The following is a 144,179-nucleotide window of genomic DNA, read 5'->3' as shown; positions in this document are numbered from 1 at the left end:
CTTCGCTTCCCCATACGTTCCACGTATCGTCATCGGGCACGGGAAAGAAGTTCCTCAGCCAGATGACACGACCTTCTGTCCAGTTGCCGGAGCTGAACAAGTCGCTGACTTCGAGAAGCACTTGGCACACTTTAATGTCGTCTTGGTGAAGGCTGAACCAGTCCCGGATCGATGATTTCATCAATAGCTTGTGCATAATCACAAGGAGGTTGTCGACAGGGCAGGTGTTCGATAGGTGAATAACCTTTCCTCCAAAGTCTGCCGTGCCACCCCAGTGTAAGGCATTGCCCTCTGTGGTGGTCAATTTCAATTTCTTCTTCTTTCTGTTTGACAGAGCGGTAACCTTGTCCTTGAAGGCCTGAGGCGGGGGAGAGAAGTAAATTCCCTTTTTCGCTTTTTTCCGACCTCCCCATCTTTCCTCTGCTTTTGAGAAAGAGTTTTTTGGGAGCGACTTCTTTTGTTTCTTTTTCCTTTTCAGTCGAAGTAAACCCTTGCTTTTCAGTTGATATTCCCTGACGCGTCCCTTCAGACAAGTATGTACTTCAATGATGAAATTGCTTGGAGTCATCCTCTGTTGGTCTTGGAGTATATCTGATTTAATAATCTTATTCCAGTTTTCTACCGGACTGTTTGTATCATGCGTCTTTGAACCACCAAGAAGTATTCCTGTCCACAACGGTAAGATACACATGTACATACTGATGAAGTAATTCACAACATCGGGGCTATAATATGGATTCGCATCTGGACCATTGTCATCGATGATGAATGACTGCACATCGGATTTTATTCTACGGAAATGGGTGCCGAAAACCGACAAAGAAGGCTTTTTGCCGGTGGCAAATTCCTCGTCTTCTTCAACGATGCTGTCATCATTATCATTATCACCGTCGTCCTCATAATCTTTAGTCTTACGTGGTTCCGCCTTGTCCACGAGGTCATCAAGAAACGACAGAGCATTACGATGACTAGGGTGAGATTCAACAGTCTTTGACAGCAAAACGACACACAAATTTCGAAACGCCTCGTCAATGTCGGCCAGATTATCTGCATCAACAATACGCGCTATGACATACTTCAGATATTTTCTAGCGGTCGGGTGCGTTACGCGCCTCCCTAAACGGGTGGAGATCGCGTGCAATACATGAGCAGAGCACAAGTGAACTTTACAGTTGGACCCCCAATCTTGTTTCCCATGGATTGTGTCCCAGGCCCGTTGTAAGTATGTGTGGATGTTTTCCCGATTGAACCCTAGTAACACACCGTGAATGAGAGACCAGCTATAATCCACCTCAATTCTCTCAGGGACTCCAACACTTGGGTAGCTATCGTGCAGATCTTTGTCGAGACGGAGCAAAAATGTGGTCACGTCTACTGCCTTATGACTATTCGATATGAATTCGGCTACTGGTACAGGTGGATCACCAGGTTCTAGACCTTTCAAAATTAATGGATAATAAAATACCCGTTTCGGTTGCGTAGGTATATTTGAGATGACTCTACCTGTGCTGTCGAAGTATAGGGTAGAGTCATCCGAGCAAATGTGCTGGGCAAGAAGGGAGAGTTGGTCGTTATTGTACAACATGACGGAAAACGGAGACATTGAAATTGCTTGTATACTTCCCTTAATTGATCCCTTTGTTTCGTCTTCCCTTTCATACACTTTCTTGAGAAGAGACACTTCCACAATGACATCGCTATGTAGTCGGTTCGCTAAGTTACTTTCAGACGAAATTTTTCTCATAACGTCTTTCGAACCATACTCAGAGCTGTTCCCAGCGTCAATGGCAGCTCTGTCGACGTCGCCAAATTTTTTATAAAACACATTTGAAGGCCCCTTTTCTTTGATCAACTGGGCGATTTCTTTTCGTGCTTTCCCGGTGATAGGCCGTCCTTTAACTATCCCTTCATCGTGGTTAACATGTTTATATGGCTTCTCGATTTTTACTTTAACCTTTACAGGTTCACCTTTAATAGGTTCATTCTTGACCTTTACTGTGTAACGGACACACTCGGAAAATTTGCACCGAGCATTAGCTGTGAAGAAGGGACTGTTCTTTTTCCTAGAATCCAGTTTCCTCACGCGATTTTTTTTAAAGACGATCGGGCATGATTTGTTCACTTCCATAATCTCCTTTGCAAGAATGTTGCACCAGCTACCATGTAATCGTCTTTCCCCTCTTTTGTTCGTTTTCATCTTGAACTTTTTCCATGTTTTGTACTTCAAATTAAAACTGAACTTCCTTTTTACGTCTGGCTCTGAGGCTTCGTCGTCTTTATAGGTAGTCCCGTCTTCTGACATTTCATTCTAAAACAGAATGCCAAGTAAGTAAAAGTAGGTAAAAATAAAACACAAGTTTACATCATTTCGAGTACATAGTTTGTTATGTGTTTTCTTACATTGTATCTTGTGTTTGCTTTTGCGTTTAACATTGAATGTTTTTTTTTTTCATATGTAAATCAACTTTTATTACTTTTGCACTTTGGTTGCTGATTTCTGCCATTTCACCTTTACTCTTTTTCGCGCTGTTTCTTACGCGACTGCTCGCCGTTCGACGGGTCTTTGCCTTTCCTTTTCTACGCAAAACCCCGAAAAGGCAAGGAAATAAACACGAAAATGTGCCGTTTCAGACATTCAAAAAAATCTCAATTTCACATTACTGTTTTCGCCTTGTCGTCTTTTCGCCTTTTCGTGTGATAAAATTATGCGCCAACCCGCCGAACGGGGGATTTTTCCCAATATAAAATAAGACGACATCCCGTCGTTCAACGAGTTTTCGCTTTGTAAAATTAGACGACAACTCGTCGTTCGGCGGGTTTTTACCTAGTGAAATTTCGCCGAACGGCGCCGTTTTCATCTTCCGGAATGGCATGCGTAAACAAAACGGAAATCGAAATTAGTTCAACAGTCAAGACAAGAGGTTAGTTCCAAGCTAAACTTTCAGTGATTGTTGAAGTTATTTGCTGTGCAAACATTAGCTTCGAACTTACCTGCCGCCTTGATCGGTCAACTACTTTCGATTCCGTTTTGTATACGCATGTCATTCTAGAAGGTGAGAAGGCGCCGTTCGGCAAGTTGTCACGTAATTTGACACGGTGAAAAGCCGCCTTTCGGCGAGTTGGCGGGTAATTTTACTAGGCGAAAACTCGCCGAACGGCGGGTTGTTGCGTGATATTACTAAGCGAATACCTGCCGGTTGGCGGATTGTCGCGTAATTTTACAACACAAAAAGGCGAAAAAAGTTACGGTACCTTTTCGTGTTAATTTTATCGTTTTCTTGGGTTTTCGCATAAAAAATGAAAAGGCAATAACCACGAAAAGGCTAAATGGCATAAATCAGCCACCAAATCATCTATACCACAATTATTCGGAATGCTTTATGAACGTGTTTTCTCTTTGCTATTTCAATGCAATTGTTCAATGGTGCTTTTGTTTTTTTACCTGTGGTTCGGTGACATTGTCATCAACATCGGGATTTCCGTTGTCTGTTTCCATTTCGCACTGAGAAAAATAAAAGATTGATTTTTTTTTAATAATTATTGTCTGACATTGAAAATGTATCAAAGCATAGGTGAATGTCTGTTATCAATTTATGTTAAATGTTATAAATTCTAACTATGTTTTGATGAAAGTTCTTTGCCTTCTGTTGAGTGCTCGCCCCTCTGGGACAGGCTCTGGGTTCTGTCCCCTGGCCGAGACACCTAAAAGTTTATAAAACTGGTAATTTCTGCTCCTGTTTAGCGCTCAGGTGTCTTATGTGGCATGCTTCAGTGATATAGCATTATAAAAATGACAAGAGTTCCACTGTACAAGAAGACACGAGACGAATATACCGCATTCTCTCAATACACACACCCGCACTTCATAAACGCAACACACCACATGAATAGGGGGTCTTCCTTTAATTATCCAAACAAACAAAAACGTTCTTGGATCTTATATGCATATTATTTTCATTTAGCTTATGTTCGTCCTTTTCACTCACATTTCCTTCTGTATACTCCATTCCGACCGACATTTCCTTTTGCTCATTTCATTCCCAAACACATTTTCCTTCTGTATACTTCCAATGGCGGGAGCGGCGTCGGCTTGTCTCTTCGAGATCCCTCGTCTTTTACGGCCATATCCATCACCACTGGGGCAAGTTGTCTGTTGATTACATACATGTGTCAGTATATCACACTGTTTTTATAGGTAAACAAATCCTTTAAATCTAAAAATCTGTTAGCCTGTACACATGTGCTTTCATTATATATATATATATAAATATAAAACGTTAGATATCGATCGCAGATTTGTTTTAGTTTAGTTTTTTTTCCTGTATAGATAGATATATATTATAAACTCTGCGTGAAGAAAATATGCGGAGCACAAATCAAATGTTTGCTTATCTTTGTGCTTTCATAGATATGATTAACGTGTTCAAAATCACAAAATCATTTGTGCGCTAAAAGCTGATATCGCCAAAATACGCAAGTTGTATTAATTTTTATGAAAGCAATAGAATACAATCAAATCATTATATTCGTATTCTGTCTCTATATTTCCACGAAGACATTACTCTGACCCCGATTTCTCGCAACAAACGGTCAAAAACTGCCATTTCATTTACATAGTATCATGAATAAAACTTTTGATTTAAGTCGATGCTTTTGGTTTCGAGATAGGGGCCTGTTTCATGTTGTTTTGGCGAGAGCAATTTGAAATACTTAATAAAATACGGTAGACCCGATTACTTTCGCAGTCTGAGAAAAAAGTTTTAGCAATTTTAAATTTTGGCGACACGGATTTAAATTTATATATGATTCAACCATTTCTTGATATTTTTATATGATTCAACCATTTCTTTAAATTAACATATGATTCAACAATTTCTTTAAATTAATATATGATTCAACCATTTCTTTTAATGTATACATGAATCAATAATTTCTTTAAATTTCGCGCATCAAATCTTCGCTATCATAGCAATTTTCCTCGAAATCGCAAAACTATCCTCGCTAAAATAACGGCTACATTGTAATCATAAAGATACATATCCATGATATATATGATGACATTATAACATACCGCTGAGCACATGTTTGCACAAACAGTCAAAGTGCAGGAGAATGTCATGGCAACTGATCCACCATTGAGGTCGGTCGTTCTGAAGGCCCCGAAACTGCTGACAAGATAGCCCTGTTGAGGCTTGGAGAAATCTGGGAACAAGTCGACATCGGCGGCACACCTGTGAGTAAATAGAAAAGTTTTAAAATTGTTCATTGTAAAAAAGTCTGACTATAATTATGAATTTTATGTAAGATGTAAAAACTAACAAACGTCATGTAAAGCGCAAAAACAAACATGTTTGTTGGTTATAACATGGACTGCATGTAAGATTCAACCAAAAACAAAACAACGTAAAATAAAACAAGAAAAAGAAATAAAAGCACAAAACAACATGTCTGAATGTCAAAAAAGTGGCAACGTATAGAAAAAGGTAAATGCAAAATGTAATTAATATGAAATACCATATTGATTTACAACGACACTGAAGATACATCACACACCACTTAAATCGGTGTATTGCGACATAAAAAAGTAAAACAGTATCAAAGTGAACGTTACAGACGAAGAGGAGAACTTAGCGTATCCTGCCTTAGAAGAGATAATTCTAATTTTAAGAATGACAGACCAACATAAGGGATGAAGACTCACGTTTAAAAAACCACGTTATAAAATGTAGTTCATTATAAATATATATGCTTAAATCTATTACATTTCTTTATAGATATTCCTCAGAGTGGAACATTTAATAGTATACCTCTGATATGGGGTGAGAAAATAAAGATACAAAAACTTACTTTGCGTTGATGATAGGTATGGTGGCAGCGGTACAATCCTTGGCGACTATGTCAAAGTCGTCTGTGAATTATAAATAAACGATCTGATCAGTAAAATAATACATGCGGATAGAACGTACACTGGATATACAATTATATAAAACTTCGTGTACGGGTGTTTACTTCAGGACAAAGCTGCCATTCTAGAAGTACGTAGTATAAAACTGTTATAGTTGCAACTATTAAAATGACCTATGAAAGAATATATCTGGTAACGGTCAGATGAAACTGCCTCAGGACTACCTACTTTGTAATTAGGTTATAATATGAAATTAGTAACTTACCGCGGAATTCTGGGTCCAGTTCGATACTCATAGTGATGACGTCAGTCAGTTTGACGTTGCTTCCCCCAATGTCTATTCCATCTCGGTATAGTTTCATGGAAGCTGTCGGCTTCACGGTCAAATTTTGACCCGCGTCGTCATCCTTGTCCCTGAAGGAGGACAAAAATAACAATTTATGAAACAATATTGTGATAATATTTCCATTTTTGTTTACTTTTCTAACAATTATGTACTTTGATCGATAACAATATTAATATTTATTTACCCAGAAGAAATATATTTTAATATCGACAGATGCTGAACACAGAAGGACTTCATAAAACTTGGAAATATTTACATATCAAGAAAAATAACAACAATGATATTGCTATCAAATATGAATTTAATGAGTTGTACAATCTACATAAATCAAATAGCAAAGATTTTTTTAAATAAAACCTTAATTAATTGTGATACCTATTGCATTGAATTAAGTACATTATTTACGTAATCAATTCTGATTGGCTTACAGGGCGTTTAAGTTGTTGGCCACAGTGAGATCCGTAAGGTCCATGATACACATGATCGGGATCTGTTTGTCGTCTCCAGTCTGGTACAGGGCCTTCTTCTGTACAATCATCTTAAACGAATCCGCCTGTCAACCGAGATTTAACTTTGATAAAATGACACATGGTATCACATATATAGTTCCTTTAACTTTAAAAAGTAACAAGATTGAAGATTTTCAGTTCGATTACATTCATGACGTCACGCGGGGCCTATTATTTTACATTTGTAAAATATAAAAACGGAGTACCGCGTATTCTTAAACCTCTGTGTTAGGTTGGGTTTTCCTTTTCTCAATATATAAAGCTGCTTTTTATCTGATTTTATGTTTACAATGAGAACTGTTTTACGTACCCATGAAATACCACAGGAGGCGAAGTCGAACTCGTGTACAGTGGTAGCGGAACTGGTGGTTTGTTTACATGCCGATGTCTGTCCCTGGATGTAGATGATTCCTCCATCAGCGGCGTTCTCCAACGTTATTTTCAGCTTGCTAGATGTACAGCTGTCGACCGACACTGAAAAGGGAGATAACTCACTGATAACAGGGGATACAACTCCATGTTCATACAACACTTGAAACTTCATGCTATTAAATTATCATATTATCATTTTGACAAGAACTTTATTTTGGTAATACGAGAAACAAAAGTTAAGAAGAGCGTTATAAAACAAAAATAAAAATTATATAAATATGTAATTTTTTCAAAACAATATTTTTCCCTACTACAATTGGACATAAGTAAGTAACTGATATTCACTATTAATATATCTAATATCTGTCCTTTTGCATGTTTTTTCGTTTGATGCCGTTTGATCTGGTAAGTATTATCTTGTTATTACTTACATGTAGGGTTGAATTGCGCATGTCCAAGTGCTGCCAGGACGGCAAGGAGAACGATAGATGTTAACAGTCTCATTCTGTAATAAAAAGTAACAATCCAGTGATTACAGTCCGTTTTATAAAAGTTTCAAAGAAACGTGAATGGATTTGCAACTGATGCTTAAAATTCATATTTCGTGAAATATGTACACGTGGACTCCCCAAATAAGAGTCAATGAAGTTTATCCCTGTTGACTCGAAATCAGATAACTCGAATACCCGGTTCAATTGTACATTTCTTATCTTGTTTGTCTCGACCCACCTTTTCACTGTCCTTCCTTAAAAGCTCGGATAAGTGGAAGCGGGAAAAAGACCCCTTCAAATTTGAATAAGCGAGGTTTGACTATATTTATGTTGTTACGTGAATTATACTAATTCTGATGTCAATTAACTTACTGTTAGATAAATACAAAATCGTCCATCAATGATGTTGCTATCATTACAAACATTTAGATATAACACTCGCGATCGAGATCATTTCAGCAAATCAGACATATACTTTATGTCGAAACCTATCATTCAACACTGACCAGTTTTATATATCATAAGAATAAAATTATTTTTGTGTTAGAAACTATGTTTTAGGCAACAAAAGTGACATTTTAGCGACAATTTAGTGCTATTGTACTAGACCAACCAACACAAAAACGAATTAAGTAAAACGGTACCCTGTTTGCCACCCAAATGGTGAAAACTCAACTGGTGTTATCATTTAAAACTAAAAGGAAAGCTTGAAATGTGTTCATCAGGATACTGTTTTTGCCTTGCTTAGTTGTAAGAGTTAAATATGTATAATTCGGCATTACAAACTCTCACTAAGATTACAACATACAATATCGTATCGTGTATATAGTTTGACGGTATTTTATCAAATGTTATACTATACTTCAAAAGTTTTCCAAAGACGCTCTCACACATGGAACACATTCTATTGCCCGTAAATGGCCAAAGAATATATGTATAACGCTTAGTTAAACCAACCAGTGAACCCCTACCTTGACTCGTGCCGGACCCTATATCGTGTTGAGGATCTTCCTGTTCGCTGTGTCGTGACTCGTGCCGGACCCTATATCGTGTTGAGGATTTTCCTGTTCGCTGTGTCGTGGAAGACAAACACTGGACAACCTCGCCACACTCAGCAGGACAATGCAAGAGGCAACTGATGAAGGAACAAGTTATCTCCCTTTATATAGAAATATCCTGTCTAGCCATATGACATAATTAGCAATGATAATGGAACCAATTATTAGCTCAGTAATTACTTCATTTATTATTGTTACTCATTAACGATTTGTATCGTAGAGAAATCAGGTATCTTACCTTACAAATCAATACAGCTATGTATGTCTCCGTAACCATCGGTAACGCAATTGGGTGCAGAAGCATGATTTAATAATGATCTGACGAGTTTTTGCCGCAATACATCCCGGGAAGAAACTTAACATTACTAGAACTTATGTAATTTTAAGGTATATCGATAACTTGTCTGCACCTTAGATACTAATATTATTTCTATTTCTGAATTTTTCAAAAGCGACGAGAGAGTAGGTGTTAGACACTAACAAATTACGTAACAGAACCTGTCGGTACAAATGGATATATTGAACACCTTGATATCCAGATTTATAATTTTGGATTTTTTATAACAGGATAAAATTTAAATGAAAAAAAAAATGGTAATAAAAACAATTCAATAAATATTGAAATAAAAAAAAAATATATTTACAGTTTCTTACAAGAGTAATTTATATCTTTCATCTCCCATCAAATTGTATTTTTTTCGGTTTCGGACTGCGTTAAACCAAAACAAATTAGTTGTAGTGATTACTATGGTGAAAATTAAACAAAACCAAACGGATAGAAATATTTAATTTTTTGTGTGTCAGTCACAGGTTGTACATTTAAGTGGAATAGCTGTATTGAAAAATGTTATGGATTACTTCCCTTTACTTATAGGAGAAAAGGATGATGGGTAGATAAATTTTTCACGCCGCCATTTTGAATGATGACAAAGTGTCGAGCTCCAATTTAAAATTTTGGTAATTACCCACCCTCTTCCAACCTGAATTGATTTTTATAAAGATCTTATATCTCTTATATAAATTAATTTATATTTCCTACCATGATTTTTATTTTTATTTTTTTTTTCATTTTTTTTATTCAAACTTTTGGTTGTTACATTCATCATCATGTGGTTATGATGTTTTTAAATGATATATAAACAGTCTCTGTACATATACACCACATCCTAAAATCAACTTTTATTAACATAGTTTGTACATCACAACTTTTAAAGAGGTATTTTCCATATTGTCAATATAATCAAATACCATAAAAAATTTGGTTACAAAATTCCATTTTTGGCTTATTTTTTCTTCTTTCTTTATTTGATACGAATTCAAGTCAAAATCTTCATTTTTTTTATTTTTGAAAAAAAATAGGTAGGTTTTCCTATCTTCAACTGAAGAAATTGGTGATTTCAATTGAAAATGATGAAATTAAGAAAATTAAATTGGTCATCAAAACAATTGTCTTCAATGCCAAGTCGGGTCTCTTTGTAAATCTATATCATAATTTTTCTTAAGTAAAAACATAAAACATGACTATATTGACTGTGAATGTCAACATTACCAAAATAAGTGTATTAGTGGCTGGGGTTGTGGGGGGGGGGGGGATAATCACCATTTAACTCTGCCCATGTCGTAAATGTTTCTTTTCAAAACTGATACAAATATTTACTTTCTTTTAAAATCCCTTCTTTTTTAGTCCTTATTCCTTGTCTCCCCCAAATGGTTCAATATTTTCTAAAATTAATGTCTTCCATAGAGATCTATTCAATGGGTCTAACAATTTTTGTCAAAGCATGACAAAAAGGTTGAAATATGAGGAACATGTATGCCCACTCACTAAAATGACATACATGACTTTACGTTTAACTTTATATATCTTGCCATCCCAAATAAATTTGAAAAAAAAAAACATTTCTGTAATTCTTGCACTATATCTAAATGAGGGCTTGGTAAGACCGTCAAAGATTGGATAACAATAGGTTAAGCTAAGTTTTGTTTTATAACAGTTAATTTTCCAATGTATGTAATATTTCGACAAGACCAATTATTTAAAAGCCTACTTAAAGGGACAATTCGCTCTAAGACTTCATTAAAACTTGCACATATTTCGGAAACAAACCAGTTCTAAAAAATTAGATTTGGTTTTACTGTGATATGTCAAAAAGCCCACTGCATCAAATGTATGTGAAATGTTCAATTACACATAGCCTTGTATGCCGAACCCTGACCCTTGCCTGTGTAGTAAAGCAATTTTTTGTCTAGAAATACTCAAATCGCTCTTACAGTTGTGTGTAACATTATAAGATGCATGTTCTTGTCTAAAAATAATTCATCAACTCCTCAGGGTTATGTATTGCATTTGTTTAACGTCGCCACTTTGACTCGGGTAAGGAACAGCGTACATGTTGTATCTGCTTAATCTGCCCATCAACGATCTGGAATTTCAATGGTATTAATCAAAATACTTAACAATGTTGTGGAATTTGTCGCTATTTCTAGTCATATGTTTCATAAGGACTGTAGAACAATACATTAATGTCATATTTTGCTTCGTGGTTATGTTACGAATTAGCCTTACTGAATTGTCCCTTAAGACCGGGCACATTACCAAAATCTTGTAAAATATGAAATAAACATTCAATGAGTTTGGATCTTCTTGATAATGTAAAGCAAGTGCCATCTGCAAACTGATTGATTAAATATTCAGAATCATTTATTTTGATACCCTTAAAATCAGGATGGAGCTTAATTATTGTACTTAAAATTTCTAAGCATAGAATGAAAATGTATGGATTGATAGGATCGCCCTACCTAACTCCACGTGATATTTAAAAAATCCGGAACAAAGTCCATTATTTGCCACACAACATGAAGTCTCATTATAAAAAAACTTTAAATCCAATTTATGAAGGAAGGACCAAATCCATAAAAAGATAAAGTTTTGAAGATAAAATTAAATTCCAGAAAATCAAAGACTTTTTCAAAATAAATGAGTATATCTTCATTATAAAGGCTAATTTAAAAAAAAGGAAAAACATATTCAAATGCTTAGTCTGGATTATTCTATGACTGTAAGCCAAGTTTGGAGTCTATTAGTCTTTATGTTTAATCATACTTCCATTAATGACCAGTTTTGTCATCCCTAAGATAAGATTTACTTTTTTTTTATGATAAACAGGCCTCATAAATTGACTCAACATGATAATTGGTGATGGAATAGCAACAAAACACTATTTAACTTTGTAATTCCAGACTAGCTGAAATCATGATAATTTAATATCATTATTGATAACTTAAGATCAATTTATTAGTACATGAATGTACCTAGGTCTAGACCACAAACAATCCTCACCCTTATCTTGTCTCTCCACTCCATATAATATAATCTTTTATTTACTCCAGATGACTAATTATCATCATCTGATGTTTTTATCGTTCTGTTTTTATGTCTTTGAATTTGTCTCGGCATCGTTTGGCAGAGTTTTGGTAAACCCCACTGATGCTTGTCTTTATTTTACACAGTGTCTGATATGTATAATGCTATGCCTTAGTCAATATGACATTTTGTTTATTCGTCTATGCTATCTCTCATATAATATTAAATCTCACCATCCTGTGGCCATATCACTCAAATATATTTTTTTGTGACAAGATGGAGGATATAAACAACGTAAGAGTATGTGATACTCTGATTACACATATTTTTCTATACATTTCAATTATCGTTTATTGCACGGAGCTGAAGACAAAATGAGATTTCAATTAAAATTAAATTTGTTATCATTTATTAACATTACATTTATAATTATTCACTGGACAAATAGATAGATAAATTAAATGCTGAATTTATTTTAGATTAACCGCTGTGGATTTTAAGTCATTAAGAGTTATGGGCCTTTGGCCATGGTTTTGTCTATAATTGGTATCCAATCGCTTATTGATTTTTACCAAAGCCAAAGTGATCACTATTTATTGCTATCCAGAAATAGTGTAATCATGTAATGTATGCTACATTCCACCTACTGTTGAATGATGTGATATATATTATTTTACAATGTTTGCCAGAGCTAAAACGCATATCAAATTAAGATATTAACATTTTACGTGTCTTAATTTCTATACACACGAATCAAGAAGAGTTTTTAATATTTTATTCACTAACAAGTGTTATCATCATTTTGAGAATTACAAAACTTAAAATGCAAAAGTTTTAACTATACATGTACAAATAAGAGCTGAAAATAATTTTGGCAGTACTGCGAAACACAGAGGGCCAACTCAATGAAAATGGATATTGTCATACATTTTTTTGTATTTGGTGGATGGACTGATGGATGTATATAACAGTCATGTGTTTTTTTTTCAGAAAATACGAGATTTGAAAATTTATTAAAAAAATCTGTTTTATATTAAATATCCCGATTTTTTAATAAATTTTCAAATCTCGTATTTTCTGAAAAAAATCATATGACTTATATTATATTCATCAGTCCATCCACCAAATGCAAAAAAAATATGACAATATCCATTTTCATTGCGTTGGCCCCCTGTGCTGCGAAAGTCACTATATTTACATCTATGGTGTAGTGAAATGTCAGAATGTCATTAATAATTTGTAAGGTGATTTCTGTAGGTATGTAGATGGGACTAATTAAGCATACGTAAGGCATAGAAATAAAAATACTATTTCTGCAGAAAGTTTGTGTTGTAACTAATGTTTATAAGGCATTATGCATGTTTGTTTGGTAATTCGAATGATTTTCACAGCTTAAATCATCAAACCTGATAATTTTAAATATATTACAGAAAACATAACATGTCCAACTGATTTCTTTAATTTATACTGAATTTCAGGAATTAATTGTGTCAATAGACCCCACACTTAAAGACCTAGATAAATACGACTATATACACGAAATATATATAATTTTTTTCTTAAAAATCTATGATGCTTCAATCTGGACCCTTTTTTATTTAATGAGATGGTGCATTCATCGTCGCACTTTTTAGTATTTTTCTTTTGCATTGTGTGCGGAAAGATACACGTTGGCTAATCTGTCCAAAACAGATATTGGTCTTTAAGCGTTATCTTTTCAACTATTAATTTTAATAGTTTTATTTAATATTAAAAACCTCCAAATCGCATCTAGTCTGTCTATTATGAATATTACATGGACAGTTAGGAGTGGGACGACTGGTTCGCCCGTTATCAGTTAAATATGACCGGGTGTGTGTTGTTTGGTGCCTTTGGCAGTAGGCTACAGTGATGAAGTACTATAAAAAGGGCTAGAGTTCCAATATACAAGAGCTCTACCTGCAGGGTAAAAATAGCATGATTCGATTATTCTATCGTTATAAAAAGAAATAATTATACAATACACACAAACAGCAATGTTTCAAAACACATACGATTCGTACATACAGGAGAGCGGTGTAAGTATATCAAAAAGCACTAATAACCAGACTAGTTTTCTCAGAAATAAGGGTACACGTACTGAAATGTCTGCAGTGATTTAAACAAAGCCAAAGTTGAGTCAGTTGACTTGTGATTCTATGGTTCTACTTAATATCCCACCCTCCCAACCTGCTGTAAAATTTATCTTATATAAAAAATGTTTTGCATGATAGTGGTACAGCTCATTAACATATGACGAAATGTATCATCAAACGTTTACCTTACGTTTTTGGAAGGGAGGTAACTCGTACAGAAAGAAAGTTTATGCAATTCTGTAAGAAAGAGTTTATGTTCAAGTTCTAGGTTTTTTTTTAAATTTCTGTTTCGTTTTTATTTTTTGTTATGCTATTTTTTTTGCTTTCATTTTTGTAACCGTTCATATCTGATCCATTTCTGATCAACACATCATTCTTCGTATAATATATATTTTAAGCTGGAAATACACACAATCTGTTATGAGGAAACATCCTCAGATGTTCTCTCTCTACTCGATATCATCTTTACGTTAGCGGGTACAATCATGACACCCTTCCTAATTTTAATCTCCGAAACATTCATTTTACATATTAAGAGCATGAAAACTTAAAATTGTTTTGGTAACAAAAATGCGATTTTAAATTACATTTTGCACATCTAAAAAACGAAATATACATGAAATGTGAATTAATGTTAACAGAAAACAAAAACTAAAAATTTTAGAATGACATAGCTACGTATATTAAGCACGATAACTTAAATATACATTCCACAAAACGAAGTATGAAATGTAATATAAAAAACAACACATCTAATAGTGATAGAATGGCATGGCTATATATATATATATTACATAATTTGTTTACACCAATCTATATATGAAGAAATATAATATTTTCAACTATTACACCGACCGTTCAATAAAACCTTGTTATATTGCACGGTTCGAAGTTATATTGCACGCTTCCATGGAAACGTTATATTGCACGGTTCGAAATGTTATATTGCACGGCTTTAGGAACACCTCGCTATTGTTGTCTAGTTTTGTAGAAAACTTCCACGGAATTGCGAGTAACAGTGAGTTACGTTATCATGACGTCACAAAGGTTCACGCTCAATTTCGCGCTGGATTTATAGATCTCGAATCAAGCACGTCATGTAGACGTTTACTGTACCGAGTAAAGGACGGACACGATGAATGTATTAGATCAAAAGGCTGCAAGCAGGTCTAATAATGTGAAAACAGACAATAAGACATCCAAACCGGAGTTACAACGTGACGTACGTGGGCTATACGTCAATCTTCAATAGGATATTAAGGTTTTTTCCGTATGATACGGTGTTGGTGATTTTGTTAAGTGATTGTCGTATTCGTTTTATTTAAAAAATATTCAACTGAAAAACTGGTGATTATGTAATAAAACAAATACTCCATGGTTACTGTGCCCTAGTTCATAATATTTACCCCTCGGTGATGGTAATCAACAAATTTGTTGATTACCATCACCTCGGGTTAAATATTATGAACTAGAGCACAGTAACCCATGAAATATTTGTATAATATATGATAAATTTAAAGAAAAATCCTAACGGACGAAATCTATAAGAAATAAAAACAATAACGACTGGCTAGTGAGCGCTTTCGCCCCATTCACGGGAGCTCTTCAGACTGTTTGAAGAGCTCCATTGAATGGGGCGAAAGCGCTCACTAGTCAGTCGTTATTGTTTTTATTTCTTGTATATATATATAGGTCATAAATAGGTGTACATGTATATGAATAGGCATACCGACTAACATGTGTCCTACAGTATCGTCATAACACAGGCGTACACATTACCATTTTATGGTCAACTTCTGTAAAGTCGTACAAGATAGATGACTAGCAAATATTTGGAACGGATTTTAAAAAGCTACAAATTACAAATATCCAAACTGAAATTAGGTGAAAAAAGCATTAATCATAGAATAAAACACAAAATGACAAAGAGAAATGAAAAGATTAAGTTTCAATCGTTGAAATGCAACTCAACCAGAACAGTCTAGTAAAGGGACGCGTAAAGTGGATAGAAAAGTGAGCACAGTTTAGAAATCGAGGCGGGAAGGGTAAAAAAGATTCCCCGTCCTCTGCGGTTAGTCCTCTGCGGTTAGTCCTCTGCGGTTAGTCCTCTGCGGTTAGTCCTCTGTGGTTAGTCCTCTGCGGTTAGTCCTCTGTGGTTAGTCCTCTGTGGTTAGTCCTCTGCGGTTAGTCCTCTGCGGTTAGTCCTCTGCGGTTAGTCCTCTGTGGTTAGTCCTCTGCGGTTAGTCCTCTGTGGTTAGTCCTCTGCGGTTAGTCCTCTGCGGTTAGTCCTCTGCGGTTAGTCCTCTGTGGTTAGTCCTCTGCGGTTAGTCCTCTGCGGTTAGTCCTCTGCGGTTAGTCCTCTGCGGTTAGTCCTCTGTGGTTAGTCCTCTGCGGTTAGTCCTCTGCGGTTAGTCCTCTGCGGTTAGTCCTCTGTGGTTAGTCCTCTGCGGTTAGTCCTCTGCGGTTTGTCCTCTGCGGTTAGTCCTCTGCGGTTATGCAAATTTTGTAATGACACTAATGATGAAACCTACGTCATTTTTAAGTGTTTCGTTACTTCTACGATGAGAACAATCGCCCTTAATAGACATAAAAATGTAATTAACTATCATCTAACAGATCTTAAAAAATTAATACGACTTTTGTCAATAAATGATCTAAGGCGTGTGCAGGATTTAGGCCTCTTTGTTAAAAGTCATTTGAACTGTGGAAAGCTGGCTTGACAAAAGTTGTTGTTTTAATCTAGTGTGTGCTATGAATGTATTGGTGTCAATCCCATTTGTATGGATGCAGGAAAGCTATAAAGTTGAATTGAATTGAAAATGTTTCAGTAATTACAATCTAAGCATATGAAATTGCACCGTTAGCAGGAAAATTACATTGGGACTTCATAAATAATAATCTGTAAATATGTATGATTTAATTTAGATAAAATAATTCTAAAACGAATGCCCCCACCCCCAGAGACATAGTCATACAAATGCAAAGTAACAGAGTTTTATACCACAGTGACATTTTTATGCAATTGTATTTAATGTTTAACCTAGTGTTTACACTGTGTAAATGGAAATGTTTAAATGTCAAAAATATACGTAAAAATATACCTGTGAATATGTGTGCTCAGTAGTATATCATGCAACATTTAGAACAAAAATCAATATTTGATTAATCATATCTCACCTGGTCATTTTTATCTATTGAGTTATTGTTCATCTAATTAGGTAAGATCATGAATTATTAATTGACGTCTGTGACGTCACACATATATGACCAATATAGGTAATTTACCAATGAAGGAAAGGGAAAGAATCAGCATGTCGTAGAAAAGAAGGGCTGACACCTCAAACACATTTAATGACTTTAAGTTAGTTAATTTTTCACAAAAAATCCCAAAATTAGCTAAATGTGACTTTCGCATGAAATTAAATATAAGTATCAACAAAAATATATTTTTTGTCGAGTTGTTATGTATCGTTGTCCAGACAAATCATTACCTTTCTTATCGTATATACATTGAATTCCTTCGTCTATAAAAACACTGTTATAAAGCGTCATAGTCAGGACATGTTTTTTGGGGACACATATATTTGTCATTTCTGTTAAATTTCTAAGATTTCCTAAATGAATGAACATGTCTGTGAAAACCATTATTTAAGGATTAACTTGAAAAGATTTTTTATGTTACGAAGCGGTGCATAATGAGAGTATACTCAGATTTTTGTGTTATATCTCCATAACATAAAAATCAATTCAAATTAATCCTTATAATTCGATTTATTAAAGAAAATCTCTTCAATACTCAAAAATTCATTTTGGGACTGTTTTGTCTATGAAATCATTGCGCCGTCATCTCAGCCAATCAGAAGCAACCTCACAAACGGCGACGCCATTTTATAGGCTGATAAAGTAAATATTTAAGCCAATGAAAATGCTCCTAACAAGCAAAATTGAATTATAAATAGTTATTAAACCATATCAATGCTCAAATAAAAAAAAACTGTCGGCCTATAGCTGAAATAACATGGGCTTATACTTTAATACATTGCACGGTTAGAGTTAATTATAAAAGAGTATATATGCCAAAAATATAAAACCTACTAATGTCATCAGATCATCAGATGTATTTGAATATCCATCAAATCGGTTAAATTTTAATTTCAATTTCAATTTTAATTAAAATATTTTAATTCCATAACTGCTACAAGGTGAAGTACACTTGCTGTTAATAGTTTTTGTTTTCTTTTTGTTTTGATGATGGATGTCAATAAGATATATCGGTAATTATTCAGAAGAATTTTTGGGTTCTGTTTCTGACATTAGGGTGGTGATTGGCTAATACAGACGTATACATTGATGGTTATGTCCCCTGTTTTCACTCACAAACTAGCGACAACATAATCTTTACTAACAGGGACCGCAAAATCAAACCAAAATAGATTTCCGGAATTCCCCTTTTGGGCACATAAAGAGGTGAATGTTTCGGAGCCTGCCTGCTGTATGAATGGTACATCAGTTTCAAATGTTTAATGTGTGGGTAGGGCAATATATGTAGATGTTAAACGTCTAAAGAGATTATGGAATTCTTTTAAGTCTGTGTCTTACAGGGGAGATAATCAAGATAGGAATTTTATGAAAAAATTTTGGCCTAATTTTAGTGTGGATTTCACGAAAAACATTGAACCCTCAACATAAAATTTTAGTAATACGGTATTTCTTTGACCCATTTTATTCATAGTTATGAGAAATGATCCTTTTTAAAATTAGTGATGAATGACCGCACTTGAAAACTTCATTTAATTTTGACAGTGGTAAACGTTAACAATGTCGTCTATGGAAAATCATTTGGTTCTGCTGACTCTACAAGAGCAAATAAACATCAACATTCAATTAAATTGACAATGTATATTCCGGTTATAATAAAAATGGCGAAGTCCCTGTGCAAAACAATACCAATAGATATTCAGTGAGAATTAACATCTAAATCTATCATATATTTTGTAATGTAGAAACCTTTATAAACCCATAGATATATGTTGGACTTAGATCTATATAGCAAAGATTCAATCAAAGCTTTCAAGGACATTTGGACAAAACAACCAATACCAACGCCACTTTTAATTGGCATTATCATAAATTGTGTTCACTTACAACAACAAATGTTTAGTATATGAAGTTTACCTTAATTGTAATTAATATAATATAATTAATATAGTTATACGTCACGTTGTCAAGGTTGTTGATCAAATTATTGTAGTTATCCAGAAAATAAATAATTGATCATCTTCATCGATACCCGTTGTACAATTGGTTGATGTAGGTTTGTTATTTATACAGGTGGGGTATATATTTGTTGAACTTTATTTATCTATTATACGAGAAAAAGAAAAAGAGTTGATACAAAGAGTGTCTATGAGGCTATTATCAGTTTTCATTCTCGAATTGAAAAAGTTTGCATAATATGTTTTTGATAGCTTGAAGAGAAATATATGTGGTTACATTTCAGTTTATTTTATTGTATCGAACTTACGACTTATAAATAAACTAAACAGCTTGAAGTCATTAAGGATGTATTCTGCTGAGAGGTCAAACATTTTACAGTTTCTTTTCTTATGACTTTTTGAAAGAGGGGTTATTGACAATAATTGCAGTAAAAATATATGTTGATGTGCTTGATTTTTCTCTATAGCTTCTTGAAAATGCCTAATTATTTAAGTAATTTTTTCGTCAATTTTCTATGAAAAATTCAATTATAAACAATTTGTTACTTCTTCAAATTGATTCATAAATATGTTGCAGACATTAAATCCAGTGTATTTTCATCTAGGAAACTAAATAATCAAGATATATATGATTTTCATTATTAAACGTAATTATTAATATATTTATTTGGAAAGATACTTTAAAAGCCTGGTATAAATTGCACAGTTCAGAAAAAGTTAAATATTTACAAAATAAATCCTTTTTAACAGAAAATATTTGGAAAACAAAAATATAACTGTTGATGGTAAACCCCTTTTCTACAGGGTTTGGTATAGATTAGATATTCACACAAGTGCTGATATTCTGAAAGATCAAATAAACATTTATTTTCACACTTAAGAAGATATTATTTATAAAAAGGGGATATTTTACACACTAAATTCATTCAATTTCAAGGACTAATATCTGCTGTTCGTAAACGTCTGCCTTACCTTCAGCCACAAAACAATTATTACCACTTACACGCATATATGTTCCCCAAAATATGCAGATTTTTTTTTCAAATATGAACAATTCAAAACTGAACCTACAGGTAAATTGAAATGGCAATAAGAATGTTTATGAGATGAAGAAGAGCTGAAACATATCCTTTCAAAGTAACAAATACACTAACCTTCAATGGCTCCGGTTTCGTATTTCTCATTACATTCTGAGCACCAATTCAAAATGATTTAAGTATGGCAAAGTACCTAGCCATATATGTACGTTCTGTAATTCTGAGAGACAAAAATTCATTTAATGTGGGAATGTCAAGTATTACAGAATTCATTGCAAAATTGAAACTCTTTTAAATGCTCTTTATATTCCTTTTCTTCTTGGTCTTACAACTACTAATGTAAATGTACCAGTTGATATTAAATGTTGTACTTTTAATCATTGAACAGCACATTTACAGAACAAGACATTTTCATAAAACCTTAATTATAAACACATTGGCAAAGAATATCAAAACATTGATAGATACATATCAAATGGTCAAAATGATTTTTGAAATCAAAATTTCAAAACAGTTGGAAACCTTTTATACAATTTGATATATGAACTATTTTAAATTATGAAAAAAATTAAAAACCAATAATAATTTATTTAAATTCTGACAACTATTTGCTATAACAACAAATTTTCAACCATTAGATAAAAATACACATATTTCACATTTCGACTCTATCCTGCTATACAACTGTTTCCTATCCATCCTACCTTCTCCACCTCTTCTAAATGTCATGTATGTCTGAATGAATGTAGGCGTATGGAAATATCTTTAATAATCTTTATTTCATTTAGCAAATAGGTAAAAAGCCTTTGTGCAAAACAAATACAGACATGACAATGGTAAACAGACTTTTCTGGAAAAATTGAATATATATAATAAATAAAGTAAACTCTTCGGTATGTATGAGTATGAGTTGTGTGTGTGAACATGAGTGTGTAAACTATGAATGTGTTGTGTATGTAAAATCGATACAAATGAAAGGTTTTTGTTTTTGTAATTATTATGTAAAATTGTTCTCAGCCTTTGTCTGTATTCTCTGTAAAAATGAAAATTATTTCAAAATTTAAACAAAAAATATTTAAAAAAAATATTGATTGACACAAATGTGTAACGCTGTTGCTGTTTCTTTATTGATTTTTTACTTTGAAGGTAGCTTGATAAGTGTTTGATTCTGATCCGTATTCCTGAGCTCCTCCGTGTAACTTATTTAAAAAAAAAAAAATGAGACAAATGCAGTAAATCCATATAGCGGTGTAATTAATATTAATTTAAATCTATACGCTAATTTTTTTTTCAGGAGTAATTCGACATCTCGCGTATCGCTTAAAATGTCTGAAAAATTGCTTTATGTTTATGTGCCTTCATAAATAAAGAAAATCATGTTAGAAAAAGAAAAAATCTAAAATGTTATGAGATAAAAGATAAATAAATTATTTGAAAGATATTTTTAAAAATGTATTTTTTTTTTAAAAAGTCAATAAGATCTTTTTATTACATTTTCCGCAGGGAAATATAAGGTTTTACGGTGAACACAAAAAAGCGATAGACTTCACTCCAGTGAAAATATTAATTTAGAAATGTGTAGAAATATGACGTTAAACTCACAAAAATACGACGTAATAATCGCAAGTAACAATGGCAGAATACCCTTTGGCAGAACTACAACGAAAAAATGTATTACATTAAATAGAAATTGTCGAGAAACAAAAAAAATGTAATACATATAAATGAATATTTCTTGTTTCTTGATGAATACCAAGAAAACAAATGTAATACATAAATAGAATTTTCTTGTTTCTTGATGAATACCAAAAAACAAATGTAATTACATGTAAATAGAACATTTCTTGTTTCGTGATGAATACCAGTTATATTTCATCAAGTGAGGTGGAAACTTTGATATTCTTCAACGAGTGCTTCGCTCTTTATTGTGAACCAGGTCGCCAATGATATATTTTGATGTTACTTAACTTACATACACAACTTTGTCCAAATGTAAATATGAATCAAACCAGTATACCAACGTCATCTATAAAAATGGTACTTTCTGCTTCTGCTTCACACTAGGCATAAAACGGAATGGGATATAATGTATAATAATTTAATGTTCAAAGACCTTTTGGTGTTGACCTCGGTCTCAGCAGTTTATTATGCTTTCAAAAATATATCTTATATAGTACATGCTTGTATATATATATATGTACTGTAGCATAAATTAATTTATTAATTCAGCCATGGATCGTGTAAAAGGAATTAAGGACACCGAGAGAAATCAACGACATTACCAATTAACCTCTACAATTATGATTAACTAGATTTACATTAATTATGAAACTGACCTACTTTTAAGGTCAAATGGGGTATAAAAGGGGAGATAATTTACTTTTAAATCAGTTGTCTGAATAAAACTCTCAATCGTGACCTGGCTGTCCAGTCCCGATTTCGTACCAGTTTCGGATAGGAAAACCCACGACACGATTTAAGGTAATTTACACACACTTTTTAAAAATGTTTGTATTTGTTTATATTTACCCAAGATTTGTTCAAATTTATCAAATCATTAGTGAATATTTTATCATTTTGGGGTTTGCGATATCGTTGATTTTTTTTTTAAATTTTCGTCTGCAGCCTTGATTGTTTATGGTATAATGAAACAATATCAAATGAAGTCGAGGAAAATTCGAAAAGGTCCTTTAATCAGAAAATGATTTAAAATATAATTTTTCATATAATATTCAATTCAAATCAAGGTGGATCATGTTAAGCTTTGGAAAGGATTTGTATAGGGTTTGTCTGTTGTCCGTTCCGTTAATATTTTATCATTTCATAATTTATATTGTAAATATTTTTATAATTCATCTATTATCAATAAAGTATTTTGAAATAAAAAAAAAGAAAAAATATTTTGGAAACACATATCTCTACATTTAAAAATTAAAAATTTGAATTTTTTGTTTCACTTGCTGGATATATGGCGGAGTTTGACAACCCCTAACAGACTTTTGGTTTTATTTTGTGTAATTGTCATTTTCAGATATATATTTTGATTTCCTTATATGGGCAATGTAATGGGTATGTTGAAATTTATAGATTTGTTGTATAATACTAGATTAAAAATGTCACCATATGTTTAAATATGGTGACCAAGATAATTCAAATCCTTATAGTTTCATGTGACAGTACTCAAATGTATAAAAAGTCACATGTATGTTATTGTAAGCATGGTTTAGATAATTACTATTTGCAGTTATTTTTTGACTATTTGTCTTCTTAAAGTGTTGGATTGTTTACAGAATGGAACCGATTACCACACTCGTTATCTTTGCCGTCCTGGCAGCTCTCGGACAAGCTCAGTTTGCTCCAACATGTATGTTGAACGTAAACTAAAGCCTGTGTAAAGCGACCATTTTTGTGAAGCGGTCATGTCTGTATTAACACCTGTTATTATCACAAATATAACCTAACTTGACCTTTGTACATTGATATTTAAAGATAAATCCTCATTTCACAAACGACAAATCTGTGGCTTACTACAATCTTTCTTTTTATGTTTTAAAAATATTTTATATAAAACATGATTAAACCACTAAACCCAGTAAATTGTTTCCTTGTTTTAAATGTTTTACCTCTTTTGGTATTATTGTGCCAAGTGTAAATGGATATAAGGAACAACAAGTTCAATGGAAGATTGTCCATTGAACACCCAGCAGAAGTAGTTATCTCCCTTTTAGACAAGAGTTATCTAACTTTTAGTGACGGTAAACAGCTGCACGGCCAGTAAGCTCCAGCTGACGTTGGAGAACGCGGCTGACGGAGGAATCATTTACATCCAGGGTCAGACATCGGCCTGTAAACAAACCACCAGTTCCGCCTCTACTGTGCACGAGTTCGACTTCGCCTCTTGTGGTATATCTTGGGTAGGGAACATTTTTTAGGAATATTTTGTTCGTTCACGGTAATATTGTGATACAGATATCGTATTATATAACAAAAGTGACACATAAAAAACAAACGAAAAACATACATAAACTCTTAAGGAAAGCAATAGAAGAATTAACATTAAAAGGCTGAAACCGATCGGAAAATGAATGACAGGTATTCGCTTCAAAAGTATTAGGATGAAACATGTTGTCGTGGTCGAAAAGCTATCCGAATTAATATATACTAACAGATAGTTGGTTCTTTGTAATAGGTACGTTAAGATATTTATGTTTTTCTATGATTCGGTTGATAGGCGTCGTCGTTTAAGATGATTGTACAGAAGAAGGCCCTGTACCAGACTGGAGACGACAAACAGATCCCGATCATGTGTATCATGGACCTTACGGATCTCACTGTGGCCAACAATTTAAACGCTCTGTAAGCCAATCAGAATTGATAACATAAATTATGTAAATCAGCTCGATTTGAATATTAAAATTTCTCGCTATATTATGTACTGTTTTTACCCATGAGATGTTCATATTAATATTTCTATCGGCATTTCTGGTGTTATATTCCCTCCGTCGATTTCGTATCATACTTCGAAATTTCAAATTTACATTTCATATTTATTTTAACAAAATGTCATTTGCTTGGAGTATAAATAAAATGACTCAATTATCTGCTGCTGCTTATATCTCATATCAAGCAAAATGAAAATTCATACGAAAATGATTTTAAAATGATAACTATCGAACTATGACCAGTCAAATTTAAAATGTATGTGATGAGAAACCAATGAAAAACCAATGAAAAACATGTTAAATACGTATAATGTAAAAGTTAATTTCATTGATTTGGATATATCGGAAACGTTTATTGAAATGAGACCATAATATTTTTGAATATATACTAAAATTGCTGTATCATTTATGGAAATAAATATTTTTAATCACTTAAACTAACTGCTGTTTATGATTGACCTCTAACCTTTATATTTTGAGCTCTTACCTCTGATCACGATGAAGGTCACATGGCAACGCTATTTTTATGCTTCAGTGACAAGGATGACGACGCGGGTCAGAACTTGACCGTGAAGCCGACAGCTTCCATGAAACTATACCGCTCTGGAATAGACATTGGAGGCGGAAGTGTTCAGCTGACTGACTCCTTGACAATGAGTATCGAACTTGACGCCGAGTTCCAGGGTAAGTTGTCATGTTTCCCGGATGTAACCTGACCTTTAACCTGACCTTTAAACTTATAGTACTGTAAACCAACTTAATCTTCGTTGTGATTTAATTTCGCGATTTAAAGACAAATAAGTTCTAAAAAACGTTCTCAAAACATAATTTTAAGATTTATTTATGTATTTATTTATTTCTTTTTATTCAAACAATACTTTGACCAACCATCAAATAAATGTGAAATTGATGTTAAGATACTCAGATAATTTAGCACAATACAGACTAGATGAAAGTTCGTGTGATTTACAAACAGTAACGTGAATTTACGTTCTGGGGAGACTTTGCCAAGATACATACAAATAAACCTAAAAGGAAGCGGTTTAAAAAAACAAACAAAAGTTTAAAAATCAATAAAAAGTGATATGATAATGGTAACCAGAACGTGATAAATACAAAGCCACCCATATGTGTTGGTCTGATGTGTCAGATCGAACTCGTTTCTTATGCGGATTGATAAAAAGCCTAACGACTTTTTCATGGCGACTTCTTTTGCGATTTACTTCACCTTTTTATACTTTATATTCTTTTTGCGACGATAGTTTTTTGAGCAATTTCTAATAATCCTTGAAAAACGCGAAAATTATTTGCGCGCGAAATAAGATTATTTTACAGTAAGTAACAAAAAATGTCAGATTAGATAATTAAGTACGAATCTAGATAATTAAAATATACTTTTGGAGGAAATTATGTGTCGATACAAAATATTGATTGCATATTGTTTTCTTCCGTAACTTCAATCAAAGAGGAATTATTAGATACATAAGTTAAATATTATTTAAATGCATTATTGTATAAACAGTTGAAAATAAATAAAAAAAATAATTCATATTGATAACAGAAATATTCTAGGATTGATATGATCTTTAAATAAGTAAATATATATAGATTCATTATTTTGTTAACAACTGAACTTAAATAAAAAGACATTCGCCACATATTTGATAATGAAAAATAGGATTCATTCTATTCTTCAGTTAGTAAATGCATTTGTAGATAGATTAGTTTATGAATTGAAAATGTATTGAGCAATTCGCCACACATTTGATAACAGATATATCCTATGAATAATTCGATTCACATAGTACAACAAACGTTTTTATTTTTCAATTTACAGCTGACTTCGACATCGTTGCTAGGGAGTGTACAGCGTCGACTATCAACATTATATCAGCCTCGTAAGACTTTTTAAAATTTATTTCGGAGTTCTCTTCTCTTTATCTATCAAAAACAGATCCAAATGTTGTAAACACCGGTAAAGTAAAAAAAAAAAAGTATTCAGATGTTAAAAGAATTACTTTAGAATTGTTTAATAAGCAAAGCAAACATCGCGTACTCGGGTCATTATGATTGCTATGGAAACTCATGATGTCTTGGGATACGTTAAGGGAGAAAACGAGTAAAGTAATGGACGTCAGGGGTGGTATAACAAGTATAGAAGTCGAGTAATAGTGCAATATGCTGTAGAGAACGAAGCATCATATTTTAGAAAATATCCATGAAGCGAAAGTCTATCTGTATAACTATGTAAATTGAGTCTTATTCATAACAACTGCAGGGTTTTAAACTACTATAGCCTAAAGACTTATAATATTTATGCAGAAGGACGCTGTATTCAGGTCAGTTTAACATTTTTGAACTTGATATGAATTTAACCTGAAATTCACCTACAAATGAGGGTAATTTCGCATGAAAACATAAAGAAATTTCAGATACACTTCATAATAAATTTAAATTCCTCTGTTCAAGAAACTCTGGATTCTGGAAATTAAACTGAATTTACTAGAAAATTACCATTTTGTTTTTGTATAGATATGTTTAGTTCCAAAATATTGAGTATATAGATGACAATGAGAATACATAATTTTTGTTTTATAATTCTTAATATGTTTCAAATAAATACATCTAATAAATAATCTCTATTATTTTGTATTTCACAATACTATTTAAATCTACTTACGGTATATCTATAGTCTCATGTCCGAAGGTATATCAATCATTCATGTAATAACTTTCAAATTGCGTCATTTGTGTCGTATTCAGTATTTTCAAAGCAAATAAAACCCTTGGTGGGTTATTTTTTTCCTTAGAAATAAATGAATTTCCCATATAAGGAGAATATAAATTTTCGTTCGTCATTGTCAGACCGACTCAAGGTCGATGCATTTAGTATGTTTTTATATCACAATAGATAAATAAAAATAAAAATAGCTCCCCAAGGAAATCTCACTTGAAGAAATTTTCTCTCTCTTTAAGGATTAACCTAACCTAAATCTTTTTATGCTAAGCAGATATAACACAAATATCTTGAATGTATCGGTTTATGATAACAGAACACTATAATTTTTGGGTTATATCCCAATAATATACATGTTAACAATTTATTCAAATTAGTCCTTATATTTCAATTTACTTAAGATAATCTCTGTGAAATTACAAATTAATTTTTGAACTCTTTCTTCTATAAAACCATTGTGCCATTATCTCAGTCAATCAGAAGCGAGGTTACAAACACGACGTCATTTTTTTCTTTACATGCTCTTTACAAACAAAATGTAATTTGTTTTTGATTTGTGATATCCTTTCTATCAGGTGCGCGGCTGACACAGAGTTGTTCCCTGACTTCACTAAACCTGCCCAAGGCTACCTTGCCAACAATTTCGGGGCCTTCCGAACGACCGATCTCAACGGGGGTTCTGTTGCCATGACATTTTCGTGCACTTTAACCGTCTGTCAAGGATCATGCGCAGCGGTATGTTGCTTGATAAGGTTATCCCATATTCTCATGGAATGTTTTGAAATCAAATTAGGAGGAATGAATCTCAATATTGATAATATGGCGACCGATTATACTCTCTACCATGATGTAAAACATGATATTTGCATACAAAACGATACTAGAGCATACATACCAATAATTTATTTCATATGTTACATTCATTTCAATTGGTTAGATCTCTGAGGTTATTTTTATGACGTCGTACATATAGAACTTTTTCGCGGGATATTTTAAAAGTGGCACAGTCATTGACTAAACTGAACTGTTTGATAAGATATCAATGCGCCACAACTCAATTAGTTTTATTGTAAAAGTAAGTTAAATCACTGAAATGTATGTCTAATTAGTACCTGATTGAGTTAATTAAATTGAATTATAAGCATTATTGCAAATATAGTTTGGGTTTACAAAACAACGAACGGACATTCTTTTTCATAGACGCTGAAATATATAAATCACTAACAACAAAATTCGATTTAAACGGAAATCCTTAATAATTCAAAATAAGTGTTACTTGTTACACGATTAATTACAAATGAAATATTCTTGCATACCTGATCACATTCTGACCTATAAATTCTGATAGATCGGAATGACTTAAAAATCATGCAGGTTAAACAAATGTGTTCTGCATAGAAAGGTCGTGTTGTAGTTCTAACGTTATATGAGTAATCTTTGCTTAAGAATTTGACATAAATTAAACAAAAAGACATTGCAGGTTAACAGACTGATAAATGACATTATATATTTAGGCGACTTGCTCAAACGGTGGTAGTGGATATGGCCGTAAAAAGAGGGGTATCATGAAGAGACAAGCCGACGCCGCTCCCGCCATTGATGACATCAGTGTTGGCACCACCGTTACCATAGCAGCGGAGGAAGTGATTCTCCAGAGTATGTATGGGTTTAGCATTACATATGACCTTTCATATTAAAAAAAAAAGATTCTTTGAACTACCGAGCGATCTCGGATTAGGAAAGCATTTGACAGAACTTTCGTGACAGCGAATAACCTTGATTATGATTTGGAAGGACTGGCCAATTACCTTAACTCTAGCGGATTTTCGAAATCATCCAAATTAAAAATACATTAATGAAGAAGAACAGAAATTAAAACGACTCTATCAATAAAACTTATTAAAGCAATGAGATAAAACCTTACACTTTTCAGTTATCGACATTTAGACGTACTTATCCGAATATGATAAAGTTAAGTTACTCAGTTACTCATTGTTTCCGTTTTACCTTCTTTATTGTACAATATCTTTCGTTCTAGTTTCTATACTTTTCTGACTTTCCCCCATGTCATAACGCTTCACCCATTTTTACTGTGTATTGTACTTCATAATTTCCCTTGTTTACGCTTCTATTAAAGTGAATAGTCGGGCAAAGAAAACCAGTCTAAATGCGTTTCGTTGGCCTTCCAAAAGTTCTCACATATTAATACGACGGTCAAGTTCTGCTTACGTTTCCCAGTTCTGACTATTGAAAAAAAAGAAAAGTTGAAAGCATTGAAAGCGAGGTTGCGTGGAAATGTTACCACGGACATAGTCAGCCGGGAGGACATTTCTATACTTTAAATTAATTTCTTCGTACGCAGACAGAGTTTGACTAGAGATTTTATTTTTCTATTTCATATGAAATTATACTGGATACATTCACACCATTTTTCCGACTTTTGCTATCCTTGCCCGACACTATAAACTTTTCCCGATGTATTACCTTCTCTTATTGTCAAATGTTCACGATTTTTGTGTTTCTGCCTAAGTAAAATCCATGTATTTAGTATCTTTCTATCCTATACAATCTTTTTCGTGATTATCATCCTCGATTAGGTTTATAACTGACCCTCCACTATTTCCTATCTTCCTTCCTCGTTATAACTCTGACCCTCCACTATTTCCTATTTCTTCCTTCGCTTTTATCGTTATAACTCTGACCCTCCACTATTTCCTATTTCTTCCTTCGCTTTTATCGTTATAAACTCTGACCCTCCACTATCCCCCTGCTGCTCCATGTCAACAAATTAATTGCGATAAAGATCAATACTAAGAATGATTTTTATTTCACTATTCTTCCTGTCTTATTTTCGTCTTTATACATTCGCCTTTGTATTTTACGTTCTGTTCATTTTGTACTTTTTGCTCTTAATATCTTGCGATAAGAAATAATACCTTAATTATTCTTCCCGTCTTATTTTCGTCCGTATTCGTTTGGCTTAGTATTTTACGTGCTTCTCGTTTTGTTATTGTTGTTCTACTCTTCTCGACTTCAGCCCCCGATGAGGATACAGATGTCTGTATGAACAGAGGTGGATTCGTCGCTGTTCTCATCATTACGATCATCGTTCTTGTCATCTCTCTTGTCATCGCCGTCTATATGGGCAGGAAATACCACGAGAAGAAAGACGCTCTCAGCAAACTTAATGGTGGTATGACCTCTGTTGCCATGGGTTGAACATTGACCTACCGTGAGACGAACTTTGACCATTGACCCAGGACGTGTTAGAATATCATACGATATGTAATTTGTAGCACAAACGTTTGTGCAATACTAGTATATTAAAGCATTTCAAAGATTTGCTCTTGTCAGTTTCTTTTCGTTCGTTCGTTACTCTTGACTCCAGTATATGTTAAAATCAAGGGCTTCGATTCTTTCACATATGATTAAGTTTCTTTCTTGCTACGCTCTATAATCATTCAGATGTAGAGGGATTAGACTGGGCTTATCATCGATGACCAGGAAAGTTAATCGGTAACCATTTTCTTCTCTCTTGCTACTAAACTGGCAAACCGGAGTTCGAACCCGGGTGCTCCACCAATGGCGTTATCTGGTCACCAGAGATCGAGCAGGTCAAGAACCGTTCCAAAGGCAATGTTTAGACATTATACACACGATTGTCATAAGTTTCATTCGTTGGATAAGAGGGTCTGACAACATCCCATTAGGATCACGTCAAGGTGACCTTTGGAAATAGCCAATCGAATTGCGGCATGTTGAAGTTTAAGTCAATTTCAGGGGAAGAAATAGTTTGAAGAAGCTGTCAGAATTATTTTTTGTTTACGTAGTCAGACGAAATAGTTTGAAGAAGCTGTCAGAATTATTTTTTGTTTACGTAGTCATCTCGCCTCAAGAGCACAACAAAGCTAATAGTATATGTATACTGGGACGAAATGGCGTATTGAATTGATGTAGCCAGTTGAAGAAAACGCATTTGATCTGAAGTAAAGATGGTATTAAGGTCATCCCGAATGGGATGTTGTCAGATCCTATGGTAAACGGAGTGGTAATAAGGATATGTATTTTTCTCTGATTACTTATTATACTTCTGGAAGCACACACAATTATTTGTCTGTCACCGGGTATACGATGTAACCTCTATGAGATTGTGCTAACTCTATGACATTTCATCTGTTATCTGTTGTACAAAAGGGTATTATCCTCGACACAATATGAATTAAGATAATCGTCCATATTTTATGTTTATTAATAATTATCACGATTGTACACTAAGTAATAGAATAAATCTTATAGTTCAACATTTAAAATCATTAACATATAATTGCAAAATAGCGTGTATACTATAATAAACATCTTACGACATAAAAATTATATCAAGACGAACAATTCATGATATGTATTTATACAGAAAAACACTCACAATAAGTCTGTGCGGTCACAAAATACAATACACACACATTATTTATATTTAATACATGTAATTATGATTTGAATACAGATACACAATATTTATATTTAATACATGTAATTAAGATTGGAATACAGACACAAAATGTTTATATTGAACACATGTTATTAAGATATGAATACAGACACACAATATTTAAATTTAATACATATATTTAAGTTTTGAATGTAATTAAAGATACAGCATGCATCAGTCTGAGTTTATACTTTAATACAGAAGCCTTAAATATCTTACTCATGCACTATCTTTTACTGCGGAATGATACATTCACATGTGGGACAACCGTCTGCATCCTTAACGTAACCCTGAGAGCAGATGTCATTGCACATTGGCTTTTCGCAATGTTCTTTCACAGGTGCGGGATCTGTAATGATGAACCAACTTTAACTCATTCAGCCCTAAAGACACATTTGGACTCTTCTGCTCCAAAAGCTGAGACAGTTCATTATAAATTTACAGGGGTCAATGAGTTACTATTGCAGTTATTATTTTGATTACAGGAAACTAATATTGGTTGAGATGAATATATAGGTTGTGTATCAAACGCAATTACGTATACATAAACGGATAGAACTTATGACTTACAAATAAGTAATATTTTAAGTACTGAAATTGTCTGGATATATTGATATGAGATGGTGTAAAAATATACCAATATATATGTATATCTATATCAAAGCTTATATTACCTTACTTACTACATTCACATAAGGGGCATCCCCGTTCGTCCATTACGTTACCATAGTGACAGTATATCATACATACAGGCCCACAATGCACTCCGTCAGTATCATATCCTTGTAAAACGGAAATGACGTCATTGATATAAAGGTGAATTATCAAGACATCTCATTTCGGTTAGTTTACATTTATTATTGATCTATCTTTGAAATCAAATAAGTGTTACTTTTATCTTCGGTTGTTTTAACTTCTACTTACCGTACACGAAGGTGATACTGACGAAGACAAGGAAGATTTGAGACAAATTCATCTTGTTCCGTCGTATAGATGAAGTTATAACGGTGATAGGTTACTAAGGTATATCATTATGTTTATATATATATATATATCAATCCTGAATCACAGCGTTATCTTAAGTACTGATGTCACTTACACGATAACACAGATATATATACATACAAATGTGCTACGTGCACCTTGTGCGACAGATTTTCCGATATACCTACTACTGTGTGTGCAGTCTAACCTCTCTGTAAAGGACATTAAAGGGACATAACAAAACCATCAATTAAAGACAGGTGTCCTTTATACAGAGGGAAATTATAGAGTAAATTGTACCATTGTAAAATTAGGTTCGTCTTTTATAGAATGGTGTCCTTTATACCGATGTTAATTGTATAGCAAATTGTTCCATTGTATAATCGGGTCCGTCTTTTATAGACAGGTGTTCTTTATACACAGGTAACTTATATGGTAAATTGTATTATTGTATAATCGGATCCGTCTTTTATAGACGGCAGTCAGCAGTATATACATTTATAAACAGACAGCTTTGAAGCTGCGAAGCAGTTCATGTTGAATTTGTTTCAAGAGCAACTCAATTCATCATCCCATGACATCGACCAAAACAAAATCCAATCCTTATATTTCAATTCAATTATATTAGATTTTTATTATTTTTATAAAAAATGAGAGTTCATAAAGATGTTTTTAGAAATAGCAAGAAATATTTCCATATATAACCTTTTTTTAAACCACCGCTGTTTTGATAAACTCATCAGGACCTCGGCCTGGTAGAAAACTACATCTTTTTAAGCAAAAGTAGCTATATATGAAATATTTTCTTGCTAGAAGACCGATGTCAGGATACTTAAGTTCATGAGCAAATGGAATAGGATTTCTTAAGTAGTTTCCAACTTCAGCGAGAATTGAAATATTTATGTATGCCTTTATCATCACACAACTTTTTTCGGTTTATTTTTTGTATTATCCTTAAAAATACTCCACCGCTGACAAATGATATTTTTTCAATATTAAAAACAGAAGCAAACGATTTAGTATTTTTCCTCAGTTACGAAAGTTATTTACTTTACACCATTACCACATTTGAAAAGGTTGAGCCTCTAATTTTACTTCAAGTTAAAAATATGAAAAATAATTAATTGCATCCCGAAAAAAATCCTTGGCACTATATACTATACGGAGTGAGGCACTGATTACGCATGCACCAAAGGCAAAGTAAATTATTTTATGTTATTTTTGTGTTAACTAGACATATCTATACACGATTAAACAACGTTTATTGTTTAAATGATGAATATCAGTTATGCTCTGTCGGCGGTCGAGCATCTCTAAGTACTTAATAGGACTAATGCTAGAACTATTTTCTGTGTACAAAGTCTGTATATCAATGTTTACAATAATGTACTAGTATACAAACTAGATTGAAAACCTGAGAGCCTAGCATAGTATCTATGCAGTAAGAGGTTTGCTAAAAATAAACGCAAGAAAGCAGGATGACAATTGTTTATTGAAATCCGACCTTTGTTTTTAACATTGACCTACCTAAAACAAATATGTCATAAACAAGAAAGTATATAGATGTTTGAAGACTAAACAGAAATAGCTAAGTATATGTGTTGGAACATATACACAAAATACGTTATCTAGCTAGATTGAAATATCATTCTTTTGATAATCATTTTTTTCATAGTGATTTTATCTACTTTATGATATTTTCCACAAGTCTTCAATTCCTCAATATCTTTTCGACTATATAAATACTATACGAATACATGTGTATAACATTTTCCAAGTTCAAAAACATTGATGGTTTTATACAAAAATCTAGAATAGATATACGATGTACTGATTACAAAAAAAAATACTTATTTATTCTAATTATGATATTTACATGCACATCATATCTTAAATCTTTATAAGAGGCATACCAATTTCACGAATAAAGATTACATAGGCCTTACATAGCAACTTTCATTCTATGTATATGGATGCTAATAGCACTGAAATATTTATAAGAAAATACCTTGCAATTCATATGATGTGGAGTTGAACGAACTATATGCCAATATATTTCTGTTGATTCGAAATCATTAACTACAAATATATTCAAATGCATTTAGGCTCTCTCTCATACAAATGTTTGTAGAAAAAAATATCTGGAATATGACAATCAATGTTCACAACATTGCTTAATATGTATTTACATTTGCATAATGTGGAGAAAACAATGCTATACATTATCGCCTGATTCCGGTACATGTGCATTTTTTGGCTGTAATGTTCATAATTGTTGCCATACATAATCAAAACAACAAACCATCATTATGACTAACCGCGTTTCCGCTCCAATTCTTCAATTTCTTTTTTTACCAAATAATCCTTTTCTTTTCAGTCATTACAGTTTTCCAAAGCTTTTTTTTATAAAGTTCAATAAATGCATTACTTGCATAATTATAACGGTATAAGCAAGCTTTGTTATTATTAAGTTTCAAAGCATATCTTTCCATCCAACATGCTGGGATTTCAGACCAAGCTTCGTTTCTATGAAAATGACACCAAGTCGTTTCAACATGTCGGACGTCTGACTCAGGTTTCACTATATGAACGCCAACTTTGATGTTAGAACATTTTGTATCCACTTTATTCTTTGCATGTGACGTCAGATTACCCGATAAGGTGTTGGATTCTGCACCATTTACTTGAAATGACACCCAATGCCGTTTTAACTTTTCTTAGCTCTGGTTCTATTTTCCTTAACATTGTCGCCATCCTCCATATTATCTGACCTAAGTTTGAGATCTTTCTCTCCTTTGTACCAATCGAGCAGCTCCTCAAGGGTCTGAGGTAACTCCCTACCATTTGTCTCCGGTACATCATCATCCCTACATTTACAAGTAGTGAACCGACCCCAAAAATGATTCCCGGGGCCCAGAATGCGCGGCGAGCCTGGAAAGGACGTGTCATACAATCAGGGCGAAATATCAAGGCATGTGTATTTACATTATACCAAGAAATCGCACAGGGATCTTGGCGCATACCGAAGAATGATCTACTTTTTTGTATGTCTGACAACAGAAAGAGGGATAGTTTCTCTCTATTTCGAACTTTAAATATCAAAATTAAATTAGACTTCCTTTGCGCATGCGTTAGTTTCTGAAATAATGACAGTGATTGGTTGTTGTTTATATGCATGTGTAATCTCTATAAATAAAACAGCATGACCATAGTAATTAGTCAGTGATCGAACTTGCTCAGAGGTAATACTGAACTGATATATGTACTGCCTGATTGATTAATTCGTTTAGGTAACATAAATTCTGCTGAGGTTTGTTAGGCACCGACCACACATTTCAAGTGACCAATAAAAACAGCACTCACCAATACATCAGCGTATGGTGAAAGCATTCCTCCAAATCTGGCAGCGGCGGAAGCCGTACCCAAACCGGCATTCCTAGAAATCAATACATATATATATAAATGAATAATTAAAAGACCAACATTGGGGAGATGTTAGCATTTTAGATAATACTGTGACAATAATATCTATGGTCATTAATGATTCATTGATTACTAATTAGTACCAGTGTCATGTAATGACGGTCTCCCATGTATGTGGTGTACGCTGCGTGTTTTAATGCGGTATATTCGTGTTGCAATCAATGAACCTTTGTTTTCATGTTAATGACATGATGCAAGATCAATGGCCTTCAAAGTGATCAAAGTTTCAGATTAAGTTCGGCATATTTTATATATTTTATGGTATATCTGGCAGAGGAGTTTGTTTTAAACAGCTGTTGATTTTCTAACGAAAACTTATTTTTGCGTGTCTCCCAAATTGCTCGGTAGAGCATTACATTATTTTGGACATATTTATTAAGCATTTAATAATATTTGTCGGAACTTATACCTCAGATTTGTGGGGTATATCTCTGGCGTGTAAAGTCCCATCGTGTTCCACGAGGCGGTTATGGCGAATTTCCCCACAAAATTGAATATGATGGAAAAGATGTTGGCTATTCCAGCTTCATCTGAAAATTAAAGTTTGCTCTTAATTTTATGAAATACGAATGTATGTTGAAGTTTGCTGATCTTAATTATTTACCATATAGCATGTTCTTTTCGCGGGTTAAATATTTTGCCATTTTATTTCAAAACGAGAAAATAATATTTTAATCGAATTAAGGGTATATTTCATTTAACCGTTTCTGAAAACTTCGCGGATCCACTTTTCGTGATCAAAGTAATGTCTAGCGATATCGCAAACACATCGCAAGAAAATAACTGTCTACATGGTAATCACACATGATTTATGTAACATGAAATATAAACACTGTTATAAAAAACACTGGCTATTGCGATAGCCATTCACACTCTCACAGTTCAAACATATTCAAACTAGTTAATATATATGCCATATACATTTATATGAAACAAAATCCCATTTCAGCTGTTCTTTTCGTAACTATTTATATCAAGATTACAAAAAAAAAGTTTTGTTTTTATTGGATCAACATGTATAAACATAACAAAATACTGTTAACATACTTATTTTAGGGGAAGTGTTATTTTAGGGGAAGTATTATTTTAGGGGAAGTGTTATTTTAGGGGAAGTGTTATTTTAGGGGAAGTGTTATTTTAGGGGAAGTGTTATTTTAGGGGAAGTGTTATTTTAGGGGAAGTGTTATTTTAGGGGAAGTGTTATTAGGGGAAGTGTTATTTTAGGGGAAGTGTTATTTTAGGGGAAGTGTTATTTTAGGGGAAGTGTTATTTTAGGGGAAGTGTTATTTTAGGGGAAGTGTTATTTTAGGGGAAGTGTTATTTTAGGGGAAGTGTTATTTTAGGGGAAGTGTTATTTTAGGGGAAGTGTTATTTTAGGGGAAGTGTTATTTTTAGGAGAAGTGTTATTTTAGGGGAAGTGTTATTTTAGGGGAAGTGTTATTTTAGGGGAAGTGTTATTTTAGGGGAAGTGTTATTTTTGGGAGTTTTGGGAAGTGTTATTTTAGGGGAAGTGTTATTTAAGGGGAAGTATTATTTAAGGGGAAGTGTTATTTTAGGGAAGTGTTATTTTAGGGGAAGTGTTATTTTAGGGGAAGTGTTATTTTTGGGGAAGTGTTATTTTAGGGGAAGTGTTATTTTAGGGGAAGTGTTATTTTTAGGGGAAGTGTTATTTTAGGGGAAGTGTTATTTTAGGGGAAGTGTTATTTTTGGGGAAGTGTTATTTTAGGGGAAGTGTTATTTTAGGGGAAGTGTTATTTTAGGGGAAGTGTTATTTTAGGGGAAGTGTTATTTTAGGGGAAGTGTTATTTTAGGGGAAGTGTTATTTTAGGGGAAGTGTTATTTTTAGGGGAAGTGTTATTTTTAGGGGAAGTGTTATTTTAGGGGAAGTGTTATTTTAGGGGAAGTGTTATTTTAGGGGAAGTGCTATTTTTAGGGGAAGTGTTATTTTAGGGGAAGTGTTATTTTAGGGGAAGTGTTATTTTTGGGGAAGTGTTATTTTAGGGGAAGTGTTATTTTAGGGGAAGTGTTATTTTAGGGGAAGTGTTATTTTAGGGGAAGTGTTATTTTAGGGGAAGTGTTATTTTAGGGGAAGTGTTATTTTAGGGGAAGTGTTATTTTAGGGGAAGTGTTATTTTAGGGGAAGTGTTATTTTAGGGGAAGTGTTATTTTAGGGGAAGTGTTATTTTAGGGGAAGTGTTATTTTAGGGGAAGTGTTATTTTAGGGGAAGTGTTATTTTAGGGGAAGTGTTATTTTAGGGGAAGTGTTATTTTAGGGGAAGTGTTATTTTAGGGGAAGTGTTATTTTAGGGGAAGTGTTATTTTAGGGGAAGTGTTATTTTCGCGCTTTTCATGCTGCTTTTCAAGTGCTAATTCATGTAAGCAGTACATTTTGTCAATGGATATTTCCGTTATTTTTATCCGCACTAATAAATCATAATTTACACATTTGCGCTAAAATTTATAGCTTAACAGTAAACCAACCTTTTGGTAACTTCATGACTACGGAAAGAATGAGAGCTACGCCAGCGAGAGTATGGAAAATAATGGACGATTTCTTCCTTCCAATCCTACAAATGCATATATTTAAGAATTAACTTTGATACATTTTTTATGTCATGGAGATATAAAAATTTGAGTGTACTCTAACTAAACCGCGAGGTGAGAGAAACTATCAACATTTACATACGTGTACCTGAAATACATGACGTCATATATTGCCGAACTACTTTGGAGTGTTCCTATAGCGCTAGATATCCATTCACCACTGAAGATACATTTAGACTCTACCAAATCAGGAACTAGAAAAGTCCATTATGAAATTTCAGGGATGATTGAGTTAACAAATTGGTATCAATTGAATTGGTATCATCTGGATTTCTGATTGGCCGATTCGTTTTGTTCATACCACTAAATCCTGACGTTGTCGTGACGTCACAATAAATAAATTGCCACTGCGTATTGATTTGGAAAAATATTCCCTTAGAAAATCAATCGAATAGTTCGCGGATTCACACAGGTTTTCAAAAATCTTTCTTGAAAAATATAAACAATTACCTGTTGATAAGTAGCCATACTGAAACACCTGCTGGGATTTCCAGAGCTCCATTTATGAGGAAGTTTAGGTATCGATCTGTCGACAGGGTAACTGAGGACAAATACAGCCCATAATAGGTTAGACTGTTGATAAACCTGTAGAAATAAGGAAATAGTAATTTTAGATATATGTAATTATATTTTTAAATAAGAGAAATTGTTATTAAAGATGCTCCGTTGCCAGCAGAGCATAAACGATACCCATCATTTGAACAATAACTGTTGTTTAATCGTGTACATATGTGTTTAATTAATGCAAAAATACAAATAAATAGGGAATACACGGTTAGCATCTTACAATACAAGGTTTATTTTGGTGCGAGACTTAGGAAAGCCGAAATGACGAGGCTTTGCCGAGTCATCTCGGCTTTCCGTGTCGAGCCATACGAGATTTTCGATATCGTAAAAATGACGTCATTTCGGTGAATGTGACGTCACGTTTTAGCGGAACTGAATGACGTTTCATTCACCGGAAGGTTCAAGTTCTGGGTCAAGTTAGAAAAAGTGCCGTCAGATATGGAACAAATTCACGTGATCGTATTGACGGATAAAGCATATCGTATTGACGGATAAAGCACAAGTTTATCCGGCAGTAGTTATCGGTCAGTATGGGGGACAATTGCAGGATAAAATAATTTATTTTGCTTTTTTTATGTGCGTAATCATTATTTTCGGGACGCAAATAGTTATTTTGATGTGTTCATTTGGAATAAAAATAAGCTCTAACTTTTCATTGGTGGTAATGGTGTAAAGTAAGTAACTTGTTTTTAAATGAAGAAAATACTTATTCAAATACCATTTGTCTTCTCAAAATCATCAGATTAGCCAGACTTTCCTTCTAACTTAGTTCAACAATAACAAAAAAAAGCAGATTCATCAAAGATATAAAAATAAATACTGCAAAACAATTTATTTTTGCGCGGTTATATTTCTGGCTGTTAATAGGCGAAATATATTCAACAATTATCGCATTAAGTCAAAGTCATTATGAAAAAGAATTGACTGTTGATGTAATCCGAACAGTTATTCATACTTATGTTCAATGTAATCTTGAATACATTTCGTTTAACCACGCACAGAACAATGACCGATCATGCAAAATGAAAAAAGGATAAGGATTATCTGCCTAATAAAACCTCTTTCGCAGGGTCCCCACCGACATTTTTGACCCAATAATACTTGTGTAGAAAGATCTATTCCCAGCAAGTCAGATAACTACTTACAAAATATCAATATTGCAAATATTCATAAGTATACAAAAGAATTTTTGTCCAAAACAAATGAATATTTGTCCAATATCAATCAACGTAAAGAAAATCACAATAAGAGACTGATTGAAGTAAAAAAGATTCACTATGGCACCATCTAAAGGCCTATCAGGCTATTGAGAATTCCTCTTCAGTATACGAACTGTTACCGATTAATCCTTATAGTCTCTATAATCTTTATATACGAAAAAGTAAAAACGGGGTACAAAATTGTACCTTAAATAATAGACCTGGTAGGCATGCGCGCTACGATAACACCATGATCGGAAAAACCGTAGTTCTCTTCTTGACCTTTAATAACGTTATTTTTACAAGCACGTGGCATTAAAATAAAAAATATCACGGACAGAGATTTATATTTATTCATTTTGATATTTAAAAGTAATCCTTCAATAGCCCTTGTTTTGTAAAAACAGTGACAGACGATATTCTTACCAGGTATACCACGTGATCAGTGAATTCCTCAGAAGCAGTTTGTGTTTGAAGATATCAAGAATGGTGTATTTCTCCGGCCTATTTTCGTCTGCCTTCCTGCTTACAGGCAACGCTGTTTGCGCATGACCGTTTACAATTTCTGTTTCCTGTTGTGATAATAATGGTACATTACCATTACCAAATTCTGGTATTTTCTGAAATAACGTTTGCTCGGTTTCATTCTCTGCATCCGATCTTTGTTTAGATATTGTAAGCTCCATTTCTTGGTCTTTGCCTGTTGGTATTTTTTCGTCGGGTCCTATTTCCTTTTCGGTTTGAAGTAACGGTCGCTTTTTTTGAAATGATGGCGACAAAGACATCCCTCCCCCATCTATCATACACAAGGCCTTGTGTGGGTCGATCTTGTTTATCTTTGCTATTTTCTTTACAATCCTTATGACCTGTTTTCTTTTGTTGTTGGCAACTAACCATCGTAGGGACTCGTCGGTTATCCTTAAATAACAATAAAATAAAATTTATATTATTTACCACGTGATAATTATTTACTCAATTTTAAACCAACAAAAGAACCTACATTGGATGAAAAAATATTCATTCATTTAAACACAGATAATTTGTCTTTAAGGGAATGAAGCCTTTATCCATGCATCTGAAAATAATCTAAATTTTCAAAATAGTTATGATGATAAATGTATTATAACAGTTTTATTTTTGAAATGAACAATTAATACCAGTAAGCGAACACGCAGTGAAAAGCTAGGGCAGCGCAAGCTAGTTGTACAGTCCGCCAGGAGAAGTTCCGAAGGACAAAAGCATATCCGGCAAAAAACACCACAGCAATCGCCCAATATAGGCCTCCGATAGCAGCAATGGCGCCCCTGCTCTCTAGAGGGAACATCTCGATACACATTGCATACATCGACAGTCCAAGGCCCTGAAAACAAAACAATGTTTTATTATTTATATATTTTATCCCCCCTATATTTTTTATTTTAACGTTCCTATTTACACATGGCAATAACGCCTTGACATCCATTTTGCATTTTTCAATAATCAAATTTATAGTCTACTTAAAAAGAGTACACAGTATGTATTGGCAGCTAGTTGTATGGCATGATGGGAAGGACTATGTAAATCATTATTTGTAAAAGTACACTTAGTCTAGTACTTGTTTACTCATGATCATATTAATGATAACATTTTCCTGTATAATACATGTCTACACTGAATATAATATGTTCAACCAAATTTGAATAATAAGACAGATAAATCAATTTACATTTGTGTGCAATTCACGTAGATTTCTCAGTGAGTATATTACGTAACTGTCACATATAGATAAAGTCACAATAAATAATTCCTCACAAAAGTAACATGAAAAGCGGTATAATATTACGTACCTGTTGAATGAATCCCGTTAGTATCCTCAGTATGTTGAACACCAGTAGGTTAGGGGCGAAGCTGGTACCAGTCAGGATAGCCGTGAGGGGGATAAATGTACACATAAAGATGGTCTTCCTTCCATATCTATGTAGATAATCAAACTAAAATCTTACACCTTTAGAGGTAAAGTTACTGACGAATACTGTGAAATAATTTATTTCATGTTGGTTTATTTTTTTGTGGTTTCCGGTTGTTGTATTTTTGTGTCCCGAAGCAACGAAATTACGTCCTAATGAAAATGAATTTATTTCAAAGTAAACACATGCGTAATGACCACTCTAGTGTCAATGTATTATATCTATGTTCTGGCTCGGTGTAATAAGTGCTAGTGTGTGTTCCGTCTCATCAGTTTTAAGAATGTTATGTTCTGTATAATTAGTCATATATAAAAAAAATAATGCTGAATGTATATTGATTTACATCTGTATTTAAAGTGCTAGTGGCCAATGAAAATTCAAAGATTTTTTTGAAGAAAACATGTTAGTTACTGGTTTCTATAGACATACGTTTTATTGGGATTCGGTAATAAACTTTAACTGAGATCATCTATGATACAAAACGCGGCAACAACGTTCGCAGGTTTATGAATAATATTTTCACGAAGTCACACTTTGTTTTTCTGTAAGCCTATCTCACCGATCTGAGAGAGTGGTGAAGATCGTTGCACCAAGCGCCTGGCCGACCATGATCAGGGTCGTTGTGAGACCACCAAGTCCTTGTTTGTCACATACCAAATCCCACTGAGTGATAGAAAAAGAAGCTATGACGTTACAAGCATATACTGTCCCTTACGGTGACATTATATATTACCACTACTTTTGATGGTTAATTTCTTCAGCAGGAGGTCAACAAAACGAAACAGCAATCTGGACATCGTTGTATCCAAGTCAGTACTAACAGCATATAACAATTGACTTGTTTGTACAAAGGGATAAAAGTGATCTCCCTTCAGAGTTTTTCTTTGATTTGTACGCTTGTATGGTTATGACATTTAATTTCTAAAGGCATATTTCATATAGAAAACAAAGGATACTGAACTTTTCAGTAGAGTCGATTGGTTATAACAGCGTTAGTCACATACTAACTTTATTTAATTTAAGAAGCCCGGTTTGTTATGATCAGAATGAAAAATATAAAAAACCAAGATACAACGATAGTATATACCAAGTTGTTGACACACGAGTGGCACTTATTCTCTCACTCTTTATAAATCACCAATTCTCTTGTGAATTTTACGTACTTCACTCGCAAAAGAATATTCTTTTGTTGTTTCGTAGCTGTAGCCTTCTATACAGGAAGTAGTGACCGGTGCCCAGCTACTGTTGCTATGGTTACTACTGATGGTCAGTTCACATTGGTCGTAATTAATGGTGAAATCAGATGTATTTCCCGCCGGAATTCCTAATCCGTATTCGTGCAGAGGTTTAGAGAGTTCGGCGCATTTGTGAGGCGGGACATAGCCTGAAACATGATAGAGGACATTTCTGAATGATTCTTGTTGACACAACAAATTCAACGTCCAGTAGAACATCGGGACGAAGGTGAGATCACTTTACCACGTCGAGTTGTCCGAATATTCGTCTTCCTGATACAATTCAAATTCTAGCTAGAACCTTTAAAGTACCTCGATTAAACAATATACATCAGAACAGAGTTATAACGAACACCTGGGGACCAACGACATCACTTCGTTATAAACATAGTTTGTTATACACATGTTGCGCACACCTTAAAGATAAATTTACGGGGAAAGAAAATTACTAGACTTCATGTCTTACTGTATTAGACTTCATGTCTTACTGTATTCGAGATATATGAGTTCGACTTTTAAAACGAGGTTTACCTAGTATTAGGAATAAAATCATCTTCAATCAAGATACAAAATGAAGATAGTTTGGAGTGGGTAAAAATATGTTGGCCGCGTCATCTTTGCCAATTCTATTTAAGAAAGAAAACAAAAGAAGTAATAAAATACTTGAGGATAGTTATGTAATAGATGACAGTCCTAGTTACACTTACCTATGAAAATGACAATAAAGAGTGGAATAGCCACAGGGAGGTAGGAGACAAAGAGATAGACGAGTTGTAGGCTCTGGTATCGTCCCCAGGACTTCAGTTCTCTTTGTAGATTATCCACATCGACATCCATCATCACTCGTCTTATTTAATTATAGAAACTCTTCCGGAGGTGATTCGACGATCGGTAATTCACGTATATATGTAGATATGCGTTTGTCCTTTTGTTCTGACGATGATAATCGCGCGCTTCCTTATTCAAATGGCAATAGTGTGTTTTATAACTTTCAACGTCCGATATCCTTTGCATGTGTAATTTGCCACCATGTCCTTTTCAGACACCCTCTTGAATCTTCATGAACGACTAACACCTGAACGTTTCTGAATCCAAGATGCTTATCTTGTTCACCTTGTTAGGCTTATATATATATAGATATGTTATGAAATCCTGAAATTTATCATTTTACCTTATCCCACGATGGGTATGCAATTTATGAAGAACGTACAGCGCAGCAGACAGCTAAGGCTAGGATCCTTATGGAAACGAGTAATTTACGACAAGTATTAATTCACAGACACTTTTCTCACCTATATATGTGATTCTGCATATCTAAATTGCAATTTCGACACAACGTTTGTGACCCAAAAAGTTAAGGTAGACTGTCCAGATATCGTGCGACGGACTGCGTATTGACTTATTATATGATATTTTATATTACAAATTTACATAATTTTCTCATACATCACATTATAAAAAAAACGTTCCCGGTTATACTAGGTAACGTCTTGTGATTGTTATGTAGATTTTTTTACTTTCATCTCGTTTTTCGGCTATGTTTGGTTTGAATTGGTTTATGGTCCTACTAACAGTCAGGGTCATTAAAACGGCCTTTAATGCTCGAAATATGTTGCGGTGTTTGGATGTCTGTATGGTTTGGGAAGCTGTGGTATGTTCTTGTTGTATGTAAATGTAATAGCTAAACTCACTTCCGAAACAAATGTCGTATTGCTGATAATTAAAACACAGAAACTAAAAATTACCAATATAAATAATAGTAATCTGTACTCAATGATCTATTTAGTTTATCTGATTTCGACAAATTCAGCGCATCTACGATATTAACTCTACGTGTGACTGTATGTATGTTTTGGTAGGCTGCGGTATATTCCTAGTGTGTCTCTATGTTATAGTGAGACCATTGTTCTTTTAATAGTGTTATTTTACTGAAGCATGTCACTGAGCAACAACCCACAGGGTCTCAATTACAATGACAAAGGATAAACCAGTCGTCCCAGTCCCTTTATAGCAGGAGCAGAAACTACTTTATAGACCTTCGTCAGAGGGGTGAGCGCACAACTCAAGGTCAAACATGAAGCAGTAGCAAGGTGGATTTTAGAAATTAGAAGGTAGGTTTTTTCATATTTCATAAATACAAATACTTTCCAAAATTTTAATTTGTACACCACGTATCATCGATTGAAAGATAATTTAAACATTTAACATACATAGCGGTTAAATTAATCCATTATACAATGTCTTCAAAGCATACCCTGGTATATATGGTTCTGTCAATTCCTTCTTGGAATATTAGATTATCTCCCTTGTGGGAAGGTATTCGATGTGACGACATTATTTAGTGAGCAAAAACGTCTTGTCTTTGAAAAGTATGACGTTACGCTTGCAAACACATAACGGCATAATTAATAACTATCCGCAAGGGCAAATAACCGTAATACGTAAATACAGAATACTACACTTTGCATCACACAAGGTTTAAGCAAATGAATATGACAGTTTCCTAACTTGGATATATAACATGTCATTTTAATTCGAGAAATCCGTATATAACATTGTTCCTCAACATTTTCTTTAATGTTTGAATGTATGGTTTTTAAGCAGTATTTTCAATATCTTTTGGGTTAATGACGTCATAGACAAAATACGGAATGACATTCTTTGCGTCTATGGAAAAGAATGTCCGGCCGGTTTTTGTATACGACTTCATAAACCCTGAATATGGACAGTAGGTTGGCTTTTTAATGAGTAGTACGATGTGCACCCTTGTCACACAAATGACCAGGCAGCATAAGTAAAAACGTATGCAAACATATAGATATTATGGTTAATGTCATGACAATCAATACATTTTTTTCGCGTTTCCTTGATATTTTGTTTTAAAATGTTACTGTATCACCAGTCCTGGCGTTATGCACGCGGAAGGTTTTGATCCACTTCTACAGTTTGTGATTGTGGTTCCATATTCGTGCGCATGGCGCTAGCTCCACTTTGACCTGCATCATGTTTGGTATCATTCCCTTTTAACTTGTCCTCCTTCGCCGTTTTATCTGACCGCAGTTTGGGGTCAGTTTCTCCCTTGTACCAGCTGAGCAGCTCATCAAGGGTCTGAGGTAACTCCCTACCATTTGTCTCCGGTAACATTAGCATCCCTAAACTAACCAGTAGTGAGCCGATCCCAAAAATAATTCCCGGAGCCCAGAACGCGCGGCGAGCCTGGAAGGTAGTATCAAATCATCAGGGAGTGATATCACGATATGTGTCTCATTTTATAAGAAATGTGTCGTTTCGACTGGATTTTATTTTAAAGAAATTATTAACTGTTTGCACTGATACCAAATATATAATCTGTTTATCAATCGATATAATGCAACATTCAGGACTAGGCTGTATTACATGGGTAGCTATGTAATACAGCCCCGTACGACATAAGTATATTTCCTGAGACATGCCAGTAGTATACACGTAGGTTTGGGAGAAAAAACTGCTACATGATTATTTTGATTAGACGTGCTGTTCTTGACTCTTCAATTTTGTGAAATGTAAATTGAGACTTATCTATTCGAAATGAACACTGACTCATTAAGGATTTTTGTTTTGATTGTTTTGCTTCTTCTGATTACATCATAGTGATAATACTAGTGATGCACGTCGTGTAGAAGAACTACTATCATTCACATTTCATTGCAAAACAAAAGAAGAAAACAACTTCATATTTAAAGCCTTGGGCATTTAAAGGCCCCCCACTTTTCCGAAACAAAATTCAAACGTTTCGTAATAACAATAATAGCACAAAATATATATCCAAGGCCTCTGATAAGGTTAAAGCACCAAACAGATGATTTATTCCCTGTGTAGTATACAATAACAGTTTCCTTCATAAGATTAATGCCGCTATTTTATCGTCTGGCGCATTTATATTCAACTAACGCGCGGTAAATAGGACGATGGCGGGAAACATAAGTCGACCTGTGTTATAAAATCATCATTTAATTTGTTTTAATTGAATTATTCAGAAGGGGATGGTTAGAGTAGTATCAACGGTAAGGGATTAACTTTTGCTAATCAAAAGTATCAATCTCATATATTCATATATTTCGGAAATGTAGTGAGCCTTTAATGACGTTTTTGGAAGTGAGAGATTGAAAGAGTTCTAAGAGTGATATCAAAGAGACATGGTTAGCACTTGGCAACTGGAAACGATAATTACGACTGGAAAGTAAGAGGTGGTGGGATAGTGGTATTTTTAAAATCATATCTCGCTCCCCTCGGACCCTTAATGCATGACAGCATTTGTGGCTAGTATACATAAATGTGATTTGTCTCGACCAGGATAAAAAATAAAAACCTTCCCAAAAGAGGAAAATATGATACGTAATTAAATCTAATTCGACTAGGACTCCCGTGTTAAAGTGTAGAAAAGTGCAGAAAGCAGGAAGTAGTGTCAATCAAAAGGACAAAGAGTTTTACAATTAATTAAGAAAAATCATAATATATCTCATCAACAAATATCAAATATAAATGGATGATATTAACATTATTTATTTTTACATATTGTATGAGAAATATATGAGATACAACATACCAGCACATCAGCGTAAGGTGAAAGCATCCCTCCAAGTCGCGCCGCAGCCGAGGCGGCACCCAGACCACCGTTTCTGCAAATTGAAGTGATATTATACACATCAAACTCAAAATTAGAAAACAAATAATGCTGATGATGTATAAAAGAAAGTTACATCATAAATTAGGTCGCAAAATTTCGTTCCAGTTTCATTTCTTTGTGGGGTAAACGGCTTTATATTTACACATGTCCCTATATAGTCAACGGAAGAGGAGTTGCTCTCACATTAGCGTAATCGCAATGGCGTATGAATACAAACCGTTTCGATAAGATATTTTGTCAATCTAAAATAAACTTACTTATTTTACATCGCCACAATTATACATTGAATATGTCTGTCTTCAATTGAGTTCATACCAACTTTAACGTTATCAAAACACTGTTTAATCCCTATGTGAACACACAACGCTAAGTCTTTAAGATGTACGCACGCTGTTATTTATGTTGTACAATCACGATTGGCAATCCTCAGTATAGAGGTTAAAGGCTGGTGTAAGCTCAAATCAAAACTTTTCATCATCAAAAACCACTACTTTTCCGAAACAAACAATAAATGAAAAAAAAAAACAAACAAAACACAAAAAAACATCATAATTTACCAATAATAACAACAAGGGCAGCACAACTATATAATTGGTACAAGATAGAGTTCCAAACACATTCATAATATCCTATGTTAATCTAATCTACGTCTAATCTATGTTAACAATTGAGGTTCATGTCCCTATTTTGCCGCTTGATAGTTAATAAAACTAGAAAACTCCTGTGCATCAATATGGACATTTATTTCAGATTATTCAAGACGTGATGATAGATGTAGTATCAACGGTCAGATTATAACTATCTGTAACCCTCATCCTCGATAGTCGAGGGTTTACTCTCACTGTCGTTATATCCACCCCTATCTCAAAGTAAAACTAAAGGCAGTTCAGGAGAAGAAAAAAATATCATTCATATGCCAACAGAAAGTTAATTACAGAGATTGATGCCCAACTTCAAAGCCACAGAGTCAACCACAATGTACCGCTATTCGATTCTGATCAACTGTTGCAAATAGAGCCTTCAATTTTGATATAACATAGTCCAAGAAATGTTATTACGACATTTATAGTAACCCCTGGGATGGCGAGAATGGGTAATTTTACAAAAATAACAAAACTTATTTTACGTTAACATTAAAACGCTATTTCAGTTTAGGTAGGTTAATCTAACTATAATGTAAGCTTACCTCTGATTTGTGTGATATATAAGGTAGGTTTATCTAACTATAATGTAAGCTTACCTCAGATTTGTGGGGTATATAAGGTAGGTTTATCTAACTATAATGTAAGCTTACCTCAGATTTGTGGGGTATATAAGGTAGGTTTATCTAACTATAATGTAAGCTTACCTCAGATTTGTGGGATATATAAGGTAGGTTTATCTAACTATAATGTAAGCTTACCTCAGATTTGTGAGGTATATACGGTAGGTTTATCTAACTATAATGTAAGCTTACCTCAGATTTGTGTGGTATATAAGGTAGGTTTATCTAACTATAATGTAAGCTTACCTCAGATTTGTGAGGTATATACGGTAGGTTTATCTAACTATAATGTAAGCTTACCTCAGATTTGTGGGGTATATAAGGTAGGTTTATCTAACTATAATGTAAGCTTACCTCAGATTTGTGTGGTATATAAGGTAGGTTTATCTAACTATAATGTAAGCTTACCTCAGATTTGTGGGGTATATAAGGTAGGTTAATCTAACTATAATGTAAGCTTACCTCAGATTTGTGAGGTATATAAGGTAGGTTAATCTAACTATAATGTAAGCTTACCTCAGATTTGTGAGGTATATAAGGTAGGTTTATCTAACTATAATGTAAGCTTACCTCAGATTTGTGGGGTATATAAGGTAGGTTTATCTAACTATAATGTAAGCTTACCTCAGATTTGTGTGGTATATAAGGTTGGTTTATCTAACTATAATGTAAGCTTACCTCAGATTTGTGTGGTATATAAGGTAGGTTAATCTAACTATAATGTAAGCTTACCTCAGATTTGTGGGGTATATAAGGTAGGTTTATCTAACTATAATGTAAGCTTACCTCAGATTTGTGAGGTATATAAGGTAGGTTAATCTAACTATAATGTAAGCTTACCTCAGATTTGTGGGGTATATATAAGGTAGGTTTATCTAACTATAATGTAAGCTTACCTCAAGATTTGTGTGGTATATAAGGTAGGTTTAATCTAACTATAATGTAAGCTTACCTCAGATTTGTGGGGTATATAAGGTAGGTTTATCTAACTATAATGTAAGCTTACCTCAGATTTGTGTGGTATATAAGGTAGGTTTATCTAACTATAATGTAAGCTTACCTCAGATTTGTGTGGTATATAAGGTAGGTTTATCTAACTATAATGTAAGCTTACCTCAGATTTGTGGGGTATATAAGGTAGGTTTATCTAACTATAATGTAAGCTTACCTCAGATTTGTGGGGTATATAAGGTAGGTTTATCTAACTATAATGTAAGCTTACCTCAGATTTGTGTGGTATATAAGGTAGGTTTATCTAACTATAATGTAAGCTTACCTCAGATTTGTGTGGTATATACGGTAGGTTTATCTAACTATAATGTAAGCTTACCTCAGATTTGTGGGGTATATAAGGTAGGTTTATCTAACTATAATGTAAGCTTACCTCAGATTTGTGAGGTATATAAGGTAGGTTTATCTAACTATAATGTAAGCTTACCTCAGATTTGTGGGGTATATAAGGTAGGTTTATCTAACTATAATGTAAGCTTACCTCAGATTTGTGTGGTATATAAGGTAGGTTTATCTAACTATAATGTAAGCTTACCTCAGATTTGTGGGGTATATACGGTAGGTTTATCTAACTATAATGTAAGCTTACCTCAGATTTGTGGGTATATAAGGTAGGTTTAATCTAACTATAATGTAAGCTTACCTCAGATTTGTGGGGTATATAAGGTAGGTTTATCTAACTATAATGTAAGCTTACCTCAGATTTGTGTGGTATATACGGTAGGTTTATCTAACTATAATGTAAGCTTACCTCAGATTTGTTGGGTATATAAGGTAGGTTTATCTAACTATAATATAAGCTTACCTCAGATTTGTGAGGTATATAAGGTAGGTTTATCTAACTATAATGTAAGCTTACCTCAGATTTGTGGGGTATATAAGGTAGGTTATCTAACTATAATGTAAGCTTACCTCAGATTTGTGTGAGGTATATACTGTAGGTTTATCTAACTATAATGTAAGCTTACCTCAGATTTGTGTGGTATATACTGTAGGTTTATCTAACTATAATGTAAGCTTACCTCAGATTTGTGGGGTATATAAGGTAGGTTAATCTAACTATAATGTAAGCTTACCTCAGATTTGTGTGGTATATACGGTAGGTTTATCTAACTATAATGTAAGCTTACCTCAGATTTGTGTGGTATATACGGTAGGTTAATCTAACTATAATGTAAGCTTACCTCAGATTTGTGGGGTATATAAGGTAGGTTTATCTAACTATAATGTAAGCTTACCTCAGATTTGTGGGGTATATAAGGTAGGTTAATCTAACTATAATGTAAGCTTACCTCAGATTTGTGTGGTATATACGGTAGGTTTATCTAACTATAATGTAAGCTTACCTCAGATTTGTGAGGTATATAAGGTAGTTTTATCTAACTATAATGTAAGCTTACCTCAGATTTGTGAGGTATATACTGTAGGTTTATCTAACTATAATGTAAGCTTACCTCAGATTTGTGGGATATATAAGGTAGGTTAATCTAACTATAATGTAAGCTTACCTCAGATTTGTGGGGTATATAAGGTAGGTTTATCTAACTATAATGTAAGCTTACCTCAGATTTGTGGGATATATAAGGTAGGTTTATCTAACTATAATGTAAGCTTACATCAGATTTGTGGGATATATAAGGTAGGTTTATCTAACTATAATGTAAGCTTACCTCAGATTTGCGAGGTGTATAAGGTAGGTTTATCTAACTATAATGTAAGCTTACCTCAGATTTGTGTGGTATATACGGTAGGTTTATCTAACTATAATGTAAGCTTACCTCAGATTTGTGGAATATATATAGGTAGGTTTATCTAACTTTAATGTAAGCTTACCTCAGATTTGTGTGGTATATACTGTAGGTTTATCTAACTTTAATGTAAGCTTACCTCAGATTTGTGTGGTATATACGGTAGGTTAATCTAACTATAATGTAAGCTTACCTCAGATTTGTGAGGTGTGTAAGGTAGGTTTATCTAACTATAATGTAAGCTTACCTCAGATTTGTGGGATATATACGGTAGGTTAATCTAACTATTATGTAAGCTTACCTCAGATTTGTGAGGTATATAAGGTAGGTTTATCTAACTATAATGTAAGCTTACATCAGATTTGTGTGGTATATACGGTAGGTTAATCTAACTATAATGTAAGCTTACCTCAGATTTGTGAGGTGTATAAGGTAGGTTTATCTAACTATAATGTAAGCTTACCTAAGATTTGTGTGGTATATACGGTAGGTTAATCTAACTATTATGTAAGCTTACCTCAGATTTGTGAGGTATATAAGGTAGGTTTATCTAACTATAATGTAAGCTTACCTCAGATTTGTGGGATATATACGGTAGGTTAATCTAATATTATGTAAGCTTACCTCAGATTTTTGAGGTATATAAGGTAGGTTTATCTAACTATAATGTAAGCTTACATCAGATTTGTGTGGTATATATACGGTAGGTTAATCTCACTATAATGTAAGCTTACCTCAGATTTGTGAGGTATATAAGGTAGGTTTATCTAACTATAATGTAAGCTTACCTCTGATTTGTGGGGTATATAAGGTAGGTTAATCTAACTATAATGTAAGCTTACCTCAGATTTGTGAGGTATATAAGGTAGGTTTATCTAACTATAATGTAAGCTTACCTCTGATTTGTGAGGTGTATAAGGTAGGTTAATCTAACTATAATGTAAGCTTACCTCAGATTTGTGGGTTATATAAGGTAGGTTTATCTAACTATAATGTAGCTTAACTCAGATTTGTGGGATATATAAGGTAGGTTTATCTAACTATAATGTAAGCTTACCTCAGATTTGTGAGGTATATAAGGTAGGTTTATCTAACTATAATGTAAGCTTACATCAGATTTGTGGGATATATAAGGTAGGTTTATCTAACTATAATGTAAGCTTACCTCAGATTTGTGAGGTATATAAGGTAGGTTTATCTAACTATAATGTAAGCTTACATCAGATTTGTGGGATATATAAGGTAGGTTTATCTAACTATAATGTAAGCTTACCTCAGATTTGTGAGGTATATAAGTCAGGTTTATCTAACTTTAATGTAAGCTTACCTCAGATTTGTAAGGTATATACAGTAGGTTTATCTAACTATAATGTAAGCTTACCTCAGATTTGTGAGGTATATACGGTAGGTTAATCTAACTATAATGTAAGCTTACCTCAGATTTGTTGGGTATATACGGTAGGTTTATCTAACTATAATGTAAGCTTACCTCAGATTTGTGAGGTATATATACGGTAGGTTTATCTAACTATAATGTAAGGTTACCTCAGATTTGTGGGGTATATAAGGTAGGTTTATCTAACTATAATGTAAGCTTACCTCAGATTTGTGAGGTGTATAAAGGTAGGTTTATCTAACTATAATGTAAGCTTACCTCAGATTTGTGAGGTATATAAGGTAGGTTTATCTAACTATAATGTAAGCTTACCTCAGATTTGTGAGGTATATAAGGTAGGTTTATGTAACTATAATGTAAGCTTACCTCAGATTTGTGAGGTATATACGGTAGGTTTATCTAACTATAATGTAAGCTTACCTCAGATTTGTGAGGTATATAAGGTAGGTTTATCTAACTATAATGTAAGCTTACCTCAGATTTGTGAGGTATATACGGTAGGTTTATCTAACTATAATGTAAGCTTACCTCAGATTTGTGAGGTATATACGGTAGGTTAATCTAACTATAATGTAAGCTTACCTCAGATTTGTGGGGTATATACGGTAGGTTAATCTAACTATAATGTAAGCTTACCTCAGATTTGTGTGGTATATAAGGTAGGTTTATCTAACTATAATGTAAGCTTACCTCAGATTTGTGTGGTATATACGGTAGGTTTATCTAACTATAATGTAAGCTTACCTCAGATTTTTTGGGGTATATACGGTAGGTTTATCTAACTATAATGTAAGCTTACCTCAGATTTGTGGGGTATATAAGGTAGGTTTATCTAACTATAATGTAAGCTTACCTCAGATTTGTGAGGTATATAAGGTAGGTTTATCTAACTATAATGTAAGCTTACCTCAGATTTGTGAGGTATATAAGGTAGGTTTATCTAACTATAATGTAAGCTTACCTCAGATTTGTGTGGTATATACGGTAGGTTAATCTAACTATAATGTAAGCTTACCTCAGATTTGTGAGGTATATAAGGTAGGTTTATCTAACTATAATGTAAGCTTACCTCAGATTTGTGAGGTATATACGGTAGGTTAATCTAACTATTATGTAAGCTTACCTCAGATTTGTGAGGTATATAAGGTAGGTTTATCTAACTATAATGTAAGCTTACCTCAGATTTGTGAGGTATATAAGGTAGGTTTATCTAACTATAATGTAAGCTTACCTCAGATTTGTGAGGTATATACGGTAGGTTAATCTAACTATTATGTAAGCTTACCTCAGATTTGTGTGGTATATAAGGTAGGTTTATTTAACTATAATGTAAGCTTACCTCAGATTTGTGAGGTATATACGGTAGGTTAATCTAACTATTATGTAAGCTTACCTCAGATTTGTGAGGTATATAAGGTAGGTTTATCTAACTAATAATGTAAGCTTACCTCAGATTTGTGAGGTATATAAGGTAGGTTTATCTAACTATAATGTAAGCTTACCTCAGATTTGTGAGGTATATAAGGAAGGTTATATCTAACTATAATGTAAGCTTACCTCAGATTTGTGGGGTATATACGGTAGGTTTATCTAACTATAATGTAAGCTTACCTCAGATTTGTGGGGTATATAAGGTAGGTTTATCTAACTATAATGTAAGCTTACCTCAGATTTGTGTGATATATAAGGTAGGTTTATCTAACTGTAATGTAAGCTTACCTCAGATTTGTGGGGTATATCTCGGGTGTGTACAGGCTCATCACTGTCCACGAGGCAGTTATGGCAAACTTTCCGAGAAAATTGAATAGAATGGAAAATATATCTGCTATTCCAGCTTTATCTGCAAACATGAAATATTTTGACTTGTTATTTCAGAACCATTTTTCATACCCTAAGTTGATAGTTGTTGGTGTTTTGAAATTGAATAAATGACTACGGCGTTTATGATTTCTTAGGCAGATGTACAGTAAAATACCCTCGTAAATAATAAATATACAGATATAAATGTAGTCACGTGTCTCTAGCAGGATGTGTCAGTGAGATAACTTTATATACTTCTCATACGGGTACGCAAAACTCCTTAGAATTAAAAAAAAATATATAAATATAATAATATATAAACTATTCTAAAAATATCATGTTACTGGTTAAGATATAGATTGTCATCATGAAAACACATTCTGATCATCATCTCAATTTCTAACAGTACGATGTACCTGTAATCGGCCTGAAATAATCCTGACACGGTCCCGGGTCCCGCCCTATTATTTTTAATTTTTGGGTCAATCGGAAATTTAAGATGGCCACCATCTTAAAACATATTTTGAACTTCTCGTGTTTTCCTAGAGTGATTTAGCAAAGACTGTACTTTATGATTTTCCAATTCAACTGGTTTCAAGGTTTTCAGATGACAATTAAGGTCCTTGGGTCATTTATTGTGGTATTAGTTAACAATTAAAGGATTGTTAGATTGCATTTATTAGATACATAAATGCAATCTGGGTGGCGGATAAACATTCATTGCGCCCTTACTATTATATTTATCTGCCACCTAGATTACATTTATATCTCCAATAAATGCAATCTAACAATCATTTAACTGTTATATTTACATTTTACTTTCTAGTTCAAAGTAAAACATAATTAAGATGCGAGAAAACAATTTAATTTCCCGCTTTAGTCATTTAACCTCAACAACCAATTTCAATGATATAAAAATAATCCATATAAAAATTAAAAATACTACAAAAATTCAAAGTTTTTCAATAGCTTTTTAGTTTACTTTCAAGTATCCAGACATTTAAAAGATTTGTTTATAGTTTCATAACTATAAACTGCGTTTTATTGAAAATGATTTTACCTCACCGGTGATAGATATTTTACGCAGAAACAAACTTATATTTTTACATGTCATCAGAATAAAGTCTATGGCTTCAGGGGTTTTTAAAATTGTAAATGGCTTAGCACCAGATTTTTTAAGTGACTTAATTATTAAAAATGACCCTATGTATAATTTCAGAAAAGAGAACACAATCAGAACACCAAGAGTTAACTCAACCTCATATGGAAAAAAAATCATTTCGTTTTGAGGCTGCCCAGGTGTGGAACAGTCTGCCGAATAAACTCCGAAAGGTCGATAACTATCAGACGTTTCGCAGAATGTTGCACACCTGGGACAGCCAGCTGTGTTCTTGTGCTATCTGTGCGAAAACATAATTTTCTACTCTTAGTGCTTTTTCATGTACCACATGCATATGTAAACTTTCTATGTCTGAAATCCTTTTATAGTGCTCACTTTTTTTATTGTCCTGTCTCTGCTTGTTTTGTCTTATTTTATAATCTGCGCTTTTAGGTTTTCTTCTTACTATACATATTGTATGTATTACAAACGTGCTCCTTTTGTTTTATATTATGCTATATTATGCATGTATTCTGTCAATTTTTAACCTATACCATATTGGTATTGTATGTATATACGATCATTTTTTTAGGTTGGTTGGTAGAATGTAGCATGGAACTTTTCATACAGCATCTCGTTTAGCTTTGCGTTTTAAACATGTCCTATATATTGCGTGTTTTCTGTTTTGAAACTAAACTGCATGCTGTGATAAATTTAGACTATTCATAACTTGACATAATTATTACCATCCTATCTTTTACATTAATACAATCTCATTTGTTGTTATAAAATGTTTATACCTTTGTTTGTCGTAAGAATAGCTCTACAGAGCTTATGTTATTTCATTGTATGTATACGACACTAAATAAAGCTTCTTGTATCTTGTATCTTGTAACTAAACTGGTTCATTCAACTCTAATATCAATTTTCCGGCGCGGACTAACATGGTGTCAGTAACCAAGACTCACGTCCATTTATATAGATATTACTACACCAGGTCTAGGCTGCATTTATTGGCTCATAATGCAGATCACGATTATCATTAGAGTAATGGAAGTCGCTGTGGCAAAATGTAAATATAATAGTTTAATGACATAAAAATGCATTCAAGTTAATCCTCCTAATCTATCCTGTATAACATCTTAAATCTTTACATACGGTGACGTCATTCTGTTGCTGTTTTGAATAATACAGTGATTTTAGCCAATGAGAATAGTCGTTATTTGATTGAGTTAGTAATAAATATATTATTTATATGAGGTATTGGAACATTCAGTTTCAGTATAAACATGAACTACGTTTGAAAAAAGTATTATATTTACCGGTTGACACCAGCGATTGAATATATATAATTCTTATCAATCTGTCCCAAGGTGCATTGCGGTCCGCACAATTTCACCTCAGTTAACGGCTCACGAACTGGCCGTCTATTGACCTCGGGTCACTGAATTTTACGTCATGACGATTGTTAATACACTGCGCCCTTTTTATATATGACGTCACAGTGATTGTTTTTGAAACGGAGGACGTCGTATGCAAATTACAAAATACACTAGATTTACTCGTATTTAGTTACAAGTAAATCTAGTGTATCCGCAAAAGATTCCAGGATTGTTTGGTTTGATATTGAATGATCAAATTATATTATGTCAGAACTGACAGTCGTTTACATGAAAATGATACAAAAGGAAACTTAAAATACGTATTAAAAATTAAGTATGCGTCCGATATACGTTTTTCAAGAATCTTCGCTGGGCTGTTTACAGAGGTGAAAATGTGGGGACCGCAATGCACCCTGGGAGAGATTGAATTCTTATACGAACATGCATATTCACAACTACCATCTCACCTCATCACTTCAACCACCATCTAACCTCAGCCACCATCTCACCTCAGCCACCCTCTCACCTCAGCCACCCTCTCACCTCCAGCTACCCTCTCATTCCAGCTAATACCTTGTACATATTTTTTTGAATCAAAGACATACAAACCATTTGGTAACTTCATAACTACGGATAGGATCAGTGATACGCCAGCGAGGGTGTGGAATAGGATCGAAGATTTTTTTCTTCCTATCCTGAGAAATCAATGATAAAAATTAAATCACATTTTAATGTACAATTGGAAAGAAATCAATATAAAACATCAACGTTATTAAGTTGACGTCATATGTTAGAGTCAGTAGGTGTTCACTTCACAATTTTTAATTAAATGTGTTATGAGAAACTGGTTGTAAACTTTATAAATCCATGCAGCGGACTTAAAAAAAACCGCTTAAAATTATTTTTTATTATGTTTCAAAATATTTTAATGTGCTATTCAATTGATTTTTTTCACAGTTTTTTTTCTCTCAAAATCAATACGCAGCGACATGTCTCTATTGTGACGTCACAATAACATCGCTCATTAAAAAACGTCCCGAGTCGATCTCAACTTTCACCTGATTACGATTTCGAAGTCAGACAGGACTAATGTGAGCATATATGGTCAAAATACCAAAGTGGTCCCGAAATGACAAAATATCTTTATATTTTGTTATAATAATAAAAAAAAAACACTTTTTTATACGAAGAATTAAGTTTATCAATTTGACCTTTTAAATCTACTGAGAGCATTTGTCTCTGTTTAATCTGTGGATTTCTGTAGAAGACTTCAAGCCCACGGAAGGACAAACTTGGTTATAATGTTAAATGCTATCTCAATCAGGCTAATAGTTCTAAACAAACATTTTTACAAATAGTTAAAACTTCTTAAACAATTTTTTTAACACGGCTAATAGTTCTAAACAATTTTCTAAACAATAGCAAATAATATGTTTTCGCTACACAAACTATAGTATTTGATCTCACCAAACCGGGATGCCAGGACCAGCAAATTCACTATTTTTGTAAAGGGCCATGATATTCCTACCTTTTTAATGACGATATGATTCCACCAATTCTGTAAGTTGTCTTGTTTTATTTTTGGCCTCTCCCCACTGATACATGAGTATCAGCCATGATAAATTTAAATAGGACGGTAAAATGTGCTCTCAGGCTCATACATTCTAACCCATTTTGACTCATTTTAATAAATAATGCTTCAAAATGTGATTTTCGTAACTATAGTAAATGCGACCCCCCCCCCCCGGGGACAATCTTAAACTTCAGGGCCATATAATGTACAATTTTGTAGTTGGCCTAAGCCTTCTATCCATGAAGAGTATTTTAATCTGCCACAGTTTTGTGTTAAGAGGAAAACATTTTTACATTTAGCCCCTCCCACAGCCCATAATTTTAATTAGCGATATACTCTAGAAGGCTAATACAAAATTTGATTGTATTTGCTTCAATAGTTTAGGAGAAAAAAACGAATTTATAAATTGTTTTCAGACGACGACGGACAAAAGTCAATTAGAATACGTTAATTGAGACTTCGTCTCAGGTAACCTGCGAATTATCAGATTCTGTATTACATACCGGTTAAAAAGAAGCCAAGTAGCAAGGCATGCTGGGATTTCTAAGGCTCCATTGATGAGGAAGTTGAGGTATCTATCTGTTGAAAGGGATACCGAGGACAAATACAGCCCATAATATGTAAGAGCGTTGATAAACCTGTAGGAATAAATAATATCAAAGGCTATAGTCATTATTAGATAAGATATGATAATATTTCAGATTTAATAATCATATAAGGTAAGCCATGCAAAAGTATCTCCCTTTTCAGATAAGTAGGAACGTTTTCTTTACTGTTAAATTATGTAACACACTAAATCTGTTCCGAAGGGAACAATACAATTGTTGACTTAATTGTAAAAACATTTTCCGGATCAGGATGTTCAGCAAACAGACCAATATTTCAGTCGGCATTTCATCTTTATTTACTTAGTGGAGTGAATTGAATATAATTTACATTCTATTTGTATTTAGTGAAATTTTATTTGTAATAATACAGTTATATTTAAGTTGATTAAGATGTAAATAAATAATACAATTATTATTAATTATATATAGAAACGTGAGTTGTGAGTCTTGTGAGTAAGACAGAGTCATACGCTAATCTTACCAGGTATACCACGTGATCAGTGAATTCCTCAGAAGCAGTTTATGTTTGAAGATATCAATAATAGTATATTTCTTTGGTTTACTGTCCTCTGTCTTCTTGCTTCGGGACAACGCTGTTTGCGCATGACTATTCATAATTTCCGTTTCCTGTTGTGATGATAATGGTGCTAATTCAGGTATTTCTTGCAATAATGGTTGTTTATTGTCTTTTCCTACTGACGATCGTTGTTTAGATAACGAAAGCTCTATATCGCCCTGTCTACCTAATGGTATTTTTTCGACCGGAGTCATTTCCGTTTCGGTTTGAAATACTGGGTGTTCCTTTAGAGATGATGGCGACACCCCATCCCTGTTTATCAGACTTAGTGCCTTGTGTGGGTCGATCTTGTTCATCTTTGCTATCCTCTTTACTACTTTAATGGCCTGCTTTTTCTTGTTATTGGCGATTAGCCATCGGAGCGACTCATCTGTTATCCTATAAAAATTACAAAACAAAACAATAAAAAATGGTGGAAAACAGTTTGAATATCAATGAAAGGTTAAATAAAATTCAAACTTTACTTGATTCAAAATAAATCTACCAGCAAACCTGCCTTAGTGACCATCTCTGTGTAATTACTACCTGCTTCCCAAGACAAGATTTTATGGTCACAAATGGTCACTTTTAAACACAATGTGTGTACACCACTGATCTATAAGAACTTGTCTTAATAGAACGATTTCACTGTAATTTAATAAATATGCAAACATCAATATAAATTATCAGTATTTGATACTAGGCAGGAACGTGTGATATATATCAATTAGTTAGATATGTTAATTGGACTTTATATTTGGTTGGATTCCTTATAGACACATCTCCATGACGGCTGAAGTCTTTGTAATTTTAAAATAATTAGTCAACACGATTAATATAGCAAGGACTAACGCTAGCCATGATGTTCTAGCATATTTCGATCTTAAACCACTTTTTATTTACGTTTGTATGTTTTGAGTAAAGGAAGATAAAAAACAGGTTATACCAGTGAGCAAACACGCAGTGAAAGGCGAGGGCAGCGCATGCCAGTTGAACTGTACGCCAAGAGAAGTTCCGAAGGAGATAAGCATATCCGGCAAAACATACAATAGCGAACGCCCAATATAGCCCCGCCATTGCACCTATCGCGCCTCTGCCCTCTAGTGGGACCATTTCTATACACATTGCAAACATCGACAAGCCAAGGCCCTTAAATAAAAATAATAAATTAAGACATGTTAACCGATTAAATCGGAAGTCTGCCGCTTTTGAGACCGATCTCCCTCCTGCTGCTTCTTTTAAAATGTTTTTTTTTTGTACTGTTTATATAAAATGTATAAGGTCATCTCTGAATAAAGTACTTACACGAGGCCAGACCCTTAGGCCTGAATGGTCATCTGACAACCTTGACATCAGTTAAATAGGAAACGTATAAAATATATACTGACCTACTTTGAACACGCAATTCTAGGAAAAAAAATAAGATATAAAAACACCAGTATACATATTTGCCCACAGTAACTATTCAATAATTATTTCACACCATTACCAATTCATTACACCAAGAAAAGTTGTTGGTCAATTCAATATTGATCAATTAATCCGCGTTAAAAACAAGGTGGACACAGTTTTAAGCGTTTCAGTCAGTATCTGGTATGACCCCCTTTTGCTAACACGCTTGCTTGAAGTCGAGACCGCACAGAGGTACACAGACGTCGAATAAACCTCAACGGGATATTGTTCCACTTCTATTGCAAAGATGTGGCCAATTTCTGAACGGTAAGTGGTTGACGCGGATGTTTTTGAAGTCTTCGACCCAGTTCGTCCCATACATGCTCAATTGGGTTCAAATCGGATGAACGAGCGGGGAATGGCAAACCATTTACTTGATTTGTGTTTAGGTAGTCCATCGTAACACGTGCGGTGTGCGGGCAAGCGTTGTCTTGCAGAAACGCCAAATTAATGTTGCCGTTCTGATGGCGCCACAGCAGTGGAATGAGCTCTGGTGCCAATACCTGGTTAATATTGCGTCGAGCGGTTCGAGTATTCCTCAATATGATTAGGGATGACCGGAAGTTGTGATTGTTGGCTCCCCAGACCATCACGCCGCCACCGCCGAAACGATCACGCTCATGAATGCAATTCGAAGAATATCGTTCATGTCTACGTCGATATACACGTGCTCTTCCATCGGCGTTTAAGATATTGAATCGGGATTCGTCGGTAAACACTACATCATGCCAATTTCGTCGATTTGCGTGTAATAATTTGTCCAATGAGTGGGCATCGACACAAAATCCGCCTTTCCTTCAGACGCCTCCGAACAGCCCAAGGGTGGATTTAACGTCCATTACTACTTTGTGTGCTGTCGAAACCGACGTCGTAAACCTATCCCGTAAATGGCGTTGCCGTATAAAATTGTCCTGACGCTGTGTTGTGACGCTAGGCTGACCGGGTCGTGGTCGGTCCTTTACACTGCCAGTGACCCTGTGTCTTTGTACCAACCGTGTTGATTAATGGACGTTAAAGCGTCGTGTAATGACGTTATGCTGCATACCTGCCTCGACAAGACCGAGAGCTGCATATCTTTGTTGTTCTGTAAGGCGTAGCATCAAAAATGTTGCACACTAATTTCAAGACGGCGTAAAATGAGCTGCCCCGTACAAACAAAGTGCTGATGGAGTAGATATCCGGGTGAAGTACCCGGAGTTGCACGTGCAGGTCGCTTTTTGATTGCAGCACAGCGAGTCAGTGTACCGTCATGGTTGGGTGATTTCGCATGTTTTTGCGGGATACAAATTCGCAGGTAAAGGTGAAGAATACATATAACATTTAGGTATGACTGGAAAAATTAAAATGTTAAAATTTTCTCGTTACGTTTTTAAAGTCCGTAAGTATAGAACTTCAAGATGGTGATTTTGACAGACATCATGGATTTGAAAAAGAGGTAAACATGTGTTTTAAAATCCATGATGTCGATCCTGGATTTCAGATCAAGCTATGTCATGATAATTACAGGCAAGTTTCAGATAAAGCGCACCAGAAGAATATGAGAAAAAGTTCAAAATGTGTTTTAGGATCTTCGATATCGGATTGACCCGAAATATAACAACAAGGATCATGGCCGAATCATGTCAGGCTAGTTTCAGCTAAATCCCAGTAGTAGATGAAATTACAATTTCAATAGTTACCGGAAGGAAGACGACGGACGGCACAAGACGACAGACGGCACAAGGCGACGGACGAAGCACGATGCTGATATGTGAAAATGACATAAAAAGGACACAAAGGTAAATAGACCAATAAATAAGATGCATAATTTTCGGGTGGTGGACAAGTTTGTCCACTCACTATAGGTGTAATATTTTCGCTCTGCACATGTCAAAATGTTCACACGTGATATTTTCGCTCTGCACATGTCAAAATGTTCACACGTGATATTTTCGCTCTGCACATGTCAAAATGTTCACACGTGATATTTTCGCTCTGCACATGTCAAAACGTGCACACGTGATATTTCCACGTTGTTTTATTGCTATTGAATGTTGCAAAATAAGCGAACATTTCCAATAATTCATTTTTACAGTATTCTCATTAAATGTGTTATGATTATGAAATTAATATCTGTATACCTTAGTAAATTACAATTAAAGTATTTCCAGAAGATCCTTACAAAAACCTTCCAGAAGTAACATTAAACCCTCGCCATCTGTCATTATCTACCTGTTTAAGGCACCCTGTTAGGATCCTCAGAATGTTAAACACCAGGAGATTGGGTACGAAGCTGGAACTAGTCATTACAGCCCCCAGGGTGAGGAAGGTGAACATCAAGATGGTCTTCCTACCATACCTATAGACAAACAAATAGGGATTGGATTTCGTTTTTATGTTAACCATGCTTGTATGGAGCAATTCCTCTAAGAATATATTCTATGGGGCGCGTTAGCGCCCCATATTGAATATATTCTTAGAGGAATTGCTCCATACAAGCATGCATGGTTAACATAAAAACGAAATCCAATCCCTATATTTACACTCACAATACTTTTTTATTTATATTTTATGCAATAAAATCGTCATTTGAAAGTGACGTAATTATTCAATAAAAGTCGGTCAAAAGTGGGAGGAGCTTACTCAATTGAACAGCGAATGATGACGCTTCACGTAAGGTAGAATTATTCATCCGCGACGACAAAAAAGTTCAATATTTTAGTGTAAAATAAACATGACAAACAAAGTAAATTTCAGAGATAATTTTATTTAATCACATCAGAACTTTAAATATATATTCAATTTTGCCAAAAGTTAATATATAGCGTAATAACATAAAGAATTTGTACACGGCCACATGTGTGAACTCGGTGACCGTTATTGTGCAGCGAGGCGAAGCTGACGCACGCTTTAGGCTACACACTGGAGTTTGCCGAAGTTGTCGAACACCGATTTTCAAGTAGCTCAATGTGTTTGAATTGTCGTGTGACTTGACGGTTTTACATCCTTGGGAGCCATGTGATTATATAATCTACGCTTAGATCCATATCGCCATCGATAGATGAAACAAATTCACTTGTGTTCGATGGATACAATGTATTTGTGGTGACGCGGAACTGTCAACACGTGGATTATTAGCGGTGCATGTTTTATAATACACATGATTAAATACTCAAAGAACAAAGACAAGAGGATATGTTTATAACTGACCTCTATCAGAGGGTCTCACACCCGTCTACCCGAAAGACTCGATCGTAGGACGAACATAGGCACAGAGGTAATGTTTACATTTGACACCCATCATTTTTAACAAAAATGAAAGCACGTCGCCCCGGTCGGGATATTTTTCCGTTTCTTAAAACAATTGTTAATTTAAAAATTGTTTGAATCATATATAGATATAAAACATGTATATATTGTTTACATTTTTCCAAAATTCTATGAAAAACAACAATATACACGTAATGTTGCATCAAAATGTAAACAAAGCCATGTGTTTCTTTTTAAAAAAAGTAGTCCTTTTACGTTGCAAAGAACATTTCCTTACGCAAGTTCAAAGTTCAATGTTACCATGCAGTTATGGTAAACAAAATCGGCTAGTATTAGCGTATAGTGACCAAGCCTAGCAAGTGTAAATATAACGATATATACATAGAAATGTACTATTTTGTAGAATTTCAATTTCCTGGATAATCTCATTTTGGTATTTATCAGATGTTTATCTAACATTATTATAGACGTACTAGGTGAATATATTAGGTATGTGTAAAGTACAGAAAGGTGAAATATCTGTCTTGCGATAGAGGCCACTCGCGTGTTTTGCTGAGCGCGTAGTAGGAGCAGAAATCCCAGATCTGTCCATATTTTCATCAATATGCAATATTTGAGAATAATAATTATAGGATATTGACATTGAATTATACGTTTATAAAAAGGGGCAACAAGATTCGTAGATTTATATCAATGAATTGGTTTGGCAATATAATACAATACATATATTGTACAACGAAGCTACCGATCTGAGAGAGTGGTGAAGATGGTTGCACCAAGCCCCTGGCCGACCATGATCAGGGTCGTTGCGAGTCCACCAAGTCCTTGTTTGTCACATACCAAATCCCACTGAGTGATAGAAAACAAAACAAAGCTATAGACTTTGGGCGTAGACCCTCCTATACACTGGCATTATATATAATATCATCACACTAACCAGACGTCATGTGTTAAGAAACGTGATCTAACTATTCCAAAATGTGTTTCTAAAGTCGACTAGGCAATGTTCAATAAAACTCGGTAGAAATCAGTAGCGGGCCCTGATTTGAACAGTCATGATCATTAAAGGACGTGGTAAGTTTGATGTGTAGGAAACAACCGGAGTATTCGATGACAAAACCACCGACCAGCAGTCAGTACCTAGCAGCTGCTCTACATGGGATTCGATCATGCGACCCAGAAGTGGAGAGCTTGTGGTAATATGTCGAGACATCTTAACCAGTCGAACACCGCGGCCCTAAAACCTGTCAAGTCATACAGAACATGTAATTTGAACATCTGACTGATACAGTGTTAAAATTTGGTTCACTTTCTATCTTCCGATAACATTTCTAATTTGTGTGTTTGTTTGTTAACGTCCTATTAACAGCTAGGGTCATGTAAGGACGGCCTCCTACATTGTATATATGCAGTGTGTAGTGTGTGTGAATTGCGAGGTGTGTTTTTTGGGAGACTGTGGTATATTCATGTTGTGTCTTCTTGTATAGTGGAACTGTTGGCTTTTTTAAGTGTAGACACCAAGCAACACATCCCATCCGGTCACATTATACTGACAACGGGCGAACCAATCATCCCACTCCCTGTATGCTGGGCGCTAAGCAGGAGCAGAAACTACCACTTTTATAGACTCTTATTTGTCTCGGCCAGGGGACAGAACACAGAGCCTCGATCGTCATTTTGACAAAATGGGGTTATGACGCCATGACTACGTCATCAATTCCTATGAATCTATCGGGGAACAGATCATAAAAACGGACCAATCAAAACAGCCGTTATATCGCTATAGATGCAATATGGAAAAATATCGCTATAGATGCAATATGGAAAAAATAACTTTATCTGTTTAAAAGTTTGATTTTGGGTATAAATGTACTTAATATTAAATTTTGAACTCTTTCATACAATTTGTTATTTTGTGCCAACAGAATCAAACACGACAAGCAATAATTTCACAAGAAAGCACTTACCTCACTTGCAAAGGAATAGTCCTTTGTAGTTTCATAACTGTAGCCTTCTAAACAGGAAGCGGTGATCGGAGTCCATGTATTGTTGCTATGGTTACTACTGATGGTTAGTTCACACTCATCGTAATGGATGATAACATCACATGTATTTCCGGCCGGAATTCCAAGTCCGTATTCGTGCAGGGGTCTTGATAGTTCGGCACACTTGTGAGGCGGAACATAGCCTGAAATTGATGTGAAAATATCGAAGTAATTCTCAAAGAAATCAGATATTAGATTTAAGATGCATGACTAACGTTTAAAGTGGTGCTCTTTTAAACATTTATAAAAGTTATATTTTACCTATTTTAGAATATGCTGATGTTTTATGGGATAACTGTACTGAACAATGCAAACTTCTGTTAGAGTCTGTCCACTTAGAAGCCGCTAGGATTATAACGGGATTGCGCAGAGGTACCTCCCATGATATACTTTATAAAGAACTAGCTTGGGAATCTCTTTCTGATCGGCGTCAAAAACACAAACTTATTCTTATGTTTAAGATACTCCGTGGATTTGCTCCACAGCATTTGATTGAAATTGTACAACCATTTTTATATCAGCCTGAAAATGAGAGATATCCACTAAGGATGACAAGATATTTTAATATTCCAATGTGCAGAACTGCAAGTTACTATACTAGTTTTTTTCCAAGTACCTTTAGAGAATTTAATTCTTTCGCTTTAAACTTTGACTTATCGAATGTTAATACTGTTGCACAATTTAAAACACTCCTTTTTAACATTAATAAAATGGAACCTGATATAACAAATACCTTTATAAACAAAGGTTCTCGAATTATAAATATTACTCTGTGCCAGCTCAGAAATTCCTCTAGCAATGTAAATTCTGACCTATTTCACGATCATTTGAGAGATTCTCCCAATTTGTTCTTGTGGCCTTGGTAATGAAACAGCCGAACACTATCTTTTCATATGTCCTTTATTTAATGAACAAAGATCATCACTCAGAACCAAAATACATAACTCTAATATCCCCCACTCGCATTTTAACGCAAAAACTCTACTGCATGGCTGTGACAATTGTGATGAAGAAAAAAATACATATTTATTGCAATGCATATCAGAATATATATCTGAAACTAAAAGATTTTTTTAGATTTTTCTACTATGATAGGTTGGGGAGATACACTAATAATAATATTCATTCATAATGTAATGTTAAATGTTAAAATATTTTGTTGATAATTGTACTATACCGGATTTGTTTGGAGATGGCTAATATAGGCTTTGCCTGTTGCCAAATACATTTGCATATTATTTGCAATAAAATTTGTTGAAATGAAAATTAAAGTGGTGTGATATTATAAGACTCTTTCATATGTGGATATGAAGGATAGGAATATTCTACCCGAGGGTCACAAAATGTAGTAAAACCCGAGGCTTGCCGAGGGTTTTGTAACATTTTGTGATTCCGACAGTAGAATACATGTATCCCTATCCTTCATATCCACTTATGAAAGAGTATTTTTCTTTCATACCTCGACGTTTTATTGCAATTTTACTATAATATTCCGTCATTTTGAAATAAATTGCAAGAAATCCATTGCTAGAGGTCAGTTTTTCATACATGAAAAATAACGTGATATTTTCAACAAAAAATTCGTTGTTTGCATCTTTTATAGAAAAACTAGTCAAGTTTGTGAAAAAAATGTTAAAATTTTACCGAAGAAATAAAAATTATGTTGACGCTGTTACGTCACGAGGCTTTATTGCTTGGGTAGCCATGCAATACAGCCTCAGGTGGCATGAGTTTATTGCCCTAGACCAGCCAGTATTATACCCGTAGGTATGAAAGAAAAAAGAGTAACACATCTCAAACTGTAACCATGTCTTACAACGAAATATAGATATTTAGTGTCTTTTTAAATTCCATTTGATTTGTGGCATTGATGAATTCTCTAAATACTATAGATTAGACTCATAATTTCAATTAAAAAACGCCGATTTAAGGTAAAGTCTTTAACACATGAATAAGTGTATCTTGCAGTAACCGATGACTCTCCATGGTTGAGTTAATGATGACTTATCTACATTAAGATACATTTTTTTTGTTATTGATGGGGGTTATTGTTATACCTACCGACAAGCGACATTTAAGGACGGCCTCCAATGTACGCAATTGCAAACATCCCAGTGTGTTCAAACATACATTTTTTTGTATGTCTAAATCCCATGATACATTGATGATATAAACTATTTTAGGAAGTTCAAGGAAGCGTAATCAAATTGTTTATCGCGTGCGATTTATTTTCGCTAATTTCCCAATCCAAGTGAATTTGCGAATGTCTGCCTCCGTTAAATGATACAAACTTCACTAATGTTAATGTGAATTCTCATTCAGTATTCAAACAATCGATATATAATCTTCGCAAACTTCTATTTAAATTGAATCCGCGAAAGACAGTTGTAAAACAGTATTGTGACTCTAGTGAATGATTATAAAGAGTTCAAAGGTCATATACTCACCAATGAAAATAACAGAAAATACGGTACTGACTACAGGGATGTAGGTAATAAAGATATACAGGAGCTGTAGGATCTGGTATCGTCCCCAGGACTTCAGCTCTCTTTGTAGATTGTCCACGTCGACATCCATCGTCATTCGTGTCGATAACACACCTTAGTATAATACACGGCTATAGTTATTTCAATAACACAATTTATCCTCCTCTATACTTCAGGGGTTACTATCACTGGCGTTATATATACCATAGCCAAACTGAGGGCAGTTCAGGAGAAAAAGACTGACTAATTACAGAGCTACATAATATTCTTTAAAGTTTAGAGACAACACCGTCACATTGCTAACCACAGGGTGTGGTTATTCTATTTTGATCACATCAAAGAACCAAATTACCTGCATGGATTATCTGTTGTCGCACACAGAGCCTTCAGGTTTGCTATGCTACATCCCGGTGTGAATATAAGGTCAGTGATAGTAACCCCTGGATTATTGAGGATGAAATGTAGCGTGTGTCGATTTGTTCTCAAGTCTGGTAACGATGTTCACTTTACCTCTAATTCGGGTGGCGACGACGTGAAATAAATTTTCAAAATCTCCGATTGCATCAGCTGACCGCCACTTGCCATCGTGTCTATTTCTGAATATTCAATTTCTTTCCTCACTTTTAATCGTAACTCTAGTACATGCGTACCAAACACCCTAATGGACTCGAGTGGTTCATCGTAGCGATCAATTCACAGACATATATATAATTAACCAGAAGTGTGATTCTGCATACTTAAATCGAGAAGTTAGAACAACCTGTCCGACAATGGTTACACTAAACTGTCCAAGTAGTGTGACACATACTAAATACTTCATTATTCACATATGCTAAGCATTATTGTCAGTTTCTGCTCCTCCATAACGCTTGCAGCACAAAGGGAGTGGGACGATTGGTTGTCCGTTTTAGTGTAATGTGATCGAATGCATGGGGTCATGGCATATTCAGCACCACGCCTAATTAGTGGATTAAGGTATTACAAGAAGACATTAATATGCCGCGGTCTATCAAAACACACAACACACCGCATATTTATGAGATTCCGTTTTTAAATGACTCTGGCTGTTAATATGACTTTAATTTGATTAAATAAACAAACACTCTTTGAAATAAATCTTCCATTAACATGTTACTAGTGGGTATAGGATCTTAAATGACGTTTACTTAAAAGCGACTTAATTAATTTGGTATTTAGCTACAAAGGAATTATATTGGCCGTTTTATTGGCCGTTTAAACGGTTCCAATAGTTGCGTTGTTTGGACTAAATTTCGACAATCTACATCTATTTTATCTTCACAGTTAGGATTACATCTTTATCTCATATTCTTCAATGCGATTACACTAAAATGAATTGAAATGTATCTCATTGTTGTCAAAGAAAATAATAAAGTCGCTGACACAAACGTTAGCGAATTAACCATGTGAGTTTGGTGTGCAATGTGTTGCGGTTCGTCAATGTATGTTTTGGGAGGCTGCGGTATGTTTGTGTTGTGTCTCTTTGAAATAGTTGAACGTTTGCTCTTTTTATAGTACTATCACACTGAAGCATGCCGACTAAGACATCGAATAAGCAAACGTGAGTTTCGAACTCGTTACCCAGAAGTAGAGTAGAGTGGTAATGAATCGAGATACTACAACACCTTTTCCATATATGGAGGAAGATCTCGAAAACTAAGTCGCACTAAGAAAATCAATTTATAGTATGCGGAGGACATGATGGTCTAGACAGCCTTCAGCATGATCCTTGAGATGCCGCCCAATGTTATTTTGTTCGGAGTGATGTAGCACTTTAAGTAGTCAAACACATACCAAACATACATGTAACACATGGATGGTACAGGAGCTCAGTAGAAAGTAGAAGAAGACCAAAAGTGAATCACTTAATGTAACATAGACAACAGAGAACCAGTCGTCATATCAACAGCCATAGTCGTTTGAGGGTTACATATCATATATGCAGAATGTGGTATGTGTGAGTGTCTTCATGTTTTACTGTATAACATCAATTGCCGGTGTTGTTTTGCTGTTGTGATTTGGAAGTGTATATTATTTTACGTGTAGAAGTAATCGCGGTTGACTTTTGAGACAGCGATGGCAAGAGCTCAGTAAACTCATGCCATCTGTGGCAAGATTTGTACCCCATCTTTGCTGTTTCTCACTTTTTAATGCTGATTAGAAATGTATAGAATTATAATTGTATGACAACCAATGCTTTGATTGTGTTAATACGATAATAACGTAATTAATAAATGTCCATCAACATCAATTTGATTATGTTGTCTTTGATTACAGTAAATTTAAAGCAGCAAACGAGCTGTAGGTTCTGATTAAGGACAGGCTAACATAAAGAACATTTGATGTCATACAGTATTTCTATCGTATAGAGGCCAAATTATTTAACAATGTTGTTTAAAAAGGGGATGTTTAGAAGAATAAAAGAATAAGAAAACAGAGGTAAGCTTTCCAACTTTACCATTACTTTAGTATGTCTTAAATAATGATGTGGTAACATGTCGAGGAAAATAAATTCAACACACGGAGGACCACACCAAATAACAAGGACTACATTGCTACATCTCTGATCGCATTAAATTTTTTACGTTCCTCCTAAAATTCTCAACGTTTTATATGTTCTAGCGCGAAGTTCAAAGACACAGTATCGTGACTGTTAACGGGGAGATCTTGTATTGGAGCGTAACGCAAAGCATCACAGTGCAGTGGAATTACAAATATAATTTTAGTTAGATTTGAAATTACCATAACTTGAATCTAACCTTTATGAATTTGACAACTAGATGTTCATTATGTCACAATAGTATTATGATGTCTAATTTTCTGTCTAATTTATCTATATATTTGATGCAAGCATGAATAAAATTAATCAACATTCAAATATCGTATTCATCCCAATGTGTGCCCCATCCCCACAAGCGCTCCTCCCCCTTGATGGCCTCAAAATACAGACTTTGAAAACCGTGTAGGTTTCCTTAGGTATTTGATCTGTTTTGTAAATTGATAAATATATTTTAACTGTGCATTAATTTTGTGAAATGCTAGTCCAAATTTAGTCCCATTTTCATTTTTCAATTTATTATCTACCCAGGACGCTGATTGGTCAGGATATTTTTACATGAATGCAGTTAGAGAATCAATTAGATCTCTGTTTAGTTAAAAGCCGATGCTGGTAAACCGCATCCAATCGTTTTTCTAATCGGCAAAATGGATTTCAAGAAAATAACTACATCAAATTTTAAATTGTTCTTGTAATTGTTATAAAGTGAAACAATGCTATACATCAAAGTTGAAAACGTGTCTCTGCCATAACGATATCAGTAAGACTGTTTATCTGATAGATTTATAGTCCCCATGTTCTTATATAACAGGAAAACACGTATCCACATTGTGAAGTGGATGTTCGATTCGCGTGACTTAAACAGTGATTTAAGGAGCGGCGGCCGACAAAATTTTAAATCGCCGACAGGGAAATGACGAGAAAGTCAATTAAGATAAGTTATTGCGTACAACAGGATTTTAATAATTCCAGTATTGTCTGTTGTGCAGAATTTATCGATACAGTGTATACCACTTTATATTAGATATTTAGATATATGTTCAGGATGGCGAGCGCTCGCACGACAAGATATTTACTGAATGGCAGCGGGTGCTCGGGCGCGCACTGGATATGGTGGTCTCTCGTGCACTTGTTATGGCACTATTATCAGAATAAATATGTATTTAAAAATCCCAGAAGCGAGCACCCGCTAACGCTCGCGAGCGCTCGCCATCCTGAACACGTCTCATAGTTACGTCCTCGAGTTACCAGGGGTAACAACGATTCTTTTGCAGGTACCGTTGAGTATCATTCCCGATTCCCTACATGGGCGCAAATGTTACTCCAAAATTACATTTCGCGGTCCATTAGAATTTACGAGATCAAATGACAGCCAGGGAAAAACAAATAAAAGTGCAATAAAATATTTCATTGTATATAGTTACCTTGTTAATTACATGTACATTACATATTGTTAAAGATGTTCCATCGCCGACAGAGTATAAACGATACCCATTATTTAAATAATAACTGATGTTTGATCATGTATATATATCTAATTAACACATACAACCTATACATTAATTTCTTTTACTTTTGGTACATGCGCAATCAGTACTTCATTCTATATAGGGCATAGTGCCATGGACTTTTTGGGGGACATAATCGACTATTTTTAGGAAAATAAGAAGCTCAAATTGTTTAATGGTGGTAATAGTGTAAAGTAAGTAATTTTTGTAAGAAAAAAACTTATTCGTTTGCTCCTGTTTTTGATAGAGAAAAATACCATTCGTCAGCGATGAAGCATCATCAAATCGGTGTGAAAAGGTCGAGAATCATGAAATTAAGTTGGCACGAAAATGAATTTTATTAGGGTATAAGTAACAAAAGTTCATTATACTTGAACTTGTACATATCAATCTGGTCTCAGGCTAATTCCTGTACTCCTGGCACTTTCCGCTCACGTGTGTCCCTAGATATACTGCTGGTGTATGTCTAGATACTGATAATGTAACTAAACATTAATTTTAATTTACAGTAAATCCCTCGGGAAATTCATTTTCATTTTCTGAGGAAGTTTAATTAAAATATGTCACGTTTTCTGCAGTTTTTAAAAACGAAAATTTTCAGATGTCATGATGTCGCGATAGAATGCACCGCTAAAACTAATTTTCCGATGCCCCGATGCCGTGATAGAATGCACCACCTGTCTTTCATTTAACGTTTTGTCATTTTTCGAATGAACCTGTGTCAATCCTTTGGGAAAGTTCAGTCTAGTTTTGTCAAAGTGCTGATTGTTCGATAACATTCTTTCACGAGACTGGGCACGCCGAATGCACTTAACTGTAAGTGAGGGATTGTATGATTATAATGTGTTCAACGGAAGTGTCAATGTTACTCAGACGCTTCAATTGGTAGTTAATGTCCCCGTTGTTGTAAAACAGTGACATGACGTCTCTACTTGCTCTTCAGCGGCTGTTAAAGTATACATCCCATTGTAATCTTCGCACTGGCATACCGATAAGGTTATTGATTAAAAGCCGCGTTTTCGCATTTTTTAAACACTTTTTTTTCGACCTTTGTTGTGAATAAATTAATTGATCTTTAAAATTAAAGCGCGGTCTGCTGGGGTTGAAATTTTGTGTTTTGAGAGAAAATTAAATTACCTTGGAGTTGTTTTGATTGGAAGGTGTGTTTTTGGCAAGAAAACATAATTTGACTTTGCAATTTTGACATTTTCTGTGACGTTAATTAATGGCGTGGCTATTACACTTTCACAATTAAGGGGCTTCCACATTTAACAAGTAATACCAATGTATTTCTTTTCTATATTTTTATACAAATATATGCGTTTTGGTAAAAAAAACAAATATACCTCTTCTCGACAATTTCAACAAAGATGAGACTTAAAATATGTATTGTTAGTAAAGCAAACAGTGTTCCATTCACCAAAATAACAAAAGTAAGGGATGCAAATAATTAAAGTGACTTAGGTGTGATATTAACAGTAGAATGGATGTAAATCCAGTATAAGTAATTAATTTTATGGAATGATCATTGGTAGTGACAGACACTTCATTGATTCAGTGGTTGGTTGGTTAATTGGTCACATGTCCTATCAACAGTCAGGGTCATTTCATTTAACGGCGACCTCCCGTATATGCGGTGAATTGCATGTATGCAGTGCGGGCGTTTTGGGGAGACTGTATGCTCGCGTTGTGACATTGTAAAAGGTAATAGTGAGACTTATCCCCCCAAACTCATCACATCCGGACATATTACACTGACAAAGGACAAACCAGTCGTCCCACTCAGTTTATGTTGAACGATAAGCAAGAGATGACAAAAATAATCGTTTTATAATGATATATATATATATTTTTTTTTTAAATATCTTGTTAATTGATAAAGTTATAAAAAAGGAGAAATCTAGAGCTGATGAATCAAAGACAGATTTTCTAGCAGTGATGTAGCAGACGGACTTGGACTGTCTTAGCGACTCCCTGCCTTATGTGACCTTTTGTCATGGTTTGATGAAAAGTCATATAAGACAGTCTCGGGTGTAATTGTTTAATTTTTCAAAGGAATTTCCATATAAAATAAATAGTTTATCCCTATTGATAAAAAAACTTCTTATAATACATTCTACATAATTCTGTCATCATAATCATACTTGTATATGACCATAACACCATCCTCATACATATCATAGAGAGTTTGTGAATTAATGGGTGAGTTTGTGGATGGATGGGTAAGTTTGTGAATTAATGGGTGAGTTTGTGAATGGATGGGTGAGTTTGTGAATTAATGGGTGAGTTTGTGAATGGATGGGTGAGTTTGTGAATTAATGGGTGAGTTTGTGAATGATGGGTGAGTTTGTGAATGGATGGGATTTGGAATGGGTGAGTTTGTGTAATTAATGGGTGAGTTTGTGAATTAATGGGTGAGTTTGTGAATGGATGGGTGAGTTTGTGCATATGATGGTGAGTTTGTGAATGATGGGTGAGTTTGTGAATGATGGGTGAGTTTGTGAATGATGGGTTTGTGATTATGTGAGTTTGTGAATGGATGGGGAGTTTGTGAAATAGGTTTGAGTTGTGAATGATGGTAATGGATGGGTGAGTTTGTGAATAATGTGAGGGTTTGTGATGGATGGGTGAGTTTGTGAAATGATGGGTGAGTTTGTGAATGGATGGGTGAGTTTGTGAATTAATGGGTGAGTTTGTGAATGGATGGGTGAGTTTGTGAATTGATGGGTGAGTTTGTGAATGGATGGGTGAGTTTGTGAATTAATGGGTGAGTTTGTGAATGGATGGGTGAGTTTGTGAATTGATGGGTGAGTTTGTGAATGGATGGGTGAGTTTGTGAATGGATGGATGAGTTTGTGAATTAATGGGTGAGTTGTGAATGAATTGGTGATTTGTGAATATGGGTGAGTTTGTGAATGGATGGGTGAGTTTGTGAATGGATGGGTGAGTTTGTGAATAATGGGTGAGTTTGTGAATGGATGGGTGAGTTTGTGAATGGATGGGTGAGTTTGTGAATGGATGGGTGAGTTTGTGAATTAATGGGTGAGTTTTTGAATGGATGGGTGAGTTTGTGAATGGATGGGTGAGTTTGTGAATGGATGGGTGAGTTTGTGAATGGATGGGTGAGTTTGTGAATGGATGGGTGAGTTTGTGAATTAATGGGTGAGTTTGTGAATGGATGGGTGAGTTTGTGAATGATGGTGAGTTTGTGAATGGATGGGTGAGTTTGTGAATGGATGGGTGAGTTTGTGAATATGGGTGAGTTTGTGAATGGATGGGTGAGTTTGTGAATGATGGTGAGTTTGGATGGGTGAGTTTGTGAATGGATGGGTGAGTTTGTGAATTGGGTGAGTTTGTGAATGGATGGGTGAGTTTGTGAATGATGGGTGAGTTTGTGAATGGATGGTGGTTTGAGTGATGGGTGAGTTGTGAATGATGGGTATTGAGTTTGTGAATTAATGGGTGAGTTTGTGAATGGATGGGTGAGTTTGTGAATTAATGGGTGAGTTTGTGAATGGATGGGTGAGTTTGTGAATTAATGGGTGAGTTTGTGAATGATGGGTGAGTTTGTGAATGATGGGTGAGTTGTGAATGATGGGTGAGTTTTGTGAATGGATGGGTGAGTTTGTGAATGGATGGGTGAGTTTGTGAATTGATGGTGAGTTTGTGAATGGATGGGTGAGTTTGTGAATGATGGGTGAGTTTGTGAATGATGGGTGAGTTTGTGAATGGATGGGTGAGTTTGTGAATGGATGGGTGAGTTTGTGAATGGATGGGTGAGTTTGTGAATTGATGGGTGAGTTTGTGAATGGATGGGTGAGTTTGTGAATGGATGGGTGAGTTTGTGAATGATGGGTGGAGTGGTGGTTGGAATGGATGGGTGAGTTTGTGAATTGATGGTGAGTTTGTGAATGGATGGTGAGTTTGTGAATGATGGTGAGTTTGTGAATGGATGGGTGAGTTTGTGAATGATGGGTGAGTTTGTGAATGGATGGGTGAGTTTGTGAATGATGGTGAGTTTGTGAATGGTGGTGAGTTTGTGAATGATGGGTGAGTTTGTGAATGATGGTGAGTTTGTGAATGGATGGGTGAGTTTTGTGATTATGGTGAGTTTGTGAATGATGGGTGAGTTTGTGAATGATGGGTGAGTTTGTGAATGGATGGGTGATGTGAATGGGGTGGTTTGTGAATGGATGGGTGATTTGTGAATTGGGTGAGTTTGTGAATGGATGGGTGAGTTTGTGAATTGATATGGTGTGAGTTTGTGAATGGATGGGTGAGTTTGTGAATTGATGGGTGAGTTTGTGAATGGATGGGTGAGTTTGTGAATTGATGGGTGAGTTTGTGAATGGATGGGTGAGTTTGTGAATGATGGGTGAGTTTGTGAATGGATGGTGAGTTTGTGAATGGATGGGTGAGTTTGTGAATGGATGGGTGAGTTTGTGAATGATGTGAGTTTGTGAATGGATGGTGAGTTTGTGAATGATGGGTGAGTTTGTTGATTGATGGGTGAGTTTGTGAATATGGTGAGTTTGTGAATGATGGGTGAGTTTGTGAATGGATGGTGAGTTTGTGAATGAGTGGTTGTGAATGATGGTGAGTTTGTGAATGGATGGGTGAGTTTGTGAATGGATGGTGAGTTTGTGAATGGATGGGTGAGTTTGTGAATTGATGGGTGAGTTTGTGAATGGAGATGGGTAGTTGGATGAGTTTGTGAATGATGGGTGAGTTTGTGAATGGATGGGTGAGTTTGTGAATTGATGTGAGTTTGTGAATGATGGATTTGGATGAGTTTTGTGAATTGATGGGTGAGTTTGTGAATGAGGGGTTGAATGAGGTGAGTTTGTGAATGATGGGTGAGTTTGTGAATGATAGGTGAGTTTGTGATGATGGTGTAGGTGAGTTTGTGAATGGATGGGTGAGTTTGTGAATGATAGGTGAGTTTGTGATGTGATGGGGTGAGTTTTGTGAATTGATGGGTGAGTTTGTGAATTGATAGGGCGAGTTTGTGAATTGATGACGATCTTCTCGTTATCGTGTCTAACTTTGGAGAGCGTGACATGTAGAAGATGCATGCTACATGTATATATCGATATTAACTTCATCCTCTAGCCAGTGTTCGATTACTCTTCATGAAATGGCAATTTTCTGTACATGGTCTTGTTGTAGTATCTACATGTAATGAATCATCATTGATGGTTATGAAAATCGTTTTCGACATGACATAGAATCCCTACATAAGTACTTTTATATGTAGCTATACTCGCTCCACTTATTACATTTATAGGAATGGCGATATCTCTCTAATACTCTAGAACTTAGGAAGACCGTGCAGCATTTTTTTTTATAATTTACATTTTATTCAGTTTTTTCATCAATACATGTAATGTACACAAGATAGCTGTGATCAATGATCATCATACATACTTCACATATATTTACTCTTTCTCACGTGTGTAATCATACATGTACCCTTACACTCATGCATAGATTTTTCTCATGCTTTATATATCATCAATATACATACACAAAACACTCTTCTTACTTAATATTATTTAAGCTTTCACGAAAGGCATTTAATGAATTATTATGCTTATTCATTGATTTTTCTAGGGACGAAAATATGCAAAAACATGACTTTTGCAAATAGAAATATATGTGATATAACGAAAAAAAGTAAAAACACAATAGTTTTGTATTTTGGTCTATCGTAAAAAAAGTCTGCACTGTACATTGGCCATAGTATTATAGAAAACATAATTTTATCATTATTTTCTATTATCAATTAGCCAATTTTCAAAGATCGTATATTTCAAGCTCAAATTTCATAGAGAGTAGTTCGAGAACTCCATTTTGTCTTTATTTCTCTGAAATCTACATGAAAAATGCAAGAATATAAGACCTATTAGAAAAAATGACATGGGTTTTATCACAAGCGCTATGTAAACAGGCTTACGGGATTTATTTTCACATGACAATTCTTATAATAAGAGCTCAGCTTTTTACACGGTCATATTTGCATGTTATAATCTACAGCTCCCATTTTCCTGAAAAGGACAAAAATGACTCGATGTATATGCATTTGTAAAGTTGAATCCGGTCAAACAAGCACGCCTTGTACATACTGTAGACACCATAGTAAACAGTTCCATGGTTATATGGTGTCAGATATATATGTACCCGAGCCCTGTAGACTAACTAAACTAAAATGTTCATTTGTTTGCATATTTTACCGCTATGAGTCATCAGTAATATATTAGGTTAGGACGGATGCATAAACACTTTATATCAACTAAGTTATGTTCAAGTACACCCAAGAAGTGATTGTCTCTATTGCTTTTTCCGTCTTTGCATATTACAGAGTTAGCTCCCTTGTGGGTAGGTATTTATTGTTACGTCATTAATTTGTGAGCGCAATTCACGTCATTTTCTCTGAAAAGTATGACGTTACGCTCGCAAACACACGACGTCACAATCGATACCTACCCGCAAGGACAGATAACTCTGTAATATGCAAATACATAATACATTATGTAGGTCACTCGCGAACAATCTAAATATTGGCCATTGGAATAGTAAGGAATAAACATGTAATAATCAATCAATCATGTTTTATTTAAGTGTCAAATATTGATATATACATAAAGCAATCAAGCATATAATATACAAAGTGATAAAACTAATATCAACATCCAGCTTAATAAGCACCCAGCATTATAAACAGCAAGCCTTATAAGGCTTATGAGACACTAAAAAACATAAAACTACTGTATTTCTATTTAAATACGAGTAGTCACATATTTTCACGATAAAATTACTTTACATCAAATAATCATAATACATTGTAACATGAAAGTTTTAGGGGTCTGTGTGAACCGAAACCAACATCGCCGCAATATATCCATATTATGCATACGTATCATTTATTACATAATTTGTTTACACCAATCTATATATGAAGAAATATAATATTATACAAATATTTCATGAGTTACTGTGCTCTAGTTCATAATATTTAACCCGAGGTGATGGTAATCAACAAATGTTATATTGCACGAGACCAAAAGCCGAGTGCAATAAAACATTTGTTGATTACCATCACCGAGGGGTAAATATTATGAACTAGAGCACAGTAATCATGGAATATTTCTTTTATTACATAATCACCAGTTTTTCAGTTGAATATTTTTTTTATAAAACGAATACGACAATTACTTAACAAAATCATCAACACCGTACCGTACGGAAAAAAACCTTAATATCCTATTGAAGATTGACGTATAGCCCACGTACGTCACGTTGTAACTCCGGTTTGGATGTTTTTTTGTCTGTTTTCACATTATAAGACCTGCTTGCAGCCTTTTGATCTAATACATTCATCGTGTCCGTCCTTTACTCGGTACAGTAAACGTCTACATGAGGTGCTTGATTCGAGATCTATAAATCCAGCGCGAAATTGAGCGTGAACCTTTGTGACGTCATAATAACGTAACTCACTACTGTTACTCGCAATTCCTCGGAAGTTTTCTACAAAACTAAACAACAACAGCGAGGTGTTCCTAAAGCCGTGCAATATAACATCTCTGCTCGTGCAATATAACATTTGTTGATTACCATCACCTCGGGTTAAATATTATGAACTAGAGCACAGTAACTCATGAAATATTTGTATAATATACGAGTTTATAGATTATATTGTAACCAATTAAGTGTTGGTTCTCATGTTTTGTCATGCACCGATGTGTAAGCTACACATTTGTGACTATAAAACATATTGAGTCCTGCATTTTTATTGAGATAAAAGTAAAATATTTGTTTATTTACTTCTTAACGTCCGTGTTAATCGGAATGATAACGGTCATCAGACGACAATCGTAAAGTGCCATTTCCAACATAACTTTCATAACTTCATAAATACATTGACGTCACAAGAAATCCAATGTTTCTGCTGCCTGCTTCTTTTTTATTTTCATTCTTCACACAGGTAACATAATAGTCGAAACTCGGAGAAAAAAATCCGGAAATGGAAATTGTAAAATGAAAAAAAAACAAACATATAACATTTTTATATTCCGGATTCTTTTTTTTTGACACGTACAAATACAAGTACATAATGTAGGCCTACATGTTTACGACGCACGAGGCTAAGATCGCACAGCTTTTAGGGACTATGTGTAGATCGGAGGTTTTCTTCGGTAACTTTACCATTTAGACAAGATATATAATAAAAATGTAAACGACAGTCAGAGGGAAGGTTCGGAGCTATAACTACTGCAATGTAAACATAAATGAACAATGTACGTAGTGACTGTCGCCATACTAACATGCTCTGCGCATGTGCAAAAACCAAGAAAGGATGAAGCGGAGATATATATATCTTATCGATCATACCTGAACACAGTGTATATCTAAAATTGAACTAGGGTAACAAGGTTTAGCTTACAATTACGTGGTCATTTGAAAGCAAGACAACAGTTTTTTTTTTCTGTATACGCACATTAAATTACATTAGGAGAAACAGCCTATAGTTAATACATCATGCTCGAACTCGAACCCATTCATTAAAGTAAGATTATAATGTCGACCTTCTGTGAAATCGGCAATGATTATATTATACATGATTTATTCCTAACCTTGACGTCCGCATCGATACGGAATTGCCGAGATATAACTTGATGTTTAATTAGCTCCAAAATGGACGGCCGAGGTATCGTAATTTGAGAGAGACGGCAGAGATAACGAGGCTTTGTTGTCCCGAATCGTTCCGGTATCGGCCGAGGTTGTGAGATGCCATTCTTTCGAATCGTTCCGGTATCGGCCGAGGTTGTAAGATTTCATTCTTTCGAATCGTTCCGAAATCGGCTGATGTTGTGAAATATTATTCCAGCGAATCGTTCCGGTGTCGGCCGTCATAGCGAGACTTTGTATTCCTCCGCATCTTTCTCCCGTGTCGTCTGAGATATACTGATAAGCCATATATAATCTGCATTCTTTTTAAGTCTGTCGATAAAATATCCGCCATAAAGAGACAAAACAACCACGTGATTCCAAAAGACGGCGATGCTATGGCGATAGATGACCGTGATAACGGCGATACGAGGTGACATACCATTCTAGATGTTCAGAATATTTGTGAATTTATTGGCGCCTTGAGGCACATTTCGAATTACAAGATGAACTAATATAATATATGTCATGTATGTCTATTTTATGACATGGTTATTGAAGTAAAGTATATGTAAAACATGTAATCAAAAGAATTATCTGTAAATATAAATATTGGTTTTGATTGGTGGACAGGGTGCATGGACGAACAAACGAGAGAACGAACGAATAAATAATCCGAAAGAACGAATGAACGAGAATATAAGTGAACAGACGGAAATTTGAATGAACGAATGAATGAGTAAATGAATGATGCTAATATATATTTTAGACTCTTTAAATCACGAGATCTATACTGTACATATTTAACAAAGCTTACAAACCCAATAGAATTCAAACCAATCCCATTTCAGATACGATTCTACTGTTAATGTCGACTGTTAATGTCGACTCGTATGAAAAATTTCGTCACGCAAGCGTATCACGTGACCTAATCGCGCGCGGTGCCGTGCTATAAGGGACGATACATGCTTGATCTACATTACTGATATTGGCCTCCTCTCATCAGCACGAAGGGATCACCAGGAGTAAGCTTAATACTACACTGCAGGTAGGATCAGACCCGTGGTCCATATTACACCGACATGAAAAATCATCCGGTGTTGTGTGTGTGACAATGTCGTTATTTTTATGCCATTCCATCTGATTGGGTGTTTTAATGAATAGTTCTGCCGCCTTTGTCATGAGACGACTCCATGTGATGTATTATTTATCGCAAGTTCGATAAATCCCTTTCACGGGTCGGTGTGTTCGAGTGACAGCGATATGGTTAAAACGAATATCACATTGAACCCATTGTTTATATATATATATAGAGAGAGAGAGTGACAATATTTAATTCATGACTTAGTCAAAATCAGGAATTAGCGTCACGTGCGCGTGCTGTTGACGAAAACGTGCCTAGACAGTTTGGCATTTTACTCGTTATATCGATAACGTGTATGGAGCTAATACAGCACGAGGAATTCAGCCATTCTAAGGAGTAATTTTGGAAAGTCTAAGCACCATGTAAGCAGACGGCCAACGACGTCGTTTTAGTTTGCCGGGAAATCACCGGTAACAGCCATTGTACACGACAGTTGTAAAACAGCCGAACAGTAAGATGGAGAAATTGATCAGGGTTGTTACAGCTCGCCGAACTCTCGCTCGTGTCACTACAAGATTCTGCCGTTTAACGTTCCAAATTTAGTAAATCGAACTGTAAAATATATAAACAGCAGCGCCCCCTATTGGCGCGATCTGTCCGCGACAGTTTGACGTGTGGAGTGGGGACATTGAATTTGTTCGGAATGAACTAGCGTAGATGATTTTTCACAGCCTAAAAGATAAAATATCGGGGACTCGTGGAGTTCGTCTGGTATCGACATTTGTCACCGAACCTTTTCTCTCTCAAATGAAGACATATTGTTGTGCGAGAGTTATATCGTTTTGAGAAATTTGGATAAATGACAGTCGATATTTCGGAAATAAATGAAGACCTCTTACAAGTCGCAGCGATTACTATTCATATTCAAATGAACTGTAAATGATATTGAAATTCCAAAGCGCTTGTATTCTGGAAATACCAAAAGTTTTGAAGTGCATATTCCATGAGTGAAATATTGAAAAAAAAATCAACAAATTAGATTTTTTTTCCAGAACTCTAATCTTTCATGCGGGTTAAGTTGGACCTGATAATTAGAAGTTTTTGACGATATTGATCTTTAAGGTTTAAAATGTCAGGGGTGGTGCTTTGTGGACTGTGTAGTATTACTAGGAATGATCAACATTTAGACTGGCTCCAAGAAAGATAGTCAACACAGAACAGACAAATGCAGGAACTAGTCGGATACGGAGAATGCCATCAGAACAGTCAAAGAAATTCGGATAAGATTACGGAAATAGCCAGTAACCTGTGTAATCCGAATATAACTATAGATAAAACCTGCATAATCCGGACAAAATAAACGGATATCCCATGTTGGAATCCGGGTAACGGGATAGACACCGTAATTGCGGTCCGTAGAGAAAAACTGTTTAAAGCGAATGGAATTATAAAGAGTCGAAATTTGAATACAGGAGGAAATAGTGTATATTGAATGTGGAGTCTGTATAAACTTAGACCTCCATATTCTGGATAAAATCACGAACCTGTGTAATGACGTCTGAGTTATTTCAACTTAGAATGTGAACTCTCGGCAGTACCTGCTGAATCATAGTATTAACAGAAACCTGTGTAATTCGGATTATATTACGGCCTAACCTATATGGAATCATGGTATGATTCATAGAACACTTCACTTTTGTATATTTCTCAGGTAAGTGATTGTATGTTTTCAATTAATTAATTATCTTTCTAAATCACTCACTAAATTTGTTTAACGAGCGTGACTTTGGCTCGGGTATGGGTACAGCGTCCATATTGTACCTGCTTAATCGTATTGATCAACGATTTGATATTTCAACGATATTACTTAAAATACTTAACAATGTCGTGGAATTTGTCAATATTTTACGTTATATGTTTCATAAGAAATGTAGAACAATACATTTATGCTATATTTTACTTCTTGTTTATGTAAAAGAATTAGCCTGAGTGAGTTGTCCCTTTAAAGTCGAAGAATTTTGGTAGTAGAAAAAAAAAATGATCATTAATCTGTAGCCGATGTTTGCTATATTTTTTCTTTTTAATTTAAGGAATTGGAACCTGACGTTTGGTGTAGCAGGGCTGGATTGTATCCCGATGGTAGGCTTCAAACTGTACGGAGACAGGTATAGTTATTATACAAGAATGTCTATATTTCATTTACAATTCCCAATATTCATCCGGTATTACTAACAGTCAGGAATCAACTATATCGTATTTACAAATGTTTATATTTTGCCACAGAGACTCCCATTACCTAACGAGCTCTCTTCTATTGGTCTGCCACACAGATTACATCTACATCTCCACACTATTTACGATGTAACAATCCTTTAATTGTTATTTATATCTTCAATATCCATCGAAATTAACACCGATAACGAATGGCGTGAAGTAATTGATTTTACACGTAACATGTTTAGTGATAATGGTGTGAATGCAGTATAAGGGTGTGTTTTTGGTGTTCCCGCGTAGTTCGACTTCCCTTCAATCCGTCACAAACGTTTATTGTTATTTGAAACACAGGGACCTGAGCATTAGTGACGGTTTATATCAATATGGACCTTGTGTAAAGTACAATGCAGAATGCGAATTTTACCGATTTTTGATGTAGACCCCTAAAACGTCTAAAATGGTCTATGGACACTCTGGTGGGTCCATTTTGAAATATATTGTAACTTATTCTCAGATCCCTGTGGATTTGAACATTGAGACAAAAAGGTACGGAATACGATAACAATGGGAATCGTGTTAACAGTTGCAATCTGACAGCGTAATGCTGACCACAATTTTATTTCAGCAGCTGAATTTTCAATTCATTACGTTGAATTATCAATCGGGATATATTGTGACATTTCTAAAGTCGCCTGGTAGCCTAAACGGAAACAATTATACTGCCATACTCAACATGTTTATTTTTGTTATTTTTAAATTTGTGACGCTAATGATAATTATTAATAATTCATGTGTTCCTGTGAAAATGTTTTGAAACATATTCTGCTAGAATAGTTGATCATATATCCTAATACACGATGCACTATCTATATTAACGATAAAAGGTTCAATGCATTCATCGCATATAATGTTACACTCAGAAAAGGGCAACGGTTCCACTATACAAGAAGACACTACATGAATATACCGCTGTCTCCCAAAACACGCACCTCGCACAACATACACGCAACACATCGCATACATGGGAGGCCGTCCTTATATGACCATAGCTGTTAATAGGACGTTAATTAATCAAACAAACAAACAAACAAAGCCTTTAACGACCACCTCTATATAAAAGACCACCTCTGTATAAAAGACCACCTCTATATAAAGACCACCTCTATATAAAAGACCACCTCTGTATAAAAGACCACCTCTGTATAAAAGACCACCTCTACATGTATATAAAAGACCACCTCTGTATAAAGACCACCTCTATATAAAATACCACCTCTGTATAAAAGACCACCTCTATATAAAGACCACCTCTATATAAAAGACCACCTCTGTATAAAAGACCACCTCTGTATAAAAGACCACCTCTACATGTATATAAAAGACCACCTCTGTATAAAGACCACCTCTATATAAAAGACCACCTCTGTATAAAAGACTACCTCTATATAAAAGACCACCTCTGTATAAAGACCACCTCTGTATAAAAGACCACCTCTATATAATAGACCACTTCTGTATAAAAGACCACCTCTGTATAAAGACCACCTCTATATAAAAGACCACCTCTGTATAAAGACCACCTCTGTATAAAAGACCACCTCCGTATAAAAGACCACCTCTATATAAAATACCACCTCTGTATAAAAGACCACCTCTATATAAAAGACCACCTCTGTATAAAAGACCACCTCTGTATAAAGACCACATCTGTATAAAGACCACCTCTGTATAAAGACCACCTCTGTATAAAGACTATCTGCTTATTAAGACCACTTTCTGAGTGACACAAATAACCATTTATTTCACAATATGACCCGAGAATAAAGACCACCTGGCCATAGCGACCACTTTCTATTACCCCTGGTGTGACCTTCAATTGTTCATTGACATGTTAGCTTGTGTAATTACATTTCTTATCTTATCCTCTTTTTCAGAGAATTTTGTACTCAGGCTAATGGTTTCTTGTTGGTTTCGGGAGAGTCCCCTAAACCTAATACACATGTTTATTTATATGTAATTGGTTAGATTGTATCGATTTACTTCAGATCTCTGTCACTAAGGAACACGTCACGCTTGAGTGGTCGCAGAAGTATAGATTTATAGCTATAAAGGATGTATATGAAATATAGATAAGTAACAGGCACGAGGCACGGTTGAATGCCCGGTGAAGTAGCGTAATGGGACCTATAAAATATAGACATTTGTGTAGACTATCGAAGATTCATTATATATTATCGATAATAACCACCATGTATTGGCACTATGGTAATTACATGTACCTAGTGGTTAAAATGATCCTACAAAAACCTAGTCTTCCTCTTCTGTCTCACAGCAGAAACATGTACAAGTGCATATATGTTTTTGCTCACCGGGAACTGAGAATTAGTTACAGTTAATCAGTATGGACTTTGCCAGAGTGTCCATATACTATTCTCGACGTTTTAGAGGTCTATATCAATTTTTTTTTTAACTTTTTCTTTTTTTCTTTTTGGACACCTTGGTGAGTTCATAGTGTTTACAAGAATGAAATATATGAAAAAAGACAAATACAACAAAAAGGAGGACATTTCATGAAACTTTTTTACACAGTAATTTTATATTCACATACATTTTAGTTTTCTTCTCTGGAAGAGAACATCAGCTTGGTCGACTGTATACAACATCTTTTTATTTGTAATCCAATGTACTCTGTTCACATGTTGTATGTACGCATATGGACTCCCAAGAGATGTGCTGTTTAGTTTTCTTGTGAACAGGGTTCATCCATTCTCGCTTTTTTAGTTTAAACGTATTTTATTGCAAACAAATATACAAAAGGATCGGGCACAAATTATTACAACTTATTAAAGCCCTCTCCCAACAACAATTAAGGATTAACTTGAATAGATTTTTTATGTTATGGAGATATAACACAAAAATCTGAGTGTACTATAAATAAACCGCGAAGCGGTTTATGATGAGAGTACACTCAGATTTTTGTGTTATTTCTCCATAACATAAAAAATCTATTCAAATTAATCCTTATAATTCAATTTACTAAAGATAATCTCTTCAACATTTAAAATTCATTTTGGGACTCTTTTGTCAATGAAATTATTACGTCGTCATCTCAGCCAATCAGAAGCGACGTTACAAACGGCGACGCCATTTTTTCCTTTATGGGCTGATAAAGTAAATTTTTAAGCCAATGAAAATGCTCGTAACAAGCAAAAATGAATTATTGACATATAAATACATGCATGTAATTACATTTGCTTTAAATACATATAAAGTTAGATAATGAATAAATATATAAATATATTTTTAGAGAGAAAGAGAGAGAGATAGAGAGAGAGCATTACATTTTTATTATGGATGGGCAAAAATAAATATATATAATGTGCAAAATAATATGAGCAACAATAGAATATTTTCAATAAAGCATATACTGTATAACAAACAAAGGTAAATAATCTATTTGGCAAGTCACAATGGTTACATTATCGATTTCTCAAAACCTTTTGCTGCCCTTTATAAAATGTTGAACACATCTAATATTCATATTTAAATTATTTAATTTCTGAACTAAAATGTTTCTTTCTACATCAAAAAGGACACACTCAAAGAAAAAATGATAGGCATTCTAACATAAATGCCCACACAAACAGCTCGGAGTTTCTGCAAGGTTCAGTCGAAATAAATCATAATTTAAGGAACTACACTGGTGCCTGAGTTTAGTATGAATAATAATAATTTTGCGGTCGCCGATGCCGAAGAAAGGAGGAGGAGAGATATAGTAAATAGGTTTTAGAGAATTTTTGAAAATGGTAATTGAAGCCAACGATTTGACAGAATTGTCTAGGGAGTTCCAACAACGAAGTGTTGACGGTAAAAATGAAGATGAAGTTGACGATAATCTATAATATGGGATTCTATAATTGTTTACAGTTCTCAATGGATATCTAACATTATCTTGAACAGTAGAAGGAAGTAGGGAAGAAAGATATTTTGGAGTTTGATCGTTATGCATCTTATACAAAAGTTGAAGTTTTCTTCTCTTTCTTCTATCCAATAAAGTTTCTAAACCAGTTTCAAATTGTAAGGCATGAACACTTGGATAAGATGGAAGACTCGTGACACTTCTTGCAGCTTCGCGTTGAGCTTTTTCTAACTTTTCAGCTTCTTAAATAGTACAACCATCCCACAATTCACAAGCATACTCTAAGATTGGTAAAATAAAAGTTAATTAAATTCTCAAGAGAGCATCTCTTCTTAATATAAATTTCAATTTTCTCAAAGCATTTATTTTCTTCATAACTGAGGAGTATATAGTTTCGACATGGTCCCCCCATTTTACACTAGTGTTAAAAGTTACAGCCAAATGTGTATGACTATCCGTAAAGTCTAAAACATTTCCGTCAAACACAAGTTCTAACATTTAATCTATTTCATTTCTATTCGAGATAAAAAGTACGTCGGTTTTATCAGGGTTAAAAGTGACCAACCAGGTTTTGGCTCACGTATTAAGAGCTTCAAGATCTCTATTTAGGATAGTTTGAATTTCAAAACAGGAAGGTGAGGAACATTGGAGAGAGGTATCATCAGCGAACAGACGAGATGCAGAATAAAAAATATCGGCTATATCGTTTATGTATATCAAAAATAAAAAAGGTCCTAAGGTAGAACCTTGCGGAACTCCGGCATCAATAGAGCTCAATTTTGAGACGGATTCATTTATACAAACCATTTGCTGCCTTTGATTTAAGTAGTCCTTTAACCAAACGATCACTTCACCACCAATTCCATATGACTTTAATTTTACTAAAAGACTTTTATGCCAGACAAGGTCAAGGGCTTTAGAAATAACACAAAATACAATACAGTTATTTTTTTTCTTCAAGCGATAAACAAATATTATGATACATTTATATTAATTGATATACAGTGGATTGAGCTGGCAAAAAACCAAACTGGTATTTATAAAACAAGGAGTTATCGTGAAAATAGTTATAGATATGCTTAAAATGGCACGTTAAAAAACTTTACCCACAGTTGATAAAAGAGAAATTGGACGATAGCCATTCTCGCATGACAAGAGTTACTTTCCTTCTATTCCATAGGTCGGCTGGTAATCTAGAGTATCTGGATTTATAATTTTGAGTAGTTGCACAGCCCATAATTAGCTAGAACCTTTAGTTAGTGTAGTTTTAAAGATTATAAAGACTCGAAATATTTCTCTCTTTTTCAACACGGACGTGGGACAGTCCACGGTGGAGTTAAGTGGCGAACAATAAACTTTGTTTATTTTACATCGATAACGAAATTGCTCCACTTATATGTAAATCACTTTCGATGTCCTGGATGTAAGCGCGGGAGGGGTCTTAGAGCGGATGGATGGGAAGGTGACCTCTGACCTTTTCACGCCCGTGCCGCGCATCGAACCCAAGTCGGCTAAGTGAAAGCCGAGTAAATTAAAACTGACAATGCAAGTTGAAAAGCATGCGTTTGAGATTTGAAAAAAAAACCCACAAAAAAAACGAAAATTATTGCTGAGACATTCCCCAGTTATGACAGTGTCGTATCCAAGGAAGTGGTAGCCATTTTTTCTTTGCTCTACTTAGTTACCTACCATTGGTCTTCCCCTTTAGTATACAGCCCGGGACTTGACACACTTGCGTCATTCTAACACATCTTGGCTCAGATACACATATGATGCCATGATACTGCAGATTATATTACCAAATTAAAAATGTGTACTCCCCTGATAAGGTTTCTTTGAAACAGCAATATTGTCAGCTAGATCGCAAAATATGCCTTAGTATACACTAGGTTTAACACGTACACGTACAATGTACACTGTATGTCCTTGGTAGTTTATACATGGAAGAGTCGACCCGTTCGGGACAGGTTGTGCACGTGACCTGCATGCTATTTTTTTCCAGTCGAGTACATTAAAAAGTTGTATGGTCTATAACTTTCGGTCTTTTTGCCATAGTGAAAACTGTTTAAGTATTATACATATTTTTCCCCGTCTGTCTGAGTTTTAAACTTTCTAATTTTACAACTTTTTTTATAAAGTTGTAGCACTGGAAGTATTTTTAATTATAAAGTATAAAGTAAAAAATCTTTTTAACGTGTACACATGAAAAATAGGTTCGCAAGAAGCCGAATCATTCCGAAATCTTCGGAACATCATCGCAACAATCTCGAAGTAACACGAGGTTGTGAAACCAAGAGAAAATGTCACCAATTTTTCATAAGCAAAACATGCGGTCGACCTCATCAGACTGGATAATTACAATACTTGATTCACACAATATTTTACGGCAATGTGTGAATCGGATGTTTCCAATGTTCATTCTGTGGATATATACCAGCATGATTTGCTCATATTAGCCAGAAGGAAAACGTAAACAATCACGTGCGCGCTTACGCTAGTTACCTGGCTCACCACGTGCAGGTTGTGGCGAACGCCAGTCATGTGATACGATTCGGAATCCGACAAAACCCGAAGTCATTTTATTCAAAACCAGGAATATATGATGCTTAGATTTCAGCTCTCTTATAGGCCGATATATGCTTTTTGGGAACTAAATCATCAAGTTACATGTCAATGTTGAAATATCTAATGTTTAAACAGTGAAATTAGCATGCAATGTAACTTTAAGTACGATACTATACGTGGAGATATATAGACAAATTTTTGTTTGGATTTTTCACTTGTGTTTAAATTTTATTCTGGGAAACACCTAAATGACCTAAATGGCAGGCGTAGGGGAGTTGACATGTTTTCTTAACAAGACTCATACAGGTTTACAGGTAAGGGCTTCGTTTACATATGAGTAGGTGATACACAGTGGACAATTGCTAGGTGTTGTGTACGTGTATAGAGTGAGCGCACATGTGTAGATTCACACACTTTTTAGAGGGGTCGGTGAGCGCGTTGGAATGCTAGTACAGAGAAAAACAAAAATGGCTGTCCTCGACAGGGAATGTCTCAAAAACAATTCTTGAAATACAAGTGTACTTATGTGTTTTGTGTTAAAATCTCAATTGAATACTTTTAACTTGCGTTGCGTTGTCAGCTTTAACCACCATATCATGTACATTTTGCTGCAGAATTTACTATTGGATTGTCCAAGTCTGGTGCCAGGGTAAGATGAAATTCCGGTTTCCCCAGACATGCATTTTCCATTTACGAATGGATTTTATAAGTCGAGTCCAGACAATTGAAGTACGCAATTTTATATCACATAAAAGAAACAAACCATCGGAAAAGATCGATTATCCGCCTAATCGAGAAAGGGGGATAACTCTTAATATACATATAGAATTAGGCAGCATGTACCCTTAACTAAAACTAATGTCTCTTGTAGATAACTAATTGGTTACACCGAGTAGATCAATTACCCGTCATATAATCAAATTTTACCATAAAACAAATACGTCACGCCAATTACTGTAGAAAGAAAATTACATTTTACAATTGTCGAGGGAGCCGGGAACAAGCTGGCATGTTAGCCGAACCAGATTGAGTTAGACTCTGCGCGATCTATGTACAGGAGAGAAACACTGCTATTTGAATACATCGATCCCCAGGGACAGTTTATGTCTCGGTTACGGCCGTATGTTTGACCGGATGTAGATACGTAATCATACTAGTCGTGTCTAGACTCAAAACGGAGGGGGTCACGGCAACTCTAATGTTATAATCGGTATTGTCACGCGATAGGGCACAGGGGTATGGGATTTGTTAAACCTCTCACAGGGCTGGATACAAGGGCTTGGGTATTGGTTAAACCTATCACAGGGCTGGATACATGGGCTTGGGTATTGGTTAAACCTATCACAGGGCTGGATACATGGGCTTGGGTATTGGTTAAACCTATAACAGGGCTGGATACATGGGCTTGGGTATTTGTTAAACCTATTACAGGGCTGGATACAAGGGCTTTGGTATTTGTTAAACCTCTCATAGGGCTGGATACAAGGGCTTGGGTATTTGTTAAACCTCTCACAGGGCTGGATACAAGGGCTTGGGTATTGGTTAAACCTATCACAGGGCTGGATACATGGGCTTGGGTATTTGTTAAACCTATTACAGGGCTGGATACAAGGACTTTGGTATTGGTTAAACCTCTCACAGGGCTGGATACATGGGCTTCGGTATTTGTTAAACGCCTTCACAGAAACAGGGACTTTATTGAATTTGTCACAGAACTGGGCACAGGGACTTGGTGATTTGTTATCGCAATCTTGGATATGAGGATCATGGGATTCGATAAACGTGTCACACTGGGCACAGGGATCTGATGACATATTATCATAATTGGATAGGGACTTGATACTTTGTCAATATTTCTCTACATACACTTGCTAGATCTATGTTTTGTATTGTTGGTCAGATTACATAGAAATGTAAATACATACTCTAACATAGGCAGTTTGTAAGGGCCATCTCGCAATCTTTCAATCGTGCCAATGCGGCGGCGTACATTTGTATGTAAAAAACTCTGTCGCCACCGATTGTCGTACAGTGACCGGAGATTGCGATACGTACATAAAGCTTTAACCGGCCACGGATTTTTTTTTCACATTTGTACTGCCACCGGGGTTGACCGCCTTATATATCCCTACGACCCAATAGTCCGAACATATCTGATATTAAAGAGTAATATTGATATGTACAATGCAATCCGGTTTAACATCTCCCCCAATATCTCATTATGCGGACCATTTCCGTCATTAAGGGTAGAATAAACAGGTCAAAGAGAGGGGTAGGAAACGAAAAAATATTCGTTAAAGATGCTCCACCGCCGACAAATGGTATTTTTTCAATTTTAAAAATAGGAGCAGACGATTTAGTATATTTCTTCAGTTACAAAAGTTACTTATTTTACACCATTACCACCATTGGAAAGTTTGAACTTCTAATGTTACCTCAAGTTAAAAATATGAAAAATAATTAATTGCATCCCGAAAAAATTCCGTACCACTATATCCTATATGGAATGAATTACTGAATGCGCATGTACCAAAGGCAAAATAAATTGTTTTATGTTATTTTTGTGTTAATTAGACTATTATATACAGGATTAAACACCAATTATTGTTCAAATGATGAATATCATTTATGCTCTGTCGGCGGTGGAGCATCTTTAAATACACGTATATATTGTATAATATAACGACGTTTACAGGTATGATAAAGGTCATGTTTCGGTAAGATTTGATTAGATATATCATTTTTTCATGGAGCAACGTTAATCCTAAATCAATTACAGTGTACATAAGACTTTTAATCGGACATCTTAAAGCTTGTATGTTTGTATGATAATTCATTGAATGTATGCTTGTGATGAGATATCCTTTGAAATGTAATATATTGTTTTTTTATTATTATTTTTATTATCATTTTTTTCTAATTTTGATGTTATTTTGACCTTGCGATGCTCCATGAAGAAATGACAAGTTGCCGTCTAATGATATTATCAGATCGGCAGTGCCGAAAAATGTTTTCGTCAAAATACGTTAATTACTTACAATATTTACAACGGACTATAGGGCCTTCGGACTATTCGACCTTCGGCTAAAGGGCCTTCGGACTATTAGGCCGTAGGTATATAAGGGGTGTCACTCCCACCGGGGGTTTACAGTGGGACCTTACTATTGTTTTTTTTTTTTTTTTTACTCCTAAATGTTTTAAAGGTCCCACGTGTATACAAAACACAAATTTTAATTTCAATCTGGCTATGATTCATGTAATGCAGAAGCGAACCTTATTTGAACCTAATATCCATCTGGGGTGTCTAAAAATAGCAACACACCCACGTTTAGATACGCAAGCTAACGCCGTATGTCAATAAAGCAAGGAGTGACAAGGAGAAAACAACAAGGAAAGGAAAGTTACGAACACTCGATATATTTAGAAGCCTTTAGGGAGTGTAATGTGGAACCTCTGGTGGTGGCATCGAAAGTGATTTACATTTAATACATTAATGTTATGATGTATTGTGTGTAAGATTGGTAAAGACAAATATGACGAAAGTGTATTGTTAGTAGACAAATTGAACATTAATGTTATGATGTATTGTAAGTGTAATATTGTTAGTAGACGAAATATGACCCCTCCTCTACATTAATGTTATGATGTATTGTAAGTGTAAGATTGTTAGTAGACCCGAAATATGACCCCTCCTCTACATTAATGTTATGATGTATTGTAAGTGTAAGATTGTTAGTAGACGAAATATGACCCCTCCTCTACATTAATGTTATGATGTATTGTAAGTGTAAGATTGTTAGTAGACGAAATATGACCCCTCCTCTACATTAATGTTATGATGTATTGTAAGTGTAAGATTGTTAGTAGACGAAATATGACCCCTCCTCTACATTAATGTATGACGAAATATGACCCCTCCTCTACATTAATGTTATGATGTATTGTAAGTGTAAGATTGTTAGTAGACGAAATATGACCCCTCCTCTACATTAATGTTATGATGTATTGTAAGTGTAAGATTGTAGTAGACGAAATATACCCCTCCTCTACATTAATGTTATGATGTATTGTAAGTGTAAGATTGTTAGTAGACGAAATATGACCCCCTCCTCTACATTAATGTTATGATGTATTGTAAGTGTAAGATTGTTAGTAGACGAAATATGACCCCTCCTCTACATTAATGTTATGATGTATTGTAAGTGTAAGATTGTTAGTAGACGAAATATAACCCCTCCTCTACATTAATGTTATGATGTATTGTAAGTGTAAGATTGTTAGTAGACGAAATATGACCCCTCCTCTACATTAATGTTATGATGTATTGTAAGTGTAAGATTGTTAGTAGACGAAATATGACCCCTCCTCTACATTAATGTTATGATGTATTGTAAGTGTAAGATTGTTAGTAGACGAAATATGACCCCTCCTCTACATTAATGTTATGATGTATTGTAAGTGTAAGATTGTTAGTAGACGAAATATGACCCCCTCCTCTACATTAATGTTATGATGTATTGTAAGTGTAAGATTGTTAGTAGACGAAATATGACCCCTCCTCTACATTAATGTTATGATGTATTGTAAGTGTAAGATTGTTAGTAGACGAAATATGACCCCTCCTCTACATTAATGTTATGATGTATTGTAAGTGTAAGATTGTTAGTAGACGAAATATGACCCCTCCTCTACATTAATGTTATGATGTATTGTAAGTGTAAGATTGTTAGTAGACGAAATATACCCCTCCTCTACATTAATGTTATGATGTATTGTAAGTGTAAGATTGTTAGTAGACGAAATATGACCCACTCCTCTACATTAATGTTATGATGTATTGTAAGTGTAAGATTGTTAGTAGACGAAATATGACCCCTCCTCTACATTAATGTTATGATGTATTGTAAGTGTAAGATTGTTAGTAGACGAAATATGACCCCTCCTCTACATTAATGTTATGATGTATTGTAAGTGTAAGATTGTTAGTAGACGAAATATGACCCCCTCCCTTTCTCTGTCTTTACCTCTTTCTGCTATAATTTGGCAAAACATTTTCCTCGTTGTTCCCCTATCCATGTCTAAATGTTTACGTATGAAAATGTTTATAAAACTGTATAATTTCAATACTAAATCTACTTAACCTATGTTTATAGCTATACTAAATCTACTTAACCTATGTTTATAGCTATACATATTTTACTACTGTATACGTTTCTTTAGCGTTAACTTTTTTTCCAGACCTCCAACCTTTTGAATTTTCTTTAGGTATAAAAAGGTCATTTATCTAAACATTTCCTCACTTTTACTCGCATGGAACCATCTCCTATAGAATTTGCCCCCTCCTTCCCGCCCCTCTAAGATAGTTCAATGCACCCTTCATTGTATCCGGAACCGCATTCTATTTTACTTCTCTCCCGGTAGCAAATTAGTTTACTTCCGTTGACCTACATTAAAAATGTATCATATTTCCTATCTATAGGGAAGTAGAAATCTAACATAAAAGGAAAATCAATACATTTTGTATGGTACATATCAGATTAAACGTCTTATCTTGTCTTAACCGAGTTCTCCAGAAGAGCCTAGGTTTTGATTCCATTACTGTGGTAACAGTATCGCCATCATGATTCTGGAAGAGCTATGCGACATTCCACAACATCAATAAATTGTAAAAAAAATAAATTGGCCGCCAGGGAAATCAAACGGTAACACCAGAGCAGTTTTTATAGTGTAATGTGACGGAGATCTCGTTAGAACGTGCGTAGAGTTATCGAAACTCCATAATATGAATGTCAACTGGTTTCAAATTGACTAATATCATGTTTCCTTTTTAATTTCTTACACAAATTTTAAAGGTTATAAACCGAGGTAATGAAACAAAATGCTATACTAAGATAAAACATCTTCGTAATTGTAAATGGTTCTTTTCTGTGATCGTTATTGACTTATTGTAGACTAAAACAATGCCTCGCGTGTGAGGAGGACCACGGTATTGTTCTGTGACATACATAATGTGATATGTACTACAGAGGCAATATATTTCAACGTGAAATTCATGTGAACTTCGTGTGAAATTCAGGTAAACGTTACATGAATTTCATGTGAATTTCACGTGAAATTAACATTTTTGCCACAGTTCACGTGAAATTAACGTGGTTTATTGCCTGTGTTAAAGACATGATTCGTAAACACGATACATATGACAACTGTCATTTGAATAACATAAAATGATAAAATGCGTATTTCATAAACAACTCTGGCTGTTAATAAGACGCTAATTAATCAAACAAACAAACATAGGTAAAGCTTTCCATTTCAATATTCCTGTTACATCTTGATTCCATTAATTCTAACCCTATTCTGACACTTCTCGATGATTCATCCGATGTTGATTGTTCTACACCTTCTGAGAGTCTCTTCACAACTTCTCGTTTTGTTAAAAATTGATAACTTTGTTGACATAGCTTGCCTTAATTAGCATTAACCTGTATGACCCTCCTTGACCTCATTAACTAACATGGCAATATCGACCTTTTTACCCTGGTGACCTTTATGACGTTTTATCTCGCTGTTCTGTATGTGTTGATCTCGTTGACCTCTGTGACATTTGACCTTGTTCTGTATGATTTGGCTTGTTGACCTCTATGACATTTGACCTTGTTCTGTATGAGTTGACGTTGTTGACCTCTTTGACATTTTACCTTGTTCTGTATGATTTGGCTTGTTGACCTCTATGACATTTGACCTTGTTCTGTATGAGTTGACGTTTTTGACCTCTATGACATTTAACCTTGTTCTGTATGAGTTGACCTCGTTGACCTCTATGACATTTTACCTTGTTCTGTATGAGTTGACCCCTTTGACCTCTATGACATTTTACCTTGTTCTGTATGAGTTGACGTTGTTGACCTATATGACATTTTACCATGTTCTGTATGATTTGGCTTGTTGACCTCTATGACATTTTACCTTGTTCTGTATGAACTGACCTTGTTGACCTCTATGACATTTTACCTTGTTCTGTATGAGTTGACCTTGTTGACCTCTATTACATTTTACCTTGTTCTGTATGAACTGACCTTGTTGACCTTCATGACATTTTACCTCGTTGGACTGTATGAGTTGACCTTGGTGACCTTTTTGATATGTGACTCTTATTGACATATATAACCGTTTTAACCACGTTAAGCTTTTTAACATTTCCCTCCTGGTGTACAATCATTGATATTTTTGTCACTTATATAATATCCTTACATCGTTGACATTTTAAGTTTTTCTTCTTTGGGTTAGAATCGCCATGTATTAATGTCTTTTTGATATACATGGCATGCTGTGGGATTGTTGGATCAGTTTAACCTTTTATGACGCATTAATTAACGGTAGTTATGACGTAATTATCTTAATGGAGTCTGTATAAGTTCTTCAGCGGCGGAATGGAAATTCTGTAACTTAAACACATGAGGAGCATTATAAACTGATTTATCAAGGGCCCGCATCAGTGATATTTAAATAATTCTATATAAAATTAACTCTATAAAATCTACGAAGTTGTCAATGCGTAGGAAGTTACTTGCGAATGAAATAATGGCGGTACCTGTATATACGTCGCAGACGACAATGTCACGTGACTCATTTTAATGGACCGAATTGGAGAAAAGTTTTCTCCATATTGTAAAACAGATCACTATTGGGTGTGGATTTCTCTGGCACTGAGATATATATATATTGCGTTTAAGTTGATGATTATCGGGCAGGGACCAATTTATCTTTTCTAGTAATTTAAAGTTGTGTCGAATCTCTGAGATAACTGTCGTTAGCTGGAGAATGGAGACGTCTCTGGAAGAGGAATGAAACCTCTTATATCGTTTAGAACCGAGCCATTAATGGCAGGGACTTGAGTTCTTTGTACTGAAGAGCCTGATCTTTATATTACTCTCTACCATGATGAGTTATTTTTGTCATTAACCCTTTCTATACCAACCACTTACCCGGTCTATACCGGCCACTTATCCGGTCTTTACCGACCACTCATACGGTCTATACCGACCACTTATACGGTCTATACCGACCACTAATCCTATCCATACCGACCACTAACCCTGGCTATACCGACCACTTACCCTGATTATACCGACCACTTACCCTGATTATACCGACCAATTACCCTGATTATACCGACAACTATCCCTGATCAAACCGATCACTAACTCGGTCTATACCGATCAATATTACTGTCTATACCGACCACTAACCCTGTCTATAACGACCACTAACCTTGTCTTTACCGACCACTAACCTTGTCTTTACCGACCACTAACCTTGTCTATAACGACCACTAACCCTGTCTATAACCAAAACTTACCTTGTCTATAAAGACCACTTAACCGGTATATACCGACCACTAACCCTATCTTTATCGACCTTTAACCCAGTCTATACGACCAATAGCCCTGTCTACACCGACCACCTATCCTGTCTATACCGATCACTAACCATTTAACTTACCTTGTCTATAACAACCAATAACCCTGTCTATAACGACCACTAATCCTGGCTATACCGACCACTATAACTGTCTTTATCGACCACTAACACTGTCTTTATCGACCACTAACACTGTCTATATCGATCACTAACCCTGTTTACATCGATAACTAACCCTATCTATATCGACCACTTACCATGTCTTTATCGACCACTAAACCGGTCTATACAGATCACTTACCCTGTCTATACCGACCACTTACCCTGATTATACCGACCAATTACCCTGATTATACCGACCACTAACCCTGTCTATACCGATCAATAATAATGTCTATAACGACCACTAACCCTGTCTATACCGACCACTTACCCTGGCTATACCGACCACTAACCCTGTCTATACCGATCAATAATAATGTCTATAACGACCACTAACCCTGTCTATACCGACCACTTACCCTGTCTATACCGATCACTAACCCTGTTTACACCGATCAATAACCCTGTTTACACCGATTACTAACCCTGTCTATATCGACCACTTGCCCTGTCTATATCGACCACTAAACCGGTCTATATCGACCACTAAACCGGTCTATAAAGACCACTAACCCTGACTATACTGACCACTTACACTGTCGATAACGACCACTAACAATGTTTATTACTACCACTTACCCTGTCTATAGCGACCATGTATATAATTTTGTTTTGTCAATAAAACGACATTGAGCAAATACCTGTCTATAAAGGCCACCTTCTATAAAGGATATATGTTTGTAAAGAACACCTGACCCCAAGATCACGAAACAGACTTGGTCCAAATTGATATACACTGTAATTTAACTAATTCTCAGATGATTTAAAGCTGACAATGCAAGTTAAAAACATGCAGTTGAAATTAAAAAAAAATATTAACGAAATATTTTTTTTTCAAAAATTGTTTCTGAGACATCCCCTAGTTATGACAGTGTGGTATCTAAGGAAGTGGCAGCCATTTTTCTTTTGCTCTGCTTAGTAACCTTCACTGGCCAACCCCCTATATAAAGCACGGGACACTTGACACACGTGTATCATTCTAAACATATCTTGTCTCAGATACACATGCCCCGATATTGCAAATAACAATGTCAAATTGAAAATAAACACTGCACTCACCTGACAATATTTCATTGAAGTAATAGATGAATGTGTTGTCAGCTATATCCCAACATATGTCCAATACGAACTAATAAAACACTTCAATATACACTAAGTTTTACACGTACATGTACAACGACACGTGTGTGTCCTTGATAGTTGTCGCTCGTTCGGATCAGGTACGTAGTCACGTGTATATGGTCAGTTGAGTGCGTCGGGTACGATGATATACGTGGAGATATGTGGACGGATTATTTTTGGATTTCTATTCACTTGCGTTGGAATTTTATTTTGAGAAACATCTAAATGACAACTTCGAGGAGTTGACATGTTTTCTAGCTAAAAAAGTCCCATATAGTTTTACAGGTGAGGGTTTTGTTTACCTATTTGTAGGTGACATAACCTGTGGACTGCTAGGTGTATAGGTACATGAATGAGCGCACGTGTGTCGATTCACGCGCTTTATATAGGGGTCGGTGAGTTGTCGGAATGTAAAACAAAAATGGCTGTCCTCAACCGGGGAATGTCTCATAAACGATTCTTGGAAAAACGAGTATACTTATTTTAAAAAAAATCATGTTAATAATTTTAACTTGCATTGTCAGCTTTAAGTACTAATAATCTTTTTTATTTTGTCTTTTCCAGGGGTAGCAAGTTGAATACCTACATCACTTTTCTACATTAGACTGTGGAGTGTGGACCATGGTTGTTTCGGTGAAAGTCTCCGTCGGAACAGGAGGTCCGGGACCGAACCCCTTTACTATAATTTTTATGCTAGTTCTACTGGCGTTTTTGGCGATAGTGGTATTTGCAATGACTATGGAAGTTTTACGTTTGAAGAGGATAGCGGACGGACTCAGCATGCTTAATGATACAACGACGGCGCACGGTATTGGTTAGAAGGACAACACGTGATGTGTAAAAAGTCGTCTGTGATTGGTTCTTCAGTTACGCATTTAACTTCCTGTAATGACGTCATTTCCTGTTACACGATTAATTTTCAGGAAATAAGAGACTGGTTCCCTTCCCTTAGTTCTCTACTCCCCGTCAGGCTGCGCTTCGTTCTCTGTTCAGCTTCCGCAAGGGAGGTAACTGATGAGGTGGGAACCAGTCTTAGGAAAAGATGGCTATGTCACATTAATTACAGATATCGTGATGGGACAGGATTCTACCCAACAAAAAGACAGATATCGGTCCATCTACCAATTAATCATCAACCAGCTAAGTTAATGTATTTTGTTTCCGAAATCACCTGCCAATTTTGCTGTCACAGAAAGTACTTCGACCAATTGCAATGAAGTTGATTATTTTGAAAATGTGATATTTCATAATTTTGCATTGTAAAATTACATGTTTATATATTCAAATGCTCAAATGCTCAACATAGATATGTATATATAATTATCTGATACTATTTTTCATATAATAATGGTCATGAAATCAAAAAGACACGCTTTGAAAGATCATTGTAGACAGCATTTCTTCATTTACCATAGAAATCAGCCATTTTTATTTTTCATATTATGGAATTTCATGAACTCAAAAGCGAAACGTTTGGCCGGGTCATTGTTTGTAGCAATTTTTATTGATCATATTTTAAAAGACTATCGAGGTTGATACTGCTTTAACTCATTCCCCCCTGAAATTAAATAATGGACTGGTCTAATATTTTACTTAGAAGAATCTAAATGTGTCTTCAGGGGCGAACGAGTTAAATTGTGATGTGATTTGAGGTGCCATAGAACTGTGTAGTAATTATCTAACTTGATCTCTGATCATTTTATGCAGATTTTCAATGCATTTATAGCTTCCTCGTCCATGCTATACAGTAATTGAATGTCGATGTCAATTAAATCATTTCATTTGCATGTTTTAGAATGTTTTAGAATCGACTACACATGTCTTCATATTGATTTTTCATTCTTTGGAAACAAAACATAACAAAAAACTGCTATAGTTTTAATCGAATTTGAAAAAATGAAAGAATATTTCTATTCCCGGTAAGTATTTTTTCTAAGTCTCTTAATGCTATCTCCTCTGGATATGTAAGCAGTCTAAAAGATCGCAAGGACATTTATAAAATGCTTCTTGTGTCTCCTAAAGACCTTGACCTTTGTATGATGTTCATCAATAGTCAGTTGATCAGAGGTCAATTACATCTAACGGCGGTGTGTGCAAAGGCGATGACATAGATCCATCCGTTTAATTGCTACGTGTAAATAGAAAAAAAATGTTAACATCAACGAGTTTCTAATGTTTCCATGATTTTACGCTGTTACTGCGAAACAATATTTTTACACGTCAGTATGTAAGTGTAATTTAAAAATAAAGTACAATTTGTTGAATATAACCGTATAAGCTTTCTCGGCTGTTAAGGAACAGGACTTTCGGTCCTATATGTGAAATGTCACCTCACTATGCTAATGGTCATTTGATTGGGTTATTAGGATTTATATTATTCTATGTTAAAGGCCCACTGCCTTTCCGAAACGGCTTTTATTTGTTCATAACGCGGGTCGTCTTATGTTTCCCGCTGTCATCCTAAATAGCGCGCGGTAGTTGACTTTCACTGCGCCAGACGGCAAAACAGCGAAATAGCTCTTTTGTTACTATGCATTACATAGGAAATCTTGCAGGTTTGGTATTGATACCTCACCTTAGGCCCTCGGTATATATTTAGAGAGGTTAATGTTTTTAAAAGACCTTTATGTTTTGGTCCAGAAAAGGGGGCCGCGGTGGCCGAGTGGTTAAGATGTCTCGACATATTACCACAAGCCCTCCGCCTCTGGGTTGCGAGTTCGAATCCCATGTGGGGCAGTTGCCAGGTACTGACTGCTGATCGGTGGTTTTTCTCCGGGTAATCTGGCTTTCCTCCACCACACCTGGCACGTCCTTACATTACCCTGGCTGTTCATATGATGCTAAACTAATAAAACTCCGGAAAAGTAGTGTCCCTTTAACATATTAACAAACTATCAACTATGTACTATCAACAATGTTCTTATATCTATACGATTTGTTGAAAAGTGGTCTGTTTATTATATTTGCCGCGTGGTAACAGTTAGTTTTGATATTTTCTACAACTTTCAAAATCATGTACTTATGTGCTTGAAATATTACATGTATTTGTATTCCTGAGAATATGCAATTTGATATTCAGCATAAAAAGTTATCCGCTCCAATGGCTCTTATTTTTAGGTATTGCACACAAACTGGTGACGTACAGTAAAACATTAACCTCAAGGACAGATAACTCTTCAATATGCAAATATGTCTGATGATAATCCGTATTTGACGAACGAATTATTCTTGTGTTGATACATGAAAGTGCTCATGTTGAATAATATTGTTTTAATTTGTTGAAATACATCAAGTCTACACAGTAATGTTCATATGTTGCATTTTTGATGAGGTCGAGCTCTGAAGATGAATCTGACAATGTCTATATTTCATTTTTGGATACAATTACTTACTACGTTTACTCAAACATTGAGAGACTACTCAAATTTGATTTAGGTAATTTTTCAATCAAATTAAAACTGCAGATTTTTATTTTCAGTTTATTTAATGGAGGAAATGATAACATTTGATAACGGGTCACGTTCAAGCGGTCTTTACACTCTCGCCATCTTTCAATATCACCGAAAACGACATTTCGTCACAGTATCAAATAAATGTTTATCGTTGTTTTGTAATTTGGGCGAAATGACTAGAGACACGGAAGTAATTCAGTATTCTGAATGCAATGATTTGTTTGGACAATTGAAATTTTTACCAAATCTAATGGGATGATGCCATATCCTCTACGAAACTCAATTACTGAAATTCACCTTGAAATCCCGAACATACCATCATCATGAAAATCATCAGTCTTATGCTAGTGAATGATTAAACGGAAGAAATGTTCAATATTAACTTATTCATGTTGTTACTTTCTACAATTTTAATAAATTTGTTTCTTTTGTTCATGTTTGTAATATTTTTTTATCAGTAGTTTATATCTAAAACACTTCTGTGCTTAATTCAGATGAGTTATCTCTAGTTTTGTCACTATCAAAAACCTTGACCCAGTTTCACGAGATTCATTATCTTAAAATTCTCCATGGGAAAGTATTACAGATTTTAAGGAAGGCTCAGTAACTTGTTTTTGCTAGATTCTCTGATGGTTTCTATGGAGAATTTCAAGTTAAGAAATCCCTTAAAGTTTTGAAATGGTATTATATTGTAAACGGATTACTTCCCTTTAATAAATTGAAAAAAATTTCTTTCCTTAGATGAAAAGGTCAAAATACACAAACAAATATGTAGATCAATTAATTTTGATATTAATATTATGTAATGCTTTTGATTAATACCTTGTCATTTAAATATTAATAAAATTAGATTTTATATTGATAGATCATTTGTATACTTCTAAAGATATATATTTGTATATTTAGAATGATTTATAATAACACACAAGAATTTGAAATTACTAAGGTAAATCGAGATCATGTATCTAGTCTTACTAGCCAAAATAACAATGAAAACTAAATTCTTAAAATCCAAATTCACATGGAATCTGTTTTCAAAGCATTTTCAATCAATAAATACATTGATAGGTCATAAGCGAATCACCAGCCAATCAGATAGGATATCAGATTAAAGACCCAATGTTTTCTACTCCTGGATATATATTTTTTTTTATTACATAATTTGTTTACACCAATCTATATATGAAGAAATATAATATTTTCAACTATTACACCGACCGTTCAATAAAACCTTGTTATATTGCACGGTTCGAAGTTATATTGCACGCTTCCATGGAAACGTTATATTGCACGGTTCGAGATGTTATATTGCACGGCTTTAGGAACACCTCGCTGTTGTTGTCTAGTTTTGTAGAAAACTTCCGAGGAATTGCGAGTAACAGTGAGTTACGTTATTATGACGTCACAAAGGTTCACGCTCAATTTCGCGCTGGATTTATAGATCTCGAATCAAGCACGTCATGTAGACGTTTACTGTACCGAGTAAAGGACGGACACGATGAATGTATTATATCAAAAGGCTGCAAGCAGGTCTAATAATGTGAAAACAGACAATAAGACATCCAAAACGGAGTTACAACGTGACGTACGTGGGCTATACGTCAATCTTCAATAGGATATTAGGTTTTTTCCGTACGGTACGGTGTTGATTTTTTTGTTAAGTGATTGTCGTATTCGTTTTATAAAAATAATATTCAACTGAAAAACTGGTGATTATGTAATAAAACAAATATTCCATGGTTTCTGTGCTCTAGTTCATAATATTTACCCCTCGGTGATGGTAATCAACAAATGTTATATTGCATGAGGCCAAAGGCCGAGTGCAATATAACATTTGTTGATTACCATCACCTCGGGTTAAATATTATGAACTAGAGCACAGTAACCCATGAAATATTTGTATAATATTCTATTGTACGGAAATCCTAATATACCGAGAACAAAAAGAAAGGTTTAAAGTAAAATATTTTGAAAGAAAATTGTATTTTGCAATCTTGCAATGGCTGCATGTGTATTGGGTAAGGTCCAGGTGCAAATCTCGGGTGGTTTGGAACACTTGGATTAGTCCCTAACGAAACTCTCGTTCCACATCCTGCACGTAGTTTTTGTAGATTCGCTTTCATTCTACTGTCTGGAAGGTATGCGTGTCATTCCTAAAGTGTTGTTCATTAGGGACAGAAAATCTGCAGATCCGTCGTGTATTGATGTGTACTCCAATAGATTGAGACAAAAATACATTAGCAAATAGAATAAAATAAAATTTTATGACATCATAATGAAATCAAAATAAATATTGATGTCTCTATACAGCGGTACCTTTCTTTTTGTTCTCAGTATAAGACCATTGCCGACAATAATTTTACAGTATAAGACCATTGCCGACAATAATTTTACATCGCTTCGTAAATAACAGGTGATTTGTTTTACAAGTTCCGACACGAAATGTTGCTCATATCTACGACTAATTGACTATCATCAGTTGTGTAATATATCATTCTTTACATACCAAATCTACTTTGGTTTTAAGTTTCCACTTTGTAGTAATTTATCCCTTAGCTATGAATTTGATCCTTTCGTTATTGTTAGGTAATTAGTTCATCATACTCTATTTGTGTTATCATATCTTGTATACGGATTAAGGAAATAGATTCATACTGTATATCATACATTACAATTCTTTATATTTATATGAAATTTTTTAACTAAATACATACAAACTGTAACTAATTGTCAGATCCATGTGTGTCGAACCGGTGATATTAGTCCTGACCGGAGCCCGTGTTCTTTATAAAACCTGATGTCGCATGTCGCATACATGTATGTACCCTTAAATTTGGGATACACAAACAATACAGTAAACAAGCGCTTGGTAAGAAAGAAGGAAGAAACAAATTCGAGTTATCTCCCTTTATCTAACCAATTTTGATACCCTAAATATTTGTTAATACGTATAACCCGTATGACGTTTTATATTGTAGATTTATATACTTGTAAAAGGATGTGAAATCCCCGGGGCCAGTCCTTATCCGGAGGAACATACGAAGCTAATAAACCAGAGGGTCTGGTGAGCGTACACGTGTCATTAACACAGCTCATAGTCTACACGTGTCGAGATGTTGGAACGTTAGCTCTGAAAACCATCGATTATTTTCGGTATTGTAATAGTAATTGTCGTATGGAGACATTCGGGATATTTTATAAAGGATTTCGAGCTGTTAAATGTCTCATCACATATCGGATCGTTATGTAGCGTACATATGTAACTGTAAATTCACCTCTTATGTTTAGTTCTGTCGCAAATTTGATCGCCGTCTGTCTGTTTTACTTCAATACAACGATTCTGCCGAAGCAGAGTCGTTTACGATCTTTCTGGGATTTGTCCGGCTTTTAGTGACTCCCATCACGACCGTCGCCCTGACAACGTCATCAGCGCGTCAAATTCGGTAAGGGCGCTCTTAAAGCTGACTGCGCAAGTTAAAAATGTTATTTTATTTTTATACTAGTTTTAAAAGTTACAACGTAGGCGTGCCAATTCATATGTTACTAGTATATTGTGTATACACAAAATAGGTATCCAGGTAGATCAAAACAAAAAATATCCTTAGATACAACAAGTTACTATCTCATTGAGAAGTTTTAAATCTGATACTTCTTTTATTTTGTTTTTCAACTTGCATGCTTTGTAACTTTTTTTGTGATCTTCGTAACTCGAGAAGACCTCCGGGTACTGTACACATTTGTTCTCTAAAAGGATGGAGGAAGGGAGTAATGAAAACCAGCTGAATAAACCTGAAATAAATATTAAAGATGAATAAGTTTGTTTAGGTCAAAACAGCACCAAAGCAAAAGCATGCCGTACCATCAAAATTACCAAGGAGCTTGTCTACTCTTAGCTGCAATGTTGTAGCTCAAAAGACCTTTAGTCAGATAATGCTTCCGAAAGGTACATTTGTATAGTAGGCCGGGTACATATTCATTCTACATGACATGATACAAAATGTAACTATTTGCCGATATGTAAGATCTGTCTTACTTTCTTCAATTCCATGTTAACAGAAAGCATTTGTTACGTGAAATTTCATTGGGTGACATCTCTACTCATCAGCCAACAGAAGTTCGTGTAATTGATAAGTTTTGGAAGACAAACGATATCTCACAGAATCACTTGTTTTAAACTCACCAATTTAATATTCTTTTCGAAGTAAAACATCAAATTTACAGACAAAATAGAAAAAAAGAATTTATGTAGGTCATATCAACAAACTCATTTTTTTAATCTAACAAGATATACGATGTGGTTTATTTGATCATCATAAAATAGCGTGCCAATTGAAATCTAGGATCCTTAATGTTGAAAATAGATTTCAGAACTGTTGATGATGAATAATGATTATAAACAAAGTTATAAAACACATTTCAATACACATGCAACCTAATAACAGTTAGGACCGATAGTCAGTTGGGACGGTGTTACGATGTATATAAACCGCCTAGTCGATCATAAAAATATATCTTCTTTCTTCATAATGGAATTTGAATACCACAAATATCAACGATAATACGTCTCAAGTTTCAAAAAATGATATCACATGGTATTTTTTTCTAATAAACGTTGATTAGGATACTTGCGTAATCTGTCAATCATCCGTCAGATTATTGCAATAAACTATGGGACGTAACTCTGTTAGACGATCGACTTATCCATCTCGTTACACAGGAACATGCGTATACGCACAAGATTTAAAGAATATTCAGTATTGTAAATTCCACAAGCCTATTGAATTACTTGATATGTTATATAGGACACCGGAATTTACCGAGGTTTACCGAACACATTCTTTGACAAACAGGCGTGAAATCCTCGATCTTTATCTCTATTGTGTAATGAACTAGCCGAATACACACTGACTCCCCTAGTGTTCCCACGTTATAGGATACATACCATATATATCTGTTAAACCATGTTGTTCAGAGTAAACGAATCATAGTAATCGCATGATCACCGCCGTTATCCCGACCCACCATTACCACCACCATCACCACTAAATATGACTCCCTAGCTACCACGCCACCTCCACCATGGCCTCATCCTCGATACTCCAGGAGTTCCGATCACTTACGACCACTACACCCCTGGAACTATCTTACAGTAAAAACTGGAGGCAACATAACACAACAGGTAATTAAGTCCTTTGATGCACATCAAAAGAGTTGAAGATGGGCGTCGCTCTCTCTAGATTCTTCAAAGGATTTTTTTTGCTGGCTTGTAATTGGTTCAGATTTTTTCCTCTGAGCTGCCTTCAATGTTTCTATGAGATAGTACAGCGTTGTAGAGATCGTAAGTGATCGGAACCCCTGGAGTATTGAGGGTCTCACTGCCTAAGTCATCGCAAAAGCTACCGCTACCGTCACCGTAACCGCCATCACACCGCTACCGCTACCTACATGTATCTTGCCGATTACTAAATCAAAGCTACCACAGCCGCCACCGGAACTGTCATCGTCCCTTATCGGCACTGTTATCGTCACCTCCACCGTCTACCCCTGATCATCTTCGTCGTCAGCGTTATAATCAGCAGAAGTTGTTTACTTTGACTTCATCTGATTAAAATACAGATCCTTAGTATCACTACGTTGAATAAGAGGATCTGACAACATCCCATTATAGGTCATGTCCATGTGACCTTTAGAAATGGCCAATCAAATTGCTGCTGTCAGAATCTTGAATGTGACTTTGAGGGGACGAAATTGTTTGAAAAAGCTGTCAGAATTATTTTCGTGTATAAAGTCATCTCACCCAAACAGCTTACTGTATATGTATACTGGGAGGAAATGACGTTGTCAATTGATCAAGCAATGTGTAGAAAATGCATTTGATCTTAAGTACAAAGGTCATCCGAACATGACCCCTTATGAGATGTTGTCAGATCCTTTATTTAGTGGTTATAAGGATCTGTATTTTAATCAGATTGACTTTAACTTACATGCTGGTATACTTTTGAGAATGTCGAACGATATTTCATTCAAGCCATTTGGAATTCACAACGTTTGAACGGGAAATAGCGAGGGGGTCCGACTGATTACGCAGCATAATGGTGAACCGACCTAGCTAGATCTAAATAGAATTTCTCAAACCTACATTAGAAACGACTATACGGTTAATAGCTAGCGTGATTATGATGATTTCCTTTAGTCAAATGTTTCCAAAAACAAAAAATTAGATTTAAATATACAGTTGTATTAATTACCATTTACATTATATAACGCCAGAGCAATTGGATACCAATATCCGTTGATAAAGTTACGACACCAAACAGATGTATGATTCCCTTTGTAGATATATGTAATAATGCAGGTCTCATTTCGCTGTTTTGACGCTTTAAATCATTTGATAGAATAATCTACAGCAATATTCCAGAATGCAAGCATCCTAAATATGGAACTCCAAAAAATATATATCAAAGACTAGACTTGTTTCATAACAAATACAATGTTCCTGGTCAATACAGAAATCAAAACGTCTCGATCGATTATCGGGACATACAAAATATTCCTGGCAGAAATCGACTTTTTGATTGCTATCCACTAGACCGAAAAATATCAAATCATTGGTAAGATTTGTTTATTTCCAATATTGTCTTTGTTTGGCTGTCATCATGAACAAATAGGCCAATGGAAGGACTATTTGGCTCCTACTCTGCGACGTGGGTTAGAAAGAGTTAGATTTGTAAACGCTTACAACATCTACTTGGCTGTTAAAGGGACAATTCAGTCTAAAAGAACATTAAACGCCCACTACCTTTCCGGAGCAAAATTTAAAGGTTTCTTAAAAACATTAATAACAAAAGAAAATATATATCGATGGCTTAAGATGAGGTTACAACACCAAATATATGCAAGATTTCCTGTCTAATGTACGATAACAGTGGAAATTCATTTCGCTGTTTTGTCGTCTGGCCCAGTGACAGTCAACTACCGCGCGGCATTTAGGACGACGGCGGGAAACATAAAACGACCCGCGTTATGAAAATTAACATTTTATTAATTCTAATTAAACAGTTCTGAAGGCGATGATAAGTTTGCTAGTAAACGTATAGTTAATAACTTCTGCGACTCTACGAAATTATTGATTTCGTTTTACATTCCTACTTTGAAAATTAAAAGCCGTTTCGGAAAGGTAGTGGCCCTTTAAAATTTGTACAATTATTGAAAAACCCCAGTTCTAATGGAAATTAGAGCAGTCAGTTTTACTGTGATATGCCTGAAAAGTCCATGGTTGTGACATATGGCAGATGTTCACACTCACTCGCTGTCCGCCATTACACCTTGTGGTCGAACTTCTTGTATGCCGAACCCAGTCCCTTGCTCGTAGAGTAATGCAACTTTTGTCTAGAACTGCTCAAATCGCTCTGACAATAGTATGTTTACCTTATTAGGTGAATTGTCTTGCCTAAAATTATTTTATCACCTTTTCGGCAGTTACGTAGTTTTTTATTTAACGTGCTTGACTTTGGCTCGGGTATGGGTACAGCGTCCATATTGTACCTGCTTAATCGTATTGATCAACGATTTGATATTTCAACGATATTAATTAAAATACTTAACAATGTCGTGGAATTTGTCAATATTTTACGTTATATGTTTCATAAGAAATGTAGAACAATACATTTATGCTATATATAGTTTGCTTCTTGGTTATGTAAAAGAATTAGCCTGAGTGAATTGTCCCTTTAAGAATGGAAAGTCTACAAATAGAACCAGCGAATTAACATCCTTAAATACGTACAGCTCTACATTGTTGTCTATAACATGAAAATCCTATTTCCACTTTACATCAACTCTTAAAGAACTTTCATGGTTTCCGTTTTAAAAAGAGCTAGAGTAAAGCTACATACAGTACATGTCACTACCGACTACTCTCAAAGCTTTTTGTGTGATCGGTATTTCAATGATATCTCCAAAATTTCCGCCGTTTTCCGTTTTTTGCGACCATAATGATAAGTTAACTGACTTAATTTCATATCGATGATGATACTTTGAATCAATGTCTCTTTTTACACGTGGTCGACAAAATTAAAACCAAAGTTAAATATAGATGTTTGAACTTTCAAAAATACAATGCATGTCCTATAGTAATGTAGTGATTGGTTAACTTCTTTTATTTAGTTAAGAACAGCTTCATATACAGTCACGGAAAGCGATTTGATTTCATTGATAATGAACTATCTAGATTTTGTTATAACGGCAGGGGAAGTTTCAAGAACATTCTTAAACATTAAGGAATCCCTTACTTTAAATTCTCCATATGAAAGCATTACAGATTTTAGGGAAGGCTCCCTGACGTCAGATGTTTTCCGTTACTTTTCTAATGCTTTTCTATGGGGAAAGTAAAGTTAAGGAATGTTAGTTAAACTGGGCCCTGGCTTAAGTATGATACCATAGTAAAGAAAACGAATGTTATATTTTCTATCGGTTAATAAATACAAATAAACACAATTCAACAGAATTTGTCAACAAAGGTTCTGCGTGATGAACAACGCAAACGTTACTCAATGTAGTAAGTTTTTCAATACATTTAGGATTATGCCATGTAAAAATATACTCTACATTTTGAAATAAATCAATGCTAGGCGTTTCCATGCACATATATATCGGTTCATATATAATTTAAAATGCCACAGAAATCAATATTCACTGCAGTATAGACTGCCTTTGATGTCGGGTTGATGTACAGATGATGCACAGATTAATGTTGTGGCTATGTAATAATATCATATATAGCTGTATATTATTTCGATATCTATTCGTTTGCATGTTATTGGTACACGTAAATCGGACCGTCATTCCCTCAATATGAGATACATATTACATTGTATAAAATTCAAGATCTCGCGGTTCTCCCTACAAATGTAATTGTAGTCCAATGAAAGAACCGAAGTGTTGCTTAGCACTAGAGTTGTTCTAATACAGCCCAATCGGAACATTCACGTGAGCGGCAATGTATAGTTTCGTAGAAAACACAGAAGTGATCAGATTGTAATGCAGTCAGGGTTGGTGCTAATACTTTCGGTTAATTGAGCATTTGGTTAATAGTGGTTTACTGTTATCATGGTTCTCTGTTTATCGGTTATCGGTTAATATGAAATTTTGTAAATTTGCGCCTTCGGTTAATAGGATAAATCGGTTAACTGGGACCTACCGCAATCATATTCGTAGTGTTTGTCTGGCCTCTGGTTTATAGCGCCTTCGGTGTATCGGGCCTTCGGTTTATTGGGTCTCCGGTTTATCGGGCCTTTTGTTTATCGGGCCTTCGGTTTATTGGGCCTTCGGTTTATTGGGCCTTCGGTTTATCGGGCCTTCGGTTTATCGGGCCTTCGGTTTATCGGGTATTCGGTTAATCGGGCCTTCGGTTAATCGGGCCTTCGGTTTATCGGGTATTCGGTTTATCGGGCCTTCGGTTTATCGGGCCTTCGGTTTATTGGGCTTTCGGTTTATCGGGTATTCGGACTATCAGACTAAATGCCTTTGACACAATCTGACTAATGAACATTCAAAATATGACCCGCTCATCGTCAATATCACTAACGTTAGATTATTTTTGAACACAATGTTTAAAAAAAACTTTCAGCAGATCTTCATGACTCTAACCAGAGCTCTCGTTGATTCTAAAAAGTGAACGTCACTAAGTTGGGAAAACTTGTGTCCAGTCCTTGTTGTCAATAGTTTAATGATAATATAAATATGTTTAAAATTAAATGATACTACCACAGTACAAAATTAATGTTGTTATGTGCCTGAATTTTAAACACAATTTCCACATTTGGATCTCGCCTGTTTTCCAGGTCAACAGGAATTATTCAAAATCATTTACTATAGGTTTTTCTTTCTTTTCTGTTTTTGATCACTTTTTATTTCATGTTGTTTTACCAAATGCAAAATCAGAAACCAAAATCGTAAGAAACTCCTTAGTGACCAAGTACAGTATATTATACGCATGTACTCGTACAAAACGCTCTGGCTCGTCCGTACCCCACTGAGTGACCATTGTCTATAACGTCGGACTATTAAGGAAGATATCAATTAAAAATCTAATTGTCTCTCCAGATCTAATTAATATCTCGTGTTAATCATCAATAATGTCTAAGACAATCTTCTATTGTCCGTGTCCACATTTTGGAAAGTGTGTATTGTCCTCTTTAGTGCACATGCGCTGTTTCTCATAATATGAAATATTAAAGAAGACATTATTAATCGTATTTGAGTGCAAAAAACCGGAACTAAATGACAAAAGCCAGTGGGATTAAGTTAGCCAAGTAAATAGTTACTAAAGACGAGTTGGAACGATATAGCTGGAATGGATATCGGGTAAATATAAGTTAAAGAGTATTTATACTTTCTTCTTATTGACGAACTTTTCATCTTGAGAAGGTTTTTTTTTCTCAAATTTGGAAATGCTATTTGAGGAAATTGTCAAATGTTTCTAATTATTCTTTCCAACTGAAAGTGTCGGCGGCGATTTTCTGTTGAAATCTTCTCTGCGGAAAGGGATACTGGGCTTTATCTAATCTGTACATTTTAGTTAGTTAAGTTAGTTATCCAGACTTGCTGTATATATCAGAAAGTGATTTTATAGTATATCGTAAACTTTTTACCAAAAAAACCCAAAAACTTGAGACATTGTGCTAATTCGTAAGACCACATTTATTGCGATTGGATAATATCAAAATGGTATCCGGTGCTGTGGCCTCAAGTGGCGGAGGAAGTACAGTCGGAAAAGGTGGCGTGGATTCCCAGGGGGACGAGGCAGTCTTTCTAAATCACTGTCTCTACATTGTCTCTTTCCTGTTCGTCGCATGTTTCGTCGTCGCTATGTACTTTGAAGTAAAGAGGATGCACGCGATGGATGACGACGTTACGAGTGTCCTAAACGACACGAGCACGTGACGCACTTGACGAAGGTAATTATATATTTATTATTTAGTACGTCATTTTTACCTGATTTTAATTTGAAATTGTGAAATTTCTCATGTCGAGCGTAAAAAATAAAGGGGCACAACTCTGCTACAATGTCACCATTACTCCATCAACTAAGATGTATAGCCCGACGAGACAATGTCATCATCATCATTCATCATCATCATCATCATCATCATCATCATCATCATCATCATCATCATCATCATCATCATCATCATCATCATCATCATCATCATAAATTCATCATCATCATCATCATCATCATCATCATCATCATCATCATCATTATTCATCATCATCATCATCATCATCATAATAAATATCATCATCATCATCATCATCATCATCATCATCATCATCATCATCATCATCATAAATATCATCATCATCATCATCATCATCATCATCATATAATACATATCATCATCATCATCATCATCATCATTTTTTTCTTCTCCTTCTTATCTATCAGAGGAGTTACTTCCCTTCGTGAAACGTCTCGGGAAAGGAAGGGAAGTAATCTGATAGGTCAGAATATTTCTTTTTCTGATCGGCTTGTTCTGTTTAGCTGAAAGTGTAATACCTTATGATGGTATTATATAATCAGATTAATTTTCCATTGTTCTTTTGTACAATTGAAATCCATCTAGTAATTGGGATCAATGACATCATATCAGTATTGGAGTGTATTCACTAGGAAAACATATTATTATCACACATATTTTATTATAAGAATTTGGATTTTCCCTTTACGAGAACACCCATTTCTAATTGATATAAAATTCCATAAGGTAACTGTAATTATCTTATGCTACAAATGGCAGTTTTACAAATTCCAAAATCATGACATCGCTGAAATAATTCTGAAAGAAAACACGACAGTTACCAGCAATAGTAATGTAAAGACATTTGATACCAGATACTAAAATTTCAGTCAATGAAGCTAACAACAAACGGCTATAACGGGGCTCGAGTTACCTATACTTAATATTCATCGTACTGTAACAAACTACCCATATCAAGCGCACATGAATTAGACAGTGACAGATAGATTGTAATCTATTCTGCTTAGTCTTGTTAATTGGCAATCACTCGGATCATGTGTCGTACTGCAGCGATTTACATAATTTAGTATCACCAGTGCGTACAATAATTTCAAATAGCATTTATTTGATAATTAGTTATATGATGTATTTTGACCTATATACGTGTCAAGTGTCCTTAGATTAATCGGTAAAAACATGCTTCTATATATATCTAACTCATGTTTCATCGATTTAAAATAGACAATCGTCTATGAACAAGAATGTCTGTTCGTTCCGTTTTTTGTCTTTGATTTCATAAAACCAAAAGATATTCAGAGTAATGTTCAAATGTACTTAACTGTAATTTTTGACATATTGCATATTTAAAACCAACTAAATAATAAAAAGTGCAAAATGCTCGATGACGAAATTAAAAGTGAGAGTACATTGAAGAAAAATAATTGTTCTTTTCTCTGAGCACTCCTACTTTGCTCCACCGTCTTAGCATGACACTTATCCTGAAGTATCTTGATTTTTGGTAATACGTAAACCAAGCACATTACATCACTAATCAATCCTTGCGTAAAAAAAACCCCAAAATCCTTATTTATAATATTTTTTTTTACCATTTTTCCATGTAGGATACCAACGTCGACGTCGGTCTTAGATTCTTTCTGACCAGTCTGAGTTATCTCCCTTCGTTTCACTTCTTCAGATGATGAAGCGTTGTAGTTTACCAATATTTATGTGGACGTTGTATGCCTTCAATTGAGGATCAACTGAAAATTTTACTTAATTATCTTATTAAAACAAAATTGAAATTACAATTAACTACATTCATTTTTTATATGTATTTTTGTATATTCAAATGATAAACACTGTCGTAAAATTAGCTAAAGAGTAAAAAATGACTGTAATTATATACAATAGAAATTCAAAAAGGTCAGGCTTATAGATTTGTGAGGCCATTGTTACCTTTGTCATCCGTCGTTTTCATATACATTGAGAAGGTGGAAAGGTCAATTATGATTTGGCGCGAGATTATTGTAGGATTTTCTAGTCTCAATTGCTTTAGTCCATCGATAGATGATCCCGGATGTACAATGTGACACAAAACTGTAAATTCGTAACGAAATATGCAGATTTATATACTGACAGTGTAATTGCAGTATAACTCACGCGCTGTTGACATGGAATTATCTGTGAGGTCTCTCCGCTCATGATTTGTGGCAATAAGTCCATGGCATCTCTGGCTAATTAAGAGATATGGAACATGTCCAGAAATTATGAAAATATTGGCCTCCAGACGTCCAGGCCAATTAATCTGAACTGGTAGATAGTAGTAGGGCGGGTCACTATTGATCTACCCTGACAATTGGGTATGTAATATTCATTGTCTAATCATATTTATATAAACAGTATTAGCTGCACGTCATGTGTTAGAAATCAATGGTGATATACATAGAGGGCGCTACATGTACATCGATACACAGAGGCGGGCGCTATGTGTTCATTTGTTCACAGAGGGCGCTACGTGTTCATTGGTACACACAGGAGCGCTACATGTTCATCGATACACAGGGGGCGCCATATATGTTCATTTATACACAGGGGCGCTACATGTTCACGGATACACAGGGGCGCTACGTTTTCATTGATACACAGGGGGCGTTACATATGTTCATTCATACACAGGGGACGCTACATGTTCGTTGATACACAAGGGGCACTAAATGCGTTCATTGATACACAGGGGGCGCTACGTGTTCATTGATACATAGGGGGCGCTACGTGTTTATGAATACACAGGGGTCGCTACATGCTCAATAATACACAGAGGGCGCTTCGTGGTCAGTGATACACATGGAGCGCTACATGTTCAAGGATTCACAGGGGGCGCCACGTGTTCATTGATAAACACAGGGCGCCACATATTCATTGATACACAGGGGACGCTACATGTTCATTGATACACAGGGGACGCTACATGTTCATTGATACACAGGGGGCGTTACATGTTCATTGATACACAGGGGACGCTACATGTTCATTGATACACAGGGGACGCTACATGGTCATTGATATACACAGGGCGCTACATGTTCATTGATACACAGGGGACGATACATATTCATTGAAACACTGGAGGCGCTACGAGTTCATGGATACACAGGACGCACTACGTGTTCATTGATACACAGAGGGCACCACGTGTTTATCTATACATCTGGGGCGCTACGTGTTCATTGATACACAGGGCGCACTACGTGTTCATTGATACACAGAGGGCACCACGTGTTTATCTATACATCTGGGGCGCTACGTGTTCATTGATACACAGAGGGCACCACGTGTTTATCTATACATCTGGGGCGCTACGTGTTCATTGATACACAGAGGGCACCACGTGTTTATCTATACATCTGGGCGCTACGTGTTCATTGATACACAGAGGGCACCACGTGTTCATCGATACATCTGGGGCGCTACGTGTTCATTGCTTACAGGGGGCGTTCCAAGTTCATTGATACACAGGGCGCTAAATCTTCAATGATAAACTGGGGCGCTAAATCTTCGTTGATACAGGGGTACGACGTGCTCAGTGCTAGCAGGGGCGCTACATGTTCTTCAATACACAAAATGAACTTCTACACGGTTTGATTTGGTTGTTTAAAGTCCTGATTAGATTACAACCTCTATTCTGGACTTGTTAGTAATTAGGAGTTATATCCTCTTCCTTTCTCAACACAAGTTTGTGACCGGCAACGACGGAGTTAAGTTTTACACCGGGGGTGGGGGGTCACTAGTTATGGCCAGAATCTGTATACAGGGGGAGCTACTAGTTTGATCCGAATCGGTATACAGCATGCGCTTCTTGTCTGAAATGATTTCTTACACAGAGGGCGCCACTGATCTGTCACAGATCCGGCGATTGCGGATGTTACATTCTCAGCCAACAAAGATGGCACTTTTTGTATAATGCTCATAATCTTTGCTGATCGAAAGAATCTTCCCAGACTGACAAATGCCCACCATAAGTTTGTGCCAATGAATAGTTAATGCTCAGGGACTAACTAGGCCATTGATCAATCGTACAGGCGGTGTTTAGGGTGCAAATTTTGGGATTAAATATGGTTTTCTCCAGACGATGACCTCTAATGCCCTATGCACTGTACGAATCCGGATCTATACAAAGTATAATTACAGTGGTGAGAGCCAGAGTTTTTCATTCATGAATATTTAAATTCCGAGTTAAGGATCTATAGTTATGGTGTCAGAATGCTTCTGGAACCCAGATGAAAAATTTACCAATGCTAATAAAACGACATTCAGAAGTATTATCATGTAATGAACAGAAGATGAAATACATCAATCGTTACGTTTTGCTCAAGAACCAGACAATACCAGATTCTCAAGCATTCTTAACACTAAATAAAAACTAAAAATGAAAACAAAAATTGAGATCTTACTAATAGCAGAAAAGCGACATATTATTAAGGTATTGTACAATGCAGTAAAATATATCCCTGACAAATCACAATAGACTCGTCTCTATAATTGCTGGATGGATTTATTAAAGAAGAAAAGGGGGAAGGCTTTCATCCTAATTACATCCTACATTGTAAGATGCTACAACATGCAACATACTTATTATCCAGATTTGCTAACAGGAAGCGAAGTTGGGGGCAATATTGCATTATTATCAATTTATTTGTCGGAAATCTCTAAAATACATAAAGCATTTTGAAGATTTATCACAAAAATCTAGGATGGAAGTCAATATTGCTTGAATCATGCATACAACCTCGAAGTTTTGATACAATATCACCGGGGCCGAGGAGCGATACCGTTCTAATAAACTCACATTTACTATGTATCATACATTGAGCAGCGAGAAACACAATGAGATCGTCTCAATGTTTATATCTTTTTGTTTACATTAATGTCACAAGGTGAGAGTTTGACTATCTCGCACGTGCTGTTTCCCGTTATTTCATACTATTTTCAATTGATAATAAATTCCATACAAATACTGTTGAAAGAAACTCTGTTTGCCTGTACCTGTCCGGAATTTACCCGGCACCACTCTACTTTTATGATAAAGAGAAACAAAAATGACAGAAATAATTTCAAATAGGTTATAAAGTTGCACGATGAAGTCTACTCTTCGATATACTAGTTGTATTGCACTTTTGTGGAGCTTTAAAAAACTTACAAATCATCACTTAATTAATAAGCCAATCAAATTATACGTTATAACAGACGACGCTATTGGCCAATGATGTAAGCCAATGAGGAAGCTTGTATTAAATAAGGTTGATGGAGCATTACAATAACTTATCACCTATTGACCTTTGAGTAAGACGGGACATCACAATAACTTATAAACTATTGACCTCTAAGTAAGAATGATATACTCACACTATAACAATACACTGTACAATACAGCTGTCCGGCAACTCGATTAGCAGGCCGTAAACATTAGCCTACCTAGTCTAGTATCTAATAAAAACCTACTCACTGGTATTGATTAAGATGTATGTCAGTCCGTCCACAGTGATGGTATACGGTAAATACATTCGGCATTTGAAGTTTATGATATATATAATTCAATTTTGCTTGTTACGAGCATTTTCATTGGCTTAAAAATTTACTTTATCAGCCCATAAAGGAAAAAATGGCGTCGCCATTGAGTATTGAAGAGATCATCTTTAGTAATTTGAATTATAAGGATTAATTTGAATAGATTTTTTATGTTATGGAGATATAACACAAAAATCTGAGTGTACTCTCGTCATAAACCGCTTCGCGGTTTATTTAGAGAACACTCAGATTTTTGTGTTATATCTCCATAACATAAATCTATTCAAGTTAATCCTTAAACATACGAGGATACGGTTTCTTTATGTCGTTATTAAGGCAATGTTCTAATTCACATTGGTCAATTATCATTGGAGCTGGATTATTATGATATATTTATATTTGTAAAAATAATAATAATTGCTGTATTGATATCAAAAACAAATATAAAGCTACTCTAGGAAATACAGTTGTTACATCATCTCTGTCTATAAATTTAGTTTAGATATGTTAAAGATGCTCCACCGCTTACAAATGGTAATTTTTCTGTATCAAAAACAGGAGCAAACGATTTAGTATTTTTCTTCAGTTACAAAAGTTACTCACTTTACACCATTACCACAATTGAAAAGTTTGAGCTTCAAATTTTGCATTAAGTTAAAAATCTGAAAAATAATTAATTGCATCCCGAAAAAATTCCGTATCACTATATCCTATATGGAATAAAATACTAATTGCGCATGCACCACAGGCAAAATGAATTATTTTATTATATTTTTTGTGTTAATTAGACATATATAAATACGATTAAACACCAATTATTGTTCAAATGATGAATGTCATTTATGCTCTGTATTGATAGCATTCACAGGAATATAGCTATTTAATTCAGTGTTACATTCAAATTCATGGGAATAAAGTCTTCATCGCAGTCTTTATACTGGTATATTAGATTTTAATTCAATATCACATTGAAGTGTTTGTCTTAGCTACCGTTAACAAAATATATACAATGTTAATGATATCCCAAAGGAGCTTCTATCATTAAGCTAACCAGACATTATACAATGTGTTTGTGGTCACTCCCCTGTGATAATGACGTTTAACCCCTAGCTTTTGTACCGTTAAGCTAACCAGACATTATACAATGTGTTTGTGGTCACTCCCCTGTAATAATGACATTGAAATTCTGTCTTTTGTAACGTTAAGTTAACCAGATTTTATACAATGTGTTTGTGGTCACTCACCTGTGATAATGACGTTAAACCGCTAGCTTTTGTACGTTAAGCTAACCAGATTTTATACAATGTGTTTGTGGTCACTCCCCCTATATGAATGACGTTAAAGTCCTAGTCAAGCTAACTAGACTTTATGCAATGAGTTTGTTTTCACTCCCCTGTGATATTGACGTTAAAGTTCTAGTTAAGCTAACCAGACTTTATAGAATGATTTGTGTGGTCACTCCCCTGTGATAATGACGTTAAAACCCTGGCTGTTGTACTGGGTCTATAGACCATAAACTAAGATATCAATAGTCACCCAGAGAGCCATAAAGTACGTCTATATTAATGTACAAGCACCATCGCCACATTTATCTACACACGCCACACTTACGGTTATGGAACCTTGGCGTCCTTTGATAACCAAATATGGACATTTTCATACCGGTTTTATTTTATAAGGTAGAGGTTAGCCTGGCCAGGCGCTTTTGGTTGTAAGAACAAACAAAATGAGATCGATTGGGATTGTTGGCATGTTAAAGGGTCTCTGGTTTAAATACTTTTGATATCAATAAAAAACGTAATGTATTTGTGTGAGAGTATTCCGTCATTTCATATTACAAAATTATCTCCCTTGCGGGTAGGTATTCATTGCGATACCATTACTTACTGAGCGACATTTACGTCTTTTTCTCTAATAAGTATGACGTCATAATAAATACTACCCACAAGGGCAGACAACTCTGCAATACGCAAATACAGAATATGGCATGCGTAAGTGTGTATGTGCCTAGAGAACATGAATAACATTATAGTTTGTTTTCCGCAATAATAAATTGACTTTATAGTGCAGAGTCACACTAAGTTACAGTAACTAACCAACTACTCCGCCAAAATGATCGCCTGGAAAGAACTTAGCCTAGTTTCATGAACATTCCTTAACTTTAAATTCCCCATAGGGATGCATTACACAATTTAAGGAAAATAACTTAAGTTAAGGAGCCTTCCTTAAAATCTGCAATGTTTTCCTATGAAGAATTTTAAGTTAAGCAGTTCCTTAAAGTTAAGAAATGTTTAAAAATTTGTCCAGGACACTGTAATCTTTACTTCAGTTTTTTTCAAGGCAAGGAGAAAGAACACGGAGCCCCCGTCATATGAGACAGCCTTTTATCAAATGGAAAATTAATCCATTATAAGGGGAGGTTTTGGAGGATTATACATACAAACGTAGTTAAGACTCACTTGAAAACGTTTTTAGCATGATTTAATGCAAAAACAAATTAACAAAAATAAAAAAATGTATGTTTTATTTACCATAACTTATTACAACCGTTTGAAATAGGCGAAATCATTTTATGTTACGTTCTTTACAAATAAAAGTAGCTTCTCACATTTCGATACCGTACTTTTAGATATAATGATGTGAGTCTCAGTAATGTGTTATCATCTTCAGTGTTAACAGCTAAACGATTACAATTACATAATTACAGTTCTCGCATTCAGTACAACCGCTCACTAAAAATGAATACTTTGTTTGTTTGTTTGATTAATTAACGTCCTATTAACAGCAATGGTCATGTAAGGACGGCCTCCCATGTATGCAACATGCCCCACCCGGTCACATTATACTGACAACGGGCGAACTAGTCGTACCACTCCCTGTATGCAGAGCGCTAAGCAGGAGCAGAAACTACCACTTTTACAGACTTTGGTGTGTCTCGGCCTGTAGACAGAACCCAGAGCCTTCCTCACAGGGGGAAATTTAAAATGAAAAACATTTTTCTTGCATTAACACCTTCTGTCCAGTTAATATCAGCTTGGGTACATGTCCCTTGATATAAGTGGAAATGAAAATACATAACTTAGTCTAACATTAAAAGTATAAAATGGCATAACTAACCTTACTAATTGAAATAGAAATAAGACAATGTTAAAGAAAATGCTGAGGTAAAAATCGCTTAGAAATTAATATGGCATCAAGATAAATGCATTTCAAATGGAATCAATTTGGGACACACACACACACATATATATATAAGTAAATACAATGTAGTTCATTAGGATATTTCGCTCAACCATAACTCATTTAGTTTTAAACGATAAAATGACACTTGACATTTCTTTGTCACGGTGGCTGCTAACAATGCATACATATATCTACAACAATCACCATTATTTTTCCTGATAGAACATCCATTCCAACCTTGATAAGGCAAATAATATAGTGGCATGTTTTGGATCATGAACAATAAATATACTGATGTACCGACATTTTTATTTTTGATCATTGGCCTTAAGATATAAATACTATTTACACATGAAGTATTGCCTATGGCTTAGCGATCACTATCAATTCCCTTGATAAACAGCATCTTTCCCGAAATATAATAAGTAGTGCCCCAAATAGATACTAGGTAAATAGTTGATACTATTAAGACTATTTTGTATGATGGATGTTGGTATTCTATCCTAATTCAATGACTCCAAGAAGTAGCGTTTCTTGATGTATGGAAACTAGGTTAGTGGTATATGTTTCGGATCATGAACAATACATATACCGTGTACTTACGGGTTTTTTTGAGCATTTGTCTGAAGAGGACGTGGTTTGATCAAAGATCGATGTAGACAAGTCATACTGTACTGACATTTGTATCTCTAACACATGGACTAATAACTTTGGCTTACTGACCAACATTATTGTTCATATACACAGTTCCTCCTCTGTCGAAATATACGTAGCACTACCAATATACATTGTATATAAAATAATAACTGTGATTCTTTACGACTCGTTCATACGAGGTATAAAGGATATGACTATTGGCACTACATGTAATTAGATAAATCCTAATGTTAAAACCCAATGTTCTACCAAGGCACAGTAATTTTTCTTATATGATTAAAAACGAATTGGTATGTTTAGGATGATGAACAATAATTACACCAATGTGCTGAATGTTTTTTTTTTAATCTTTGGTCCTAATACATTTAAATCTGAAATTATACCTTTGTTTCATAGATCATCATACCCCCTGGCTCTGCCGAAACATTGTATAGGTAGTATTCCCAAAATATGATACTTAATTCAGTGATAAAAACAATGTACCGACATTATCATTTTTGATGACGGTTCTTAAGATATGTACACATGGAGTTATGATTTAGGTCACTGACTATCCTTATTCCAAGATAAATAGTTCCCTTTCTACCGAAACATAATAAGTGCTATTCCTATTATATAATACTTAGTTCATTGATACAACAATACACTGACATTTTCATTTTGGATGACTGTTCTTAAGAAAGTTACACATGATATTATACATTTGGCTCAGTGACAACCATCACCCCTCCCCTCTCACCCGAAACATAATAAGTAGTGCTCCCAACAGATGATAGATAATTCTGTAGATGGTTTGTATCAACACTAACAATGAAACCATTCCTGGGACGGTTGATTTACACCAGACCTGCCCCAGTATAGTGGGATGATCGATGCTATACGTCCCAATAGACAGCTAAGTAGGTGATGATAGGACCACATATACATAACAGGAGATCGGCCTAATGATACACACGACTAATTAACTAGTTATAGAGTTAGAGCCTTTGATCTCGTGACCAATGGACATGATAATACAGGGTTTCCGTGAGGGCACTGAATGGAAAATTATACCGGAAATACTAGTATTGCGGGCATTTCGTGAGGGCAGCAAATCGAATATTATACGGGACATATCGTAGGAATTTTGTGAGATTATTGAATAGAAGATAATATGACAAATGAATTGAGTTAATATTGTTATCTGAAAATATTTCCAATGCTTGGCTGAATATAAAAAACCCAAAACTATTCGGTAATTAGTGAAATTATGTGATTTTATTGTAGCAAGTCAGATCTGGATATAGCAACATCATGTTATGCATATTATATCATCTTAACTACTGACACATTATAAAATTATGTAGGGTCAAACGTCCTTGTATATTTTTTAAATATATCATACGATTGATGTTAAACAAAAATCACTAGTTTTATCTAAACATCGTACGTAAGACCATTCAATTAACTAACGTACAACGTGCTATTGCATCACTAAAAACCATGTCTATGCGTGCGATTTATTTTTGCAAATTTCGCGATGACGTTAAATTTGCGAAGAATGGTCTTGCACAATTAAATTAAAACGTATTTTCCATTGAATTTCAAACTCTCGAAACTCAATCGCCGCGACAATGCATTAAAACACGCAAAATTCATTAGCTGGTTTACAGTTGACCCAATATATATCATTTACAGTTTTTTCGAAGATGTCCTAGTGCTATCCGGCTTAGACTAGTCACAATGTAATACCAAAGTCTTGAGTGGTGTCAACTCGGTGTAACCTTTAGATATTTGAACACGCATTGATCCTAAGTCATGCTACCAAGTGCTTTTCACGTTTATATACTCTCAAATCCATGATAAATAGAGTTTTATGGAATAGTGCATTGATTTATTTGATTTCCTTGTTCACATCTTTGTATTCAACAAAACATTCAATACAGAATGTTACACAGGCAATATTTCTTCATGTAATTTTCACATGAAATTCACGCGAATTTCACATGAAATTCACTTGAAAATGCCTTCACGTGAAATTCACGTGAATGAATATTGCCTGTGTAGTTAGTGGTAGTTTGAACATTCAAATTATAATTTGAAAGACTTTTCTCTCAAGTTTCTTTGTGTGTAACATGAACTTTGTGTTTTGAAGGGAAAGGGACTTTTTGTTATTTTAAGAATAACGTGGGTTAGCACATTATTTGATTCACTGCAAGACGAATATGTCTCCATTCGAAATAATTTGATAGAACGTACTCACTATAGAAAGGAGAAAATATCCATTCTTTAAGTTATATTCATACTGACAGGATGTGAAAAGGAACTAGTAGTTTTAGAACTTCATATACAAAACCAACGGTGGAGAGCTAAATTAAACATTCATGATTATATTCATACACATATAGACTTTTACCTCCGAAGATTTATTTGCTCAAGCAAGTGATGTTTGCTATTAATTATATACCGAATATATGTACATATATGTGTGAGTTTACATTTTCACCAATCTAGAGTGCATATATATTTAAAAGTCTATGACGATATACCGGCTGACTCTAGAGCTATCTCTTAGTCCTATAATATCAGCCATTCCACAATGCAATATTGAGAAATTAAAATATTTATGCACATTGTATTGAATGTCAGTTTTTATGTATATATGCACTAGAGAGAGGAAAATAATATGGGGAATGCGCTACCGTATTTCGATTATAAAATGACATAAATTCGTTTTATGAAGTGCAAAATAAATACAGACTCACCGAAATACATCAACCGAGCTAAATCATTAGGGATTATAAAAGTCTTCATTGCGGTCGACTGTATCGATATATTTGAGTCTTTTAAGTTCTCGTCGAAGCAACGTATCACCTATTAGATTATCGCAGTATGTTTTTCATCAGCGTTTGTGCACGAACAGCACTAATGTGATTACTTGCCGGACCTTAGGGTATTGTGGTAGTATGTTGTGGTACTCCGTGAGTAGCCCTCGTACCAATAACCGGGGATGTTTTTTGCCACTCTTAAACACGTGAGGTTCATCACCTTCCAAGCATTAAATGTCAAAGCTTTCCATCTACCAACAGGGTTAAGAGGAGTTTAAGTTTATTACATGGATTCAATACAAGAAAAAGTTGTATACTGTAAACCAACTAAGTTTCGCGAAGACTTAATTTCGCGTTTTCATGTCTAATAACATTTTTGGCGATATATTTTCGCGATTCAAAAGTGAAATTTTTTTACTTTTCCTCGACAATTTAATTTTGCCAATTAAAATCGGCAGAAAAATTGTCTGACACAAAAATCGCACACCACATAAGTTGGTTTACAGTACTGTACTATCGAGGAATCGGATTCAGATATAAACTTTCTACCTGCATATGGACAGAACAGATAAATATGGTCGATTCTTGAGCGATAGATGCAATATCATAATACAAATTCATCAAATCAAGTATAATGAAGCAATATCTCAATAAGATGAAAAACACAAGAAGAAAATGCAGTGTAGATATATAGGATATCGTCATGAAATAGATTATTACTGTTAAGGTTGACTCCATAATCACAAAAAGAAAACTCCGTGACTGGTATTTCCAACAAAATCAATGGGGCAAAGAAAGGGAAAGGTCATAATGTAACTGATGTATTGACAAGTTTGTGGCAATGATGTATCGAGTATTGAAACAAAAAGATGGAAGGAAACACCAGATGAAACGATATTTGTTGAAATGGGCGAAAATAATACATTGAATATAAGTAACTAATACAGATTTAAATCAAACAACATGTTTCCGTCATATGCCAAATATACATTTGAAAAGTTTAATGGAAACATTAGACAATTTTTTTATTAGAATCAATACTATGTGGGAAAATGGGCGAATTCAGTGGAAATAACTTAATATAGATTCAAGAACAACCCTGGAGCAAACGAGTGTGTTCTCATCCTATATAGAACATTCATTCCAAAAGATTTGTTTTTAACTTTTCTCGTAAAAAACGGAAAGCGGAATATCCGTAGACAGTATTGTCCTGTGTAGGGTTTATGTATCGATGATTTCTGTAAATAGACATTTATTTACAGCGTGCTAACAACCCTCTCCGCACCAGCACCAAACACTTGGATTATCTTCAGTGAACGAATACATCAATTTCTGGAATCAATATATCCTCTATATTTTTGTTTGTCCGACCACAGCGGGGGTATGTAAGATACTCTGTATACTTCAGGCTAGATACACTTATATATTGAACAAGATAGGGTGAAATCATTGTTGGACAAATAAAAATATTGACTTGTGAAATCGATATCGATACTTATTGTGATGGTGTGACTTAGCGGGTCTTTAGGTCTGTTAATGTATACAATCAGCTATTAGCTTGTTGGCACTGCAGGGAGATACTCGGGGCAGAATAGAAGCCAATTCATCAGTGAGGATAGGGCCCTTCTACTCGGTCAGGCATGATACAAAGTTGGTTATAATTACTGGCCCTAACGGAACAGGAACCAATTCGTGAGTTGGGACAAAAGAGTACGATATACATCGAACTGATACAAATATATAGAATATCATATCAATAACGTGGTATTACGACGGGCCTACTTCAAACCAATTCATCAGTAGGGAAGTGGTCTCCTTCTCTGGCAGGACGACCCATACAAAGTTTGGTTACAATATATATGATATCTATTGCTTGGAGTAACAAAACATAAACTAATTAGTGAGGGGGACAACTGTATATGACAAATGCTGGAAGTTTCGGTTATCGAAATTATTGGTGGACGCCAACCCAACGCTAATTCGTCAAAAGGGACAGGGACGTACATGTGTACCTCATAGGCCGGCCAATTACAAAGTTAGGATATCATACGTATGAATGGCCATCACTCAGGTCTAAATAGAAGCATTCATCAGTAGTGACAGATACCTCACACAAGGGCCTGGCTGATGCAAAACATTAGCAAGCAATACACATTGTAGTGCTACGTAGGGTCGAATAGTAACCAATTTGCCAGCTGCGACAGAGAAGTACAATGAAGTCCGGAGTGGTGCTAATGTCGGTCATCATACGTATCGCTAGGAGTACGGGGGCCAAACAGTGAACACTTCATCAATACGGGTACCACTTCTCCCGACCTAGATCCGACTTGTACTAATAACATGTAATGTGCGAGTTCCTAGTGATTATTCTTGACGAAAAGGAAACTTATTCACCAGCCATGGAAATAACACCTACCACAGACTAGACTGTCACAAATATTGGTAATCACAGGTATAATGGTCAATTTCTGAATGTTTTCGTAGCATGGACGACTTACAGCATCATATGTATGAATTGCTATTGTAATGCTTTATGGTAAACAAACGCGATGGAACATTTTATAAAAAAAATCAATGGATCATTTGAATTCCAATAAATGTAATATTATGGTAATAGTTTCAGATTCAATATAATGGATTGGCATTAGACCTTGTGCTCCTGGAAAACAAAACAATTCATGCTGTGGTCACCGCAAGCTATTGATTTTAAATGCTGATTTTAGTCATCATATACGAACAGTGCGGCATAGGTCGTCAGAAGTCTGTTTGATGTACAGCAGAAGTTCCGTGTGTATGATGGTACTCTAGAGGAGTTTTGTCAATTAACTGACTGAAGTGACCTTCAGATGCTGAACATAGCCAAACAAAGTACATACGGCTCACACCAAGGACAGTGTCAACATGTTACTTTGATGTATCACGGAGCAAAGGCACAGTGACCTGTATTGTATTATTATAATACAATGTAGAATATAGCTAATTCTAAGACTAAACTGTTCAAATCTAATTCAGTACACAACGTAATTCAGTTCTTCAAAACAAGTTTAACACCTGATTGATTACGTCATGATGACAGTTATCGTATAAACGGTGCCGGAAATTTTACAACAACATTTAAATGTCCAGACGAAACAGTGGTTTAATTGAACGTTCCAACGCCTAAAAACTTCAAGGCATTTGAAAAGTGTATTTATAAACGATCGGTGCGTGGCTCAATAATGGTACTCTGTGATGTATAAGAAGTTTCAAAGCGTCTAAGTGTATTTATATACGGAGGTCATGGGGTTAGAATGAAATTCTGTGGGGTCTGAGAGTTTGATCAACAAACGCAAACACTCGTTAAAGAGCTCTGTCTCTAGCGGGTAGTGTTATACAATCAATCTTTGAAGCGTGCGATATGGATCGGCCTAGGTTTACATAAACGTGTTAATAGCTTTAGTGTTATGTATGTTAAAATGAAAGGAGGGATTAAACATTGTCTTTTGTACTACCTTTTCGTAACTCGGTAAGGATAAACTTGTTTATATTAGGGATATGTTGGCGTTAAAGAGCAGAAGCGAAATCTGTAGAATTATACAGGGAAGACTATGTGAGAAATGCTGTGATAAAATTAAGTGAAAGTCGGAATTTATTAATGAAGTTTATCCTATCTACTTCAGTGTACATTTATTTGTTAAATTTATCTCAACAAGGACGCTATGGTGTTGATGTATCATGTGGAATGTGCTAAATAGAGGAGCCATGTCATTCAATGCAGCACGGTGCAGGTTAGCATGACAGACATTTCCAATGGATTGAAGGAATACTGACATGTCTATCACATCTTTACACACGCGCAGTGCATGTATTGACGTATCACGAGAAAAATGCAATCTGAAATATAATTATTAAGAAATATTGTGTTCTAACCAAAGCCATTTTGTGATATGTAATTTACGGCAACATACTTCATTAAAACAAAATATTATTTCTAAGTACTGAAGAGATTTGAATGAGTGTATGATATAACCTTGGATAGTAAAACTTATTTGATACATTTCATGACCGAAACGTAATATCCTACGCTCCGTTATATCCTATTGGGATTGTGATAACACATTATTTCTGTGATAATATTTCCTCCACGAAAATATGAAGTTTGACGTCATTTCTGTTAATAAACAACGCCATCACACGATGGGATCATAGAAAGCAGTACTAATTAATTATGGTAACTGGGTCAGTAGCTGTTTCCGGTTCCGGATTTGGCGGAAGTGGAATGGGAGGGGACGCAACTGACGACACGGTCATGCTCAAGAGATGTCTGAACTTTGTGTTGTTTGTATTTATAGGCTGTGTGGTTTTGGCTATGACTCTGGAAATTCTCCGGATGCAGAGATATGCGAAAGAAATGACTAACTCTACTATACCGGATTGAGTGTGTAAATATGTGTATGTGTGCTCAGGAACTGGATTATCGGATTTGTTTTCTATAATCAGGAATATTTAATAAATGATTTGTAATACCAAAGGTAACATTTGTTTTTACAGTTTTCTTTAATAAATATTTTACTCGATGCTGTGATATTAATATATAAATCAAATGGTGATTTAATGTAACCCATATAACTATTCTACATTATATGTTCAGAACACTATGGCTTCGATAATTTGTCATGTATAAAAAAATGTCGGCTATATTTACAAGATAAATCAATTAGCGATTTAATATAAACCTACCGGCTAAATTATTCTACATTATATATTCAGGACACTACGGCTCTTGCAGTGAAAAAATAAAATAGTGCATCGATAATGTGTCATGAATCGGGGAAATGCGGCTATCATATTAATGCATTTACATATTTACGCAACAGGTGGTAGAACACGCTGAGTACCCAGGTTTAGCGTTATTTACTTGTAATGTTTTATCTTGTTTAGATATCTATACACAGTTTAGAACGTTACCACGTGTTGATGGTAGTTTTAACAACCACCATATATCATTTTTATCAGAATCCTCCTACCTACGGATTTTCCTCGTTTCTATTTATAACTTTCAGATTGCCTGATCTGTCTACATTGCACGGTCACAACATTCACTGTAAACCGCCATAGAAGGACGAAACAAGTTGTTTACGAAGTGTAACCGTTAGAGTAAGAATGTATTTAGTATAGAGTCTGATGTGTTAGAAAAAACTAGTAAACAAACAGTTTTTCATCGTTTCAATATCATCGTCAGTGTCAGTAATTAGACCAAGGAAAAATAAATATATTGACTAGAACAGCTTGGCGTTTTAATGTACGATTCGGTACTATATGTACCAAATGTCGGCAATCGACATATCGATAAATTATTAACTCTATTTGTTTTAAATTCAATACATACGCACTTGGAAAACTGATCTCACATAAACAGAATTAAAAAACTCTGTTGCCGTCAAGTTTACATGTATATCTAATATTTCAAATGAAGAATGTTTTATGTTTAATGTGCTATACTAAGATCAAGACGTGAATTAGGTATTTCTACAAATAAAAATAGAGTTATTTTTTATATCATGTTAAAGTTTGAAGTTTTTAAATGTATTCAGTAATTTAAATGCTAGTTGTTAAGTTGTACATGTGTATGCCTGAGTACATTAGGGAATGTCATGTTTCTAGGCATACGAAAAGCAGAGTTATTCCCCTTCAAACAAATACATTAATTCAGTCAAACACATGGGTTAGTCCCAAGTATTATATTAAGCACACAGCAATGCAGGGCTCGAATTTTACATTTTTTGCCACTTGCTAAAAATAGAAAGTGCCATAAATGTTTACTTGCTAAAATATCTTTTTACTTATAATTAATATCCGTATTCAAATTACAGTTATGTTATATATTAAATCCTTTATTTTTGCATGATAATGTGAGGTGTATAAGTACATAATAAATATCAACAACATTACTGTAAGAACTGGGCCACCTGGTATATCTACTTGCAAAAAGCAAGTAAAACAGCCTGAAATTCGAGCCCTGCAATATACAATGTCAACATTGTCAATAACTCTTGATAGTGCAAACTACTTACTTTCTCTTAACATTACTTCTCTTATATGCACGCAAATAATTTTTAGTAGTTAATATATGGTATTGGAACAGGGAATGACAGTTGGTATATGACCATGGCAGAATGTATTTACTAATTAACATCGATGTCAATTATATATTGACTTGACTTGAATATCATCAGAGCTTATGTTTTTTTTATGTAATTAAAACATTAAGTGTAGCATTAACATCCAAATAACACTATATATTCTTCACAGATGTGATGTAATACACTGCGTGTTGGTTTGGTTATAACGGAGAAAATTCAAAACGTCCACTTTCTGAAATTTATTATGGTATGTGCATTAAGAAACATTTTAAAAAGGCATACACACTTTGTTTAACACTGTGAGTAATGATCCGAACAGATTACTAATGTTTAGATAAATCACAATGATAAATATCGCACACGCACATGTTCTCCTTAGCGGAGGTGCTAACCTAAGATACTGTGCCATGGTGTTCGTATAACCCGGTACCTTTATCTGGCGTAAATTCAAATACACATGTAGTACAGCTGTATAGTACTATATAATTCTATTAGAATACAGCAATAAACACACATAAATTCAAATAAACATGTAGTACAGCTGTATAGTACTATAATTCTATTATAATACAGTAATAAACACACATAAATTCAAATACACATGTAGTACAGCTGTATAGTACTATAATTCTATTATAATACAGTAATAAACACACATAAATTCAAATACACATGTAGTACAGCTGTATAGTACTTTAATTCTATTATAATACAGTAATAAACACACGTAAATTCAAATGCACATGTAGTACAGCTGTATAGCACTATAATTCTATTATGATACAGTAATAAACACACATAAATTAAAATGCACATGTAGTACAGCTGTATAGTACTATAATTCTATTATAATACAGTAATAAACACACATAAATTCAAAATACACATGTAGTACAGCTGTATAGTACTATAATTCTATTATAATACAGTAATAAACACACATAAATTCAAATACACATGTAGTACAGCTGTATAGTACTATAATTCTATTATAATACAGTAATAAACACACATAAATTCAAATACACATGTAGTACAGCTGTATAGTACTATAATTCTATTATAATACAGTAATAAACACACGTAAATTCAAATGCACATGTAGTACAGCTGTATAGCACTATAATTCTATTATAATACAGTAATAAACACACATAAATTCAAATGCACATGTAGTACAGCTGTATAGTACTATAATTCTATTATAATACAGTAATAAACACACATAAATTCAAATACACATGTAGTACAGCTGTATAGTACTATAATTCTATTATAATACAGTAATAAACACACATAAATTCAAATACAATGTAGTACACTTAGACTATACTAACTTAATTTATATAATACAGTAATAAACACACATAAATTCAAATACACATGTAGTACAGCTGTAGAGTACTATTTCTATTTATTATACATACAAATAACACATAATTCAAATACAGTAATGAAATACACGAATTTATTCAAAATTACACATGTAACATGTAGCTGTAGAGTACTATAATTCTATTATAATACAGTAATAAATACACGTAAATTCAACTAACACACGCGTGCTGTAGAGTACTATAATTCTATTATAATACAGTAATAAATACACGTAAATTCAAATAACACATGTATACAGTGTAATACTATAATCTATATAATACAGTAAAACATAACAATACAATGTAGTACAGCTGTAGAGTACTATAATTCTATTATAATACAGTAATAAATACACGTAAATTCAAATACACATGTAGTACAGCTGTAGAGTACTATAATTCTATTATAATACAGTAATAAATACACGTAAATTCAAATACACATGTAGTACAGCTGTAGAGTACTATAATTCTATTATAATACAGTAATAAATACACGGAAATTCAAATAAACACGCAGTACAGTTGTAGCTTACTATTATAATACAGTAATAAGTAATAAACACACGTAAATTCAAATACACATGTAGTACAGCTGTAGCTTATTATTATACTATTATACTACAATAATAACACATGTAAATTCAAATACACACGTCGTACAGCTCAAGCTTACTATTATGATATCACAATGCAGTAATAAACACACATAAATTCAAATACACGCGTACAGTTGTGTTACTAGCTTACTATTATAATTCAATTTTACTTGTTACGAACATTTTCATTGGTTTAAAATTTACTTTATCAGCCTATCAAGGAAAAATTGCGTCACCGTTTGAAACGTTGCTTTTGATTGGCTGAGATGACGGCGTAATGATTGCATAGACAAAAGAATTCCAAAATGAATTTTGAATATTGAGGACATTATCCTAAGTAAATTGAAATATAAGAATTAATTTGAATACATTTTTTATGTTATGGAGATATAATACAAAAATCTGAGTGTACTCTCATCACAAACCGCTTCACGTAAAGTGTTCAAGTTAATCCTTAAATAAAACAATAATAAACACACATAAATTCGATCACGAAATTACAGTAATCAACCACATAAGCACTCGATCTGATGGTCATCAAACAATAATGATAAATATTGCAATAGATAAATTCGATGAAGCGTTACATATTTAATCATCTTAATATGTATAACTGATTGACAGCATGTTTAATCCAGTGACTTTCTGCATGCATTTTATAACCAGTCACCTTTCCAATAATTGCAGATCATGCATTATAACCATATATGATAGTGACACACGCAATCACATCTTTAATTAATATTGCAAAAGGATTGATACAATGTAGTCTTATTTAAAAAAGTGAGTTATTTGGAAGAAGATGCTAAAAAATATCTGTAAGACGTTTACAGCTGAGTCAATCTTGACTAACACAACTAGCATAAATCAATTGATCCGCTAAGTTAGTACAGAAAATGTCATACTGTCGTGGATATATTGGCACCCATTTATGAAATGCACAACATTAAGCAAACTATATACTGTTAAAAAAGCATTGGATCATATCCCTAAAGTATTTTAGAGCTCATGTACACAGTTTGAATACCGCCACAACTGTAACGCACAATATAATTATATGTACACAAACTATCCTCCTAACACTGAGAAACCAATGAGTCCATTGTTTCAAGAAGGCATGAGACAATAGGCTACCTTAAACGATATCCAAACAGGTGTATCAAAGTATTAAACATTGTAAAGATCTGTCATGAGTAACTGTTATCATTGGATATCAAACAAAGTCTCTACATTAGGTGTAATTATTGTACAAGGGATCTACGTCATAAACAGTCGCTATCGTCTCTTACTTACAATCATATGCTATAATTTAATAAAATATTTATGGTGCAAAGCTCATTATATACAATGTACATATATCTCCGATGATGCACAAAAATCTGCATTATGTTAACTTAACATTAAATGAATTAATAGTGAATTAAGTTAACAATGCTTTGACTGATTCACAGGTGTCTTATCTACCCGGTATGGTAGTGTCACAGGCTAATGCGGTGTGTTAAGTTACTGACCTTTGCGTTATTTGAAGTTTATTGCACTTTAATGAACCTTTAGACCACATTGTAGTTTAAAGGAACGTAAGCCGTTTTATGTGTATATTTGAATATAAGAAGTGACTTATTATATCTTAAAATGCTAGATTCATAATTTATTTTCAGTGACGTATTATATATGAAAAAAAACAACAACTTATTATCAAATAAATGCTACGTTAATCGATTTGCATGCGTTTTCAAAAATTGAATTCTATTGAACGATTTTTGATTTAGCCAATAAGCAGGTGGCTGCAAAAGGTCTGTGAGTGATAGATACAGTTCATGCTAGCTGAATATTATACAATTATCGACCTATTTTCAGGTGGATACGGTGAGTTATCAACCCGAGTAAGTGATATATCCCGAGGCCGGAGGCCGAGGGTTATATCATTTTCGAAGTTTGATAACTCACCATATCCACCTGAAAATAGGCCGATAACTGTTTTATTATATGTCATTTACAGGATATTAACCCGGTTCTTCAAAAAGACTTTACTACAATAAACAGGATGATATTTGCAAATGTTCCTTTTACAAAACTTGCTGCCTTCCGCCAAATATGTTGCCGACGATGTATAATGACGTCACAATAGATTGATCCGACGTCTTTGAATAAGGAAACTCCCGTAACGCTATATTTGGGTACGACTCGACGTCAAAAGTGATTATGACGTCACATCTAAAGGGAGTTTCCCTCGATCTATTTTTGACACAGGTTACTGGACTCGCGAGAGGTATCTGGACTGAGTCCAGTAACCTCGCGTGCTTTTCGCCGCCGATTTCGGGGTTGATATCGCAGTTGATGAATACTTCTGAGAAACGTATCGGCCAATTAAATTTCAGCAAAAACATCAGTCATATAATAAATATATATTTAACGATACCCTTCAAAAGTTCTTAAAACACCTAAATATAAACTAAATCACGTAGATAAGACATGAATATGATCTACAGATTTTTGTGAGTTTTAATGTATGAGAAAGATATATCGTACATTATCTTTACTCTAATTAAAACACACGAGCCCACTTGAAACGTAAATATCATTCCGAAATTGAAAGAATAAAAATCATTCCTTCTTATATCAAACCGAACACATGGCATTGTTCTTGTCAACTGCTTTAACTTTTCACAGTGCGATATGCAAATACATTAGTCTTGTCACATAAACTAAGATATATAAGAGTTTATAAAACGAGCTTTAGAAGTTTTTACTTTTGCGAGCCGTGACGACTACAACTTAAAAACTGCAAGACGAGGAACAACCTACATTTCGAAGAATCTCAGCGTCAAAATATATTGCGAAGACCGCCATTTTGTCCTGACGTTTCGGATTCTGACGTCACGTCATTGATAACTGAAATGGAGTGATGATCACACAATGAAATACCAGTCAATGACGGACATGAAAAAGCCACCTGGATCATATAACATTAGTGACATATTCAATGATATAACACGGGCGAAATAACTATATGTCGGGCGAATAATAAGAATATTACTAATAAAGGAGTAAGTCTATCACTGTCTCACTTACCTTTAACTTTTTATATTAATATGCAAAAGAAATACAAACCAAAACCACAGTCAAACCTGCGTTAGCGACCACCTTTTTATATAGATAATCTGCTTAATAGGACCAATTTGAAATCCAAATAGTCATTCTTATTTTTTAATAATTTCTTCCTAAATAGCTCCTAGGTATAAACATCATTTTTCTTTGTCCCTTGAGTGAGCTTTATATATCGTCTGCTTCATACGACCACTTGATAAAGGGAAACACATGATCAAGTTGACCTGTGAAAAGACCATATTGCTTTGTCGCTGTGTGGTCTATATAGACAGGTTTGACTGTAATCTAACTGGCTCCTGGATGGTGGTAAGCCGTTTCGTGTACCACATTATCTGGTGACCAACAGATAAGCACCTAACCTTTGCTAAAATAACACAAAAGAACTAATTGCGTCTGCCTTTAACAAGGTAATTAGTTCGGGGAGATAGTATGTCCCCGATCATGTAATCGAAGTGGTACGGGATTTAACATTAACATTATATGATTCTGATAGTAAAAAAATGATAACAAACTGAAATAATCCTTGGGTTTGACTCAGTCAGCTCTAGTGTAGCAGAGCATACGGTCATGGACGCTTGAACTTACAATAGCTGCGTCTTACATGCATACCACTATAGGATTGAGGTCATCAGGTATTAGTGCATTGTTTACAACTAACAATTATACTAGTTTTCTTGTGGAGGATACAAAATATTGGCGAATGTGATGAACGTATATTCGTAAAGATACTCCTCATAATTTCTAGAAATTTGGAAACTTTTTTACCTGTGTTGCAATGGATCAAGGAGCAAAATGCAATGATATCATACTAATAATCTAGTATAATCAGAAACCTCTGAAAAACTAACTATTCCAGTAAAGGATTATCTGACCCGAAAAAGTGTTCAAACATTTAGTTGTTGTCATATTCATTGATCTATTCCTTCTGTGTCGCGCGATGTGCTCATATTGAACGTTTCCACAAGTTTTGATGTTATACTCGCATCGCTTGTGAGTTAAAACATCGTCTTTCCGTATTATTTCGTTTAGGATATGTGAGAGAAATTACTAGTAAATCACAGACCTTTCCTTTTGTGAAACACCATTAGTGTTAAGTGAGCAATGGTTTCCGGTGCCGTAGCTGTATCCGGCGGAAGTTTCGGAGGGGAGAGCGCCCCAGGAGATGAGGCTACATTCGTCAGTAACTGTCTCAACTTTTTGATATTCCTATTTATGGCCATTATTGTTACATCACTGACATTTGAAGTCCTCAAGATGCATAGAATGGTGGAATATTCTTCTTTGAACGGGACATGAACAAAATAGATCTATATTATATATAGACTTTTGGCATCCTATGAATCTACGATAGGTTCCATTTGGTTTCACATGTAATGAACAGTTAACTTCGTGTGTGATTAGAGCAAGAATGTAATATGTGTGTAGATGAACGATTGGCCGAAAACAGGAAACGAAATCACCGATCAACTACAAGTGTACAACAACTCTCCATGTGGAGTTCTAATTCGTAAAAGGAGTGACTGACTATAGTGTTATCATATAAAATGCCACAACTGTGTGGTCAATGAGAATAGTTTCTCGTTTTACTGTTATAAATAACATGTCGCAAAATCAGATTGTATAAAACCTTATTTCCTTTATTTCATAGAAAGACTGTAATCAACATGAATGTATGCGTTTCTGTAATGTAGCGGACTCATCACTTTACTGGTTCAACCACCATGTCAGGAAAAACAATTCAAAGTAGTTTCTTTGGTTTAGTGGTTGTTCTTCAAACGTAATGTATAATATTCTCGTGTATAGTTCTATAACGAATATGAAAATAAATACGGAGTCTATAATTTGTTTATGCATATATAAATCTAGTACAACTCATACTGTAAAACTTTGAAGACATGTGGAGTTTTGCATTCTTTATTTTCATATTACATAGTTATCTGGCCTTTCGGGTAGGTATTGATGGTGATGTCATTACTTTGAGAGCGGAACGTCATACTTTTTTGAGATATTGACACATACATAAATGACTTTACAATGAATGCCATATTGCTAGGCCGATGACTGTAATATAACGTAATATGGGAATGTAATTCATAAATTAATCCCCCCCCGAAAAAACAAACAAAAAAACCATCACATCCTAAGGACTGAGAACATGATTATATTAAATCTGAATAAGGTCGCTATTTTGTATCTATACATTTATCAGAGAAATCGGATTGAACAACAGAAGCAGATTACTCTGATTAGGCCTACATGCATATAGGCGAGATCAAACGATCCTAAATTTTCTCACACGTGCGAATACTCACCTAAAACAACGCACTTAATCGTTTATAAGATAAACGTACGAAGTCCTACAATATATATATATATAAAATAAATAAATTATAAGATACAATTTAATCAGCTACTACTACATGTTATTAGTGAGTATGTCCTGTTTGTCAATGACATTAGATATGATAAAGTCATTAAAAAAATGTAAATGACATTAACTGAAGATTTCTACAGGAGTACCTAGAGAACTGGCTTTGGCGTGGGATTAGAGGTGCAAAAAATGAGGAAATGATGAAAATACATGCTTATTTAAATATTTCAAGGAATGTGAAATGTTGTTATAGCCCTCCAAATCAGCCCAATATTTCAACCATTTTACATGACAAATCAGTGCAGCTGCAGTGAAATAGCAAGTCGAAGCATACAAATTTGTGTTATATACATGTCATAATTAGGATCATCACAGACATAGAATGGTTTGCAGGAAAGCCAAAGAAAGACAAAGCCCTTCCCCATCTAGTCTGATATCGAACCAATACTGGCAGATTGTTCTACTCTCTTACATAATCAAGACGCGAATTATTTATCTTTAATATGCTCCACTGCCGACAAATGGGTAGTAATACTTTCAGGAATAATTGATGTTTTCTTATGTAAATGTATATCTAATTAACACATAGTATAATATATAAATAATTTGGTACGCTTTTGGTACATGCGAAACCAGTACTTAATTCCATAGTATCGTAGAATTTGTTTTGGAATGCAATTAATCATTTTTATATTCTTATCTTGACGTAAAGTAAGAAGCTCAAAGTAAGCATAAGTCGTCAGTGGTGTAGCATCTTTATATTATTAGATTTCTGAATAACTAGGTCACAGTGACCTTGATGTATACAGTTAGTGTCAATTATCTGACACATATATCCATTGTGATAGTGAATGTATATTGTTAGATTATACGTCTACTAAGGAACAAACAAATGTTTACATGATGTTGTAGATAAGCTGACGTTTAATACAGCGCATTCTACTCTATATAAGTAAATTGTACACATCGCTTTATCACATTATCCGCCTGATATCAAGTGACCTCGCTCATTTTATACTTTAACCTATAACGAGTGTAATAACCTGGAGCGATTTGCATTGGCTAGAAAATTCATTGTCACATCGATGAACAATGACGTGACGCTAGGATTAGTGACGTCGTGATAAAAGTGCTACCTCCATGAGATTTTGAATCATGATATGAAGTTGCGATTGCCCGACATGTAAGTTGTTGTAGATATATGTATATAAGTATTACATTTATGTTAATTCATATGAGAGTCTCGAG

The 144,179-nt window shown here is 34.7% G+C and overlaps 5 protein-coding genes and 1 long non-coding RNA gene across 8 annotated transcripts; 2 read left to right on the top strand and 4 right to left on the bottom strand.

The window, feature by feature from the left end:
- Positions 1-3,982: 3,982 nt before the first annotated feature.
- Positions 3,983-8,622, bottom strand: LOC138305621 (uncharacterized). Its single transcript, XM_069245921.1, has 8 exons — positions 8,595-8,622; positions 7,564-7,637; positions 7,071-7,234; positions 6,680-6,804; positions 6,171-6,319; positions 5,848-5,908; positions 5,072-5,231; positions 3,983-4,150 (listed from the first exon to the last, which is right to left on the bottom strand). The coding sequence occupies exons 2-8, from the start codon at positions 7,634-7,636 to the stop codon at positions 3,983-3,985; spliced, it is 900 nt and encodes a 299-aa protein (XP_069102022.1). The 5' UTR covers position 7,637; positions 8,595-8,622.
- A 14,139-nt stretch (positions 8,623-22,761) lies between these two features.
- Positions 22,762-30,933, top strand: LOC138306040 (uncharacterized). 2 transcript variants are annotated; one of them, XM_069246380.1, is made up of 9 exons: positions 22,762-22,893; positions 23,703-23,776; positions 24,163-24,326; positions 24,644-24,768; positions 25,390-25,538; positions 26,692-26,752; positions 28,167-28,326; positions 29,106-29,247; positions 30,629-30,933. In XM_069246380.1, exons 2-9 carry the CDS (start codon positions 23,704-23,706, stop codon positions 30,808-30,810), a joined length of 1,056 nt encoding a protein of 351 aa, XP_069102481.1. In that variant the 5' UTR covers positions 22,762-22,893; position 23,703; the 3' UTR covers positions 30,811-30,933. The 2 variants fall into 2 exon arrangements, with proteins under 2 accessions (XP_069102481.1, XP_069102482.1); XM_069246381.1 differs by having other exon boundaries at positions 22,818-22,893; positions 23,686-23,776.
- Positions 30,934-31,337: 404 nt separating this feature from the next.
- Positions 31,338-34,394, bottom strand: LOC138306663 (BPTI/Kunitz domain-containing protein 4-like). The gene is made up of 3 exons (XM_069247104.1): positions 33,002-34,394; positions 32,761-32,859; positions 31,338-32,426 (listed from the first exon to the last, which is right to left on the bottom strand). Exons 1-3 carry the CDS (start codon positions 33,051-33,053, stop codon positions 32,311-32,313), a joined length of 267 nt encoding a protein of 88 aa, XP_069103205.1. The 5' UTR covers positions 33,054-34,394; the 3' UTR covers positions 31,338-32,310.
- A 140-nt stretch (positions 34,395-34,534) lies between these two features.
- LOC138306662 (organic cation transporter protein-like) lies at positions 34,535-46,464 on the bottom strand. Its single transcript, XM_069247103.1, has 11 exons — positions 44,803-46,464; positions 44,024-44,244; positions 43,420-43,523; positions 42,741-42,867; positions 42,072-42,274; positions 41,341-41,832; positions 39,599-39,733; positions 39,026-39,111; positions 36,954-37,074; positions 36,425-36,497; positions 34,535-35,992 (listed from the first exon to the last, which is right to left on the bottom strand). The coding sequence occupies exons 1-11, from the start codon at positions 44,933-44,935 to the stop codon at positions 35,711-35,713; spliced, it is 1,977 nt and encodes a 658-aa protein (XP_069103204.1). The 5' UTR covers positions 44,936-46,464; the 3' UTR covers positions 34,535-35,710.
- A 144-nt stretch (positions 46,465-46,608) lies between these two features.
- On the bottom strand, positions 46,609-71,096 carry LOC138306661 (organic anion transporter 3-like). Of its 2 annotated transcripts, none has more exons than XM_069247101.1 (12): positions 70,783-71,096; positions 70,392-70,544; positions 67,867-68,087; positions 66,645-66,748; positions 64,862-64,988; positions 62,145-62,347; positions 61,124-61,597; positions 60,538-60,672; positions 59,071-59,156; positions 55,900-56,020; positions 48,681-48,753; positions 46,609-47,311 (listed from the first exon to the last, which is right to left on the bottom strand). In XM_069247101.1, exons 2-12 carry the CDS (start codon positions 70,525-70,527, stop codon positions 47,006-47,008), a joined length of 1,986 nt encoding a protein of 661 aa, XP_069103202.1. In that variant the 5' UTR covers positions 70,528-70,544; positions 70,783-71,096; the 3' UTR covers positions 46,609-47,005. The 2 variants fall into 2 exon arrangements, with proteins under 2 accessions (XP_069103202.1, XP_069103203.1); XM_069247102.1 differs by having other exon boundaries at positions 70,941-71,096.
- A 13,285-nt stretch (positions 71,097-84,381) lies between these two features.
- LOC138306075 (uncharacterized) lies at positions 84,382-106,552 on the top strand. The gene is made up of 3 exons (XR_011205773.1): positions 84,382-85,975; positions 86,355-86,429; positions 103,232-106,552. It is a non-coding gene; the product is annotated as an uncharacterized lncRNA (long non-coding RNA).
- The last annotated feature ends 37,627 nt before the right edge of the window (positions 106,553-144,179 follow it).

This window comes from Argopecten irradians, chromosome 13 (genome assembly GCF_041381155.1).
Source record: "Argopecten irradians isolate NY chromosome 13, Ai_NY, whole genome shotgun sequence".
NCBI lineage: Eukaryota > Metazoa > Mollusca > Bivalvia > Pectinida > Pectinidae > Argopecten > Argopecten irradians.
This window is presented reverse-complemented; position numbering and strand designations above follow the sequence as displayed.

What these genes read in the sequence shown, in the direction of transcription:
- LOC138306040 (XM_069246380.1), top strand. Translation starts at nt 23,704, where the DNA reads ATGGAACCGATTACCACACTCGTTATCTTTGCCGTCCTGGCAGCTCTC. An exon ending in AGCTCAGTTTGCTCCAACAT is followed by an intron (nt 23,777 to 24,162) that starts GTATGTTGAACG and finishes TCTAACTTTTAG; the next exon opens with TGACGGTAAACAGCTGCACG. An exon ending in GCCAACAATTTAAACGCTCT is followed by an intron (nt 24,769 to 25,389) that starts GTAAGCCAATCA and finishes TTTATGCTTCAG; the next exon opens with TGACAAGGATGACGACGCGG.
- LOC138306663 (XM_069247104.1), bottom strand. Translation starts at nt 33,053, where the DNA reads ATGAATTTGTCTCAAATCTTCCTTGTCTTCGTCAGTATCACCTTCGTG. An exon ending in CAGTATCACCTTCGTGTACG is followed by an intron (nt 32,860 to 33,001) that starts GTAAGTAGAAGT and finishes CCGTTTTACAAG; the next exon opens with GATATGATACTGACGGAGTG. An exon ending in ATGCCCCTTATGTGAATGTA is followed by an intron (nt 32,427 to 32,760) that starts GTAAGTAAGGTA and finishes TCATCATTACAG; the next exon opens with ATCCCGCACCTGTGAAAGAA.
- LOC138306662 (XM_069247103.1), bottom strand. Translation starts at nt 44,935, where the DNA reads ATGATGGATGTCGATGTGGATAATCTACAAAGAGAACTGAAGTCCTGG. An exon ending in TTCACCACTCTCTCAGATCG is followed by an intron (nt 42,868 to 43,419) that starts GTGAGATAGGCT and finishes TTATCTACATAG; the next exon opens with ATATGGAAGGAAGACCATCT. An exon ending in ATATACCCCACAAATCTGAG is followed by an intron (nt 36,498 to 36,953) that starts GTATAAGTTCCG and finishes ATTGATTTCTAG; the next exon opens with GAATGCCGGTTTGGGTACGG.
- LOC138306661 (XM_069247101.1), bottom strand. Translation starts at nt 70,527, where the DNA reads ATGACGATGGATGTCGACGTGGACAATCTACAAAGAGAGCTGAAGTCC. An exon ending in ATTTTCTGTTATTTTCATTG is followed by an intron (nt 68,088 to 70,391) that starts GTGAGTATATGA and finishes CATCAATTTCAG; the next exon opens with GCTATGTTCCGCCTCACAAG. An exon ending in AGTTATGAAGTTACCAAATG is followed by an intron (nt 56,021 to 59,070) that starts GTTTGTATGTCT and finishes TCATGTTTGCAG; the next exon opens with ATAAAGCTGGAATAGCAGAT.
- LOC138305621 (XM_069245921.1), bottom strand. Translation starts at nt 7,636, where the DNA reads ATGAGACTGTTAACATCTATCGTTCTCCTTGCCGTCCTGGCAGCACTT. An exon ending in TGCGCAATTCAACCCTACAT is followed by an intron (nt 7,235 to 7,563) that starts GTAAGTAATAAC and finishes CTCCCTTTTCAG; the next exon opens with TGTCGGTCGACAGCTGTACA. An exon ending in ATACCTATCATCAACGCAAA is followed by an intron (nt 5,232 to 5,847) that starts GTAAGTTTTTGT and finishes ATTTACTCACAG; the next exon opens with GTGTGCCGCCGATGTCGACT.